This window comes from Brassica napus, chromosome C3, assembly GCF_020379485.1.
Source record: "Brassica napus cultivar Da-Ae chromosome C3, Da-Ae, whole genome shotgun sequence".
Lineage (NCBI taxonomy): Eukaryota > Viridiplantae > Streptophyta > Magnoliopsida > Brassicales > Brassicaceae > Brassica > Brassica napus.
In genome coordinates, this window is record NC_063446.1 from 25,105,839 (window position 1) to 25,230,948 (window position 125,110).

General features: G+C 35.2%; 26 protein-coding genes and 1 non-coding gene across 33 annotated transcripts in view; 19 read left to right on the forward strand and 8 right to left on the reverse strand.

Moving 5' to 3' along the window:
• LOC106384220 (amino acid transporter AVT1F) overlaps positions 1-613 on the forward strand; it is a 987-nt gene extending 374 nt beyond the window's left edge. Inside the window, exons 2-4 of the mRNA XM_013824219.3 lie at positions 1-93; positions 165-384; positions 463-613. The exon at positions 1-93 is cut by the window's left edge and continues 112 nt beyond it. Coding sequence (XP_013679673.2) covers positions 1-93; positions 165-384; positions 463-613 — 464 coding nt within the window. The remainder of the gene's footprint in view (positions 94-164; positions 385-462) is intronic.
• A 5,436-nt stretch (positions 614-6,049) lies between these two features.
• LOC111204516 (amino acid transporter AVT1F-like) lies at positions 6,050-7,886 on the forward strand. The gene is made up of 4 exons (XM_048750186.1): positions 6,050-7,125; positions 7,242-7,285; positions 7,399-7,461; positions 7,545-7,886. Exons 1-4 carry the CDS (start codon positions 6,933-6,935, stop codon positions 7,638-7,640), a joined length of 396 nt encoding a protein of 131 aa, XP_048606143.1. The 5' UTR covers positions 6,050-6,932; the 3' UTR covers positions 7,641-7,886.
• Positions 7,887-8,150: 264 nt separating this feature from the next.
• LOC106409612 (photosystem I assembly factor PSA3, chloroplastic-like) lies at positions 8,151-9,578 on the forward strand. Its single transcript, XM_048750187.1, has 3 exons — positions 8,151-8,704; positions 9,060-9,244; positions 9,324-9,578. The coding sequence occupies exons 1-3, from the start codon at positions 8,339-8,341 to the stop codon at positions 9,328-9,330; spliced, it is 558 nt and encodes a 185-aa protein (XP_048606144.1). The 5' UTR covers positions 8,151-8,338; the 3' UTR covers positions 9,331-9,578.
• Positions 9,579-9,856: 278 nt separating this feature from the next.
• Positions 9,857-11,823, forward strand: LOC106388951 (probable protein S-acyltransferase 16). 2 transcript variants are annotated; one of them, XM_013829123.3, is made up of 7 exons: positions 9,857-10,289; positions 10,355-10,492; positions 10,564-10,665; positions 10,756-10,833; positions 10,918-11,016; positions 11,112-11,207; positions 11,291-11,823. In XM_013829123.3, exons 1-7 carry the CDS (start codon positions 10,014-10,016, stop codon positions 11,405-11,407), a joined length of 906 nt encoding a protein of 301 aa, XP_013684577.1. In that variant the 5' UTR covers positions 9,857-10,013; the 3' UTR covers positions 11,408-11,823. The 2 variants fall into 2 exon arrangements, with proteins under 2 accessions (XP_013684577.1, XP_013684578.1); XM_013829124.3 differs by having other exon boundaries at positions 9,858-10,289; positions 10,400-10,492.
• Positions 11,824-12,045: 222 nt separating this feature from the next.
• On the reverse strand, positions 12,046-14,532 carry LOC106388949 (oxysterol-binding protein-related protein 3B). The gene is made up of 9 exons (XM_013829120.2): positions 14,274-14,532; positions 14,055-14,148; positions 13,849-13,965; positions 13,691-13,763; positions 13,483-13,601; positions 13,263-13,384; positions 13,009-13,185; positions 12,603-12,926; positions 12,046-12,524 (listed from the first exon to the last, which is right to left on the reverse strand). Exons 1-9 carry the CDS (start codon positions 14,342-14,344, stop codon positions 12,287-12,289), a joined length of 1,335 nt encoding a protein of 444 aa, XP_013684574.2. The 5' UTR covers positions 14,345-14,532; the 3' UTR covers positions 12,046-12,286.
• A 785-nt stretch (positions 14,533-15,317) lies between these two features.
• On the reverse strand, positions 15,318-17,292 carry LOC125583364 (transcriptional regulator TAC1-like). The gene has a single exon (XM_048750188.1). It carries the CDS (start codon positions 16,283-16,285, stop codon positions 15,683-15,685), a length of 603 nt encoding a protein of 200 aa, XP_048606145.1. The 5' UTR covers positions 16,286-17,292; the 3' UTR covers positions 15,318-15,682.
• An 8,646-nt stretch (positions 17,293-25,938) lies between these two features.
• On the forward strand, positions 25,939-27,500 carry LOC106387158. The gene has a single exon (XM_048750189.1). It carries the CDS (start codon positions 27,078-27,080, stop codon positions 27,411-27,413), a length of 336 nt encoding a protein of 111 aa, XP_048606146.1. The 5' UTR covers positions 25,939-27,077; the 3' UTR covers positions 27,414-27,500.
• Positions 27,501-37,894: 10,394 nt separating this feature from the next.
• Positions 37,895-40,861, forward strand: LOC106356759 (beta-glucosidase 23). Its single transcript, XM_048750190.1, has 13 exons — positions 37,895-38,105; positions 38,211-38,280; positions 38,383-38,438; positions 38,565-38,640; positions 38,764-38,841; positions 38,944-39,031; positions 39,173-39,428; positions 39,514-39,629; positions 39,730-39,947; positions 40,058-40,092; positions 40,180-40,282; positions 40,375-40,483; positions 40,559-40,861. The coding sequence occupies exons 1-13, from the start codon at positions 37,944-37,946 to the stop codon at positions 40,764-40,766; spliced, it is 1,575 nt and encodes a 524-aa protein (XP_048606147.1). The 5' UTR covers positions 37,895-37,943; the 3' UTR covers positions 40,767-40,861.
• Positions 40,862-41,296: 435 nt separating this feature from the next.
• LOC106355573 (F-box protein SKIP8-like) lies at positions 41,297-42,304 on the reverse strand. The gene has a single exon (XM_048750191.1). It carries the CDS (start codon positions 41,717-41,719, stop codon positions 41,411-41,413), a length of 309 nt encoding a protein of 102 aa, XP_048606148.1. The 5' UTR covers positions 41,720-42,304; the 3' UTR covers positions 41,297-41,410.
• A 132-nt stretch (positions 42,305-42,436) lies between these two features.
• On the forward strand, positions 42,437-45,935 carry LOC106356760 (serine/threonine-protein kinase BSK6-like). 3 transcript variants are annotated; one of them, XM_048750192.1, is made up of 10 exons: positions 42,437-43,349; positions 43,454-43,674; positions 44,097-44,232; positions 44,329-44,462; positions 44,557-44,662; positions 44,734-44,819; positions 44,924-45,155; positions 45,245-45,393; positions 45,463-45,576; positions 45,649-45,935. In XM_048750192.1, exons 1-10 carry the CDS (start codon positions 43,274-43,276, stop codon positions 45,877-45,879), a joined length of 1,485 nt encoding a protein of 494 aa, XP_048606149.1. In that variant the 5' UTR covers positions 42,437-43,273; the 3' UTR covers positions 45,880-45,935. The 3 variants fall into 3 exon arrangements, with proteins under 3 accessions (XP_048606149.1, XP_013651937.2, XP_022565517.2); XM_013796483.2 differs by having other exon boundaries at positions 44,924-45,152; positions 45,251-45,393; XM_022709796.2 differs by having other exon boundaries at positions 44,924-45,145; positions 45,238-45,393.
• Positions 45,936-46,088: 153 nt separating this feature from the next.
• LOC106352981 (transcription factor MYB1) lies at positions 46,089-47,999 on the reverse strand. Its single transcript, XM_013792639.3, has 2 exons — positions 47,678-47,999; positions 46,089-47,000 (listed from the first exon to the last, which is right to left on the reverse strand). Exons 1-2 carry the CDS (start codon positions 47,886-47,888, stop codon positions 46,213-46,215), a joined length of 999 nt encoding a protein of 332 aa, XP_013648093.2. The 5' UTR covers positions 47,889-47,999; the 3' UTR covers positions 46,089-46,212.
• A 359-nt stretch (positions 48,000-48,358) lies between these two features.
• Positions 48,359-50,389, forward strand: LOC106352982 (60S acidic ribosomal protein P0-2). Its single transcript, XM_048750193.1, has 5 exons — positions 48,359-48,687; positions 48,763-48,831; positions 49,412-49,510; positions 49,594-49,986; positions 50,077-50,389. Exons 1-5 carry the CDS (start codon positions 48,433-48,435, stop codon positions 50,230-50,232), a joined length of 972 nt encoding a protein of 323 aa, XP_048606150.1. The 5' UTR covers positions 48,359-48,432; the 3' UTR covers positions 50,233-50,389.
• A 217-nt stretch (positions 50,390-50,606) lies between these two features.
• Positions 50,607-52,828, forward strand: LOC106352983 (phytochromobilin:ferredoxin oxidoreductase, chloroplastic-like). Of its 2 annotated transcripts, none has more exons than XM_022709971.2 (8): positions 50,607-50,946; positions 51,317-51,433; positions 51,570-51,682; positions 51,778-51,871; positions 51,943-52,074; positions 52,153-52,257; positions 52,335-52,385; positions 52,464-52,828. In XM_022709971.2, exons 1-8 carry the CDS (start codon positions 50,743-50,745, stop codon positions 52,635-52,637), a joined length of 990 nt encoding a protein of 329 aa, XP_022565692.1. In that variant the 5' UTR covers positions 50,607-50,742; the 3' UTR covers positions 52,638-52,828. The 2 variants fall into 2 exon arrangements, with proteins under 2 accessions (XP_022565692.1, XP_013648094.1); XM_013792640.3 differs by having other exon boundaries at positions 50,608-50,946; positions 51,588-51,682.
• Positions 52,829-53,256: 428 nt separating this feature from the next.
• On the forward strand, positions 53,257-53,329 carry TRNAE-CUC. Its single transcript has one exon. It is a non-coding gene; the product is annotated as a tRNA-Glu (tRNA).
• Positions 53,330-57,592: 4,263 nt separating this feature from the next.
• LOC106355575 lies at positions 57,593-58,111 on the forward strand. Its single transcript, XM_013795495.1, has one exon. The coding sequence runs from the start codon at positions 57,593-57,595 to the stop codon at positions 58,109-58,111; it is 519 nt and encodes a 172-aa protein (XP_013650949.1).
• A 2,477-nt stretch (positions 58,112-60,588) lies between these two features.
• LOC106352984 (protein OCTOPUS-like) lies at positions 60,589-62,967 on the forward strand. The gene has a single exon (XM_013792641.3). It carries the CDS (start codon positions 60,760-60,762, stop codon positions 62,773-62,775), a length of 2,016 nt encoding a protein of 671 aa, XP_013648095.2. The 5' UTR covers positions 60,589-60,759; the 3' UTR covers positions 62,776-62,967.
• A 442-nt stretch (positions 62,968-63,409) lies between these two features.
• LOC106352985 (pentatricopeptide repeat-containing protein At3g09060) lies at positions 63,410-66,125 on the forward strand. Its single transcript, XM_013792642.3, has one exon. The coding sequence runs from the start codon at positions 63,635-63,637 to the stop codon at positions 65,696-65,698; it is 2,064 nt and encodes a 687-aa protein (XP_013648096.1). The 5' UTR covers positions 63,410-63,634; the 3' UTR covers positions 65,699-66,125.
• A 2,237-nt stretch (positions 66,126-68,362) lies between these two features.
• Positions 68,363-69,837, forward strand: LOC106355577 (F-box protein At2g38590-like). The gene has a single exon (XM_013795496.3). The coding sequence runs from the start codon at positions 68,529-68,531 to the stop codon at positions 69,780-69,782; it is 1,254 nt and encodes a 417-aa protein (XP_013650950.1). The 5' UTR covers positions 68,363-68,528; the 3' UTR covers positions 69,783-69,837.
• A 2,098-nt stretch (positions 69,838-71,935) lies between these two features.
• LOC106352986 (pentatricopeptide repeat-containing protein At3g09040, mitochondrial) lies at positions 71,936-75,654 on the forward strand. Its single transcript, XM_013792643.3, has 2 exons — positions 71,936-75,193; positions 75,270-75,654. The coding sequence occupies exon 1, from the start codon at positions 71,952-71,954 to the stop codon at positions 75,021-75,023; it is 3,072 nt and encodes a 1,023-aa protein (XP_013648097.1). The 5' UTR covers positions 71,936-71,951; the 3' UTR covers positions 75,024-75,193; positions 75,270-75,654.
• Positions 75,655-76,214: 560 nt separating this feature from the next.
• On the forward strand, positions 76,215-78,207 carry LOC106355578 (glutathione S-transferase T3-like). The gene is made up of 5 exons (XM_013795497.1): positions 76,215-76,320; positions 76,429-76,519; positions 76,756-76,816; positions 76,905-76,908; positions 77,393-78,207. The coding sequence occupies exons 1-5, from the start codon at positions 76,215-76,217 to the stop codon at positions 78,205-78,207; spliced, it is 1,077 nt and encodes a 358-aa protein (XP_013650951.1).
• A 5,946-nt stretch (positions 78,208-84,153) lies between these two features.
• Positions 84,154-86,794, forward strand: LOC106352990 (mediator of RNA polymerase II transcription subunit 27). 2 transcript variants are annotated; one of them, XM_013792648.3, is made up of 8 exons: positions 84,154-84,543; positions 84,620-84,785; positions 85,453-85,906; positions 85,977-86,036; positions 86,110-86,178; positions 86,273-86,316; positions 86,403-86,561; positions 86,737-86,794. In XM_013792648.3, exons 1-7 carry the CDS (start codon positions 84,264-84,266, stop codon positions 86,545-86,547), a joined length of 1,218 nt encoding a protein of 405 aa, XP_013648102.2. In that variant the 5' UTR covers positions 84,154-84,263; the 3' UTR covers positions 86,548-86,561; positions 86,737-86,794. The 2 variants fall into 2 exon arrangements, with proteins under 2 accessions (XP_013648102.2, XP_048606151.1); XM_048750194.1 differs by having other exon boundaries at positions 86,403-86,794.
• A 115-nt stretch (positions 86,795-86,909) lies between these two features.
• Positions 86,910-88,488, reverse strand: LOC106352994. The gene has a single exon (XM_013792654.3). The coding sequence runs from the start codon at positions 88,183-88,185 to the stop codon at positions 87,145-87,147; it is 1,041 nt and encodes a 346-aa protein (XP_013648108.1). The 5' UTR covers positions 88,186-88,488; the 3' UTR covers positions 86,910-87,144.
• Positions 88,489-91,140: 2,652 nt separating this feature from the next.
• Positions 91,141-93,707, reverse strand: LOC106352992 (putative serine/threonine-protein kinase). Its single transcript, XM_013792652.3, has 6 exons — positions 93,241-93,707; positions 92,903-93,015; positions 92,615-92,825; positions 92,305-92,542; positions 92,085-92,235; positions 91,141-91,744 (listed from the first exon to the last, which is right to left on the reverse strand). The coding sequence occupies exons 1-6, from the start codon at positions 93,311-93,313 to the stop codon at positions 91,358-91,360; spliced, it is 1,173 nt and encodes a 390-aa protein (XP_013648106.1). The 5' UTR covers positions 93,314-93,707; the 3' UTR covers positions 91,141-91,357.
• A 4,238-nt stretch (positions 93,708-97,945) lies between these two features.
• LOC106439223 (importin-11-like) lies at positions 97,946-105,057 on the forward strand. Of its 2 annotated transcripts, none has more exons than XM_048750196.1 (24): positions 97,946-98,284; positions 98,372-98,484; positions 98,688-98,760; positions 98,850-98,911; positions 99,034-99,175; positions 99,300-99,518; positions 99,678-99,744; positions 99,898-100,297; positions 100,743-100,890; positions 101,028-101,188; positions 101,357-101,456; positions 101,785-101,859; positions 101,986-102,120; positions 102,238-102,327; positions 102,416-102,598; positions 102,681-102,785; positions 102,946-103,104; positions 103,301-103,345; positions 103,420-103,641; positions 103,845-103,951; positions 104,023-104,079; positions 104,202-104,271; positions 104,352-104,634; positions 104,737-105,057. In XM_048750196.1, the coding sequence occupies exons 1-23, from the start codon at positions 98,144-98,146 to the stop codon at positions 104,367-104,369; spliced, it is 2,892 nt and encodes a 963-aa protein (XP_048606153.1). In that variant the 5' UTR covers positions 97,946-98,143; the 3' UTR covers positions 104,370-104,634; positions 104,737-105,057. The 2 variants fall into 2 exon arrangements, with proteins under 2 accessions (XP_048606153.1, XP_048606152.1); XM_048750195.1 differs by having other exon boundaries at positions 97,947-98,284; positions 104,409-104,634.
• Positions 105,058-105,733: 676 nt separating this feature from the next.
• On the reverse strand, positions 105,734-107,588 carry LOC106352997 (protein SCO1 homolog 1, mitochondrial-like). The gene is made up of 6 exons (XM_048749490.1): positions 107,154-107,588; positions 107,034-107,121; positions 106,489-106,701; positions 106,319-106,408; positions 106,112-106,244; positions 105,734-106,008 (listed from the first exon to the last, which is right to left on the reverse strand). The coding sequence occupies exons 1-6, from the start codon at positions 107,304-107,306 to the stop codon at positions 105,900-105,902; spliced, it is 786 nt and encodes a 261-aa protein (XP_048605447.1). The 5' UTR covers positions 107,307-107,588; the 3' UTR covers positions 105,734-105,899.
• Positions 107,589-107,767: 179 nt separating this feature from the next.
• Positions 107,768-111,367, reverse strand: LOC106352996 (LIMR family protein At3g08930-like). Its single transcript, XM_013792659.3, has 14 exons — positions 110,758-111,367; positions 110,561-110,646; positions 110,152-110,267; positions 109,949-110,059; positions 109,677-109,775; positions 109,474-109,596; positions 109,295-109,357; positions 109,151-109,215; positions 108,924-109,033; positions 108,722-108,836; positions 108,568-108,633; positions 108,344-108,454; positions 108,168-108,234; positions 107,768-108,075 (listed from the first exon to the last, which is right to left on the reverse strand). Exons 1-14 carry the CDS (start codon positions 111,264-111,266, stop codon positions 108,028-108,030), a joined length of 1,689 nt encoding a protein of 562 aa, XP_013648113.2. The 5' UTR covers positions 111,267-111,367; the 3' UTR covers positions 107,768-108,027.
• Positions 111,368-111,697: 330 nt separating this feature from the next.
• Positions 111,698-114,044, forward strand: LOC106352998 (dnaJ homolog subfamily B member 1). The gene is made up of 3 exons (XM_013792663.3): positions 111,698-111,945; positions 112,120-112,520; positions 113,397-114,044. Exons 1-3 carry the CDS (start codon positions 111,781-111,783, stop codon positions 113,836-113,838), a joined length of 1,008 nt encoding a protein of 335 aa, XP_013648117.1. The 5' UTR covers positions 111,698-111,780; the 3' UTR covers positions 113,839-114,044.
• The last annotated feature ends 11,066 nt before the right edge of the window (positions 114,045-125,110 follow it).

The following is a 125,110-nucleotide window of genomic DNA, read 5'->3' on the forward strand; positions in this document are numbered from 1 at the left end:
TTGACTCTTCGCAGATCTTTGCCATAGCAACTGCTCTTATTGTTCTTCCTACAGTTTGGCTTAGAGACCTAAGCTTACTCTCCTATCTCTCAGGTTCCATTTTCTTATACACATTCCTTACAAATACTTTGGTCATTCTCTAAGTCATGTTGTTCATTCTGTAGCTGGAGGTGTCTTCTCATCCATCTTGCTAGCTCTTTGTCTCTTTTGGGTCGGGTCTGTTGATGGAGTCGGGTTTCACTCAGGTGGACAAGCTCTAGATCTTAGTAACTTACCTGTAGCCATTGGTATATTTGGGTTTGGTTTCAGTGGACACGCGGTTTTCCCAAACATATACTCTTCTATGAAAGATCCATCCAAGTTTCCTTTGGTGCTCATCATTAGGTAAACCTTTTTTCTCTATGTTACTTGGGACGCAAGTAAATGGTAGTAACTTTTCATTTCTTCTTATTTATTTTGCAGTTTCGGTTTCTGCGTAGTCTTCTACATAGCTGTGGCGGTTTGCGGCTACATCATGTTTGGTGAGGCGATTCAGTCGCAGTTTACGCTAAGCATGCCACAACAATTCACGTCATCTAAAATCGCAGTTTGGACCGCGGTTAGTATTACCTAACCAAATCAAACTTGATAAACATAGTCTTGTAATTCTATATATAATAATAATAGCGCCGTCTTAATATTATTTGATTACGCGTTTAAGCACACACCAATTAACCTAATGTGCCAACAATACCAGAATCGAATGGTATGTCATTGTAGCATTTTAGGATCGAATCCACAGAGAACTAGAGACTTATAACACCAAGAATACACAAACCTTCCTAATCTAAGCAAACAAGAAGATAGATGATTTGTAACAAACTAATATCCTAGAAATATAAACAAGTGAATCCATGGGCTAAGGGAATTGACTTCAAGTAACTAAGATCCAATCTAGGTGACAAGCTTTCAATCAAAGTAATCTCTTAAGTCTAAACACAATTTTAGACAAGTCCTATGTCTAGGTAAATGTCCATTTGCTTAGAAATCATTAAACATCAAATGTCTTTGGCTTAATTCAATCAAGCAATCTTTAAGTTCAAGTTTAATAACTATCTAGCAATTTTAACATCAAGTGTCCTTGGCTAATCTCACTAGAGCTTAGTTGAGTTGATTCAAACACTTCATCTAATCATGTCTGATGAGAAGTGTTTAGAAATCAGGTTTAGAGTGATCAAGACTAAACAAGCATTAAAAATACTCAACAAGCAAGTTCATACAAGGATCTAATACAATAACACCATAGATCTTCACTAAGTTACTCTAATCTCCCTAACCCATGAATTCTTAAGGAAACTACTCACTAATCTTCATGAAAACACTTAATCTCATAATAGATTGAAGCATATTCAAGTAGATACAACAGAGAATAAAGATAAACAAGGATTAAATAAGCAAAACGAAATTAAAACTCAAGAACAGATGATGAACAATTGAAGAACAGCTCAAGAACACTAAGAACAATGATATTTGAAGAGAGAGAGTTTTGACAAGTTAAATTATTACAAAGTTCCATAATGATGTTTCTTGCCCACTCTTATGATAAAAAGAAAGCAGATATTATACATAAAAGTAGGAAAAATCGTGCAAAGGAAAGGTGGGTGGAAGAAAGTGGGAAGTTGGTTAATCCCATCAACTTTCCAGTGGTCCCCGGCAAGGGTTGATACACCTGTAGTAAATCGATTATAACTTATCCAATACAGCTCCAAATGACTTGAAACCACTTCCATTGGAAAGCTAACTCAATTTACAGTGTCTCCACAAATTTTCAGCTTCAGAAAAGATTTTTAAGGCTTTCATCCGTGTTCATCTTTCACTCTCCGGATTCGGGAGCGACCTCGCTGTGTCGCTGCGAGAGGTCGCTCCGGATTCGTTGTCTCCGGGTGATCAATACGCGAGCGACTCTTCCCTGTCGCTCTAGTAAGGTCGCTCTGATAGGGAGATCAGAGCGACTTGACGGTGTCGCTCCCAGCTGGTCGCTCTGGTAAGGTGCTCGCCCAATGATCACTTTTAACATTTCTTTTGGACTCCAATTGCACTCAAAATCCCACCAATGGTCCTCTAATTCATCCATGGTGCTCTCCAACACCTGATATGTACAAATGCAATGATATGCAACCTAAATGTGCCTAAATGATGCTCTAAATGACCAAACAATGCAAGAATAAGAAGTTAAAAACATGTAAATTCACAAGATATCAACTCCCCCACACTAGTCCTTTACTTGTCCTCAAGTAAACTTTCAAGTCCTAAGAAGGAAGAAGTTTGAAAAAGGGAGCTCATAGCCAAAAGACACACATCTCAGCTCTTCTACAACATTCAAATGATCATAGCAAACAATCATTGGTCATTCTTTTATCAGTCTAGCTTCTCAATGCCTATCAACCTCTTTTTATTTCTTTATTCAAAGTGCAATGCTCATCAATCAACAAGTAACTTCAACCAATTCTCACATTCATTCACACACACACACAAGGTGGATTCTCACAAATGGGCACATGATCTCAATCACTTGGCTTGGTAGATTAATGGTCTTTTATGAATAAAAAGAAAGGTTCAAATACAATCTTTTTAATGGTGGCAATCACTCAAGAACAAAGAGCATGATCATTATGCAAAATTTATCTAAGACTAGGAGCAATTCATGCATACATAGCTCATTCTCATCATTCTACTCTTCTTCCTAAGTGATTACAAATTCTACCCATCTTTTATATTTCAAAACCCAAGTATATACACTTCACTCACATTTCTCACCAAGTGAACTCTCTTTTTTTTTTTTTTTTACATGATCAACCAACTAAGAACTTGACACTCTTTTTCTTTCCCCATTATGATCTTTCATTCATTTTTTTTTTTTTTTTTTTTTTTTTTTTACTTTGGGGAATTCTAATTGACACACTTAAGAGTTTTTCTTCTTTTATTTTCTTGGTTCCTATTGGTTTTCTTTTCTTATTGACACTCTTTGATCTTTTTCTCTTCTCTCAAACCCAAGATATAACAACTTAAAAACACACAAACTCACTCATTATCCTAGATGCTAGTTCAAATGAGGATCTTATGCTAGCAATAGATGAGAACAAACATATGTCGCTCCCAATACTCTCAAGATTTTGCACATGACAAGCTATCAATAAGAGACCTCACTCAACAAATCGATATTGGTTTCAAAGAATGGCAAGGGTTCAAGGGTAGGGGAGTGCTATTTGGGTTAATCAAAGGATAAGACATGGAATAAGATAACCCAAATGTGTATGAAATCCATGATCAAGTATGCAAGTGCCCATATGCAAGAGAGATTAAATTCATTATGCTCAAGTTCAGTTTGTAATTGGTTTCAAGAACAATGTCAATATCATATGAGCAACATGTTTCAAAAAGAGTTTTCAAGGCTCAAGAGATGCTTGTAGATATGTTCTTTTCATGGCAATTTCAATCATGGCTCCCTATGCATAATTCAAAACTCACAACTCTTTTTTAATTTTTTTTTTTTTTTTTTTTTTTTTTTTTTTTTTTTTTTAGAAATCACAAGAAAATCCAAAATGCAAATCATTAAAATCCACACAGATGCAAAGTGCTAGATATGTCAAATGCAAATCATCCAAATAAAACCAAGCAAAATGATCAGTTTTTATAGTACCCCCACCACACTCGAATCACACAGTCTCTTGTGTGACTTTGAATTTGGAGTGGTTTACATGATAAGTAAAATAAAAATTACTAGAGATGTGGAGAGATTTTAAACCGGATTAGAGTACTTACCTTGTGACTGTAGCGACTTGAGCATGTCACTATGGATATGTCGCTATGAGCATGTCTCCACAACACTTGTGTTTCTTTCCTAGCCTCTTTTGAATCCTTTCCTTTTCCTGAGCACCTTCCAAACTGAAATGACACACAATTCACACAAACAAACACACAAACAAGGATAGTTCACACAATTTATTAAAAACATTCACACATATATACAAAGGATACTCTTGAGATTTCCTCCCAAGTGAGCTTGTTTTAAGTCTCTAGCTTGACTTTGTGTGCTTGCTAATCATAAGTATCAAAAGGTTGAGCCAATGCACCTTTGGTCCCTCTCCTCCAAGAACAAGGAACCAAGTATGCAAAGGAGCACACTACTGTCCATAGAAAATAGACAGATTTTTCCTCAAAGAGCTTCACTAAAGATATGACATGAGTTATGAAATGCTCCTTGAGGTTCAGATGATCATGAGAATCAAAAGCATTAGGTGGAAACACAAAATCAACTACATGTTCAAATGAGGTTTTAACAAAGTAGTCAACTCTATCTCCATCAATCAAATAATACACAATGTTCACATTCTCATGATAGTTTTCAGCATGGGGGTTTTCTATCTCAAGCAAGAGCTTATCCACATCAAGTTCATCCCCTAAATCAGGAAGTTCAAGAAGAGGTCTAGGTTCATCAAGAATGAAAAACTCAGATTCAAGATCAAATGAAGCACATAGATAGCTCTTGTCAAAACAAACTTCAATATGATCTCTAACAAGTTTTTCTATTCTCAACTCATCTAGTTTCTTAGTTTCACATATCAGATCAAGACATTCATTCATGAGCACAAGAGAATTAAGACCAGAGATATTATTCTCACCACAAGGCAAGCATATTTCCTCGAGTTGAAGTTTTAAAGTGGAAATTTCTATACCTTCCAGTTGGAGTGGTGGAGCCCAATACATTACCTCATTAAGGGCACAAGCAGCATCTAACTCATACTGGGTAACCTCCCTTTCTTCAAACTCTGCTCGGTCCCTAATGAGGTGTATCCGGATAAGTTGTGCTAGGTTTCTCTTTGTCTTGTCCCGATTCTCTTTCATTCTCTGAAGCCGATGCAACTCATCCCTTTGGTCTGGTGTGAGTATGCGTATATCAAAGGGTGGTGGCTTCACATATGGCTGATCTTCAATGCGATCTTCAAATGTCTCTTCCTCTTCTTGTGGCTTCTCAGAGTAGCTTGAAGCCATCTCTACAAATAACAAAAGCTAGAAGAAGAGGTTAGTAGCTATACAAAAGCAAAACAAAGCATAAGAAAATAAAGCTTAATCTCAAGAAAGTTTGAAATCTTAATGACAAATCTACTTAGTTCCCCGGCAACGGCGCCAAATTGATTACGCGTTTAAGCACACACCAATTAACCTAATGTGCCAACAATACCACAATCGAATGGTATGTCATTGTAGCATTTTAGGATCGAATCCACAGAGAACTAGAGACTTATAACACCAAGAATACACAAACCTTCCTAATCTAAGCAAACAAGAAGATAGATGATTTGTAACAAACTAATATCCTAGAAATATAAACAAGTGAATCCATGGGCTAAGGGAATTGACTTCAAGTAACTAAGATCCAATCTAGGTGACAAGCTTTCAATCAAAGTAATCTCTTAAGTCTAAACACAATTTTAGACAAGTCCTATGTCTAGGTAAATGTCCATTTGCTTAGAAATCATTAAACATCAAATGTCTTTGGCTTAATTCAATCAAGCAATCTTTAAGTTCAAGTTTAATAACTATCTAGCAATTTTAACATCAAGTGTCCTTGGCTAATCTCACTAGAGCTTAGTTGAGTTGATTCAAACACTTCATCTAATCATGTCTGATGAGAAGTGTTTAGAAATCAGGTTTAGAGTGATCAAGACTAAACAAGCATTAAAAATACTCAACAAGCAAGTTCATACAAGGATCTAATACAATAACACCATAGATCTTCACTAAGTTACTCTAATCTCCCTAACCCATGAATTCTTAAGGAAACTACTCACTAATCTTCATGAAAACACTTAATCTCATAATAGATTGAAGCATATTCAAGTAGATACAACAGAGAATAAAGATAAACAAGGATTAAATAAGCAAAACGAAATTAAAACTCAAGAACAGATGATGAACAATTGAAGAACAGCTCAAGAACACTAAGAACAATGATATTTTGAAGAGAGAGAGTTTTGACAAGTTAAATTATTACCCCCTTCCATAATGATGTTTCTTGCCCACTCTTATGATAAAAAGAAAGCAGATATTATACATAAAAGTAGGAAAAATCGTGCAAAGGAAAGGTGGGTGGAAGAAAGTGGGAAGTTGGTTAATCCCATCAACTTTCCAGTGGTCCCCGGCAAGGGTTGATACACCTGTAGTAAATCGATTATAAATTATCCAATACAGCTCCAAATGACTTGAAACCACTTCCATTGGAAAGCTAACTCAATTTACAGTGTCTCCACAAATTTTCAGCTTCAGAAAAGATTTTTAAGGCTTTCATCCGTGTTCATCTTTCACTCTCCGGATTCGGGAGCGACCTCGCTGTGTCGCTGCGAGAGGTCGCTCCGGATTCGTTGTCTCCGGGTGATCAATACGCGAGCGACTCTTCCCTGTCGCTCTAGTAAGGTCGCTCTGATAGGGAGATCAGAGCGACTTGACGGTGTCGCTCCCAGCTGGTCGCTCTGGTAAGGTGCTCGCCCAATGATCACTTTTAACATTTCTTTTGGACTCCAATTGCACTCAAAATCCCACCAATGGTCCTCTAATTCATCCATGGTGCTCTCCAACACCTGATATGTACAAATGCAATGATATGCAACCTAAATGTGCCTAAATGATGCTCTAAATGACCAAACAATGCAGGAATAAGAAGTTAAAAACATGTAAATTCACAAGATATCATTATTCAAAATAAATATTCAAGATATATAAAAAGTAACGATATAATTTTTAAAAACTAATAGTTCATTATATATATGTTTGACCTTTTCAAAATGATAGTTTCTATTTTCTAAATTTAGAGGTAGAATTAAAAATTTAAAAATTTAAACCATAATTTACACATATATTTTAGAAAATGTAGAAATTTTTATTTTATTTAAATCATGACCGGTTCGATCGCACTTCAGGTCATTACACCGATGACTAAATACGCCTTAACTCTTACACCGATCGTGCTTAGCTTAGAAGAACTAATGCCTTCTTCAGAAAAGATGAGATCCAATGGAGTATCAATGTTTCTTAGAACGATCTTAGTTCTCTCTACCTTGGTTGTCGCACTTGCATTCCCATTCTTCGGTAAATTATTTTCAAGAACTTTATATTTTTAGCTTACAAAAAAAAAAAAAAGAACTTTATATTTTTTCTTCAGTAACCTACCTTTATTTCCTTTGTTCTAATAATTAACTTCACAGCCATCATGGGAGCTTTGATGGGATCTTTCCTCTCAATGCTTCTTGTAAGTCTCCATAATATTTGAGCATAGTTTCAACTATTACGTAGACATATCAAAAATGTTATTACGGATTCATATAATTTCATATATATAACTCGGTTTTACTTACTGTGCAGGCTTTTATACTTCCATGTCTTTGTTATCTGAGTATCTTGAGGGGTAGATTGAGTAAGATACAAGTAAGTATATGTTTTTATTTTGACTACATATTTGGATTTTGCACATGATAATTTCATTCGACTCCTTTCGTTAATTTTTATAGATGGGAGTATGCGTTTTGATCATCATCGCTGGCATTGTAAGTGGTTGCTGTGGGACTTACTCTGCGATTGGAAAGTTAGTAGGAGAAAGGAGTTGAACGTGTACACTGGTGACCAATGCAACAGTTGTGGGATATATACAGTAAAAACTGTAAAGAATGATTTGTATTATTAATTTTAGAAAAAAATGATTTTCATTATTAGAGTAATACAGTTACAATTGTGAAACTTTGAAAGACTAATTCCAATATTATAACAAGGATTTTTGATTCAACTAGTGATCTTCGGTTCCATGAATGATTTAATATTTTTTTTTTAAATGTAGAGAGAGTCATTCTTGATCATAATTTTGAGAAGAAAAATTAAGAGTTAGTTATGAAATGAAATTTTTTAAAGATTATACCATAAAGTCTGTCATCAAAGCCGATATTGGACTTTTGTGGCCAGATGAAATGTTTAAAGATGTTATAATTGGCTTCAAAGAAGTAACATAATTATTTAAAATTTATGCGGTCAATTTCATATCTGAAACATGAAAAATCCCATAAGCTTTAAAGAAAAATCAAAAATACATATAAATTGAAGATATGTTTCTTAATTAGGGGAAGGAAGAGTCGTTTATTATGTAACTCTCTCTTCACTTCTTCTTCCTCGTCGAGGCAAACGCGTCTGTGTGCTGTCTCAATCTCCATTCTCACTCGCCCCAATCTCTGAAATCTCAGAGGTTCTCATCTCTCTTGTTTGTCTAGCGTCCGATCAATCTCTCCCTTCTCTAGAGCTTCTTTTTTCCACAGTCATGGTAATTGTCACCCACATCTCCACTTCTTCCCACCAAATCTTGCCTTCATTCTTCCATCTCCGCCTCCGCATTCCCGCCACGTCCCTTGCTTCCTCTCGCCTCATCAAGCACGGAGACGGAGGAGGAGGAATCGCCTTGTCGACGATCCGAGCTTACATAGAGAAACCAAACTCCATCTCCAGCTTCGCCAACACAGTCGTCGGTTCTCTCCCCGTCATCAGACTCCTCGCCAGGATACTCAGCGATGAGGGCGGCGTCGGAAGAGATCTCGTCGACTTCGTCGAGTTTAGGAAACGAGTTGAGAATAATTGCGCACCTAGTGATTCTAGAGCTTTCTACGAGTTTCAACAGCGAAGAGGCAAGGTAACTAGAGTTTGATCATATAGTTGGTTACAGTTATTACATATGGATATGTCGGAATATTGTATTCCCTGTGATTTTACAAATGTTTTTAGCATTTTTGTTGATTTTTTATTTCAGATATTGTATGGTTTGAATTGTTGTGTTACATGAAGTTATTACCTTTTTTGTTGGGTGTTAATGTGTGTGATCAGCTTTTTAAGTGGCTTGTTGCTTTGTATGATTGATTATGTCGGAATATTGTACTCCCTGTGATTTTTCCAGCTATGGTTGAGTTGTGTTACATAAAGTTGTAGTTTTTTTGTTGGGTGTTAATGTGTGATTAGCTTTTTAAGTGGCTTGTTGGTTTGTTTGGTAGGCAGGAGAACCTTTGTATGTGCTTCTTTGCTGTTGGGTTGCTGCAGTAGGTGCAGGGCTTCTCAAATCTGAAGAGATTCTTGAAGGTGTTACTAGGGTTAGCATTTCAAATGATCTCGAGTTCGAAGAACATAACTTTATTGTTTTGATGATTGAAGCTAGACAGGTAGCACACGTATTGAAGAGGTAGAAACACAGAGAAATCAAGTGTTGTTGTTAAGTATGTGGATTGAGAAACTGATGGGTTCCGTCTTGATGAGTACAGGAAGTGAGAAGAATCAAGAAGGAGCATCCTGAAGATCATGGTGCAATAGAAAATGATAGAGTTAAAGGTTATCTTAAGCATGAAACATCAGTTTCTTGTTGCAACTCATAGAATCTTTTGCTCTGTTTTTTGATAAGTTTTTTAATACTTTGTTGGATCTAGAACTAGACCATCATTTGGTTGTTTTTTCTTCTTCTTTAGAATAGTTTTGATCGTGGTGGGGAAAGATGATTCAAAAGATTTCAACATTTTTTTTAAGAACTCTAAAATAAGAAACTTGCAATGGCCCACACAAATATACTCATCTATTAAACTCACTTTTCCAACTAAAAATTATTAAAAAAATATTAGGAGCCTCTAAATGAGTATTTATAATGATGTTCTTAATAGCTGGTAAGGGATGTTATTAGTTGGACCTTTGAGTTCGAAATACAAAATAAGAGGGGGGAAAACAAGATAAAACAAGAATTAAAGGAGTCGTTTATAATTAATTAGGTGGAAGAGCTTCGAGTTTAAAGACATTTCGAGATTCGTCGACAAACTTCAAACGCACTCCAACAACAAACAAAACAATCAACGAAGAACAAAAAATAAATCAGAACCCAATCGCCGGAGACGCCGTCGTTTCGACGCCGGTGCTCCGTCTTAACTTTTTTTCACCGGAGATATTTAAAAAAAAAAAAATCAAAAATGAAACGGAAAGGATTCGGCTTTTCTCTCCCCGTCACGGCGGTGATCTTAGTGATCGGTTTCATCTACTTCTCAACGGTCTTCACCTTCATCGATCGCTGGCTCAGCCTCGCCTCCTCTCCCGGAATCGCCAACGCAGCGGCGTTCACCGCCTTGGCTCTGATGTGTGTCTACAACTACTCCATCGCGGTTTTCAGAGATCCGGGTCGGGTCCCGCCCAATTACATGCCCGACGTCGAAGATCCGCAGAGTCCTGTCCACGAGATTAAACGAAAGGTCGCATCTTTATTGACTTTTTTTCTATCCTTCAAAGCTTATTTGTAATTAAAACATTTAAAAAGGATGAAGCTTTCGATGGGATTCGAATGAAACTGTGTGTCCCTCAGGGAGGAGATTTGAGGTATTGCCAAAAGTGTTCGCATTTCAAACCTCCACGCGCTCACCATTGCCGAGTTTGCAAACGATGTGTGCTTAGAATGGTATTTTCTCTACTCAACATCAAAATCCCTATGTGATCTTTGTGTTGAATCAGTCTTGTTTTGATTTGAAGGACCACCATTGTATTTGGATCAACAACTGTGTGGGACACACTAACTACAAGGTCTTCTTCGTGTTTGTTGTCTATGCGATGACTGCGTGTGTGTACTCTCTGGTTTGTTTCCTAACTTCTCTATATCTCTCTCTCTCTGTGACCTTAAAGTATATATGAGCTTTATTTCTATATGATGCTTTGGGTTCTTAGGTTTTGCTTGTGGGAAGCCTTACTGTTGAACCTCAAGATGAAGACCAAGAGATGGGAAGCTATCTAAGAACTATATATGTAATGATGACTTTGTTTCGGAAACTAACCAACGAAATCTCATTTTCCCTTCTAATGTTTATGGCTTTTTTTCTTTTCTCTCAGGTGATTTCAGGTTTGGTTCTTGTCCCTTTGAGCATTGCGTTAGGTGTTCTTCTCGGTTGGCACGTTTACCTCAGTTTACAAAACAAGACAACCATCGAGGTTGTTCTTTTTCTTTCTCTTCTTCAATTGCTAATGTGGATCTCTAGTTAGATCTTTTCCATCTGCTAATTAATGTTGTGGGAGTTGTGGAGCAGTACCACGAAGGGGTGAGAGCTATGTGGTTAGCGGAGAAAGGTGGGCAAGTCTATAAGCATCCATATGACATAGGCGCTTATGAAAACCTTACCTTGGTAAAATAATTTATTAATCTTCTTTAGATGGTCAGTATCAGTCAAAAGTTTTTATTGTTTGTTAAGTCTGTTTCCTTTTACAGATTTTGGGTCCGAACATACTTTCTTGGCTCTGTCCTACATCAAAGCATATCGGTTCTGGTCTGCGTTTCCGTACAGCTTTTGATTCAGCACCTGTTTCTTCTGGAACGAAACCTTGAGCCCATGACACGAATCATATTTTACCAATTTTTTTTTTGTTGAAAAGGCAGCAAGATGTTCAACTTCACGTCACTCTGACTGATCATGTTCAGGCGGTTTAGCTGCCTCAGCTCAAAAAACCAAGACCAATAGTAGAGACTGTTTGCCAAGGATCTCTCATCATTATTTCATCTGTTTTTCTTCAGATTCCTCAAAAGGAGAAGGAAGTTAGGGTTGTGGATACATAACTCAAACTGTGATTAGACTTATTATACGTACCAATTAACAAGGTGAAAAGACATCTTTGTAATATTCATAAATTCTAATCAGAATCAGACAGTTCCGAGTATGTGTGTGTGTTTTAGATGGAGAGTTTTTGTAAGCAAGCTCTTTGATTCTGGATTTCATAAGAGAAAAGAAGTTTTGTTTGAGAATAGACCAAAAAGAAGAATAACAAAAATCAGAGAGGAAGATTGCCCTTTTCTAACATCAAGACCGAAAGGTTTAAGTTAATCTCTTTTTGTCTATATGCATATCAGTTATCACTATTATAACAACTTGAACTCACCAGCTCAACAATGAAGGTTCTGTTTAGACCAATCATACAAGCTCTAGAGTTCCATATCTCAGGTGTATGGAAACGCTGGTTCAAACTTGGTTCCACGTTTAAAAAATTGTTATATACGCCCAAAAGAAGCCTTCAGAGTTTAACTTAACAGATCTCTGAAGAAGATAATTATGGATCAAAGAGTGATTTAAAAAAAAAAAAAAAACAACAAAGGTTGTCAACTATTACTAGAGAAAGCTAGCAGAGTTGGTTGAAAACTAAGAGAGAATAAAAATTACAACAATTGTTACCAAAAGATCTGATCACTTTTTGTCTTCTGGAGCAATTCATTTCAAGTAGACACGTCTTGGAACTGCCATGGGTTGAATGGGATTGACTTAGGGTCAGTGTAATCTTCAGATTTATCAGCAGCTTCCCGGTGTTCTAAGTACTTTCCATTGAACTGGTAAACTTCAAGATCGCCCCATGGTGTAGGAGTGACTTCCTCTGTTATATCAAACCACTTGGGAGTAAAGCTTTGCTCCTTCTCTTCACGTGTTCTCTTCTCTGCTCTCTGTCTCTCTTCCAAGCTGTAACACGACATGTAATGAGAATCAGCTCTACTTCAGTTTCAGATCCTAACAGGACAAGTTTCTTTGTTACCATACCTGCTCTTCTCATTGCCGGACTTGGACATGTCGCCCATCTCTAGTGCGTATCTATCAGGGCGTAACCGTGAATCAGACAGCAACAGCTTTTTAGGGGCAGTGTCGAAGCTATTGATCTTGTGAGCAAAGTGTGTGTATTGGTATTTGTCATCCTTTGGAACATCAGCGAGTTTCCAGACCTCCTTTAGTTCGGTGCCAGGGAGAGGCTCACCTTCACCGTCACACTGCTGATAGCTCATGGACTCGTTCCATTTGCCGGTCATGAGTATCTTGGGCTCCTCAGAGGCGTTATAGACATATCCGTCCACTTCATATCGACCAGATCTGTTGAGACGGTGAATGCACATGTCTTAAAGCTTTTAAAACGAAAAAAAGGAAGATGAGGTTGCGTTAAATGGTAACTTACCCGAACCAACCACACGGTTGAAAGTAGAGCACCACTTTGTCACCAGTGGTGAGGTTAGTCATGATCATTTCCCCAGGAGAATCGACCCAAGTTCGTCCAAAGATTAGGTTGTGAACTTTGGTTAGAGGAGGTACCAAGTCAAGAACTACTCCATCTCTTTTAAGTGTCACCCGTGTCCTGCATCACAGACTAATCACATTTAGGACAATGAACAAACGAAGAATGTTAACTTAGTAGATACACTTGTTTTGTACCTTCCTACTGGGTAAACGTCAATAGAATTGCCGAGAAACTTTGTTTTCAGCTTTGAAGTACAATCATAAGTGAAATGCTCATTTTCAGCATGACCAGCACTCATTGGAGGGTGATGGCTGACCTGAGAATAAGACTATTGGTGTCAACAACCTGGAAGAAGTTGGCAGCTAAAAGAACTAGAGCTACAATTATTTGAATTCTAAAAGAAATGACGCTGACCTGTTCGGATATGAAGTTAACACCGTTGTAATTAGCCATCTCATAAGTCTCTCCGAGGATTGGGTTAAACGGTTTCCAGGTACGTTGGAAAGCATAGTACACAGATATAGCCCATGATGCTGTTAAAAAATCAATTCTCACAATTCAGCCACTACATGAACACACACTGATCATAGCAGAAAAGAAGAAATGGAAGAGATGTGCTTACACGCATACACCATGCGCATATAAGGGTCATCCGTTTTGTCAGCCATGTCCAATAGATGCGAGTATTCCATCAACTGTCAGAAACAGAGCCCATGAGATGTTGTCATGAGCATCAGACAGCAAACAAAACATCAAGATGTTGTTGTAACGAGCACAAACCTCAGCCATTTTCTGGAGCATAGTCATTGGCTCGAAAATAATAACAGGGAGGGTCACCATTGATGTAACATCAGATCCTATGTACTTCTGCATCATCTTCCAATAACCATCTCGATCCTGAAACAATGTTTCTCAAATGATCAGATTAACAGGTGATAACAACAGAAGTGTATATATATATATATATATATATATAATAAATAAACCTCTTGATTCCATCTCCCTTTGTTAGCTTCCTCAGCTGCATCTTCATTACTTCCTTCAGGGTTAATAACTTCAACTCCCTCATACCCAACCAAACTGAGAAATCGAATCAAAACACATGGATTATTCCAAAAAGAGCTGAACTTTAACCAAACCCTAATTATAAAAGCCGCAGATTCGAATCAAATGGATAAGTGGCGGATCTCAAGAAGCTTGCTTACCCGTTAACTGATTTGGTCACAGCTGATACCCAATTTGAGATCGAGGGAGCAATAGCACCGAAGATAGACATCTCTCCGCCGTGTACCACCAACACTACGAGCTCCGGCGAAGGGAGAAAGATAGATAGAGAGAGATTCTTCGATGAAGGAAGGTCAGCACTCAGCAGCGATGGAAGAGGCTTTTAGGATCGTGAGCTGGTCTTCGTTGGCACTCGTTCTATTTTAATATGATCAAATTAACCGGTTCTGTTTTGAATGTTAAATCGGAATCGGATTGATTTAAAAACTAAACTAAACCGAACCGGGTTCGCTTAAGTCGTCTTGTTGGTTATCGACCTTTATTGTTATTTTCGGTTTAGTAAAAACGAAGCAGCTCTTGTAGAAATGATCAATTCGTTGTCATTGATGGCGTCACCAAAATGCATGCTCCTTCAGTTTTGAACTCGCTCAATGTTCTCTTGCTCTTTTACGATCATGTTTATGTATTTCAATTATGTTTTCACAGTCATCACCAGTCGCAAATGGATGGTTGAGTCAAAATTCGTATAAAATCTAAGTTGATGTATAAATCTTGGTTTATAATGTTTTCTGGCAAACATAATACAACTTAACTATTTGATAACATATTTTACATCCTGAGGATCAATGACCTCGAATGTAACAACGAAATGAGTTTTCCATTCAAAAGTATGAGGATAAATATTAAATGTTGAATTATATATAGAGAAAAATCAAGTGTAGCATACTCCGGGCATGATTATCGGGGGAAGGGGAAGTGTTTAGTGGGGTTTTTAAGGGAGAGGGTCCACAAAAAAGCAAAAACCCGTTGCAGAATAGTCAGAATAAGGACCGCTATTCGATGGTTTCTTGCACTGTTTGCGGGCTCCGCTGACACGTGGTGGCCCGCGATTGGTTGGTTTTTATTTTTTTTTTATTCAGATGAAAAAATAAAAAATAAGAAACCCATTTATCGTTAATCATGGTGTAACATCTATAACGTCAAGTGTAACAACGGTTCAGAAAAAATCACAAAAAAAAAAAACGTTTCTCACCGCACTACTCAGAATGATCTCTATCACTGATGAATAATGTCAATACTTTTGAACTAAGTTAACGTTATTTTATTTCCCATTAACAATCATTAGGCAAATGCTAGATCTGCATTTATTTGTTTATATGTTTGTTTGGACGTGTATGTCTTACAAAGTTGCTGAAACTAACAGAAGCAAGGAAACAAATATAAACAAAAAGATGATAATGGCAGCAATAATAGATACACATGCATACCTTCAAATTCAATACATACAGATCGATGATCCACGAATCCATATAGATGGATTCTTTAGTTTGATGTTTCAAGGTTTTTGTTCCTTTCGATATATATTCAACGTATGATGACCGTTGAGAGATTATGTTGTCTTCGTCTCCACGGCCCTTTGACCTAACCGGAGCTCAAGATCCAAATTTTCATTCTCAAGATGATGACTCGAACTCGAACCATCTATGCTGCTAACCTCCGTGACTTTTCCATCAGCATTAATATCAACCTTGTTTTCTTGAACCCAAAAGCCTAGTTTCTGACCAGGGATTATATTTTTGTCAACACCTTGATCTTGATCTTGATCATCATCATCACGTGCCAAATCGTCTTCTTGTTGTTTTTCATTAAGGTCTAGAGAGACAACTTCTGATGAATCACTCTCGGCGACAACATCATCCTTATTATCTTCCATAAGCTTTTGTCTGAGATTAGCTCTGTCTCTTCTGTGGATGTTCATATGCCCTCCTAGTGCTTGAGCATTCGAGAAGCCCCTTACGCAGAAACTGCATGTGTAAGATCTTGGCAGGGAATTATCAACGCTTTGATGACTGTCTCTCGACATGCCATCAGGATCATCCGTGTTTTTAGGGTTTTTGATGTTTTCCATATTTTGTATTTTTTTTAGAACATATATTATGGATTTCTTACGTAGCATAAAGAGAGCTATGAAAAAATTGTGAAAATTTAGCATTAAGAGAAAGAAAGAACAAACGAGAAGGAGAAGAATTGAGTTTGATTTCGGAAATGAAAAGGCCAACTAGTCAAGCTTCTTCTTTGTGATTAATTGATGGAATAGTTAATTAATTAATGCTCCAATCAAAATCTACCAACAACTGGTTCTATGTCATTACATGAGTAACTTATTCTTTGACAAGTATAATATTATTTCACAGATAAATTCATGGGGTAAAATAAAATAAAAACACTTATGGGATTAAAACATAACCGCAACTAATACTCCAAAAATAAAATGTTCAAATCTAACAGTCGAAACGGCCGTAAATCATTTCTCAATATGATTTCAGATGTGATCGACGTTGTATCTGGTCGCAAAAGTATATACCACTCAACGTTATTAACCACTTATATAACAATTACAAAGATGAGCAGCCTTCAAATATTCCAAACGACACAAATTAATGCTTACATGTCATGGAGGATCATTTCAATTTATTTAATGTAACGAAAGGTAGCTTGATTTATTGTTAATATACTCTGTTAGTTTTATAAACAAAGCAAATGGTCCAAGCAAGCATTTTGGCATTTTCTTTTTGTCCTTGCACAATTAGTAGTTTAATACTTTTGACAAAAATAATTTAGTAGTTTAATACAAACCACTAGCTAGCTTTGATTTTATTATATATTTAGCATTATTTTAACTTGTGCTTTCCTGAAATAAACAACAAATATTCCAGTATTGGACATCATCAGTGAATTAATATACAAACTACATCTCACTGATTCAAAGAAACAGAAGAGTCGTGCTATGACTAACTAGGGGTATAGCGAGCGCGGAGCCGGATAAGTTATTGATCGTTGTGTAGTTTTGTGTATGGGATTTTGTGGTTTATTTTTTTCCACTTTTGTTTTTCCGTGTTGTATATAATGGTGATGAACATAACATTTGGAAGTCAAACTCTACCTATTTATTTTTAAAGTTTTACTCGACTTTGTTAAAAATAGTTTATGGTGGATAAAAAAAATGTCAGAAATAGGTAACCCAAAAAAATATACCACTGACAAATCTTGTATGAGTTAGAACCCGTCGACGTTTCATTAATAATCCAAAATATAAATAAAATCTCCGAACAGAGAAAACATGCAAGGGAAAAAATATCTAAAGTTTATGATGGAAAACAAAGATAATAGCAGTTTTTAAAAACGCATAGAAAAGACGTTGACGGGCTGATAGGAATATAATAGATATTTCCAATCACTCACGCCAGCGCTTGCGGTTGTTCTGAGCGTCTGAAATCTCTGGAGGATCTGCTGCAGCACATTCCTCATCGACCTTGTCTCCCAAAACAGACGGGCCCGATGATGCTGTCAATCCTACGTCACCTTCACTGCTTGGAAGAATGTTCTCACAGTGCTCCTGAAATACATGAACGTGATGACAAGTAAAATTAGACAACCTTGCCATGGTTCTATATGATGGTATCTTCAGTGATGGTGGAGATAGTGATGGTACGGTGATTGCTATTAATGGCTTCCATCAATTTGAGAGCTCTCCATGTTTTGGGCTGGATCTTGGCAAGTAGCTATGAATACATCAAACACTATGTTGCTGGCATGAGATTTGAATCGAACTAGAGAGCCTGCAACAACATAGACGGTGAGGTTCTTGAGTATATTGAGCTCCACCAAGCCAGACACACTTGTTTTCAACACCTTGTTCCCTATCTCTCTTCTAATTACTGTCATGTCCCTCGATGCAGTTCACCGCAACAGGTTTGTTAATGTCGAAGAAGAATTTATCTGACCAATAAATTTCAAGTTTTTAAGTTTCAAGATGACACTAAGGTAAAGGCATTGTTTTAAAATCAAACCAATAACATATAAAAGGAACTCACCAGAGATTCCGATCACATCCATGTCAGAGGAATCATCGCTAAGGAACTCAATAACATTATGCACACCTTTGGTTACCATGTCCATCCCCATTGCACCACACCAGTGTTACAACTGAACCATACATAGCCATTTTTCCCTGCCAATGTACAGTGAACAGTTTGTAGCCTCGTAAATCTAATTGAAATGCATCCACAAAATCATTATTTCATCAGCAAAAGTTTCAATCTTAAGTCGAACCACACCACAAACATAAAGTTTTTTACATCTTGGTGGTACCTGTTGAAAATGACAGCCGACGTTTCGAAGTGATCTGGATTCTCCTAGGAAGGCTCAAGTTCCATAGCACGTTGGCACGACAAAAACCGGACAATAGGCGCTTTAGTTGTACCGTCCTTCAGCTTCGCCTGAGACGTACCCAGCCATGCAGCCTCTGTTAGCCCTAGCAACCAAATAACTTTCCGTTATATCCCATCAGAACAGAGTTTACATCATATTAGTTAATCGGACAACTTCAAAGCGATCAATCAACTTTCACGATCGACCCCCTATCGTAGCGATGGATGGTAGTGATTCACACGAACTGGGATGGAACTGTGGATCTCGGAATTCTGCCCAGAGAAACATACGCTTAAAGTATTAAAACTGATAGCTTGAATATTGATTAAACAAATATGGTATATAGTATTCCATAGAAAGTCAAATTGTCAATACCTTTTCCTGGGTACTATGTTCTAGGGGGAGAAAGGTGGCGGGGACAACGACCGATTAAGCAACAACAACACTGGAGGCTGACATCTTTGAAGGTTGGCTAAAAGCTGCGATAGTTCAATTTAGGAGTAATTTAATAAGAGATATGGGTCTCAAGGTTTGTTTGAGGAATTATATATACTGAGACGGATCGTTTCAGAGGTGAAACGGTACCATAACTGATCGTTGGAGATATAGAGAGGTGAAGATGAAAAGTTTCAGAATTTTTTTTGATAAGCTAAAAGGGTAACGCTTCGGTTTATCGGTGGAGACAGAGTACTATAAAAATCCTAGATACATACAAAAGAGATTTAGTCCACTTATAAGTTTTATTGGGCCAGAATGCGGATTTTACTAAATAGGTTTCGATGATCAAAGTTACACGTGAGTATTGAAACATTACAGTTATGTGTGAGATCCACTATAAGAAATCCTTCATAAATATATATTAGTTTTGGTAATCAATGTACAAAGTATCCTTTAGTTTAGTGGTATAAATGTTGGTGTTTATATCACAGTAACCCGGGTTCGAGCCACAGACTTGACATTTTTCACACTTTTTAAAAGTGGGGTCCACTTACCTGCTGACGTGTCGCTTCAGGAGTGATGAAACTGGCTCATTATAATGTAGATTAATCAGACAAATATAGTTAACTAGGAGGGTGTCCGCGCTTCGCGCGGAATATTGTTTTATTATTGCTAAGAACATGATTTTTTTTTGGATAATGTAATTATGTTGTCGTTTTTATTTGTTAAGATCATTATTTGATGTTTCTAGTGTGTTATGTAGTAGGTGATAAGTTAATATATTTTGCGTTTTTTTTAATAATGTGTTGTTGTGTGTATAGTACTTGTTAGTAGTCAAATGAGCATCTAACGTAAACTAATATTGAATTTCAATAACTTTGCCTCTACACATTTGTTGATTCTAAAATTAACGGTTTCATCGTCAAAATTGTATTATATTTTTTTCATAGTTTAGAAAATTATAATTTTTAAGATGTTTTTTGCCCTCTCCCCATATTTTAAAATTGAGCCCTCACCGTCTATGTATTTCGTTACATTTCTGGTGTGCGGTGCTTCTTACCATCACCGGAAAAAGACTCACATTTTTCTCTTGCTCTTCTTGTCTTCTTCACCTATGAGATTATATGGTATTTGTTGCAGATTGGGTTTATGAGTTTTCAGTTGTTCGGTTGCTTCCCACGGCATTGTAGGCTGTTCCAGTCAATATTGATTGCTCCTCTTCTTCCTTAGATTTCAGCTGATGTTAGGAACTGCATCTCCTTGGTTGGGTCAGAGTTTTTTCGTCTTTGATTTTGTATTCCTCGTCGTTGGCTTACCGTCAATAGTCTCTTCTCGTTTTGGTTTTCAATATTTAGTTTTTGGTGTTCTGACTTCTATGCTCTCTTTCATAGCTCGAGGACGGCTCCATAGTTTTCTGATTTTGCTCCGTCTCCCTTTCTCTCTCTATTCTTGCATCTCTTTGCAGCTTTCATTGCATCTCTGGTGGCTCTCCCTTTCACCATGTTTGCCACTCGAGATTTGGATAATGTTTTCGTTCGTGTATGCTATGTGGGCTTGGAAGGTTATTTCTGGTCTCAAGTTTAGTCTCTGATTTTTTGGTGGTTGTATCCCATTCTCCCTCTCTCAAGTTGTTTCTTTTATTTCCATGTTTTTCTTGGTATAGGTGTGCGGAGTTAGTCTCTTGGAGTTTTGGTCCCTTCTATCCAGAGCTTTGTGGTTTTTCAGTTGCATGTCGGCTTGTATGTTCTTGTTTAGTTTGTGAGGTGTTTCTTACTTTTTAGCTACTGGTAGTGATTCCGGTGTTTTAGGCATATATTTTTCTGCTTTTTGGTGGCTTTGGCCTTTCGATTATTATTCTCCCTTTGGCCCGCTTTCTTAGTTTATGCGTTCGTTGTCTAGTTTCTTATTCTTAATTTGATTATCTTATGATACTAATAGTGAAATAAATATAATTTGTAAATGAAATAATAAAAATTAGTAAAAATAATAAAATGATGAAAAGTCTTGTTATTTTTAGGTGTGAATAAATTAAATATTTAAAATATATTTATATTATTTTATTTATTTCTTGAATTTTAGAGACCAATAAATGTGAGAAGGATTAGATAATACAAAACTAAAAATTGATAGAGAAAATTGCAATAATTTAAAAGAAGAAGAATTTAAATACAAAAAAAAAACATGAGGACACATGTCAACAAACTCCTCTTCCACATGTCATAAGAAGGGAAAAAACCAACTTTATATGTATAGATAGATTGTACAATTAACCGTTGTTATCGAGCATATAAGTTGCACAAAAAAAAAAAAAAATCGAGCATATACAATAAAAACTCTATAAATTAAATAACGTTGAGGCAAGGAAAATTTATTAATTTCTAGAGATATTAATTAAAAAGATTTCTCTTTTAGATTTTTTTTTATTTTAAAAAAAAATCTAGTGTAAAAAATGAAAAGAATATTTTGTTTTATGATATTATATATTGTTAGAGTTTATAGATTTGAATTTTAACTATTTTTATTAGAATATTGATATAATTTATGTATGATGAATACATGTTATATAATACAAATTCAATTTTATATGTAATTCAATAAAACTAAAATTAAAATTAGAGATGAAATTCATTTTAAAAAAAGACAACAAAAGAAACTTTATATGTTTATATAAAATTATATGTATGGTAATTATTAATTTATGATTTTAATCGGACCATATATTTACCTAAGAGTTTTCTAAATATTATTATCTTATTATTTCATCAACTAGTGTTATATTTTACACCGAACCTCGAACCGGAAAAATTTATTAATTTATAGTGTTTATTAATTAATCGAATATTAATTTATAGAGCTTCTATATATGTGCAATGAGCCAATGAGTCATTAATATAACTTTTCTTAACTAAAAAAGCTTTTATTATTATAAAATAATTCATCCTTTTATTATGTCCTTGTTATAAAATGTTTTTAAGCTAAACTTAGTATAACGTTCTGAGATTTTTTTTCCTGAGTAAAATTATAATATATGCAAGTTTTATTCGTGTTAATTTCAAATTGAGATATATATATATATCGCGTCTGCCCATTAAACGCGCCGATGTGTTACCACTACCAATTGAAAGTTGATCAGTTCGACTTGGTTCTAAGTTCAATATGTACTTTAATTTGTAAGGTACTCCATTTTTTTAACAACAAACTCATTCAATATTGAAAGGGTTTTACTACATAGCAGGAGAGTCATTAAGAAGAGCAGGTTTCGACAGAGAATCAGGTGGACGATTATGCTCTCGAGAAACATGAGAAAATCAAATAAATTTGAAATAAGAGGATAGGAACTCCATGTCCATGAGAACTCCATAAAGCTCTATTGATATGTCTTCGAGTTGATGGTTCTAACGAGCTCTTGAGAGTACGTTGTGAAGCTGATGATGCTTTGCCGAAAGAGTCGGATCATAAGGTACTCCATTTATGATTTAAAAATAACTGTATCCAAATTCATTTAAAAAGTCATTTACCGAAAAGAAAAAGAAAGTATCTGAATGGGTATATCCAATATCCTGATCATGTCAAGAATAAAGATAGGGTTTGGCTCTCTTCAAATTTCATAGTAGTAGCTGCTGACATCTTTTGTACCAAATTAAATGTAATAGTAGTAGGTATATTATACTACAAAACTTTGGAGTATTAAAATATATGAACGTATCATACATCTATAAAGATATATTTTGAAGGAAAAAAAAGAAAAAATATTTTATACGTGAAGCTCCCAGATATTCACATTCGTAAACATTAAAATATTAGGGCAATGACTCAGCTTCCAATATTTTTCATTGTACTTTCCTTTTTCCGGATTTATAGTATATGGGTGATGGATCCTCTTGTTCGTCAGATTGTTTAAGTTATATTCGTAAATTGTTATTAGACAAAACACAAAACATCGGTAGTAATAATACATTCATTTGCACGTAGGTACACATTAGATTAGACATACTTAAGAATGCATTGTCTGGAGAAAAAAACTAACCTCTCAGTAATCGTGTACATGTAACCGTGTACGTATTGTAAGGAAGAGGTAATCCGCATCCCGAGGACTAAAGCTATTCTAAAACACATAGTTATATGCGTAGGCATGTTATGCGTGTAATTAAGCTTTAAACCTCAGGATGCAGATTACCCGGTCCTCACCAATACTTATCATCTGGAGATGCATACCCTTAGCATAATATTCTCCATTGTTTTTGCTTCTATCTTGTAAGATCTCCTTTATGAGTTCTTATGGTTTGCTCTTGTGGTTTTTGGTTTAGTTGTTGATAATTTAATAGGGAAATGTGAGAATTTATAAGCCTCCTGAGGCTAAATAGTAACGAGAAGATGCTGATTCGAAAGGTTTAATGCTTTGAGAACATATGCTCTAATAGAAAATAAAAATCTTTTGTTCATGTTTTATCGTGTATGTCATACTCTTAGCTTTGTTTCAACAGATGTTAGAGCTATAATATATGTCTAGGATCAATGTAGAATTTGTATATACTCTAAGCTTTAATTATTAGCTAGCGCTCTGTAAGAAACAAGTTACATTTGATTGATACGTGAGCTTCATAGATCGAAACTCACATTTATTTTAATTTGAGGCATTCATTTAACGTGAATTATGCGGTGTCTAAGTTTATATATGAAACATAATCTTCAACAAACCAATACAAAACTACTGGAATTAATCATTTGACTGCATGTGGATATTATATTACTTAAAAAATGTTGTTCTATTTTTGCTTATTGAAAACTGAATCTCTGAACGTGGATATTTTAATACAAAAGTTGGTAAATAGGTAGTTAGGAGGTTAGTGAATGGAACTTATTAAAAATCATGAGTTTTGAATTCAAACAATTTGACAACAAATACTAGTAATAGATTAGCCAATATATATTTAATATCAATTATTTTAATCCCCTCTGATTTTAAGTGTGTGGTTCCTGAAATGCCTCTTCAAAAAGGTTTAAGCAATTGAATGCGGAAACATGTTAAAGGACCTGGACTCATACTGGTTTCTAGACTGTCAGCTATATTGTATACCTATCTAACGAAACCACACATTAGTAAACTACAACCTCTTCATTCGCATAGAGTGTTTTCTGCGTAAGCACTAGGCATACAATAAATCGTGGAAAGTAAAAGGGAGGGGGTGTGAGACATCAAGTCATTAAAGAAAGATTATTTGTTCTGTATGAGCCAATGATGGGAACTTATTAGGATTATGCTATTTTTTATAGACAAATGATATTCGACTTCTTTTGACCTTTATTTCTAGCTTATTCTTTTGTGTGTTGTATACTAAAGAGATCTTCCTTTGGATCATTATTTGAACCGATTCTCTTCACAATTATTGATTTTTTTAGTTTGTACAGGGAAACACATTTTTGGATTATGGGTAATAACTTAATATTAGTTTTAAAATATAGGATAGTATATGTTTTTTGTCAAAGTATGGGATGCATCATATATTCATATTATCAACAACAACAAAATAGATTTTTTTTGTTCACCCAACAAAATAGATTTAAGGGGGAAATTTCCGTCGAATATTTCTAAGCAAATAAAATTTCCAACAGCTACATTCAGCTTTTCCTAGCGTTGATGTATTTGATTAAGATATGGTATAATTAAGGTTAAACTTTAATATCGTATTAGCAGCGGGGAAAGACTAAAAACTAAGTGTTAGAAATAATTGTCTCAGGTCCAGAACTCATCGCCTCATCGGGTTCCACTGTTCCAGAAAAGTATTAATAATCAGTCTTTTAGATACTAGGGTTCATAAGTTGTCCTCAACTCATTTTATAAACCCTGAATTCTTTTCAAAGTAATTGGATAGCGGGAAATAGAAGCTGTGTCTCGAGATTGTTAATGAATTATGAAGGACAATATCTTCAGGTAAATTAAAGAAAATATATATTGAATATATAAGTAAAAATATGTGGTTTTTAATATCTTCAGGTAAATATAAGTAAAACATATTGAAGATATAAATAAAAAATACATGGTTATAAATATCTATTTTCGTAATTTTGTTTGCTAAAGAGTTTTGGATTTTATCTTATTATAACTTTGTCTGTTCGTGCTTTATTTCTTATCTTATATAACTTTGTCTATTCGTGTTTTATTTTCGTGAACAAAAAAAAGTTGCCTGTCAGTATCCAAATAAAATAGTAGGCTAATGATGAGAAAGGATTATGAGAACAAATTCTATAAATTAGTGACCTTTCTTCTTTAATTTCTCTAACGACAGGAGGAGAAAGGTTTGTCTTTGTAGAAATAACGGAAAAGGCAAGCACCATTTGCTTGTTTCGCTCTCATGGGGTCTTCAAAAGGCGTTTTCTTTACACTTGTAAGAAAATAATAAAATAATAAAATCATAAAGCATTTGCATCGAGGGTTTATGGGAGGAGTTTACACAGAAATCAAAAAAAAAAAATAATAAAATAATAAAATCACATGAACCCTTCTCTCCTAAAGTTCTTTTGGCTGAACCGCTCTCTCCTAAAGTTCATCACTGTAGAGCGGACTCCACGTGTCGTGGCGGCCCGCGATTGGTCTAGATTTTTTTTTTTTCAAAAAAATAAAAAAAAAAGAAAAAAAAATTAATAATAAAAAATTGAAAAGATGAACCAAAGAGGGAGTTCATTGACGTGGGTGCTCTCATACTCCGTACTTAAATCAAACCTAACTAAATCAGGTGTTGGGACTTGGGAGTCTTTCTACTTAGCTCAAGTTTGTGTTTGTCCCTCTTATATGGTTGGTTATTCATTGGGCTTATTTTAATTTCAATTCTCTGTGGAGTAGGCCTTATAACAAAACGGATAGTTGGGCTATTCTTCATTTAGTCGAAATCTTATAAGCATAATGTAAAAAAAAACAAACGAATCTATAATAGAATACAAAAAAGAGGAAGCTAGTTCCCGACCACCTTCGTCTTTGTCTGGAGACAAAGAAGCTTCTCTTTCTCTTTCAATCAAAACACTTCATAGACAGCCCTTACATATAATCACACCATAGATATCGCTGTCTTTAATTTACTTATATAAGAAGATTTACTGTGTTTAATCTAAATAGTAGCTAGGGATATATTTAAATATATTTTGGTACAAGTTTGAAATAAATTTATACTTGTCTCCACTCAAACTATTAGTTTGTTTCTTTCAAATCTGACATATAGATGTTCAAATTAACCAAAACAAGTTGGTGAAAAGTAATTGTACGTAACCGTCCTCAAGTTCTGAAAAATCAAGATATTACGTACACTTATTGGTTCAGTCAGATGTTCGTTCATGTTTGCAAAATCATGTCATGTTGAATTTATCATTAAAACTAATTTTAGAGTTGAGTATAATCCACTTACAAACTAAATTGATTCTATATAACAGCTAGATAATAACTTTTAATGGGGGATGTATATTTTTCTCACTTCCCTTTAAAATGTTTAACGCAGTGTCTTTTTAGCTTATATATTTAATTTATTATTTTCAAAGAGCTTGTACAATTACTTCTAAATTTTAACCTAATTTCAAGACTTATTTATGAATTATTTTTATATGTGTATATATATTCATAAATACTAAGTTAACTAAATATCAATAAGTTGAGATTTTAAAATTGTATAGCAAATTTCTAATTTTTTTTTGATGATCGAGTATGTTTGCATTAACTTATTAAGTACATACGTACCAATACAATGTAAACTCTCTTATGTTTTCCTAATGAATCGTTACTTTTCATAATATTTTTAATATCAATTCACGTGTACACCCGTATGATTCCTCTTGCCAACCCGACAGCTCCATTGAAGAACACAAATATAACTAATTTATTTATTAAAAAACTTGTTGACCAAAAGAAGTTGTATTAAAAATTTACACTAAAATCATTTTCCTGGCTAAATTCTTAGTGGAATCTACCGACTTTCTCGGACACCAAACGCTCGGAAATTTCCATATGACACACCACACGATCTCTCCAACGATTAAAATAAAAAGGAGAATATAATTATTTACCTATAAATAACCCCATTAGCATAATCATCTCCAAGTAAACCAAGGAAGAAAACAAAAGCAGATATACTAATCAACCAAAACCTAAAATGGCTACAAAACTTATAGTCCTATGCTGCTTTCTAACGTACGCATTGGCTATGGCCGCAGCATTATCGGAAGGTGATTCCCCGGTAGCAAGGAAGTTCGGTGGAGAAGACGGGCCAAGAGAGGAGGCAGAAGCACCTGAGATTTTAAATTCAGAAGAGACTGTACGGCGAGGCCACCACCATTCTACAGTGGACAGATCGGTGGCCGGCGGTGGGGTTATTCTTGGCGGTTTAGCAACTACGTTTCTCGTGGTGGTGTTTTGTTATCTAAGGGCCACCAGGAAACACAAACCCAATTTTGCTGACGAGACAGGGACTCCTAAGGTTTTAGTTTGATTTTTTGTGTCAGTAGTGTTTCTATTGTAAATGTTTAATGTTCGTTAATTTCATTTATAAAACTTTGTGATATAAAGTTTATTTCGATTTGGTATCTTCTCAATTAGAGCATCTTTATCACTAAACCCCATCTTATTATTATTTTTTTTTTTTCTGATTAAAAAAAAAAAATTAAAAAATGCACCAAACAGTTAAAAAAACACACAACACACGTCTTTTATTTTGCACACATAACACACCGTTTTTTTTGAACCGTGAATCCTCCTCCCTAAGAGACGCTTAAAAGAGAGCGATAAAGATACTCTTAGTAATATAGGTTGCTCTGAGTCTCCTGATAATTATTTATCTTTTTCTGCTTTTGGTTTCAGTTTAATTCAAGTTTTATTATTGCTCACTTCAGTTTCTTAGCCAAAAGGTTTTATTCTTGCTAATTTAATTATATCTTACACTACTAAAAGCTCTTAATATTCAAAAGCTAAAGTATCCACGTCGGATTAATAAATCAACAAATAAGAGTGCTTCATATCGCCATGTCAACACCGCTTTTGAGGATAAATGGTGAAAGTAGGCCTTTTCTGTGAGCTTTAAAATTTGGCTATAGCCCAGAATCCAACACCACGACTAAATCTATGTTCAGTCAGGAGGCCGTTGCCGCCACACTTACTTCATCAATCAATGATGTCTTTACTCTTTCATTTGTTTTTACGTTTCATCTCCTGTATAAATCTAACGAAAAACCAAGTAAGCACATCAAGCAATGGCAACCAAAGCGGCTTAATCCACCATAAAGGCTCCAATGGCTCAGTTGTTCAATGATGTCTCCCCTGGTTTGGCGGATCAACATTCACATGCTGTTACTTTCTCTTGCTTAGTCTTTTCATAGAAGTTTTGCAACAGTCGGAGAGATTCGAGGCAATGTTTTTGTGGAAATATTACAATTTCTGTAGTGATCTATTATTGTCAGCTTAAAGTATGTACTCTTTAAACTCTGCTTTGATTCCATTTCACTTTCCATATTTTGTTTGAGGAGGGAAAAACATTGATGGTCAGTCTCGCCAGAGTTTGATTTTATGAGACCGAGATCATTTAGATTATCAATGTGTTGAATATCTTTTACTTTTTGATTGTTATTGTGTGTAGAACCCGTCAAAACTGGTTTAGATTGAAATATTCTGATGTGTGCTGCTCACTTTGCTATGTTCTTTCAGGTTCTTTTTACCAAATTCAGAAGTTTTCCTCCATTGTTTGAGAATACACTCGGGAGCTGACCCTTGCAAGTAAGTTTCTCTTATTGGCTCTATTTTATATATCGTCTGTTGTCAAGTTAATATTTTTTTTTTTGCTTTGCCTATCAATCATATGTAATTTTTCTCTTCTCATGAAGACATGGGATTACATACTTAATTTTGGTCTACTTCTCTGAAGCTCACAAGACCAGAATTGTATCAGGTTTTCCTCTCCTTTGGTATCTATGACTACCTGGATAGGTCTGTAGACGACTTGAACTGGTAGTTTGCTTACTACTACTGTTTACTAGGTCTACTAGAATTATTAAATTGCTGCTTTGTTTGTTATGATGCATATATGATTTGGATCGATGGATTTTGTAGATTTCTTTTTATAAGGATTGTTGCTCTCTATAAAATTGAGGATTTGTAAACTTACCAAGGGGCATCTATGAGCAAGCTGATATTCGGAACCTAAAAACTGAGGATCAAGATGCCTTCCTTTTGACATTGGCAAAGGTGTATCTCCGAAAGGGGTATTATTTTGTTAAACATAAACAATGTGGAGAGAAGCCTCAAGGAAGTTTATTGCATGCAAGTGGATCGATTATACGAGGGTTTCAGATAGAAAATTGGGGGCAGCGTAAAAAGCTTCTTTGAAGATTGAAGTACTCTGTTTTGCATGCTAACAGAGTGTTTTTCTTAAGGTTGTGAGATGTCGCTTAGAGCATGCGTCAGCCATAGCTAAAGCATCCTTGATGTCCAAGTGTGTTGTTGTCGAAATCAAGGAGCCTAAAACAGCAGCTCCTTCTGGTAACCTTTCTTACTTTTCTATTTGAATCTTCAAAATTACCTTTTTCTTATATCTCTGTTGAGTTGCATGTTATGCCCTATAAGTTAGTAATGAGGACCGCGTAACGTTTGAGGAAGCAAAAGCCAAGGCCAAGTTATTTATTTCCTGATCTGGAACATCTTTTTTCCTAATGCAAATATGTTTCTCTGATTACCTGATCATATAAATTTGTTTCTGTGTTGTGTGAAACAAGAGCAGACAAATCTTTAAACATGAACATGTTTTTTTTAAGAATTTGATATGAACATGTTACCAACGCCTTATTCCTTTTTTTAGTTCTTACAGTACGTGATGGTGGACAAAAATATTTACATTTGCAATGTGGAACGATCAACAGATTTTAGTGATACAGCAATTTGATGCGCCTCAGTCCATGGATCAGTACATGGAACCGGACCAGATTGGAGATCAGGCCGATCAGAACAACTCAGCCGAGGTTCGTATACCTAGCCGTGCCAACCAGGACGATCGAGCTGTGTACCGCCTCGACCCGCTTACATCCGGGATGGAGCTTAGACCAGACCCTCGTCCAGACATCCGAACTGACCGAGCCAATACGCGTCCTTCCCAGCCATCTCGACATAGTTTTTGAATGAGGTGAGTCTTAAATGGAGTGGGTTTTCCCATTTTAACATTCCTATACTCAGATGTAAAGACATTACCATTAGATTATTTTGGTTTGACATTAGAAGTTCGGTGGCCTATATCTAACACCATGTTATGTTAGTAAAGGTGTCGGACATTAGTAAATTAATAAAATGTAGCAATCAATAATGTGAGTTTATTATAGTATATATCGTAATCAGTCAAGTATAAAAATGTATTTATATTCAGATACAAATTATAAAGTAATCTAAATTTAATTAAAATATATAGAAAATAACCCGGGCGTAGCCGGGAAAATCTCTATTATCAACTAAAAACTAAAGAATCATGTGATATATGTAAAAATACTGAATTTGTAAGTACTTGTTTACGTTACAACGACAGCTAAACAGTTAACTATTTTCACCTCTGTTTGTTTCGCGCATATGAATTAGTTTTAAACTGCTATGATTCCAAATTCGTATAAGTAAGATTATGTAGAAACACAGTAGGATAGTTTTAAGAAATACGTTGAAAGCATTTACACATATGCATTTTGTCAAAAATAGAGACAGTACAATATCGATCGTTTAAGAAGAAAACAAAATAAAAAAAAAAAAAAAAAAAAAAAAAAAAAAAAAAAGAAGAAAACAAAATACATGGTTTTGTTTTTTCATAAGACCGAAAACAAATTAATTTACTTATGCATTTATTTTACATGGTTTTGTTAAATTTAAAATTTTCTATAAAATTTATAGCCGAAAAGTGAAGCATAAACATATCTTAGACCAAAATTTCCCTCTTCTAAAATAATTGAAACGCAAATTCAAGCATCAATTCAAAAAATAAAGTATATAAAAAATGATGTGAGCATTTAACATCTTCTAGAAATTTGAAACTTTCTTGAGTTATGCGAAATTAAAATTTTAAATCAAAACAATGAATCAGGGCTTATCAAACCAAAAGAGTGCCCCACTTCAGTAGCAGGTAGTTCGTTTCGGTTTCGTTATCAGCTTAATCAAATTGCGTATCCTAGTTTAGTTTGAAGTTTTGGGCCTTTCTCAGGGATATTTAAGTTGAAGACATTACCTTTAATGTAACCATTTAAAGATACTGGGCCTAAAGACTATGGCCTTTTTTTTAAATGCAGTTAGAAAATACCCGTTTCTTCTTCTAACGTAATTGATAAATCAAGAACTAATCAAAATGTTAAAGATAACTTAAAATGAAAACATAAAAGTCCTTTTAGCAAGAGTAGAAATGGTCCTCAACTTAAGGGCAAACCAATACAACTTAAGGTTCACTAATCAATCACATATCATTCCTTCTTATTGAATTTTTGAAAGCCTGATACTCACCAAGTCAATGCACATACACAAGTCTACGATAAAGTATTTTGACATGATTTTTTTGTTTTGATCTTAAAAACCCTATTAGAAAAGGGGGCTGCTGGTTTGGTATGGTTCGATCTACTATCCAGTGTCGGTTCAGAACATGGGCTCAGAACCCATTTGCACTAAATCCTTTTTTGGCAATTTTCTTTAAGAAATTAAGGTTTTAATTTGTTAAAAAGCATATAGTCTCTTTTTTGGACAACAATAAAAGCATATAGTCTAAGATCTCAAATTCAAATTTACAATAGTGTATATAACTACAATTTGTTTCTGAAAAATGCTCAGCACAAGTCCCATACATTTTTTGAGCCGGACATGGATTGAAAGAAACAATAGGTTTCAGCATGTTCGTATGCTAATCTCTTGGGTAGTGACCAGCAACAACGAATAACATACCATACGTTTTATGATTAGGTTATTTTTGTGAATTGAACAAAATAAGTGTAACTTTAGCATTTGGCATTTTTATAGCCCATTGTCGTAACTCATGCAGTGAATCTATTAAACAATAGGTTTCATCATGTTCGTATAACAATAGATGGTGTGAATCTAGAGAGAAACCTTATACAAAGATATAAACTTTGGTTTTATTCAGCTTAAAGATCTCATACAACGTCACTCTTTATTTATACAAACTTTAACCAAGTAAATCAGTGTCAACACATGATTGGAGAGTGAATAAGACAATCAAATCTATTAGACGTTAGAGGGTAGTGAACTGGCCTTGTCGTACTCATTGCACTCGCTTTGCATGACCTTTGAACGTTCTGCTCTGTAACAGAGAAGGAAGGAGAGCTGGAGTTGGGCTTCGCATCATCCTTCACATTGGGCTTTATCATCTTCTTAGTGTCTGGCCCAATACTCTCTATACACCCCTCAAACCTGGAGTAGGAGGAATTGAGACACCAAGTTTGTCTCTTAGTTTAAAGAAGGGAGCCTGAGACAGGGACTTAGTGAATATATCCACAAGTTGGAGAGTAGCTGGAATATGCTTAACTTCAAGAGCTTTCAGAGCAACTCTTTCTCGAACGTAGTGATAGTCCACATCAAAGTGTTTCGTTCGCTTATGAAACATTGGATTCACAGTAAGGCAAACAGCTGAGAGATTATCACACAACAACAATAGTGCTCTATGTTGTTTAAGACCCATTAGTTGGAGAAGATTCTGTAACCAGACAATCTCAGAAGCTGCTTCCGACATAGTCATATATTCTGCTTCGGTGGAAGACTTGGATACTGTTTCATGTCTTTTAGCTGACCATGAGATGACATTGGAACCAAGAAGTATACACAAACCGCCAGTTGAACGTCTTGTTGCTTTACATCCGGCCCAGTCGCTGTCACTATAGCAGAGCAAGGTTGAATCTGTCCATGCATTAATGCTTATTCTCATGTTGTATGTGCCTTTGACATACCGCAAGATGCGCTTCAACAAAGAGAAATCTGCTTGACTTGGCATATGCATTATCTGACAAATATAGTTAATAGAGAACTGGAGGTCTGGCCTTGTGACAGTCAGATACTGCAGTTTACTTGCTAGACTGCGAAAATAAGATGGATCAGAGAAGAGTTCATCTTGACCACTGACGTTATCAAGCTTCAAGGGTAAAGGAGTAGGCATTGGTGCACAGTCTACCATGCATGCAGTAATCAGAAGATCTTGAGCATATTTCTCTTGGTTCATAAACAGACCATCTTGTACATGGTGAATCTGTATGCCGAGAAAGTAATGAACTTCACCCATGTCCTTCATACGAAACTGAGTATTCAAACTCTTGAGAAGACTCTCGATCAAGACTTCATTGTTTCCAGTAACAATCATGTCATCAATGTAGAGAAGAAGGTAGATTACATCTGATCCTCGGTGATAAACAAACAAAGATGGATCAGGGAAGCTACAGACGAACCCAAAGTCAATGAGGAACATACTGAACTTATCAAACCTAGCTCTATGAGCCTGTTTTAAACCATATATAGCCTTCTTGAGCTTGCACACATAATCAGGCTTGTCTGGATCTTCAAAGCCCGGTGGCTGCTTTATGTATATTGTTTCATTTAAATCACCATGTAGAAAAGCATTTTGAACATCTAGTTGCTTGATGTTCCATCGTTTAGTGACTGCAACATGAAGAACTGTTTGTATTGTAGCAGTTCTGACAACATGACTGAAAGTTTCTATATAATATGTCCCTTCTTCATGCTCATTTCTTCTTGCAACAAGCCTTGATTTCAGTTTGTTGACACTCCCATCAGCATTTAGCTTGACCTTGTGAACCCAACCGCAGTTTACAGGATTCTGATCTTCTTGTGGAGGAACCAAATCCCACGTTTCTGTCTCATGCATAGTACCTATCTCAGTTCCCATTGATCCATTCCAACGTGGGTCTCTCAGTTCTGCTTTAAGAGATTTAGGCTCGGGTAACTACACAGTGAATAAGACATAGCGAGGGTTTGGTTTCACAATGCCTGCATGTGCCCTTGTGATCATAGAGTGAGCTGGCTGTTGCTGAGGCATCATTTCTTGATTGGCTTCCTGATTTGAGTCAGTAGACGAACTATCAGATTCTGTTTTCTGCGAAGAGGAGCCATGAGCGTCTTGATGTTGAGCATTGATATCAGTTTTAGGTGAAGGAATGACCAATGGTATAATACCAATGTGAATAACATTAGAACGTTGTGGAGGAATAACTTTTTCAATATGATCAGAAGAGACAGGAGAGTCTTGTTTGCGCAGATTTGAAGACCGCCAAGCATTCAAAAGTGCAGATTCTGAAGGCTTGTGATACTGATTATACATATCTTCAAAGGAATAGACAGACTCATCAAACAAAACGTGACGACTGATGAAGACTCTTCCTGTGGGAGTATAATAACAGCAATAACCCTTATATTTCTTATTATAGCCAATAAACACACACGCCAGTGACTTTGGATCCATATTGTTATTCATATATGGTCGCAGATAGGGAAAGCATTTGCAGCCAAACGTTCTTAATGATGAATAGATCGGTTTCTTCCCATACAGAACTTCATAAGGACTCTTATTCTCTGATAATACTGAGGAAGGCAGTAAATTACCAAGAAAATTCACAGTGAAGAATGCTTTTACCCAAAACTGTTGTGGGACTTTACTGTGAAACATCATTGTGAGTCCTAACTCCGTTATATGTTTGTGTTTGCGTTCTGCAAGACCATTCTGCTGAGGCGTGTGAGGACAAGACACCAACTGCCTGATGCCGTGAGATGCAAGATGTTGCAGGAAGACAGTGTTTATGAATTCTCCTCCACCATCACAATGAAACTGCATTATCTTTGTTTGAAACTAGTTCTCCACAAGAGTTTGAAAACGCACAAAGACAGTGTAGAAATTTGATTTGGACTTGAGGGGATAAAACCAAGTAAACCTTGTGTGATTGTCTATAAAGATAACATAGTATTAAAATCCTTGTGAAGAGACAACTGGGCTAGGCGCCTATAAGTCACAGTGTATCCTCTCAAGAAGTTTAGAAGCCAAAAATTCAGAAGAAAGAAAAGGGAGCTTGCAACTCTTTCCCAACTGGCATGCATCACACAGCTTCTGGAGACCAGAGTTGTGCATTATTATCGCCTTATTTCTTGAAAGCTGTTGAAGAATATCATTGTTGGAGTGACCAGCCGATGATGCCAGATTGATGCGCTTGCTGCCTGCTGTCTTGAGGAATAAAAGGCTTGATGTCTGACATCCTTCAACATGTAGAGATTCTTATATATTTTTCCTTGAGTTATCACCTGCTTTGTTCCCTTATCCTTAACAAGCACAAATTCAGAGTCAAATGTAATCTCATAAGGAAAGTTTGAAGTTAACTTCGAAACAGATATAAGTGATTTAGTGATTTCAGGACAAACTAAGACTTCCTTGAGAGGTAGTGTACCTTGAGGTGTTTGCAGAGCAATAGACCCAATATGAGTAATAGGGAGATAGTCTCCATTACCCACTATGACTTGACCATTACCAATATACGGCTCAGATGACTAAAGACGAGCAACATCATTTGTAATGTGAGCGGAAGCGCCTGAGCCATGATACCATTCCTGACCAGAGTATTGATCTTGATCAGATATCCTCATTGACGTCGAGGCATTGTGAAGACTCTCTGGAACATGATAGTTTTGATCAAATCTACTGTAACAACGAGCCGCAGAATGACCATACTTGCCACATATCTGACATGTAGGCCTTGTGTTGGACCGTGAGCTTGAATTACCAGAGAACTGTTGTTGGAACCCACGACCACGAGTTGAGTAAGAACCAGATCCTCTGCCTTTGTAGCCTCCTCGACCACTGTTATAACCGCGTCCTCTGTTTGAGTAGCCTCGACCAGCTTGGAACGCTAGATGGGGCGTAACCACATCAGCTGAAGCTTGATTCTGGCTTTGTAGCTTGTCATCAAAGTTGATGAGCTTAAAGACAACATCTTCAAAGGTCATATCTGGAAGTGAATCCATAGAATGCTCAATCACAGTACATATAGACTCATATTCCTTTCCTAAACCATTCAATGCTCCATAAATCTTCTCTGGTTCAGTAACTGGGAACCCTATGGAATCTAGCTGATCGCATACGCTCTTGACATCTCTTAGATAGTCAGCCATAGTCTTCTGGTTTTTAGACATACCTTGAAGCTTGCATTGAAGATCGAGCTTGCGTGTGGCAGAGATTCGGTTGTATTTCTTTCCCAAGCTGAACCAAACCTCCTGAGCTGAGTGTAAGCCATAAACAGAACTGAGAGCCTCTTCCGTTAGTGAGCCAAACAACCAAGCCATAACCAGTTGATCCTTGCGTATCCATTTAAGAAACTTCGGATTAGCTTCTTCTGTGATAACATCGCCGTTTCTGATAGACACCGTATGAGATGGACGAGGAGTACCTCCATTGATGAAGCCTGAGAGTGACTGGCTCGCTAAGAATGACTCAAACTGAGTCTTCCAAAGTAGATAGTTTGAAGAAGAAAGTTTTAGAGTAACACATTGTGAAATGGTTAGAGAAGGAGCTGACAAATGATCCGAGGTATCGGCCATAGAGCTCTGATACCATGTGAATCTAGAAAGAAACCTTATACAAAGATATAAACTTTGGTTTTATTCAGCTTAAAGATCTCATACAACGTAGTAAGGCAGTGTCAACACATGATTGGAGAGTGAACAAGATATTTGAATCTATTAGACGTTTCAGGGTAGTGAGCTGACCTTGTCGTACTCATTGCACTCGCTTTGCATGACCTTTGAACGTTCTGCTCCGTAACAAGGAAGGAAGGAGAGCTGGAGCTGAGCTTCGCATCATCCTTTACATTGGGCTTTATCATCTTCTCAGTGTCTGGTACAATACTCTCTATAAATGGAAGCTTGATTTTCTTAGAGTTCCAAAACGATTCATTCAGTATTACATATTTTAATATTGTTGATCTCGTTAAACACGAGAAATATTATATGATTTCAAGTTTGAAAATGAAATCAAATGGACCCATATCGTCTGTATTGTTGATTTTAGCGTATAAAATAATCGGTCTTACTGAAAGCAGGTACAGCCGTTTAATATGTGATCTATTATTAAATAGTCTTAGGGAAGCTTTACTCTTTTTAGAGTTGCAACTTATAATATGTTGCTCGTGTGGCACGGGGAATATTATATGTTCTAAAATTTAGTAACAGTGCAACGATACATATGATTCCAAAGTTAAGCTAAATAAGTAATTTACTAAACTTTTGCTAAATATTTTTTGACAAGTACGAATTAAAAACATCTTAAATTTGTAAACATTTAGAGCCTTTATACATCTTCTATATATTAGTTTATATTTATCAATTTAATTATTAACCGACCACTAATTTTGTATATAGAAAGTACATGTAATAAAACTGGTTGTGTAAGTATCATTACACGTATTACCATAATCAAAAATCATAAATTCCAATATGATTATTTTATAAAATAAACTAAGCAGTACAATTAAATGTGTTAAACACTATTTTCTCTTAAGTAGTATATAACTAATTATTTTAGATTAGTATATAACTACAATTATTTTAGATTAGTTGTATCAATTGTTTTGCGCACTAAAAATTAAGTGTGATCTGTACAACTATCGCAGTTTGAACTGATTAAAAGTTGTCCAAATTGTTTTGTAAAAAAAAAAGTTGTCCAAATTGACTTGCATAATAGTATTGTGAAGGGACAAAAAGAGCGAGGCATTATATATTATATAGGCTAATGTCAATATCCATGCATGTGGTAATTAAGATATGACGAAAGAACGATCCGGATCTGTACAGATTCAAATCGGCTAACGAGGCCTAGTTGAGATATTAAAATGAATAAAAAAGAGGTCAGCGAGTGAATCAAAATCTCTATATAAGAGCTCTACTTAGATGTACAAAAAGACCATCCAAAACTTTCTCTTGAAGAAAACAGTAGAAAAAAAGCTAAAACTAAAAAATGGCTTTGCATAAGTTTCCTCTCATGGGGCTACTTATGCTCCTAACCATCGTCGTCTCTCCAGCAACAGCCGATGGACCTGTTTGCCCGGCATCCACAAAACTAAGCCGGGCAAGTTTCCCTGAAGGCTTTTTATTTGGCACGGCTACTGCAGCGTATCAGGTATATTAATACAAGATTTATAAAAAGTTATTGACATACTTTATATTGTCCATAACATTCATACATAAGATCCATATACACTAAATAGTTGACCTGTGCCATTAGGTTGAAGGTGCAGTGAATGAAACTTGTCGTGGACCGGCCTTATGGGATATCTACTGTAAGAGATATCCAGGTTAGTGCCTCTACGTTCACTTCTTATCTCCTTTTAACTGTGCTTAGATTTTGGTTTCCTTCCACTAATTAATATCGAAAATCATTTTTTTTTTAATTACAGCCAGATGCAACAACGATAACGGCGATGTGGCCGTTGATTTCTTCCATCGTTATAAGGTAAAATATTACTATGAAGAAATTAATTATCACGTTCACGTAGTAAATATTTTTTATTGTTTTATTTAATAGACCGTTGACCTCTATTACGTGTTGATAATCGTCTCGTCTGAAAAATGTTTATAGGACGATATTCAACTAATGAAGAATCTAAACACCGATGCCTTCAGAATGTCTATCGCGTGGCCAAGAATATTTCCACGTGAGTATATGTGTTTTCGATTACTAAATTGATCTTGTGATAATCAAATATGGTCTGTGTATAATATATGGTATATATATGATTGTTAGAAACATATTAATGAAATAAAAAATGTTTTATCAGATGGGAGGAAGGAGAAAGGAGTGAGTCAAGCTGGTGTGCAATTTTACCACGACGTCATCGACGAGCTCATCAAAAATGGTATAAAGCATATAAATTAAGTAAACAGAGACTACATACATGACACATATTATGGTTCTTACTCGTCATTATATTCTATAATTTAAAAAATATTGTGACTAGGTATAACTCCGTTCGTGACTGTTTATCACTGGGACACTCCACAAGATTTAGAGGACGAATATGGTGGCTTTTTAAGTGAAAGAATTGTGTAAGTTTTTTTTAATAAAACAATGCCAATTTGTATATGTATATATCATATAGTAGCAACCACTAATGTTTATGTTCAAAAAAAAAAAAAAAAAAGCAACCACTAATGTGATAAACTAATTTATTAAATATAAAAATGCAGGAAAGATTTCCGGGAATATGCAGATTTTGTTTTCCAAGAATATGGTGGAAAAGTGAAACATTGGATCACTTTCAACGAGCCATGGGTTTTCTCCCACGCCGGTTATGACGTTGGCAAGAAAGCACCAGGACGTTGCTCTAAGTACGTCAAAGAAGAATGTCAAGAAGGAAGATCAGGATTCGAGGCTTACCTTGTCACTCACAATCTCCTTAACTCTCATGCAGAAGCAGTTGAAGCTTTCAGACAATGCGAAAAGGTATGATATAATCTATATCATAATTAATTTATCTCCTAATGGATCTAAAAATAATAGTTTGTTTTGTGTATTTTAATGGGCACAGTGTAAAGGTGGTAAGATCGGTATTGCACATAGTCCGGCTTGGTTCGAGCCACATGACCTTGCTGATTCACAGGACGGTGCATCCATAGACCGTGCACTTCAATTTATTTTGGGATGGTAAGTAGTTAACATCTGCCGTGATATTAAATACTTTTTTAATATTGAATACTTAACTATATCGTTATTTGTGTATGATATATATTTGGTTATTTTCTAGGCATTTAGACACAACTATATATGGAGATTATCCACAGATCATGAAAGACATTGTTGGACACAGACTGCCTAAATTTACTGATGCACAGAAAGCAAAACTGAAAAACTCCGCAGATTTCGTCGGCCTCAACTACTACACTTCAGTGTTTTCAAACCATTTGGAGAAGCCAGATCCTTCTAAACCAAGATGGATGCAAGATTCTCTTATTAACTGGGAAAGTAAGTTTAAGAATGGCTATTTCCGACGAAAATCCGATAACATTTTGTCAATATTTGACTATTTTCTTGTAGTGTTGGTACTAATCAAAATGTATCTTAATTATTTTCAGGTAAGAATGCTCAAAACTTCAGCATTGGTAGCAAGGTATGCATTTTAGTAGTAAAGTTTTCAGCTAAATGTTCTACCCATTTTTTCCTATAAAGTAACATTTTCACCTCTAATGTTTTCCAGCCTTTCACCGCTGCACTTCCCGTTTATGCGAGAGGCTTTAGAAGTCTTTTGAAGTACATCAAGGATAAGTACGCAAACCCTGAGATTATGATCATGGAAAACGGTAAGTAGAGATTATAGTATTACATGTTAGCTAGTTTTTTTTTTCCTTTGATTAAGTCTTACATTGAATTTAAAATATATTTTATTTTCTAGGATATGGAGAAGAGCTTGGGGCTACAGATTCAGTTGAAGTTGGTACAGCTGACCATAACAGGAAATATTATATTCAGAGGCATCTTTTGAGCCTGAATGAAGCTATTTGGTAAGTCTTATTCATATGATAAAATTACAATTGTTCTTGGAGAATCTTATAAAACCATTTGTATAATATATGCAGCATCGACAAGGTGAATGTTACTGGATACTTTGTATGGTCATTGATGGATAACTTTGAGTGGCAAGATGGTTACAAGAACAGATTTGGACTTTATTACGTTGACTTCAAGAATAACCTCGCACGACATGTTAAAGAATCTGGCAAGTATTACAAAGAGTTCCTAAGCCAAGGTGTTCGTCCATCCATGATCAAGAAAGATGAGCTTTGAGATGTATTCTGAGGATTTGGTTGTCTGTTTCAAGGTTTCTTTCTTATGTTTTCATTTGTGATTTGACCAAGATCAATGAAGTCTTGGTTATAATATGAATCTTTTTCAATTTCACAATGCCTTCATAAACTGCAACATCTAGAAGTCTATGATTGTTTTTTTTTCCACAAACAATTTAGAACTTTATTAATATCAATCACAATATAACATATTACTTGCTCAAAATATATATATAACATATTACATGCAATATAACTTACAAAATTATATTTAAGAAACAATAATAATAAAAAATAACATGATGCTAATTAACTCATCCGTAAAATAAAAATAGATTGATTCGCTAACTTTATCCATCTTAGTTCGGTTTTATATGATTTGTTTTTGTTTGTCATCTATTGTGATCAAAAATATTTTTCCAATTGTTACATCCTAATCCGTCTCACACACTCTCGCGCCATGAGATAACATGAGTTGTTATAGTCATTAGCCATGGCATTACTATTCTTCCGTGGTAAGCACATATTACATTGTTATAAAAACATTGTTGCGCCTACAAAACACTATAGAATTCATACATATATATTACAAACACAAGAACATCAAACGTCAGAACTTGCGTACCATTTCGTCGGGTTCTTAGATCAAATATCAACAGGAGAAGCATGGTGAATGCATATAAACCACTGCCCATCTATCCGTTCAAACACATTCGACACAAACTGAGCTCCCCAGCTACTACTCCCTTTAGTCTTCACAAACTCCATACTCGTTACATAACCTACTTCCCCTCGTACATCAGCCTCAACATCTTTCAGCTCAATCCGTAACGGGAACTCGTAGTTCATCCACACAACTTCCCAGCTTTCCATCACGTCATCATACCCGGTTATGCCTTTAGCTCCTGGATGGACACAACAGGGCTTTCCAGATTTGGACCATAAAGATTCCATCTCAGCTAAATCCCCGTTTCTGAAAGGTGAAAGCTTGGTAGAACCGAGTGTTGGCAGACAAAACAGAGGCTTTATTGTCTTCTTGAAGCTCTTTTAGTATGTCCCGGATCTTAGCTGCCTCCACGTAGTTTTCTTCATGTATCGCAGCCTCGAGATCTTGCTTCAACGTGTTCTCATCCAATTATACGCTATCAACATCTACAGTTTAGTTACAGTCTTCGCGTTTGACTCAACAAGACCCTGCTTCCAAAATCCAAATAGTACCACTAACATCAAACAGAACCAAGACTTAAGAAATGGGTCTTACTCTTACCTAAAACTACAAGTTGACCACAGCTTGTAAGAGTAAAACTCAGAACAAACCTTTGTTGTGCAGATTGAGTGGACCTAACCCGAATGTATTGCTGTTCCAGTGTATGGGATAAGACTTGAGGCAAGTGAAGTAGCTTCGAGGAACGAACCAAACAGAGAAGTGATCTCTACTCGGCTTTGAGTTAGAGCCCACACATAAACTTGTAACTAGACCTACATTTATAACCTTGGGCCCAATAACAGCCATTGGTTTAAGAATTACAGAGCCAGTCCCAATTTTCTTGGTATGCATGTTTCAAGTCCATCGTAATTCTTAATCCAGTTTAGCCCCGCGATGGTAGAGATAGCAAATGAGTGATTTATCTATGTTTTAATTTTGTACACATGATCATTGTTTGTGTTTCATGCTAGTATTAGTGTGGTGCATATAACATGTTATATGTACGACTTTTGGGTCCAGCACTTTGGGATTACGTCCTAAGTAATAAACAAAAGAATAATTACGAACCGCCTTATGTAATTTCAAGTTTGTGTCAATGATCATAAAGTTTGTGCCACTTTTTAAAAAAAAAAAAAACTAGCGGCTAGCTCCATGTAGTTTGAAAAAAAAATATGTATGAAAGTTTGTGTGATATTAATTCATCTTTAGTATATATATAGTTTACCTAAACGAGCGTCCCATTATGAATACGACATGTTTTAGTTTCTGCCAGTCATGAGCAAAATATACCAAAACGATTTGATATCGTATGTTTTCAAAAGTACAGTATGGATGATGATTATGATTTATGAATTGATATATGGATATTACACTCCCAATCTCGAAAATCTGTGGTAGAACCTAAGAAAACAAATTGTTTTTATGAGAATTTCTTCTTTTTATAACTAAATTCTAAAATTAAGTGATGATCCATTTGAAAATGAAGACCGAACTCAACAAATATCTTATTTATTTATTTTGCCAGTCATGAGAAAACTAAATTCTTTATAATATAGCAAGATCCTGTTGACATTTTTCGTATCTTAAATAATATAAATCCACATTGATCTTTTCAGAAGTAGTATTATATACAAGTGTAGGTGTTCATCAACTATTTAATTACGATAAATAGTAATTATTTATTTTAAATATATATATCTATATATAAACTTTGCGCGCGGGAGTTTCACCAAGCGCATTCAAAGTTTTAGTCCACCGGAAAAAAAAAACACAATCTCGTCGTCTTTCTCCCTTTGCCGACGATGGGTTGCATTTGCTTTAAACCTTGGCGTCGCTCTCCATCTCGGACGATTAAACCAACCATCATCGACGAACTAGGTATAATCATAGCTAGGCTCTCCACTTATGCGTTTGTTATTTATTCCTGAAGAAGACGATGATTGATAAACTAACTAATTAACCTAGCCGTTTTTTTTCGGCAGATAATAACGATCCTGATGACGTAAGCTCATGTCCGAATTTCAGAGAGTTCAGTTTGGAACAGCTGAGAGTCGCTACAGACGGATTCTCAGCCGGCAACATCGTGTCGGAGCACAACGAGAAGGTTCCTAACATCGTCTACAAAGGGAGGCTCAAAAACGGCAGAAAGATAGCCGTTAAACGGTTTCAGAGGCTTTCTTGGCCTGATTCTTCCAAGTTTATCGTTCGTATTTAACCTATCCGTAATGTTGGATTTATTCTTTATGATTCTGAATAAGTTTTCTCATGTGCTTTTATTTAAGGCTTATAGGGCCTGAAACAATTATAGATGATATATATATATATATATACATGTTTTGAATGGTTTAAGACCAGATGATCCATATATTTTAAATACCTAAAATTTGGGGACCAAGGCGGATGTATGTTTTGTTTGGCTGTCTCCAGGACCGACCCTGGAGCGAGTTTAGTCTTGGCTTCATTTCTTTACTTTTTATTTGGCTTTCCGGGAAACCTATCTTGAATGTGGCAATGTTATAGGTTCTGATCTTTGTTGCATGTGGACTTGGTAGAGGACTAAGATTAGGTGCTAGCTTGATCTGTAGCAGAGCTGAATTTATTGAATATGTTTTTTTTTTTTTTCAGGAAGCAGCACAAGCAGTGGGGAGGTGTAGGAGTGAGTATATGGCCAATTTGATCGGTTATTGCTCAAAGGGTCACGAGAGGCTTCTCGTTGCTGAGTACATGCCCAATGGAACACTTGCAAAACACCTCTTCCACTGTGAGAGAGCCAACCTTTTTTTTACAGTTCAACATTTTTTTTTGTGATTTCACTTGTGTCTAATAAAATTGTTTCTGTAAAAATGGTTTTTGTCAGGGGAGAAACGACCAATGAAATGGGAAATGAGGTTGGAGGTTGCCTTACATATTGCGAGAGCCTTGGAGTACTGCAGTTCTAGGGGAATAGACTTGTACCATGATCTTAACACCTACAGAATATTATTTGATAAGGTATAAAGACTTTTCACTTCAAAGAAAAACTTCATTTCTCTGGTTTGCATAACTTTTATCATTACAATAACTTATGCAAGTGTTTGATGAACAGGTTGGGAATCCAAGGCTGTCTTGCTTCGGTCTCATTAAGAGTAGCAAAGAGGGGAGGAGCTACAGCACAAACTTGGCATTTGCTCCTCCTGAATATATGCGTCTAGGTATGTTCTTTTTATTGAATATTTCTGTCACACTCACACAACCACTCTTCTCAAACTGTGAACTTTGCTAGGTACTTTGCTACCAGAGAGTGTCATATTCAGTTTTGGGACTTTGTTATTGGATCTTATGAGTGGCAGACATATTCCACCAAATCATGTAACCTTCTTCTTACTGAGTGTAAATTTTTTGAAGTGAATTGGTTCTTTGTTAAGTAGACTGATTAGTAACTCATGATTTTTAGCTAATATTTGTAATTACAGGCACTTGATATGTTCCGTGGCAAAAACTATTTGGTGCTAATGGATTCAGCTCTGGATGGCCAGTACTCTGATGAGGACAGGACAGAACTAATCCACCTAGCTACCCGCTGTTTGCGTTTTGAGCCAGACGAGAGGCCAAGCATAAAGTTTCTTACGTTGGCTCTTTCAAGACTTGAGAAACGAGTTGTGTTATGTCCAAACGTCAAAGTGGAAAAAATCCCTGTAAGTCATTATAACCACATTTATTCTTCAAATGTTTTCAGATTTTTTTTAGTCTTTCCTATTTATCCACGAGACTTAATTAATAATGACAGGCTCTACCATTACCGTACACTAAACCTGCAAGAAGGAAGAAGCTATTGCGCTTGACACCTTTTGGAGAAGCATGCTGGAGAGTGAATCTAAGTGTCATACACGAACTGCTAGAGAAGCTTGGATATGGAGAGGATGTTGTTGTGGTCACAAATGAGGTATATATATCTTTGTGAGAAACATAATCTCTTGATACTTCTCAAGATCTTATTCTGAGGATATTGCAGTTCTCATTCGAAATGTGGACGGGTCGAATGCAAGAGAATACAGATTACAAGAAGCATGGAGATGCAGCATTTCGTGCTAAGGATTTTGAAACCGCAATAGAATTCTATACAGAGGTATCATTGTAAATCATCAAGAAAACTTACTATACATTATTTTATTAAGATATGAAGTTCTTGTATGAATAGTTCATGAGTGGAGCAACAGTGGTATCACCAACAGTTTTGACCAGACGGTGTCTATGTTACCTAATGAGCGAGATGTTCAGTGAGGCTCTAACCGATGCGATGCAAGCTGAGCTTGCATCGCCAGAGTATTCAACTGCTCTCTACTTACAAGCGGCTTGTCTCTTAAAGCTTGGGATGGTGGCTGAAGCTAAAGAAGCACTTAGACATGGCTCTTCTCTCGAATCTTTTTAGATTTACAACAAAACCAAGATTTGTACAGCTTAAACCAAAGATTAGTACCATCAAAATTTTGTGTGCTAAAACAAGATTTGTGTGATTTCACTATTGAGTAGTGTTTTGATATTAAGAATCATTTTAAGCTTGTTGTGAAGCCATGTTACAAAGGTGAAGCAACCATCATGATACGGTAAATGCAGACACCATGCCATACAAGTTGCATCTAAGTTGAAAAGACTCAAAACTCATAACTATAGAAACTATTTCTACTAAATTACATCACAACAACAAAAAAAGTATAAAATTCTGAAGAAAAATATAAGTCACTATGTATCTGTTCTACCATTTTTATGTAGACAGGACATTGGTTATGCTCTTTCCTTGTTTAGATGCAAGATAATGATCTCGATGTCCTCTTGAGCCTTGAGGCCTTAACCGACCAGCTGCTTCTTCCATAGCCCTCACGCTGCTACTCTCTAAACCGCTTCTCAACCAAGCGAGGCTGCTTATCTCCGTTGCTATAGCAGCTAGTTCATAACTAGGGAACGTTGGTGGGTCTAAGTGGTCCACAAACTCTGGACCCAACAATGAGTTTTGCTTAGAAATGTCAACGGGACTGTCGCTGCAACACCCACTTCCGCATTTCTGAGGCACAAACCGTTCGTTGCAAGCTCCTTCAAGCAATCTTAGCATTGCTGCGTCTTGTTTACATGACTGGAACTTACTAAATGAAGATCCTTCCATGTGATTGTAAGCATTAAAAGAACTGAGCCTAGCTACAGGGCGGAAAAGCGTTGGAGGATCATTGCCTCTGCATTGTTCTTCAGATATGTCCATGGAGGTTGCTTCTTTGCCGTCTGAAGATACAAGTGGAGTAGTTACATGGCCACCACCGCCTGAAGAGAAAGTTTCTTCTGATGATGCTGCGATGGTGTTCATCGTTCTATCGAATCCAGAATCTTCCGGGACTAAGTTATTCGTCGTCAGCATTTCAACGTCCATGCATCGACGCCTTAGGGTGGCGTTCCAGTGGTTCTTGATAGCGTTATCAGTTCTTCCTGGGAGGAGCTTAGCGATTACAGACCATTTGTTTCCGTGGATGCCATGTGCTGTGATGATAGCCTGATCCTCTACCTCTTTATAAACATTTAAAAAGATAAAGAAGTGTTACTGATGAAATGCTATTGCAACAGAGAAAAATGTTGACACTATTAATATAACGAAAAACTTGCAAAAAATCAACTAATACACACACACACCCTTGGAAGCCATTACCATGCAAATCCAAAAGAACACCAAAGTTACTACTTACTACCTACCCTCAAGCAAAACCTAACTTTGTTGTTCGTTTGGGATTCAAAGAGAACCTGAGGTTTCAAACTCAGAAACAAAGATCCAAAGGTTACTCTTTTCCAGGTTTCTTCAGTTCAAGCTAAAACGGACTAGTGGTTCCGCAGATCACAATGCATTTGCATTTCACAAGTCAAAGATTACTCCTTTCAAACTCAAAAACAGAGATCCAAAGGTCACTCTTTTCCACATTGAAACGGACTTGTATTAGTATATATATTATCTATACTAATACAAAGCAACCAGAAGAATCAAAGATTACTCTTCTTCAAACTCAGAAACACACAGATCCAAAGGTTACTCTACGAACCAGGCAAGTCTCATCACAATTCAATTCCATATGATCGATCAATAGCCACAATCCAATTCCGTTTCACAACAAACTATGATCAATTCACCATGTATGATCAAAAATGATCATTAATTCAATTGAAAATTAAATCCCTAATTTAGGCATTTATACCAGTGAAAGGGTTGCGTTTAAGAGACGGATCGAGCTGATTACACCACCGAAGACGGCAAGACTTGCCTGTCCGACCAGGAACACTCCGCGCGAGCAAGCTCCAGTTCCTCGCTCCGAACTTCTCTACGAGATTACTCAGCACCACGTCCTCCTCCGCAGACCACGCCACTTTCACTCGCTCTTTGCCTCTCCTCTCGCTCCTCCCCGCCATCGCCGTCGTCTCCGATCGTCCCCAAGTATCTACCACTTAAATCGTTGGTGTCGCGTGAAAGACACGCTCGCTCCTCTAGATTCGCAAGCCAAGTGCTTCGAGTGCCTTTTTTTTTTGCCTTATTAACGTTAATTACTCTTTCACCCTCTATATTAAATTTACCGTTTTACCCTTACCGTTAATCCTCTGTCTTATCTAAGTAGGGGAGATTTAAGTAATTGCCGTATAACGGAAGCGATCAGTTTCAGCTTTAGCGGGAAATTCCACTTGATTAACTAGGCCTACAAAGGCCTTTTATCAACTTAAACTTGACTACCAAATGAATAAAAATTTGGGCCTACTACAAAAAGCCCAATAGCATTAAAATAAACAAGAGCCGTTAGATCAGTAACTAAGTAAACAAACACGAACCGTTAGATTCAGGTCGTTAATACGAAACCCTTTGATTAGTATAAAAACGAAACCAAAACCCTAGTTTCTTCCTCACACCGCCGAACTTTTTTTTCCTATAGACAAAGAGTCGAGCCTTATCCTGTGAGCAACAATGGTGAAGGCAACGAAGGCGGAGAAGAAGATCGCGTACGACGCGAAGCTATGTCAGCTCATCGACGAGTTCACTCAGATCCTGGTCGTTGCAGCGGATAACGTCGGATCGACTCAGCTCCAGAACATCAGGAAGGGTCTTCGTGGAGACTCGGTGGTGCTCATGGGGAAGAACACTATGATGAAGCGTTCGGTTAAGATCCACGCTGAGAATACCGGGAACACTGCGATCCTTAATTTGATGCCTCTCCTTCAGGTTTGATTTTACATTTTTTTTTGAGATTTTAATCGAAAGTTTTGATTTTTATTGGGATGTGTTTTTGTGTTTTAGGGAAATGTTGGTTTGATCTTCACCAAGGGTGATCTTAAGGAAGTGAGCGAGGAAGTTGCCAAGTATAAGGTTTGATTGCGTGGATGAGTTATTACTTAAATGTCTGTTTATGTTAGTTTAGTTTCAGTTGTAGCTGTTCATAGGTCTGTCTTCGTAGTATGTGTAGCTAAAGTGATTAATGCCTTTAGTATATCAACTACTTGCATTGCTGCTTATCGGTTTAGTTTATCATTTATCTGTTCCCTAGCTATGGTTTAATGTCATTTGTAACTAGAATGATTACTGTCTTCTGCATCAACTTGATCAAACATGAATATGTACTTAATTACATTTTTGGTTATACTAGTTTAGTTTCACATATTGCTGTTTAAAGCTCTGTCTTAGTAGTATGCGTAGCTAAAATGATTATTGTCTTTTGCATGAACCTGATCATACATGTATGAGTTCTTAATTACATGTTTTGCTTATAATAGTTTAATTTCACATATTTGTGATTTCATGAAAAAAATCTATTGTTCTGTTCTTGCTATTATGTGTAGCTAGAATGAATACTCTCTACTGCTTCAGCTTGAGTAGATATTTGGGTGCTTCTCGGTGTGATTGGATTGATAGAACTTTGCCATTCATGTATGTCTTGTAATATGAACAGGTTGGGGCTCCTGCTCGTGTGGGTTTGGTTGCGCCAATTGATGTGGTTGTCCAGCCTGGAAACACTGGTCTCGACCCATCCCAGACATCTTTCTTCCAGGTTTGGTTATTAATCATGCTTTGTAATACTCTTAACTTGCTGAAGTTATTGTTAACCCATAAATGTGTGTTTGTGATTTGTAGGTTCTTAACATCCCAACTAAGATTAATAAGGGTACAGTCGAAATCATCACCCCCGTCGAGCTCATCAAGCAAGGCGACAAGGTCGGTTCTTCCGAGGCCGCCCTTCTAGCCAAGCTCGGCATCAGGCCGTTTTCATACGGTCTTGTTGTCCAGTCGGTTTACGACAACGGCTCAGTCTTCAGCCCAGAGGTTCTTGATCTTACAGAAGACGACCTCGTCCAGAAGTTCGCCGCTGGTATCTCAATGGTCACTTCCTTGGCTCTAGCCATCTCTTTCCCTACCCTCGCTGCTGCTCCACACATGTTCATCAATGCCTACAAGAACGCTTTGGCTATCTGTGTTGCCACTGAGTACACTTTCCCACAAGCAGAGAAGGTCAAGGAGTACTTGAAGGTAGGTTCATCAAATTGTTTCAACTTTTTAATTTGATATTGAAGTGTTTGTGTGTTGATGTTAACATTGCGGTATGATTTTGGAATGCAGGATCCTAGCAAGTTTGCTGTTGCTGTAGCGGCGGTTTCTGCTGACGCAGGCGGTGGTGCTTCGGCTGGAGCTGCCAAGGTAGAGGAGAAGAAGGAAGTGGTTGAGGAATCAGATGAAGAAGACTATGGTGGTTTCGATATGTTCGGTGATGAATAGATTAATATATCTATCGAGTTCACGTTTTTGTCGTTGCTATCATTTATAAGTGTTGCTTCGTTTGTAGTATGATGTTTTCAATGTTCTCGACTTTGGTGGCCACTTCAGATTTATACATTTATCTTTCTAGTTTGAAGAAGTTTTGCTTCTTGAAATATTTTGTCAAGTGCCATTGTTTCAGAGAGATTCAGTCTCGTTTACTTCATACGAGTCGTTTAAAAGGAATTATCCATTCACTGAATCCTCCGATGTTTGTGCGTTCTTCTATGTGTATGCATGCACTCAGTGCCACCAAATACACTGAGGCCCATATCGTGGCCCGGCCCGGCTCGGTACGGCCCTGAAAACGTATTTAAAATTAATGTAAACAGAAAAAAAATGATTTTGCTTCTTCATACTGGAATCATATCTATTTCTTCAACAGTTCAGAGCTCAAGAAAGAGACAGAGGAAGAAGTCATTAGTTTCACTTTTGTGTTTGTGTTTCAGTGTTGTAAATTAGCTTTTATTAATGGAGTTAGGATCTTCTTCAATTGGGCCGTCCTTCAAGGCAGCAAACCCTCCTGTACGAATCTCTAAGAACACCAATCTCACGTTGAGAAGGGGAAGCCAAAGATTCTCATTCAGAGTCTCTGCTGTTTCGTATAAAGAATTCGCTGACTCTGCTCTTGAAGAAACCAGGAAGAGGGTCGTTCTTGAGCCTTCACCTCTCCAGGTAGAATGCAATTACTTTGAGCTTTAGTTGTCATTAGTACACAGACCATAACTAGCATTTGTTATGGTTACGTTGAGCTTGAGTTGTCGTTAGGACAAACACACGGCAAGTATAAACTACTAAAGAACATCCTGAGCTGTCTTGTTTATCTATGTGACTATATCAAAGATTCTGGGGAAGTTTGTCTTGATTCAATTAGTTATAGCCGTGACATTTTTATAACACAAACTATTATGTATAAGGTCCAAGTACACAGGGAGGGAACTGATTTGTCTTTAAACACTGATCCATTTCAATTTTAGGCAAGCTTGACTGGTAAAGCCTGTTTCTTTACTTCTTTTTTTTTTTCCTGATCATCAAATTGTTTCAGGAAAGGTATAGTAGCATGACAGGACTTGATGGCAAAACACAACTTCAAATGCTTGCTTTCAAATCTCCAAAGATTAGACTATTGCGGAGCATGGCCATCGAGAACGAGACAATGCAGGTATTATTATTTTTAATATATGTGTACAAATTTGATTGGCATGATCTCTGTGTATATGACCTTCCAAGGAGGGTGAAAGAACATGTTGCTTTAGTCCTCATTTTCTAACCATTCAATGGTTTATGATTGTTTCTAGTGTCTGTATGATCTTCAGGTGTTTGACTTTGCTGGTTTCATGGAGCCTGAGTATGATACACCTATATTCTGTGCTAACTTCTTCACATCTGCCAACACCAACATAGTGGTGCTGTAAGTTATCTTCTTCTTTGATCTTTTAGTAATGCTCGGAGTCAGTAATGTCTATGTTGTCCAAAGATAGAGACTAAAGCTTTAATGTATCCTAGGGACCTGAATCCGTTGCAGCAGTTGACTGACCAGACGGATTACCAAGACAAGTATTACAAAAACATAATGTCCATATACCACAAATATGATGAGGTTAGCTACAATAAACACTAAGTGACTCAACTGCTTGTGTGTATGAACTGATCTGAGTTTTTTTCTTGCAGATGTTCCCATGGGGAGGAAAGCTAACTGCTGAATCCATAAAGTTCTTTTCGCCTCTGGTGATGTGGACTAGATTCTCGTCCAGCCAAGATAAGCACAATGCTTTGTTCTCTGCGTTCCTCGAATACTATCAGGTATAATCAGAACTTGTGTGCTGCTGCTGGCTAAAAGCTAAGGTTTTAACAGCCAAACATGTTTCTCTTACCATAAAGGCATGGCTTGAGATGACAATACAAGTGAAGGAGGAGATTGAGCCGTCTCAGGTGAGAGCTAACCGTGAAGCACAGCACAAGTACCTGACATGGCGAGCACAAAAGGTGATTTACTTTCTGTTTAAACAGACATTTGTGTTCTGTATTGTTGTTAGAGTGGATCTTTGTCTGGTGGTTGGCAGGATCCTGGACATGGTCTTCTTAGAAAATTATTTGGTGAAGAAAAGGCAAAGGTATAACATTGAGTGGTTTGGTTTCACTTGTTGTCCTTGTGAAGATGTTTTTAATAATTGATTTTTGAACAAAACCAGGAGTTGTTGAGAGATTTTCTGTTCAATGGGGTGAATGAGTTGGGCACAAAAACATTCATTGATTACTTTCCAGAGTACCAAACAGAAGATGGAACTGTGAGTGACAAAAGAAGTATCATTGGGAAGTCTTTTGAAACTCGGCCATGGGATTCAAATGGACTATTCATCGGCTAACAGCAGGAGAACATGAAGTGAACTTGAGAGAGCATGAAGAGTCTCTTAGTTTCTGGGTGTTAATACTTTAGCAAGCATCTTCATATGATTGTTTTGAGTTTACCAACACTGGTTAATGTGTTGTTACCATTGTTTATCCTCTGCTGGTTGAATTACATGTTATCAAATAAGAGTAAAACAGCCTTTTGACACTCCCAATGAGTACATATTTGCTTCTTTGATCACAACCTCTGCCTTATCAAATGGTCTCTCCAACATCCTCTCAAAGGGTGAAGCCAAAGAAGCATCTCCATCAGCATTTTAAAGATAATAAAATCTGAAAATATCCATTGAAGAAAAGAAACTTTGTTACTCTGAAATGTTATTTTTTTGGCTTAGATTGTCATCACTCATCAACATGTTTTTTTTTTCCTTTCCATTAGATATATCAACAATCAAACTGTTTCAATGTATGTAGTTAATTGTGTTTTTGTTTGTTTTAATGTGTAGCTGAAGAATCTTTGTGAGCATTGCCTTTTGCCTCAAATCAAATGTGCTTGTAGGTATATCAAGTGTGTTACTAAATATTTTGGATCTCTATCTTTAAAACTATAAATGTTTCAACGGTTGAACAACAAAATCCGTTGTAGTCTAGCTGGTCAGGATACTCGGCTCTCACCCGAGAGACCCGGGTTCGAGTCCCGGCAACGGAGATTTTTGACTCTTCTAAGTGATATTATGAACAAGTAGTATTATGAAACGGAGGCGGTATGTTTTAAGTTTTATGATATCGCTGATTCTGTTCAGGCTCAGGACAAGACTTCCTCGGAAAGAATAGCTTCTTGCCGTCAAGCATTGCACGGTTTGAATGGTGCTGCTTCGGTTTTCATATAATCAATGTCGGTAATTATCTCCCCGATATTGAATATCAGATGAACTCTGAGCATAGTTGTTTTGAAGCAATTTTGACGTTGACGATCCCGGAAATGTAGAAAGTTAGTGAAGTAATTGCCAAGATGATGTTTGAGCACGTAAAATAGAACACAAGCGATGGATAATATGTCTAACGATTAGTTTCAAATCAATAGAACACTTTAAAGTTTGAATACATTGACTTGCTAACATATTAAAACTATTTCAGATACTAAAGCTTTAAAATGTTTGCTATGTGAACATACAATTAAAACATTGTATAATAGTTTCATTTATCTCATTTCTTATTAACTTCTTAATGTTTGTAGTTCTGAAGATCAGACTCGAACCTGTGACCTACAAAACCGGTTCCACCAAACTAATGTTGAGACATGTTAGTGCTTTTAGTTTTTCAACTTTGCCTTTCTATCTCTCTTCGTTTGAGGACTCCTACTACAGATAGCTGCTGATTTTCATGGTAATGGTAGACTCATTTTGTAGGATAAAACCATATCCAGATAGATATATTCGGTACTTTTGATATATGCGTTTATTGGATCCACAGTGCCATCCTTTTGATAAAAAGAGAATTTCTAGATACATTAATAATCACAAAATATAGTATTATAGAATAATTGTATAAATGTTTTCCCACCATCAAAATGAGTTCCAATAGTTGATGGGGAACACATAGTCATAATGTAAAATATGAACGGATTCAAATTCATGTGTATAAAAAATGTTAGTAAAATTATTAAATAATGAATTAGTTATAAATCGATATTAAAGTTAGGAACAATTAATCATCTAAGACACGAAACATTATAATAAAGCAAAACCTAGAATTTTGTCTTGTTTTAGGTGCGTTTCTTGTCTTGCTTTAGTAACATGCTAAAACAACAAAGAGTCTACTTTATTGGGATTCCTCACTCTAATAAACAAAATAAAAAAAATAAAAATAATAATCCTCCGAACAAGTTTTGAAAATAGATGTTCACAAAAATTAAGTTAACTATAGACTATAGCTATGATTCTTACATTTTGTTTTCCTAAACGGATTTTTACTCGTTTATACTTAGCGAGTTTAGATGTATTCCATCTACGTTTCTTTTACCTAAATCTGTCTTGTTCTATTTATGTCAACAAATACTATACAAGTTTAAATATTTTCCCACCATGTGAAAAGTCGTTCTCAAACAACGGTGTTTATATTTTGACGTCTAATATATACATGACACACTCACTCTTCACATACTAATAATACATTTATATAGATCTGTACATTACAAGTTAGTATAATATACATGGACACTTGTTAGTTATAGAGTATCTGAGTAAGAAAGGTAGGTAAAGAGACTTTCATAAATGTGAATAGAATGACATACAGAAGCATGTTGGGTCCAAAATAGAGGCTTTTTATGTAAAATAATAAATCTTTTGCGATTTAAAAATTTATATAAAAGTGAAAATTAAGCTAGGCTGTTTTTTCTTCTTGATTAAAATTGGGAAAATCAAAAAGCCTTTGATTTCTGTGAGTTGTCGAATGTTGTGGGCCAAAAGGTTCATACTTTGATTGTCATTTTCCAACTCATAATTTCTCATGTAATCATTACATTCCTCTTTTTGTTTTCCTTTACCTTTGATCCGATATGTTCCATATTTTTCTTACAAAAAATTGCAATCTTATCAAAGAGACTACTCTCTCCCTCTTTTCCGGAAAGTAAAATTTTATAAATTATTCACGTTTATTAAAAATTTAATAATATTTATAATTTAGTTTATTTTTTATTTTATTATATATTTTTCAATAACGTTCCATCAATAAAATTTAATCAATTCAAATATTCTCAATTAATGTTGCTGAAAAAAAAATATAAAAAAAAGTATCTTAACAATATAGAAAATTTATCTTTGTGGAACAAGAAAAAAATCTAAAAGATTTTACTTTCGGAAACGGAGAGAGTAATAATTATTGTTGGTTAAAACAAAGACTAATAATTATTGGACATGTTTGATTTTTATTAAAATGTGAGAAACCGGTTAAGTTTGGAACTAGTGAAGCCTAGAAAAGTTATGATTTAAGGCATTTCCAATTTATAGTAGTAATAGTTTAGTATCAAAATCACACTATTTTGGTATAGTTCCAAAACTAAAACAGTTATTTTAACTACAACACTACACTTCACATTATAAATTATTTTTATATTATTAAAACAATTTTTTATTTAATATTTAAAATATAAATAATTATTATTAGGTAACGAGATTACATACAAACAAATGACACGAAAAATGTTTTTTTTCTAAAAATATTATATAATATTTAACTAACAGGTTTATATAATTTTTCAATACACATAATATTTACTATAAATATTTAATTGATTATTTTATAGGTATTTAATCTCTAATTTATTATTTATTTAATTGTACATTTTATTAATAAAAATAAGTAATAATATTTTGTGTCTTGAATACTATCACACCAAATTTAATGTGATATTATAGTGTTATACTAAAACAATATGGTTTATAATAGGGTATTTATATTATAATATTCGGTTTGATGTGTTTCTGTGTAAAAATACCACAAATAGAGTTTATTGTTGGGTTAAAGATGATCTTAGATTTGTTCAAATTACTATATTATTTTGTTGAGTATATTTCTTTCATAAACGAGTTACATCAATTTACATATCAAATGGTTACTGCGGATAACGAATTAAGCTTCAAATTATTATTGCATTTTTTTGTTAACAACATTTTTTTTGTTATTACAAGTAGTTTAGGTTGATCAACAGAGTTAAAGTATTTGTGTCTCTCAAATGTTTAGGGTTTGTGTTCGCGTGGTTAATTATCTGTAAGCATGACTTATTGTTGACTGTGAAAAGTGAGTAAAAGAGAAGAAGACAGATTCATCTTTGGTCGATGAATCTCTTGTATGGTAGATCTTACAAATGTGTATAAGAACTGAGTGAGTGTTGCTCACAAAAAAAAAAAAACTGAGTGAGCATATATAAACTAAGTAACTAACCCCATAATTTTATCTAGTCAAGGCAATTTTTGGTAAGGAAGATGTATCGTACAAAGATGCAAGGACCAATTCATAAGAAACATCATCAAGCATATCAGCTATACCGTTTTTACTGTCACAATCTCTTACAGTATTTTTACCGCTTCGCAACATTTTACCATGCTATTAAACATAATGTTTCTTGTTTTTTTGACTAAAATAATGTTTCGTGTTTTCCTTCTTTGTTTAGATACCCGTAGAGAAGGAAAATCTTAATCATGATATTTAACTCATGATTATATATGTGACACAGGCCAAACATGATATATTATATATCGTTGAATAATTATTATGTTATATAGAGTAATTTATATTGCATTACTACCATTAGCTGTTTTGTCATAAATTAGTTATGCATTGTTATAATTAAAGGGGGTTTGTAAGATATTTTACCCCGACTAAACAAAATAATTACAAGGATTTCTATCTTTAGATCTCCATTCATTAAAATAAAGAGAACTATTTTTGTCAACATTTAATCATTTACCAAGTGCTAAAGTGAAAGGTGAAGTAATAATACAATAAAACACCCACATTAATGGCATTGATTGCGTGAGGTTTAGTGGGATAGGAGGCAACAATGGGCGGCCGTGCCTCACACTCACACACACATACACACGCACACGATGCTCAAATAATTATTAGAAAAAAAAAATACTTACGACTTAAGAAAAAAACTTATACGATAATGAAAGTGTATATCTTTGATGCTAGAAAGACATTGATTAATATACGAAAGTAGATAAGGTAACAAATGATGAATTATGAACGTGGGATATGATTTAATTGGAACATTCTTGCCCACACTTCTGATAATATATCTACATGCATATCGCTCTATATATGTTTCAAGATTAAAAGATTAATTAAAAAGATTGAAGATCGTGATCAATTATTCACATATATATTACTTTTAAAAACGTATATATAATTTCTACTCTAAGAACAAACTTATTCCACGAAAGGGAGGTTATCCTAAAGGCGATTAAGGATGGTCGTGAATGGCAAGTGGCTCAGCCTCTCAAGCCCCCGACAACTTCTCCACAACCCCCCCAAAACAACTCAGAACTGTCGTCTAATGCACAACCCAACTACAACGGTACAATGTTTCTCGGACGGCGCCTGGGATAATGTGACTGGTAGGGGGGGAATGAGATGGATCATTAAAAACAAAGACGGGACTACACTGCTCCAAGGCTCTTCTCACCGACGCTATGTCGCCTCAGCTATGGTAGCTGAAGCACTGGCATTGAAAGAAGCCATCTCCGTTGCTACTAATGCAGGTTTTACAGACTTACTATGTCTTTCAGATTGTAAAAGTCTCACGGATCTCATCACGGGAAACTCTTCTGTGACTGCTATTCAAGGCATCCTCCACGACATTGGCGTGATGAGTCGATCCTTGAACTCTATCTCCTTTTCCTTTATCCCTCGTATTAAGAACGAAGCTGCTAATAGATTAGCTAAAGCAGCCCTTGTTGTTGCTTCGCCTATCTCAGTTATGTTGTAAACTCTTCTCTTTAATGCAAGTAATGAAAGGTTCAACCCAAAAAAAAGAACAAACTTATTCCACAAACAATAAAAGCGTTTACAAGAAGGACAAGATTTGCTTCCCATGGTAGAGACACTCAGAGACCGTACTAGTACTACCACGATAAAAATATACTTCCAAAAATCAAATTAATATGCATCCACAAAACCTCACACAGAATAACTATACTTCAAATAAATATTTTATTTTTTTTGCGGGAAGAACAAAAAAAACACAAAAGAAAAGAAACAAAAAGAAAAGCCAAGACAAATTTGATCAGATAAAGGAAAAAATAAAGTTAAAGGTAATAGCATGCATCGCAAAAAGCATATAAATAATTTAGTCTTTGAATATTTGATAACGATAACATATAAAAATATTTGAACCATATTTTCCATAGCTCCATTTCGAGAAAAGCTATTCAACCCCATTCAAAAATAAATCGTAGTTTTTTTTGTAAAAGGAAAATAAATCGTAATTACTACTATATATTCATTACTTTCGAAAAACAACATATCTAGAAAAAAAAGTTGTTAAAATTGTGATATCTATGTTTTCTACTGGTTACTAATCATAAATTAAAATTTTCAAATAGTAATTATTTTTATAACTTTTTATAGATTTAAAATAATGGAAAATACATAATCAGATAAAATGATGTATTATAGATTTTAAAACATACATAAAAATTAATTTTAAATTATGAAAATAAATAATCACAGAAAATGGTGTATTATAGGTTTTAAAACATATATAAAATGTAACATACAATCTAATTTTTGAATTGAAGGTACAATTAAAATACATAAAATTAACGTTATCCTATGTATTAGTTTAATAAAATGCATATTTTTCATCAAGATAAATGGTACAACCAAGAGCTCTTGGTTTAGTGGTAATTGAACTTTGGCTGGAGTGTCCGTCCTGGGTTCGAGTCGCCTTGGTCACCTTTCCGTTTATAACTGTGCAAGTCCGGATGGAAAGTCTCCTGGAGATTAGTCTGGGCTTACCGCCTGGGATATATGCAGTTATCAAATAAAAAAGATAAATGGTACAATCAAAGTTGTTTCCAATTAATTTACCTCGTTACTTAGAATTCAATCTGATAAGTGTTCGAATATCGAGAAGCTTTAATTACAAAAATGTATGAAAAAGAGAAAATAAATGGAGAGAAAAAGAAAAAGAAAAAGAAAAAGGAAGAAGCGAGAAAGCGAAAGGAGAGAGTGTCATAGAGACAAGAATTTAGTCCCGAATCTTTATAATTCCAAAGAATCCCTTTTTTTGGTTTTTCTATATATTTTTAAAAACTAATTTTTACTGTGGTTAAAGCAGTAATTTTCCTAGTTGACGTAGAAGTCGCTATGATTGATGCGATAATTGACATGGTTATTACTACGGTAGAACTGTAGAGAAGCAGCACTGACAAATATTTTAATACTCAATTGGTATCGTAAAATAGTTCAAAACGAATTTGGTTTACGTAATTAGATCAGAGAATTAGTTGCATTACATGTCTTAAAATATACCAAACAATTTTTATCGGATGCTCGATATTTTTGCTTTTTTTTTTGTTTGTTAACTGGATGATCGATGTTGTTTTACATTATGTTCTTTAAATGTTTTGTTTCGTTGAATCACCACTATATTTTAATACTAAAATGTAAGTCAAAAAGAGTTTAAACTAAACTGAAACATGTGTGCATTGGAAATTTGTCAAAAGCAGTGTGAAAATTTTTATTTTTAGTTAAAATCGCTTTTGACAAAGCATGCAAATGATCCACTTTGTCACTAACCCAACATGTAACGGGTTTAATATTACACGAGACAAAACCGGAAGAACATAGCTTCAGATTGTTATCTTTCTAATTAGTATTCACTAAACAACAATCACTTGAGTTTAATGTTTTTTTTTGGTAAAACTTTACTCTATCCATAGGCATGTTAACAAAAAGTTTAACTGAAGACAAGAACCAAAGTTTAACGTGTAACAGCATGTTTATCCGGAATTTTTAATGAGGTTCTTAGTGTGTGGATCCCCACAAAAATCTTAAAGATCGGTTACAAAAACTACTAATTAAGTACCGATTTTAGTGAGTTTCTTACGTTGTTCACGGACCCCACTGACTCGTGGCGGTCCGCGATTGGTTTGATTTTTAATTTTTATTTTTTTTTAGAAAAAAAAAATTTTAAAAACCCAAATGGATTTAAACATGATCTAAGAATTTTAACCTTTAATATATGTTTCCATAACGAAGATACAAAACAAGTTTTGGCTTATATGAAATGATCAATAAAGCTGGTTAAAATATCTACTAATCAAACATAATCCAATTTCCATCTTTTGATTAAATATTAAAATCCTAGATTACCACACGAAAACAAAAGATACAAAATTAATTTTAAATATATTTTTGATAATTTGTTTTATTTTATTATATTTCGTTTCTATTCATCTCCTTTCTTTTTCAATACCTTGGAGGCAGACCAAGTTTCAGAAACAACACAACCAATCTCTCTCTCTCTCTCTAACGTACGTGTTGTCTCTCTCTCTCTCTCTCTCTATAACCAGAGAGACAGTGATGTCACTACTCTAAGCAGAGGAAAGTATCAACCACCATTTCCCAGTCATGAATCCATCAACGGACCCCGCAGCAGCTCTAGCTCCGCCTCCACAACCTCCACAGCCCCACCGTCTCTCAACGTCCTGCGACCGTCACCCGGAGGAGCGTTTCACCGGTTTCTGCCCTTCCTGCCTCTGCGAACGCCTCTCAGTCTTAGACCAAACCAACAACACCGCCTCCTCCTCCCGCAAACCTCCGGCCATCTCCGCCGCGGCTTTCAAAGCCCTCTTTAAACCCTCCTCCAACGGAAACGCCAACGGTAACGGCCGGGTTAAACCCGGATTCTTCCCGGAGCTCCGTCGCACGAAATCCTTCTCGGCGTCGAAGAACAGCGACGGCAACGGACTCTCCGGCGCGTTTGAGCCGCAGCGGAGGTCCTGCGACGTCAGACAGAGCTCTCTCTCGAACCTGTTTAGCCAAGACGAGCAGCGAAACGTTCCGACGACTATCTCCGGCGGCGAGGTTGACGTCGAGCCTCGGAGGTCCAGCGTCCAGGAGCCTGTCCTAGAGGTTAACGACGAAGAAGAAGCTGAAAGCGATGACCTCGACGAGGACTACGTCGAAGCCTGCGACTTTGAGATTATTAACGACTTCGACGGCGAGGCTAACGGCGTTAAAAGCGAGGCTAACGGCGTTACAAGCGACGTTAACGGCGTTAGAAGCGGCGAGATCGTTGAAGAGAGGGAGGATGAGATAGAGGAAGTCGAAGTCCCTGAGGAGCTGAAGCCAATGAAGGACTACATAGATCTTGATTCGCATTCACAAACCAAGAAGCCATCGGTACGACGTAGTTTCTGGTCAGCCGCCTCCGTTTTCAGCAAGAAGCTTTCAAAATGGAGGCAGAACCAGAAGCTAAAGAAGCGAAACTCCGGCGACCACCGTCCTGGATCCGCGAGGTTACCGGTGGAGAAACCGATAGGGAGGCAGCTCCGGGACACGCAGTCGGAGATCGCCGACTACGGTTACGGCCGGAGGTCGTGCGACACCGATCCTAGGTTCTCGCTCGACGCCGGAAGATTCTCTCTCGACGCCGGAAGATTCTCCGTCGACATTGGAAGGATCTCGGTCGACGATCCTCGGTACTCGTTCGACGAGCCGAGAGCTTCTTGGGACGGGTCTTTGATCGGACGGACAGTTTTTCCGGCGGCGGCGAGACCTCCTCCGCCGCCGTCTATGCTTTCGGTGGTGGAGGATGCGCCGGTGCACCGTCACGTGACCCGAACGGATATGCAGATTCCGGTAGAGGAACCACCTCCACCACCACCACATGTTGTGGTTAATAATACATCCAACAATGTGTCCGACCCGGTTATAATACCGGGCGGGTCAATCCAAACCCGAGACTACTACACTGACTCATCCTCCCGAAGGCGGAAGAGTCTCGACAGGTCCAGCTCCATAAGGAAAACCGCCGCGGCGGTTGTGGCGGATGTGGACGAGCCAAAGCCGCCAGTATCATCAATAGACACTTACTCTGGATCACTGAGGGACAACAACTACGGTGTGGAGACGACTGATAACGGTTTTCTCCGGGAACCGGCGATCACCGGCGAGAGGAAGGTGAGTAGTAATGATAACAACAAGAAGTCGAGACGGTGGGGGAAATGGAGCATCTTGGGGCTTATTTACAGGAAGAGCGTTAACAAGTACGAGGAAGAGGAGGAGGAGGAGAGGTATAGGAGGTTAAACGGAGGAATGGTGGAGAGATCGTTGTCGGAATCATGGCCTGAGCTGAGGAACGGAGGAGGAGGAGCGGGGCCGAGGATGGTGAGGAGTAACAGCAATGTGAGCTGGCGGAGCTCCGGGGGTGGAATGGGCAGGAAAGTCACCGGGTTGGAGAGGAATAAGAGTTCAAGGTATTCGCCTAAGAATGGGGACAACGGAATGTGGAAATTTTATTTGGCGCCGATGAAAGGTAGCCGGAGAATGAGCGTTGGAGGAGGAGCTGGTGGTGGTGGCGGTGGTGGGTGGGGGAATAGTCACGGCCATTCTATAACGAGGAATGCTATGAGGATGTATTGATCAGCATGTTCATTGGGTGGTTCGGTTAAGGGGTTTATCTCTTTGAACCGTTTGTTTTTTTGTTGTCATTTTGCTGGTTTGGTTTAATTTCGGTGCAATTGGTTTACTTTAAAATGTTAAGGGGAGGGGCATTTCAAACGAATGACTTGTTGACGTTGTCTATTATAACCGGAATAAACCGCCTTTTAACTATCAGGTATTCGTTCAAGACTTTCAGTTAAAGACAGATTGGTTTGGTTCACAAACCTAATGACTAGAGGTGGACAAGAAACGAACCAACCAACTCAAACCAAAATATGGCTCAACCATTTGATTAAATCTTTTTATCAACCAAAACAATTCAATCCAGTTCGATTTTAAACGAACCAAAAAATTAATATGTTTATTTAATTAAACTAGCTAAATATATTATAATTTAAAATAGTTATCCTTCAAACCAAACAACCCCATATAATGTTATGCATTGAGCTTCTAAATAAATAAAATATTATTGTTTTACACTATTATCAAAACTGAAATTTATAATAATTTTATTTGATTTAAAGATTATTATTTTTATTGTGATATTTGATTTTGAATCTAAACATAATGCTCTATTTTATGTTTTATAAATTAGTTTTTAGCTGAGTTAGAATCAAACTGAAAATATACTTGATTAAACCAAACCCAGGACAAACCACATTAACTTTGATTGATTTGTTTTTACACCCGAATTAACCAAATGGAACTAAAACCAAACCAGAACTAAACCGAAATGCCCAATTAATATGGAGTTTATTTAGTTAGAAGTCCGACAAGAGCTGCTGCCAGAACCCAAAACATGCCGGAGAGATAAACCATCACCGCAAAACTCTCCTCCATGGTCGTCTTCCCCAAATCCCTGTCCCCCAAACACCTCCTCAAGCTCCTAAAATCAGAGAAGAACCCTCGCGCCGCCTTCGCTCTCTTCGACACAGCGACTCGCCACCCAAACTACGCACACTCCGCCCCCGTCTTCCACCACATCCTCCGCCGGCTCGCGGAGGCTCGTATGGTCGCCCAAGTCTCCCGCGTCGTCGACCTCATTAAATCGCAAGAATGCAAGTGCGACGAGGACGTCGCGTTGTCAGTCATCAAAGCCTACGGAAAGAACTCGATGCCCGACAGAGCCCTCGACGTGTTCCAGCGAATGTCGGAGATCTTCGGGTGCGAGCCGGGGATTCGATCTTACAACTCTCTGCTCAGCGCCTTCGTGGAGGCGAGACAGTGGCCTAAAGTCGAGTCATTGTTCGCTTACATCGAAACAGCGGGTTTAAGGCCTAATCTGCAGACGTATAATGTTTTGATTAAGATGTCGTGTAAGAAGAAGCAGTTCGAGAAAGCGAAGGAGCTTTTGAATTGGTTGTGGGAAGAGGGTTTGAAGCCTGACGTGTTAAGCTACAGCACTGTGATTAATGAGATTGTTAAAGCCGGAGACTTGGATGATGCATTGAAGCTGTTCGACGAAATGTATGAGAGAGGAGTGGAAGCTGATGTAACTTGTTATAATATTTTAATCGATGGGTTTCTCAAGGGGAGAGATCACAGCAAGGCGATGGAGCTCTGGGAGAGATTGTCAGAGGATGCTTCTGTTTATCCCAATGTCAAGACTCACAATATAATGATTAGTGGGTTGAGCAAGTGCGGGAGGGTAGATGATTGTTTGAAGATATGGGAGAGGATGAAAGAGAACGAGAGAGAGAAAGATTTGTTTACTTATAGTAGTATGATACATGGACTGTGTGGGGTGGGGAGTGTTGATAAAGCTGAGAGTGTGTTTAACGAATTGGTTGAAAGTAAGGTCTTTATCGATTTGGTTACATACAATACAATGCTCGATGGGTTTATCCGCTGCGGGGAGATCAAGAAGAGTTTGGAGTTGTGGAGAGTCATGGAGCAGAAGAGTTCAGTTAACACAGTGAGTTACAACATTTTGATTAAAGGGTTGTTGGAGTATGGTAAGATAGACGAAGCAACGATGATTTGGAAGCTTATGCCTGCGAAAGGATACACGGCGGATAATATAACGTATGGTGTTTATATACACGGGTTATGCGTGAATGGTTATGTAAATAAAGCCTTGGAGGTGATGAAAGAAGTCGAGAGCAGAGGTGGGAGTCTTGATGTTTACGCGTATTCGTCGATTATAAACTTTTTATGCAAAGAGAGGAGACTAGAAGAAGCGTCAGAGTTGGTGAAAGAGATAAGCAAGCACGATGTGGAGATTAACTCTCATGTTATTAATGGTTTAATGAGTGGGTTAATCCGAGAGTCAAGACTTAGTGATGCTTCTTTTTTACTCAAAGAGATGGCGAAGAACGGTTGTCGCCCCACTGTTGTATCCTACAACATTCTCATCGACGGCTTGCGTAAAGCAGGAAAGTTTAGTGAAACATCAGCTGTAGTAAGGGACATGCTTGAGAACGGATGGAAACCAGATCTTAGAACATATAGTTCACTTCTGTCCGGTCTTTGCCACGATGGAAAGATTGATTTAGCACTAGACTTGTGGCGCCAGTTTCTCAAAACGGGTCAAAACCCTGATGTGACCATGCATAACATTCTAATCCATGGTCTGTGCTCTGTTGGGAAGCTTGATGGTGCGATGAAACTCGCGGCGGAGATGGAGCGTTGGAGCTGCGTTGCGAATCTTGTGACTTACAACACGTTGATGGAAGGATGCTTTAAAGTTAGAGACAGTAATAGCGCGAAAGTGATTTGGGGTTACATGTATAAAAAGGGGTGGGGAGCTGATGTTATATCTTACAACATTATGCTGTCAGGGTTGTGTATGTGCGGCAGAGTTAGGCACGCTATTGAGTTCTTTGATGATGCTCGAAGCCATGGCATTGCCCCAACTGTTGTCACCTGGGACATACTCGTTAGAGCTGTAGTGAATTACTAACGTAATGAATGTTGAAGGGGTTGTTGCATAGTCTGGCTCCGGATTTGATCTCTAGACCAGCTCAGCTAGCTTTCGGTTTTGGAGGTTGAGTTGTGATGTATGTGTGCTTGGAAGTGACATGAGGTTAAATCACAGGAAGTCGATAGTGTACTATACTTATGGATTATACATACATCACAAGCATTTGGGTGAAGACTCACATGGGTTTGAATGATATGAGTAAACTTCATGGAGATCTGATACTTTGGATAATACATATACATTCACAAGCATTTGGGTGACTCGCATTTGTTTTGAATGATTTTGAGTTAACATCATCGAGATCTGATGCAAAAGAGAAACTGTAGCTTTATGTATCAAACCAAAAGTGATAAAATTTCCCACTTTGGGTCTATACTATCTTTTCATATTGATTTGTTTCGACGGATAGAGAGTCCAATTCATAGGTAATACGCAAGATAGCACATGCGCCAAAACCCAACAATTAGGTAACCAGGTTTACCAGGTACCTCCCTATATAAGAAAATATGCACAGCAAGCACCGTCAAATGCAAGAGGCTATGTAAATATCAATTCATCAGCATTAGTTCCTGGAAACCATACTTGGGAACTTATTAGCAACAGCTCCATGTACAAGTTACAAAAAAAAACAAAATGATGATGCAAGGCCTCTTTTTATAGAGTTGGCAGCTAAAATTTGTAAGGTAAAATGAAATACCATGATGACGCTAAGGCTGCTCTTATTAAAAGATTTCACTCAAAGAATCACTCTGTCAGCGAGTAAAGAACCAAGAAATGTAACAAGAACTCCCTCCAAACACCATTTCTGCATAAACTACTAGGAGCTTTTTCTTTCACAACCATTCTAAAAACTTATATAAAAGGCTAAGAATCCTTTTTATGAATTCAGGTTTTTGGTTCCAACCAAAAATTTGGCTTTGGAAGGGTCTGGTTGTCAAAACTTGATTCCCCAATGATAAAGATTGTCTATAATAAACATCAACAGAACCCAAGTTTCACACCAGCTTTTCCATTCACATCAAACAATACTGATTTGAAGTACTGACCAAAGAGTTGAAGGTGAGGAACAAGATTTGATCCAAAACACTCGGTGCTCAAGTTCAGTTGAATAATTGAACACCTCTTGTCAGGCAACATAGCTGCATAGAAGAGAATGACTCCAATGGAAACATATTTTGAAGCAAACCCACTTGGAAAAATCTCATGGGGATGTTGCAGATGATTGGTCTCCATGAACATTCTCTTCTTTCATTCTCAAGAATGAAGATACAGCGAAGAAGAAGATTTATTCTACATGGAAGGGACTTATTAAAAAGTGCACTATTAATGATTGTTCATCTGTTCTATTCATCTTGTAGACTTGTATAGCACATAAAGTTTTTATTAATCATTGTTGTAATTTATACGCGCTATACAATATATTCATTACTCATCATGGTAATAAACCTTAGAAACTACACTATTAATGATAGTTCATCTGTTCTATTCATCTTGAATCTACGTGTATAGTAAAGGAATGTTTAATTGTAGTTTATACATTTTCTGTTTTTTTTTTCCCTAGACAATGAAACTAGACCTGCTTTAATTTTTTTGATGTTGCGTAATCAAATCAGATACATATGATTGTATTTAGTTTCAAAGTATATGCTTTGATTTTTTTTTTTTTTTTTAACCGGAGGTTCAAAGGCGACCCGTAATCCGCACGTGGTTTCCGTTTGCCCATAGGCCCGTAATCCGCACGTGGTTTCCGATTGCCAACCATCTAATCCCCCTGGTCCGGAACCAGCCGGCACTAATACCCATTACCCAAGGACCCGGCACCAACGCCGCGTTAACTTTAAACTTGGGATAGACGTAAAGCATTCCGTGACCACAGGGGGTATTCGAACTCGGGTCCGTATCGGTTGTGGTAACTACCTCAAGACCACTAGCCCACCACCTCGTGGTTTATATGCTTTGATTAGGGATGACATTACATAAAAAAAAAAAAAGGGATTGAAAGTCGAGACAAAAAGAAATTCAATATCGTTTCGTCCACTAGTGATAGTGCATGTAAATATAGTTCTCTATATTCAGTGGCGGATCTAGAGATGAATGTTATGGAGGCATTATCAAAATTGTTTAAGGAATGGCTCCGCCGCTGTCTATATCCTAACGTGACGTTACATTGCATGGCTCTTAAGAGATAATTGTGCATTTTATGATAATTACTATTAAAGTTATGTTTTTTAACAACCAAAAGTTATGTAATGTTATGCTTTGGGAACTCCGAGTATTGTAGCAAAATACAGTCATGCTTTGGGAACTACGAGTATTGTAGCAAAATACAGTCATGGTAATTAGCAATATTTAACTTTTGGTTTATTATTTTTAAAATAGAAAATTACTATTAAACTAAATATACTCTAATTATTTTGGTTAAAAAATACTACTAAATGACTATATATTTATAAGGAAATAATTATTTATTTTGGATTCAGATTTTTCTTAAAAAAAAAAAGAAATTGTTATTAAATATGAAAATTGTTATTAAGTATAAATGTTTAATAAGAATTTTTTCAACACATGTCACAATCTTAAAAAAAAATTATTAACATGTGTCTTCATCATCTTAATTGTTAACTTTTAAAAACTAAGGTTTATATAATAACAAAATTTCTTATTCATGTAAAAAAAAAAATTAAAAAAAAATTTCTTATTCATGTAGGGTTTCCTAGTCTTCAACTGTTATATACAATATATGTATAGATTCTGAGGCGCAAGGCATAAAAGAGAGAAAAAAAACCTAATAGTTAAAGATTGAAACAATATGATGACGACGATCTCCGATCTTCCGGTAAATTTGGTAGAGGAGATTCTCTCAAAGGTTCACTTGAAATATATGAGAGCAGTGAGATCAACTTGCAAAGATTGGGACACTTTATCCAAGAGTGGAAGCTTTTCAAAGATGCACATTGATAAAATAAGCGCAGGTGAGGAGTCTATGATGGTCGCTGTCTTGATGGGTTACAATCTATATCTCATGAATGTCGTTAATGACGAAGATCCATTAATAGAGTGTAAAGGTAAACTTACTTGCCTAGACAACAAACAAAATAAGATATCTCAAGTTTTCCACTGCGATGGTTTATTGTTATGCGTCTTGGAAGATGATGCTACCAAAGTTATCGTTTGGAATCCGTATTGGGGTGAAACAAGGTCGATAGAATTTAGATATTCTGTCCGACCAAACGGATGTGACTGGTTCACTTACGCTCTAGGGTACGAGGACAAAGGCGGCTCCACATCTTGTCGTGACTACAAGTTCTTGAGGTTTATAGATCACAGCGTTGGCAATGTGGTCAAAGACCAGTTTTTATGGTACGAGATTTACGATTTCCAGTCTAGTTCATGGAAGACTCTAGGTGTTACTCCACACTGGGATATAAATTTTCATCAGCGTGGCGTGTCTCTCAAGGGAAACACTTACTGGCCTGCTTCACCAAGGAAGACATACGAAAGGATTGACAATCACATAATCTGTTTCGATTTTACAAGTGAGAGTTTTGGTCCTCTTCTGCGTCTGCCGTTTGACGCTGGTGATGATGACACTGTGACTTTATCAAGTGTTAGAGAAGAGAAGCTTGCGGTTTTATTCACTCACTACGAATTAGGAGGTCCACTGGAGTTAGAGATATGGATTAGTACTAAGATTGAGGCCGAAAAGGTGTCGTGGAGCAAGTTCTTGAGAGTGGCGGACGCGGAATTTTACCCTCTGATTTCATATGATTGTTTCTTCATTGACGAGGAGAAGAAATTCGCCATGAGTTTTGAAGATGACTACCCCAAAACATTTAACATTGTTGGAGAGGCTGGATACTTTAAGAAGTTGGAACTCGGAGAACGTTTAGGCAGAGACATAAAGTGGATGCAACATGTGTGCTCTTATGTTCGAAGCCTAGCTGATATCAAGCAACCTGCTGCTGCTGGAGGTAAAAGGAAACAACAAAGCGAGTTAGAAAAGCAACGATATGATCAAAACATGGCGAGACTTGTTGCAATTAAAACTGCTACAGAGGTTTGACTCCACTTTTTATCTTCATTTCTTTTGTAAAGTGTTGTTTTTATATTGTCTTTTGTTGTGTGTTTGTTTGTTATTGTCTCATGATGATATGAAGTCTATGGCTGTTGAAGCTATTCTTCTTCTGCAAGAGAGGATAAATGATGATGATGAGGAGACTGTTAAGATGCAACTTCTTGTTCCTTCCAGGGTTATTGGATGTGTTATAGGTAGAAGCGGCTCTGTCATAACCCAAATCAGGAAAAGAACCAATGCCAGTATCCGTATCTCGAAAGGGGATAACGATGATCTTGTTGAGGTTATTATGATCCTTACCAAAGTTCAATCTTTTCTCCTTCTTTTGCTTTATATTCAATTTCTTTTGCTTCCTCCTTTTGTATCTTCTGTTCCAGAATATGCTTCTGTAGATTTTGATCAGAGGCGAGAGACAGGGGAAAGCAGCTTGGGAATGGTTTCTTCAGACAGATTCTATGGTTATGAAAGTAGTTTCCCGGTAAGCTCACATTTTGAGTTCTTCTGATTCTTTTGGTGGCCGATGTCATACTCATGTCTTAGTTTAATTCATAAACAGGCAAGAGATCATGGTTTGGTATCAGTCAGTCCATACTCATATGGAGGGTAAGTTTTGCAAACTACAACAAAGAACTTGGCGTCTTCTTTATCACTTTGTTTCAAATGGTTTAAAACTTTTTTTCTCGTGTATTAGTTTTTGTTTGTCTTCTCAAATACTTGTTAAAATCTAAAACACTTTCATCTTACCAATTGGTTCAATTTCTAAAAAAAAATAAAAAAAATTAAGAACCTCATAGGGGACATTCTCAAAACTAATTACAATATTAAGAGTTCTAAACTATTTAAAGTACACAATTAATAATTAAATTAATTTTAAGAACTCATTAAAGACTCTAACCAATGGAGTTGCTCTTACTATTTGACATTTTTCAATGTTTGTTTCACTTTAATTGTGATATTAAGTAGAATGAAGTAACACAAATTATGATTTAATTATTTTTTGGTCTTATATGTTTGTTTCTAGAAGTATTTGGTATTTTTCAAAGCAAGTCAATAGTGTACTATACATATTGATTATACATACATCACAAGCATTTGGGTGACTCACATTTGTTTGAACGATATGAGTAAACACCATCAAGATCTGCTACATTGGATCAAACATACTTCACAAGCGTTTGGGTGGCCCGCATTGGTCTGAATGATTTTGAGTATACATCATCGAGATATTATATTCGATGATGCAAAAGAGAAACTATAGCTTTATGTATCAAACTACGAGAACTACGTACAATCTTTTAAACTGATACAAACCCTTGAGCTTGCTTTGTCTTGGTCTTTCATAAATCAATATGCTAAAAATCGGTTTAGATGGCACATAGAGTATGTCTAATTTGGCTCTATAATTTACTCTAAAATGGATTTTGAAATAAAAAAAATGCTCACTTTCTATTCTGTTTTTCACTCCATAGTGGAATACAAAGTGAATCAATCCCGAATGATTTTATTTTATTTTGTTCATTATTCCATTTTCACTCCAAGATGCAATAGAGTTAAAGCAAAACCCAATTTCATTATAAAATTACTCCCTTAAACAAAAAAAATGAAAGCAAATAGATCATAAACAAACAATTGTTCATCTTAATTACCACCTAATTTATACTCTTTCCGCTTTTAAATGATGTATGTTTTAAAATTTTAAAACATGTTATTAAATGTATTATTTTTGCGATTAGTTATTTAATTTTCATGTTTTCTAGCCAATTAAAATTTAGTAAACACAATTAATATATTCAAGTTTACAATTTTCTATTATTATATGCATTGAAAATGTGAAATATATATCTTTTAAAAACAATTTTTTTTATGAAACATGGATTACACTGTAACAGAGGGATTAATTGTTTAAAAATATACACATACTGTATTTGAAATTATATTCAACCCGCGGGTTTTGGGGTCGACCCGAAAAGGTTAGTTATTTTTCCCGCTAAAAGGTTTGAACTTTTTTTTTTAGTCTACACGGTTCTTCGACCTTGTTTACTTACGACGACTCTTTTCGTTTAGGATGCAATTTTTTTTTTTGTTTCGCATGATATATAGCAGTTGAGATCTCAGTTCAATCTCCGGTTCGTATATTGTCGGATTCCCATCTGAATCATGAGCTTTCGAGTTCTCCTGTCGCCGTCCTCCCCCAAGTACGAGACTTTCTCCTTGTTACGTCGTTTGAGTTCCTCCACGGACTTACAACGAGTTTCGCCCAACCATGATGAGACGTACAACAGTCTCCTCGGAATATGTCTGGAGCAATGCAAACTATTAAAAACCCGCAAGGTGTTCGACGAAATGCCTCAGAGAACTGTACACGCCTCGAGAATCGGCAAAGCCGTACATTCCCGGAGCTTGACGCTCGGAATCGATTCCAGAGGGAGATTAAGCAACGCCGTCGTTGATTTATACGCCAAGTGTAAAGAAATAGCTTACGCTGAGAAGGTTTTCGACTCGCTTGAGAAGGATGTAACGGCGTGGAACTCGATGCTATCGATGTATTCAAGCATTGGGCTACCTGGAAAAGTCTTGAGGAGTTTTGTATCGTTGTTTAAGGGTTTGTTTTTTCCAAATAAGTTCACTTTTTCGATTGTTTTATCGACCTGTGCTAGGGAGAGTAATGTAGAGTTTGGTAGACAGATACATTGCTGTATGGTGAAGACGGGTTTTGAAAGGAACTCTTATTGTGGAGGGGCTTTGGTTGATATGTATGCCAAGTGTGACTGTATAGGTGCTGCTCGGCAAGTTTTCGATGAAATATTGGATCCCAATACAGTTTGCTGGACATGTTTGTTTTCTGGCTATGTCAAAGCTGGTTTGCCAGAGGAAGCTGTTATAGTTTTTGAGAAGATGCGGGGTGAAGGACATCGTCCTGACCATCTAGCTTTCGTGACAGTTATAAATACTTACATCAGTTTAGGGAAACTGAAGGATGCACGTGTGTTGTTTGGGGAGATGGCGAGCCCTGATGTGGTAGCGTGGAATGTAATGATATCAGGGCATGGTAAACGAGGGTGTGAGTCAGTGGCTGTTGAGTATTTTCTCAATATGCGGAAGTTTGGTGTTAGATCCACTCGTTCTACACTAGGAAGCGTTTTAAGCGCCATTGGGATTGTAGCGAATCTTGAGTTAGGTTTGGTAGTTCATGCAGAGGCTATTAAACAAGGGCTTGCCTGTAATATATATGTTGGGAGTTCTTTGGTCAGCATGTACTCGAAGTGTGAGAGAATGGAGGATGCTGCGAAAGTATTTGAGGCTTTGGAGGAGAGAAACGACGTCTTGTGGAACGCGATGATCAGAGGTTATGCACATAACGGAGAAGCCCGCAAGGTTATGGAACTGTTTATGGATATGAGATGCTCTGGTCATAACGTTGATGATTTCACCTTTACAAGCTTGTTAAGCACTTGTGCTGCATCACATGATCTTGACATGGGGAGCCAGTTTCACTCGGTTATCATCAAGAAGAAATTAGCGGATAACTTATTCGTTGGAAATGCATTGGTAGACATGTATGCAAAATGCGGAGGTGTCGAAGATGCAAGGAAGATTTTTGAGCGCATGTGGGAACGTGATAATGTATCGTGGAACACGATGATTGGTGGTTATGTCCAAGACGAGAACGAGAGTGAGGCTTTCAACTTGTTCAAGAGGATGAATTCTTGCGGTATGGTGTCTGATGGATCATGTTTAGCTAGCACGCTCAAGGCGTGTGCAAACGTTCGTGGTCTTTATCAAGGCAAACAAGCTCACTGCCTCTCTGTCAAGTGTGGCTTAGAGACGGATCTTCACGCTGGGAGCTCGCTCATTGACATGTATGCCAAGTGTGGGGTCATCGAAGACTCGCGTAAAGTTTTCTCCTCTATGCCTGAGTGGAGCGTTGTGTCGATGAATGCTTTAATTGCAGGCTATTCTCAGAACAACTTGGATGAATCTGTGGTTCTCTTTCGAGAGATGCTGAACAGAGGTGTTAACCCATCTGAAATCACTTTTGCCACCATTGTTGAAGCTTGTGATAAACCAGAAACGTTGATCTTAGGAACACAGTTCCATGGTCAAATAGCAAAGAGAGGGGTCTCATATGAAGGTGAATATCTAGGGATTTCTCTTTTGGGTTTATACATGAACTCATGTAGAATTGTGGAGGCGTGTGTTCTTTTCTCAGAGTTGCCAAGCCCTAAGAGTATCGTTCTCTGGACGGGGATGATGTCAGGGCACAGTCAGAACGGTTTCTATGAGGAAGCTTTGAAGTTCTACAAAGAAATGCGTCAGGATGGTGCTTTACCTGATCAGGCAACATTTGTCACTGTTCTTCGAGTGTGCTCTGTCTTATCCTCTTTAAGAGAAGGTAGAGCTATTCATTCTCTTACCTTCCACTTGGCTCATGACCTGGACGAGTTAACCTCTAACACCCTAATAGACATGTATGCTAAATGTGGGGACATGAAAAGTTCATCGCAAGTTTTTGATGAAATGAAGCGTAGAAGCAACGTTGTCTCATGGAACTCCATCATCAATGGATATGCTAAAAATGGTTACGCTGAAGATGCCCTTAAGATATTTGATTCCATGAGACAATCTCATATCACGCCAGATGAAATCACGTTCCTAGGTGTTCTCACAGCTTGTAGCCATGCAGGGAAAGTGTCAGAAGGGAGGAAGATTTTTGTGATGATGATTAGTCAATATGGTATTGAAGCGCGTGTAGATCATGTAGCTTGTATGGTTGATCTTCTAGGAAGATGGGGTTATCTTGAAGAAGCCGTTGACTTTCTAGAAGCACAAAACCTGAAACCAGATGCAAGAGTATGGTCATCGCTCCTTGGTGCATGTAGTATCCATGGAGATGACATTAGAGGAGAAATGGCTGCTGAGAAGCTCATTGAACTTGAACCACAAAACTCGTCAGCTTTTGTTCTTCTTTCGAACATATATGCCTCACAGGGACGTTGGGAGAAGGTCAATGCTTTGAGGAAAGACATGAAAGACAGAGGAGTCAGTAAGGTACCTGGATGTAGTTGGATTGATGTGGGAGAGAGAAAACACGTTTTTGGTGCAGGAGACAAATCTCATTCTGATATTTGCAAAATAGAGACGTTTCTTGAAGATATATATGATGTGGTGAAAGATGATGCAATCGTCAATCATGATATCATGGAACATGCTTCTCATGTTTGTATCTAATAACAGGGAAACTACAAAGTTAAAGATCAGCAGATCAGCTCATAGACAAATTGTATACAAAGGTGACCATGTTTTATGGCCTTTGATGATGACATGATGTGGACCAAGTTTTCATCTATAGCCAAGAGAAACATAAGGCTTCATTCTCTGTGTTCCTCGACTACTATCAGGTAACTCAGGTTAGTGTGCTACCAAGGCTAAAGGTTTTACAGGAAACATGACCAAATCTATCATTTTTCTTACTAGGCATTGCTGGAGATCACACAATCCAAGTGAAGTAGCAGATGGAGTTTTACGGTTTGATGTTTCAGCCAAAAACTGAAACACCAACCCGACCCGAAATAAAGGTATCAGATCGGGTTCGAATCCAGCTAATAATCCGATCGTGTTTCATATTGAGATACTTTGGATATAGCTTCGGTTCGGGTTTATCCGATAACCGAAACATAACCCGAACATATAATTGTAGTTATGTATATGGTATACATACATACTACTCATGCAGTCATGCTAAGTGTTACGATTTTTTGAGTTTTGGATTATAAATATTATAATGTTATAAACTTTCGAGTGTTGCTATTTTTGAATTTGATATATATTCTTTTATTCAGTTTAAGTACTAAATTTTCTATATTTAGACTTTTAATTATGCATTTTATTTTAGTATAACCGAATCAATCCAAAAAAATCCAAACGATATATTGTTATTTTATGAGTTCTAGAATGTGTTTCAGAATGTGTTATATTCAAATCCGACCCGTATTCGCAAATTCGCAAATTCATAAGAACTGTAATCCGAAAAACCCGATCGAAACCTGAACATCTTAGGGCATCATTATCGCTAGTATTTAGGGGATTTCTTAAGTTAATTATGCATTAAAAATAAATCAAAAACACTAATAAACACAAGAGGCGTCGCTTAATTTGGCTAAGCAAGAGACGGTATTTGAGGACACGTGTAGGCAAAATGAGAGGAAAGAGGAGGAGCGTGTCTTCGGTTTGCTTTGGTTCTGCTCTCTCTTTCTCTCGAAACCTCTCCATCTTCATCTCCGAGAAGGCGATTCTCTCTCTCTCTGTGGTTCTTCGACGAATGGCGATAATTCCTCTCTTCGTGGCTGGTAGACGAACCGACGATTCCCTCTCTCTCTCTCTCTCTTCGTGGCTCCTCGAGGAAACGAATCGTCTTCCTCGATGGCTGTTGTCGAGGGAGGGAAATCGCTGATTATCTCCCTCTTTGTGGGTCTCCTCGATGGCGAAGGACCGCTCTCTCTCTGTGTGGATCTATTGGAATCGAAAGGTAAATCGTTTGTTGTGTTCTTCAAGCATGCATGTCTTAGATTAGACTTATTCTTATTCTGATTGCAAGCTTTTGTTTGTTTGTAGGTTTGATTCTTTCTCGCGGTAGCTCTCATCGACGGCGATATATGGATCTCTGTCGGTGGCTCTCCTCAACGGCGACGGAGCTCTCTGTCGATGGCTCTCCGTGATTCGCTCAGGTAAAGCTTATGTTTCATGTTCTTCAATAACGCATGTCTCAGATTGTGCTTTGATCAGTTGTGATTTGTTTGTTGCAAGTTAATCAATTTTGATAATGTTTATGTCCTTTGATTATGTTGGGTTTAGCTGTAAAATATTTTTTTTCAATCTCGTTTTGTTTGTTGCAAGTTTATCAATTTTGATTTGGCTTCTTTTTGTTGATTTTTTTTTTCTCTCTTTGTGTGGTGAGATGAAGGGATCAACTCGCGTTTGATATGTTCTGTGGAAAGAGAGGTCAGGAAGGTTCATCAATACAGGTTAGTTTTACTCTTCCACCTGGTCGGAAATGAAATGAAGTGAATTGAATTAGAACTGATGTGGTTAGCTTTTGTGATGAATTGAAAGGAGGGTAATTAAAGATGTAGTTAAGTGTAAGATGATGGTTGTGTATGGTAATAAATAGAACTGATGGTTAGATAGAAAAGCGGACGTGAAGGGTGTTGAATGAATTAGATAAATGTCAAGTCTTTCTGGTTCTGCTTATTTGAAATTGAAAAAAACATTGTTTGTTGTTTGTTGTTAGATATATGTCAAGTCTTAACGCATTCAAGTCTGGTTCTAGTTAAAACAAAAATTGAAAAAAGCTTTCGTGATGAATTGTTTGGTTGGATGTGTTGAATGCTACTTCTCTTTCTTGAATTATTTATAACCACTGTCTTTCTCTTGAATCTCTAACATCTGAATGCCCTTGCTCGTTCTTTCTCCTCTGTCTCCTATTTCTCCTCTTTCTCCTCTATCTTTGACTTCGGAAATGGATTTCAATCCATTTCAGGACTCTGCCAATTTTGTTGAACTACTTAATAGTTAACAAAATGTTATCTTTGGCTGTCAAGGAAGTGTTTCACTCTCTTCATCGCAAGCTCCTTTCGTAGCCAGTCAAGAAGATCCTATCATTGGTGACGACGAGCTTCCAGCAGAGCGTAAGGAACGAAGGACGTGGATGCCAACAGATGATATAGTGTTGATTAGCTCGTGGTTGAACACGAGCAAAGATCCCGTTGTTGGGAATGAGCAAAAGTCAGTGGATTTTTGGAAGAGAATTGCAGCATACTTCTCGGCGTCTCCTAAGCTTGCTGGTTGTGAAAAAAGAGAAGCATCTCAGTGCAAGCAACATTGGCGCAAGCTGAATGATTTGGTTTGCAAGTTTTGTGGGGCGTATGAAGCAGCAACCAGAGAGAAAACCAGTGGTATGAACGAGAATGATATGCTCAAATTAGCCCACAAAATCTTCTTCAACAACCATCAAAAGAAGTTCATCCTTGAGCATGCGTGGAAGGAGCTTCGCGCTGACCAGAAGTGGTGTGAACTCTCTATAGAAAAAAATGGAAGCAGCTCCAAAAGGAAGAAGTTCGAGGATGGTTCACATTCAGCAAGCTCTCAAGTTAATGAAAACAATGCTGCTGTAGATGATAACGGAACATGTCGTCCTCCGAGTGTTAAGGCAGCAAAAGCCCGTGGGAAGAAGCCGTTGGTTGAGAGGAAAGAGCTCTCTGACTTCCAGACTATGTGGAGCATCAAGAAGGAGGATTTGACAATGAAGGAAAAGCTCTCTAAGATGAACCTACTTGAGAGTCTTGTTGCAAAACAAGTACCACTAGCTGATTACGAAGAAGCTCTCAAGAAAAAACTCATAAATGAGTTGATGTAACTCTCGGTCATGTTCTTGTTCTAGTTGTTTCATAGGACTTCTTGGTTGCTCTGTTTAAGTTTCATGTTATGTCTAATTAGTTTAAGTATGTCATGTTTTGTTTCTTGTTAAATTTGTAATGATTTCCACTCTTTGGTCTTTGTTGAGTTATCTGTTGAGCTATATTGTCAAGTTAATGTTTTGGTCTTTGTTGAGTTAAATGTTGATGTGGACTATTCTTTTATTTGTTTCAGGTAACGAGTGAAGAGTGAAGCAAGTGGTTCCATCTCTTTGTTTTCTTGTGTCACGGGAAAGAAGAGGCTGCATACTGGTTCTGTCACGGGAAAGAACTTCACATGCCTTGTAATAATAAGGTAATGGGACTACTCATTACCATCAAAGCCACGTACCATGTTCCGTTTGAAATGAATACAATACGTGGCATTGGTAGTAATGAGTGTTCCCGCTACCATATTGAGATTGAAGATTCACGGAGTAGCATTTTCAGGTCAATCACGGGCCATTCTTGTAGTCATTTCCTGTGTTGTGTCGTCTTTTGTATCAGTGTGTCACGGGCCATTCTTGTAATCATGTCTTGTTTTGAGTCGTCTCTTGTTTTGTCATATAGTCATTTATTCTCATGTATCACAGACTCTCTTGTACACTCAAGTCTTGTAGTCTTCTATTTTCATGTATATCACGGACTTTGTATGTTTAGTAAGGACAGTGTAATTCGAAACCTGTATAAATGAAAGTGTATTTTACAAGATCAGACTTCCATCTCAAGTTCTTCTATCTCTCTCAAGTTCTTTTTTTCTCTCTCAAGTTCTTTCTTATTTCACAGGTTAAACTTCTTACGTGGTTTTCTCTCACTAATAACAAGTTTATAAACAAGTCATCTTCTCTTTTAAATCACCTTAATGGCTTCTTTTTTTCAAAACACTTTAGATGATTCTTTTGATGATACATTTGATGAGCTCTTTGATCAACATTTTGATCAAGCCTTTGAGAATTTTACCATTCATGGTGATCAAGAAGAACGAAGAAAAAAAAGAAAAAAACGAGCTTATATCGAAAGAAATCGTGAAGAAGGGCATATTCGTTTATGGAATGATAATTTCAGTGAAACTCCAACGTATCCTGATAATTTCTTCCGACGACGTTTTATAATGAACAAGCCATTGTTCATGCACATTGTTGATCGACTCTCCAACGAAGTTCAATATTTTCGGGAAAAGAAAGATGGTCTCGGAAGGATTAGTCTATCTCCCCTTCAAAAGTGTACCGCAGCCATTCGTGTCTTGGTGTATGGTTCTGTAGCTGATACGGTCGACGAATACCTCCGGCTCGGTGAAATAACAACTCGGTTATGTGTGAAAAATTTTGTGGAAAGAATAATATATTTGTTTGGCGATGAGTACTTAAGAAGACCAACACCGGCTGATCTTCAACGTCTACTTGATGTTGGAGAGCATCGTGAATTTCCCGAGATGATAGGAAGCATCGATTGTATGCACTGGGAGTGGAAGAATTGTCCCACTGCTTGGAAAGGGCAATATTTTCGTGGTTCGGGTAAACCAACAATCGTTTTAGAGGCGGTTGCTTCTTACGATAATATGACATGTGTTTTTTGGACCTCCAGGTACATTAAATGATATCAATGTTCTTGATTGTTTACATGTTTTTAATAACACAATGAAAGGTCAAGCTTTGAATGTCACTTTCTCAGTCAATGGAATAGAGTATCATATGGCTTACTACTTCACCGATGGTATTTATCCGAAATTGACAACTTTTATCCAATATATTCCTATACCACAAGGTCCGCAAGCAGTTTATTTGCTCAATGTCAAGAAGTTGTCCGAAAAGATGTCGAACATGCTTTCGGAGTCTTGCAAGCGCGCTTTGCCATTGTTAAAATCCAGCGCTGCTTTAGGATAAAGTCAAAATTGGGAAGATTATCAGAGCATGTATCATACTCCATAATATGATAGTACAAGACGAACGAGGTGGATACACTCAGTTTGATGTTTCAGAGTTCCAACAAGGAGAAGACCACAGAAGTTCACATGCCGATCTCACGTATTCTACAGATATCCCTTCAAATATCGCAAATATGATAGGTGTTCGAATAAGAATTCGTGATAGACAAATGCATCAACAACTGAAAGATGATTTGGTTGAACATATTTGGCGTAGATTTGGACGTGGTGAAGATAACAACTGATCTCGGATGCTTCTTTCAAATAATTCTCGTTTATTTTAACAATCTTTGTTTTCGTATTTTTATTTAAAAATCTATTTTAAAAATGTTATCTTTTACTATTGTTTTATTTAATAATTTTTTTTTAATTTTAATAAAAAATGTTTAATATTATTTTATTTTTAAAAACCCTAAAATAAGAGATTTGCAATGGAGACATAAAAATCTCAAGTTTGTTAACTAAGTTTTTTAATCAATTTTATTCCCTAAATCTAACAATATTAAAAGGAGAATATACTCCACTCTAAAGCTATCCACGTCACTATAAAAAATCAACCAATAGTGAAGCTTCGTTTTGACACGTCAGAGAAGTTATAATTGGTCCATTTTTTTTTCTCCGTAGGGCTAAAAAAGACACGTGACAATCTTAATGTTTGGGTTTCGTTAGCAACATATGGATCATATACCAAGCCTGTTCAGGGTTTTGTCACTTAGTGATTGGCCCATTTAGCTATGGTCCACTTGGTATCGTCTTTCGCGAATCCCTGGCTTCACCCTTCACCGGAGTAGAGAAGATGCCACTGAAACGCTTCCCTATCTCTCAGATGACGTTACACTCTTCAATTTTTGTGTAATTCCACCTACATCATCTTCGTTGCATATAAATACAAACTGCATGAGAGACGAAGCCAAATCCTTTTGTTTTTCCTAATTCTGAACTTCTGTTCATTCTCATTAAAACGTTCTACCATGGCGACTTTTCAAGTTTATTTCTCGGAGTTCACACCAGACTACTTTAATTTTGGGAGTCCCGTCATGTGAAGAAACGCAGGGAGCTGATGGGCGTTCATATACTGCTTATTGATACAAAAGTTTGTCGGATCCTTATTTCAATTATTAGAATAAGATTTTAACTGTTTCAGTTTTTGTTAAATGGTTCATTCTTCCCCAGGGGACCCTCTTTGAAGCCTCTATCAGTGTTTACCGCCTTAACAACTCTTAAAAGAAGGCTCCTTTTATGAGCTGAGTGATTTTCATGTTGCAAGAAGCAACCCCAAATTCAGGTTTGGTAACGCTCTCCTGTTGCGATTAGATTTTTGGAACAACCCGTTTAGGTTGAGCTCGCAGAACCGAGTCAACAGATCCTGGCTGACCGGTTTAGGTTCTGCAAGCATGACCAACTCATGTTACTCTTCAACACCAACACTGATTTGCGGTTTGCTTTACCAACCCTTACATTCACTCCTTACTCTGATTTGATGTTACTACTACATGAGGCTTGATAGTAGTGTTGATATGTAGAGTCGGGGAAATTAGGAGTATCAAAACGTTTTCAACAAGGAGACCCAACAACGATGAGTATGCCGCCGTCAGTATCTGAAAAAGTAAATCTACTTACTAATACTTAGCTTTATAACATTGCTGCCTTAAATGTAACCTAGGATCTGGTTTGGTTGATTTGAAAACAGGAACATGTTCATACTTTCTCTGAAGCGAAAGTGATGTTTTCGTCTCTACAATTTCATCAATCGGTAAAGCTCTCTTAGTTTCAAACTCTGAGATGCATTATTTTCTAGCGACTCAATAGTGTTTCTCAAAACAGCTGCGTTGTATGAAAGATATAAGAAAAAATCGTTATACCAAATCACTAACAAAGTATATATATTGTCTATAACGTGTAGGAATGAATAAAATAAAGACAAACAAGAGCTTTTAGCTGAAGAGAGAGATTACAAGCGTCGAAGAATGTGAAACCGTGGCAAGAAGTGGAAACGAACGCCTCGACAGGTACGATATTTCTTCCATTTTTGTGCCTATGTTGTGAATGTTTCTCATCTATTTTTTAAAGAGTTGTAGAATGTTTTGGCTCCACCATGTCGTGTTTGAGGAATTTTGCAGATTTTGTGAGAGAATTGAACGTCGGTAAATCATACTTTCATATATAATGACATCATATAGCAATAAACTTAAGTGAGTTGTCTCTTATCTTTTGTCATATAGGTGTTGTGGGATATGATTGAAGGATTTACAGAAGAAATTAAGCTAGCAGGAGGTATTGGATGTTTTGAGAAGAGAATGTCATTATTCTCCTCCTCTTTTATAGGTAAGGATCAGAAAGAAATTGACTGTAGATTCAATTCTGTATCAACAACATTAACATACGTATAAGCAACCTCAGGTCGTCCATTCTTCAACGCAACCTCCGGAAGACACTTCTACTTTCACCAGGAAACTCTTGCCAGCAACAGGTTTCATAAAGTGTAAGATGAACCTACTTCACCCTATTGTTTCCACTTCCTTACAGCATGTTTTCTAATACTTCTTAATCACTGCTGTATGCAGACTGTGTGGTTTTGAAACTGCCTCATCCTCGACTTCTTTCAGTGATTTAGATGTTCAGAAAATTGAATCTGTCACGCTATCGGAGCTGAATGCCTATGTCGTTAATCCTATCCCACAGGTACGTCTATTTACTTATTGACACTGGAAACACGAGTTATTTTTCACTCTTATTAACAGTAGAAGACTAGAAGTGTACTCATCCTCAACATGTCTATCTCTGTAGGAAACTGAATTCCTCTGCAAAACCAAAGTCAGTGACATCTCCGGTTCTAAGTTCTATCGAAAGCTACAGCATGGCTTCACTTCTTATACATGTGCCTGGTGTAATGACGAGAAGGCTGTTAGGGACTTAGGGTAGTAAGGTGATGTATTCTCACATCAATAGCACTGATCGTTTATGATTCATATGCTCCTCTCCTGAAATTTACGCCTAACTAACACCTGTTAACCTAACACTTGCAACAAGTTTTTCAGCTTTAAATATAGGCATCACCAAGGTGTTCCAGTGAACAACAACCAATGCGAGTCTGGTCCAAATGTTGAATACGCGGTCACTGCACCACCGCTACAAGCTCCAACTGTGGAAAACGCAAGCTCCATGGAGGATCGTGCTCGAACCGAGGAGAATGAAATGCAAAGTAGGCGCGCAAGGAGTGATCACTCAATTTTTTGGAGATGATGAACCTGCTACACATTATGAAGTCACACCAGCAGTTTTAACGTTTTAAAATTGATTGCAATAATTATGTCATCCATTTATCTGAAAGCACAAATTATTTGGATTTAATCTCTTCACAACAAAATAGTGACAAGCAAAAATACAATCTATATACTACTTACTCGCAGGAGTTCCACAACCATCGTATTTCATTTGGGCGTGAGGTCCATAGGAATACCTACCAAAAAATGAAACACAATAAATATAACAAAACCTAAAGTTTACTTTCTCAAACAAAAAATATGTTTAATTTTATTGAAACAAGTAGTTCTAAACAATATAAAATATTACAAGATAAAATGAAATTAAATGAAAAGTACATCTAAAGCATTAATAAAATTTATAAGAAAAATAATTCAATGTTTAACTTTTTAAAATATAAATCAAGAATATATAATTTTTAAGTCATATAATATCTATTATCAATATTACTAGCGTTTGCATTCTAATAATTTAAATAGATAGACATGATTATACATATTTTAAAGTAATAAAATAAATTAAATTAAGGTAAAATTTAGCTAAAAAACTCGGACGTAGCTCGGAAAAACCACTAGTACTATTAAAAACTAATTAAGAGATACTTAATCTGAATGTAAGTATAAAATTGCTCTTAGGCCTATTCCACAGTAATAATTATTGAACCGGTTAATGTCAGATCCATTTTATAGAGTCCAGACCGGTTAAGGTCTTTCCATATTTGCTACAAACCGGTTAAGGTCCTTCGCCGTCGTAGCCGTGAAGATTACAGTTCACTGGATCGACCTGTAATCGAGAGAGAGAGAGAGAGAGATTGATTCTTCATCACAGCTTATGCAGTCGTTACAGCAGCTCCAACTTCTCCAGAACCCTACCGAGGCGGCGAACAGTCAGTCTGAACTGGAGGCGCCGCCGAAGCAGGTGGCTCAGGCCATGGAGCGACTCAACCAAGCGGCTCGAGTAATCGCCGATATTCGCCTCGGCGCAGACCGTGTCTTCGAAGCCTTTTTCCTAACCTCTCATCCTCGCACCAGCACCACCGATACGTCTCTTCAGCTCTTACTCAAAGAAGACGCATCCATGCGCCAACACCTTCACGATCTCCGTTCAATTGGTACTTTACAATTTGATTCTTTCGTTAGTATCCGATTAGGGATTATAAGGATGGGATGGTGTTGATTGGATCTCAGGGAAGAAGTTGGAAGAGTCTGGGGTTCTCACTGAGTCTCTCAGGTCGAGGAGTAACTCGTGGGGTCTTCACATGCCGCTGGTTTGTCCAGATGGTGCGGTCGTTGCATATGCTTGGAAGAGGCAGCTTGCTGGCCAAGCTGGTGCTTCTGCTGTTGATAGAACTAGGTATGATTATGACATTGTTTCCAAAGATTTTTGTGCATACTTAACTGATTAGGTTCGAGTCCCGGCGAATTAACATTTCGGCATCGTCATGGACAGGCGTGGTAATACGTGACTAGTCTGGATACCTTGTATAATTAAAAAAAAAAAGAGTATGTTGATTCTTATTCTGGAAGTGGCTCCGAATGGTAACATACAACAACTGTGGTACGGTTTTAATAGTAACGATAATAGTAACGAAAACGTATATATACATATAAAGATTTTTGTTATTATTAACTGCGGTACCGTGAAGTTTCTTTGATCTGCAGCTTTTGCTAAAACTGTTTAATAAAATGATTGGTAGAGCAATATGAATATGCTATTTAAAATTATTATAAAAATTAGTATATAGTATACTACTTAGAATTGAAGATACATTTGGCTGTTAGTTACTCTTCCTCCTGGAGAGTAGATTGTGGTTTATAGTTCCATCGTCTGTCCAGAATTTCCATTTTGGTTCATGCCGTGTGGTGTTTGTTGAAATGATTATTAACCTTACTGGATCATGCAATTTAGAGTGTCATCCGCTATTAAATGCCGTGCATTCTCCATATGCTCTTCTCTCGTGAATGATTTGGTTTGTTAAAACTTTGAGTATGTCATCAGATGTGACTCTTGATGACTGTAGGTTAGCTCTCAAGGCTTTTACGGATCAAAAGAGGCGTTTCTTTCCTCACATTGACGATGGAGTAAAGATGGAATCAAGATCAAAGAAACATCGTGCATCCCATTCACTATTAGAACATGGAGGAGAGGAGCCGTTTGATTGCAAAACATTGCCTGATATACAATCGCGTTTAGAGAAGCTGGTTCCGAATGTGAAGGTGTCTACTTATGGACGGTTGAGCTGGCTCAAAAGAGCTAATTCTTTACCTGGATCAGGCAGTGATGATGATCCTCCAGAAGCATCGAAACTTGTTTTTCAGAGTTCTAGTAAGCTGAGATCAGGGTTAGAGGCTGAAGTCGCTGATAAAGTTGCTGTAATTGAGTTGTATGTTCCATCCGTGTTCAGAGCTGTGGTCTCGTTGAATCCAGCTGGTTCTGTTGATCCAGATTCTGTTGCATTCTTCTCTCCTGATGAGGTAACTTCCATTAGTTAAAACTGATCTTCATAGGATTTTGTTTTTTCTTCATCTCTTCGCTTCTTTATAGGGAGGAAGCTACTTATATTCGAGAGGCTTCTCGGCTCATCATGTGTACAAACACATCACGGTAACAGAGACTGCTACTGGTGTTACGAATTTGATTGATTAGGAACTTGCATTAATAAAATATTTTCTTGCAGGAACATGCTTCTACGGTCTTGCAATATTTCCTCGGTTTTGGTACCGGAACCGCTCTGTACTCTCTTCTGGTAAAAGATTTAACAAGGACTCTTTCTGTCTCTGGATTACGTTCTTTTGGATCCGTGGAAGTTAATTTACACCTTTTATTTTCCTCTAATGCAGCTATGGATATGCAGTTTTGAATCCTTATTTAGTAAACCATGCAGGTGATAAGCCAGTCTATAATATTCTTCTGCAGTGTAGCTTTCGTGTTTTCTGTGTAGTAAACTTTTTCACATCTCTTATGATGTAGTAAATGTGGAAGGCTATTAGCGATGGATAAAAAGTCTGCTTTAATCCTACCTCCTCTACACCGAGCTTACCAAGAATTGCCTCTTGCAGCCAACCTCGATGTTTGTGAAGCTTACCACGGCGGTTGCTCTCCAGATGATTCCTAATGATCAGTTAGAAGGTTAGAGAGCTTGCTACTTAGAACATTTTATATGGATCTATAATCTCTGGTTTGTGTCCCATGTTGAGGTTAAATTTTACATTACAGCAGTTTCTTTCTTTGTTTCTCTTCTCGGTTAAGAGACATAGAGGCAAGTGACAAGTGATGGTACATGTGACTGTTGTCTATTTTGTAGATATTTGATCTGTCACGAGATGACTGACCAAAGACTTATTTTACTCGGTTCACATTCATATGTTAGTATGTTGCAATAAACATCAAAGTGAGAAGAAGACAAAGTGGGTCCTGAATCTTGTGCCAGGAGAAGAACGTGTTGGATTCAGAACCAGAAACAGAAAAGATGTTACATTTACCAAGAAATATAAGTTCATGTCTTCTTTGATCAATAAGCTTGTGTCTACTTTTCATAGTGATTTTACATTTGAAATTTGATTTTTAAGTCCAAACGTGAAACTAAAGAAACACACAGAAGAGTCACTAAAGCAAAACAAAAGGGCTAGGAAGAAGAAGAAGAAAAAGAAGAATAAGATCATACATTTACACAACATAAGACAACCTTCCAAAACCAAAACCAAACTCCTCACTACTTGCCTTCTTCAATAACAATAACACTCACAGTTTTCACAGGACATTCCTCTGGAACCACCACCATAGACCGCCTCACACCACATAATGTCCATAGACACAAAGCCAACACTGCTCCCAAGGCTCCACACACTGCACCCAACACCAAAACACCAAGCATCCCCCATAAACACCCGTTTCTCTCAACACCCACTTCCTCCTCCGTGGATTTCTCAGCCTCCAATGCTTCATACGGCTGAAGCGGCTCTGAATGCATCCACACCGGAGGAGGATGCCATATCTCAACCCCCCACGAATATAGAAAATGCGCATTTGAAGAGTTCCCGTTTGCAGAGCTCAACCCCACCATGAACTCACCACCACTCCAAAGCTCCTCCAAGTCCACCGAGAAAGAGAAGAACGGATCATACATCTTAACCGAACCGGCTTTTCTAAACCGAACCATCATTCTCTTAGAACTCGCCTCATACTCAACCATACAGCTCAGCCTCCCTCCTTTCTCCATCATCAAGTCACCCCTAAACGAAAGGTTTCTAATTTGAGAACCTATCAAGATTCTCGCACGGTTGCCTCCACTGGATACATCAAACTCAAAGCCAACAACCGTCTCGTTCTTTGCGTATCGAAACAGAAACCCTAAAGCAGAGGAGGAGGTGGTGTCTTTCTTACCGAGCAGACCAAGATCAAAACTTGTCGGAACCATTACAAAACCCATGACGTCACTAATCTCGTTAGGCATCGAGAAGGAGAAGTGAGTGGAGAAAGACAACGAGTTCCTCCTCTCTTTACCTTGGAGAAGCTTGATGGGTTTCTTGTAAAGGACTCCTCCCACGCTTCCACTCACTGAGTCAGTCAGCTGAATCGAAGAAGTGGAACTGACTAGCTTCGAATCTCCGAACAGAGACACATCCTTGTCAAAAGTTGGAGACTTTGCGAACCCATCAAATGAAAAGGAGGAGTTCTCGTGTGTAGTAGCCATGGTTCCATGAATCTTGAAGCACAGAACAAACAGAAAGGATAGGGCTTTGAACATCGCCATAGCTTTGAACAGGGACAAGCTCTTCTTCTTCTTCTTCTTCTTCTTCTAGATGGAATCTTTTAGGAATCGAGAAAGAGTTTTACTTTTTCAAGAAGACAAGTAAAGTTGTTTTCTTTGTTTTTGTGTGGATTTACGTGAAGAAGAAGATTAAAATATAATCTTCTGAAGAAACCAGAGACCACGATTCGCTCTCATTCTCTTTCTTGTAGTGCTTGCTGACTAAAGGTTGTGAATGCATTTAATGCTGTTTCTTTTTTTTTTTATTCAATGTTATTATTACATTCTCTCTTGTTTAATATTTGAGATTATGAAACCTATGCGCATTTTCTTCAAAACGTTTATAAAAGACATTAAAATGGTTAAGAGTTGTCGAAGAGGCTTTGCTTCACACATTTTGTTTTACTTACGATCAGATGGTTACATATATGTAAAGACAGCTTGAGTGAATAATACTGTAATAGTGTACTTATAAAGTGAACTCGATCGTCCTACAAAGATAATTAACATTAAATAAATAAAAAAACTCGTTTCAGTGACAAGAAAGAGGGGTCGACATCAATGGACCAATGACAAGAAAGCTCATGGGCAGTCCCCACTTGGCTTTCTTCTTCTTTTCTGATCTCATTTAAAATAATTCTTGTCAAACAAAAAAACAAGAGGTAAGTTCCCATAAATTTCTTAAAGGAAGGATGATGATTCAACAAAAAGACAAAACTTTAAGCGTTTCACAAATTGTAGGTCCAAAAAAATATCTGACCAAACAAGAACAAAACGTATCAACAGTATCTAAAGAATCCAAAGAAAAGCTTACATTCAACACTTTTATGAAATAATGTGTGTTCCTCTCCTCTCAAAGCTGAATGCACTAGCAGAAGTTGCAACAAGAGGTTTTATTTAGGGGTGGGCGTTCGGATTCGGTTCGGATCTATTCGAATTTCGGATTTTCGGGTTTAAAGATTTTAGTCCCATTCGGATATTTCTAAATTTTGGTTCGGGTTCGGTTCAGATCTTTACGGGTTCGGTTCGGGTTAGAATAACCTATTTAAATTGTTTTTAAATTTCAATATTTATTATATGCTTAAAATTTCACAAAATCTATAAAACAAAATAATATATTACATATAAATTTGTATAATATATGTCAAAATACCTAAAATTAACATATAAATTGGTTTGATTTGAATATTTGGATAGAAAATCAGTAGATATTTTAAGTATTTTGGTGTTTTGAATATATTTTAGCTATTTTAGACATTTATTTTTGACTATTTATTTATATTTTCAAGTATTTTAGACAACTTAAAAGTATCTTATATATTTTAGATGTTTTTAATATATATTAAATCTAAAAATAAGCAATATATATTTAGGTATATAAATCTATTTCGGTTATATTCGGGTACCCGAAATACTTCGGTTCGAATTGGATTCGGTTTCGGTTCTTTAGATACCAAAATTCTGAACCCGTTCGGATATTTAATTAATTTCGGTTCGGATTCGGTGTTATTTTTTCGGATCGGGTTCGGTTCGGTTCTTCGGATCCGGGTTTTTGGCCCAACCCTAGTTTTATTAAAGCTAAAAAAAAGTTTTATTACATTGGCAAGAAAGCAAATACATAAAGAAAGATTATTTGTCTTGTTTTAAAACGGTAAAACATTTCATGAGTAAAGAGAGCGTTATGTTGTGAAAGACAAAAAATAGTAGTTGAATTTTAGCTATGTATACAATAGAAACTTACATGTTTTGAAGTCTAAAGATATTTATATAACCATAGTGCTGAGATAATATTGCTTTCCTTATATTTAAAACCACCAGATTTTTATGGGTCCACGGTAGATATACTAAAAGCCTTCTGTTGGGAAGTGCGGTGCCCGCCGAAGATAAAACATTTTTTATGGCAATTTTTTTCAGGTTGTATAGAGGTAATGAAAAATCTTAGAGCGAGAAGAATACAAAAGGATATATGTTGTCCTCGATGCGGAGATCCGGAAGAATCAATAAATCATGTGTTTTTTGAATGTTCTCCAGTACGTCAAGTGTGGGCATTATCTAAAATACCATCGAATCCCAATATTTTTCCTACTTGTTCTTTTTTTGGTAACATGGATCATCTTTTTTGGAGAGTCAATCCAAAGATGGATGACCCACCAATTTGCATGGATATTATGATATATATGGAAAGGTCGGAATAATAAAGTGTTTAGTAATCTGGATATTGATCCAAGTGAAACACTTAAATTAGCGGAATTGGAATCAACACTTTGGGCTGAGGCACATGTACTCACTGATCAGAAGAGGGAGCGTCAGGTATAGACCAGACCCACATTAGCAACTCCAGGACGATGTTGTTTTATAGATGGTTCGTGGAAAGATAAAGAAATATTTTCGGGACAAGGATGGTATAGTACCTTACCGGGCTTCGATGGTTTATTAGGAGCAAGGAATGTAAGAGCATGTCTTTCACATCTTTATTCGGAGGTGGAGGCTTTGATTTGAGCAATGGAATGTATGAAGAATTTACGACAGTCTCAGGTTATGTTTGTAACGGATTGTTCTCAAATGGTAAAAATGGTTTCAGAACCAGAAGAATGACCAACATTTGAAAGTTATCTGGAAGATATCAAGCTTTTACGAAGAAGTTTTCTCAACTCAGACATCGTTCATGTACCTCAAACGGAGAACATACGGGCGGATAGCTTAGCACGCAGTGTTAGGAAACAACCGTCTTTCGTCGTTCACATGGATACAGAGTTACCGATTTGGTTTACAGAGTCAGTCTGTGAATGTCTTGTTGTCAAAAAAAAAAAAATTGATTCTATGGGTAGACATGTAACCTTATCAAAAGCCTGCATTTCACTTTATTGTTCTTGAACTTGATTTTTCCCACTCAATTAAAACGTAACATAGTTTCCTATCAGCTTTCAACAATCAATGTCCCTTTTATTGTCTATAGAATTGATTAATTGGCTATAGTATCCATTAGAAACAGAACTTTACAACGACAAAAATGCTATGAATCCCACTCACAACAGAAGACTTCTTATTGAATTAATAATATTTCTCTCTTGGTATTTGATCTACTATATCTATATTTAGATATACTAATCCATCAGAAACTAATTAATACACTCAAGAATATATGCATCTGCTCTATCAAAAGAAATAATCATAATCATCTAGGAGCCACCTCTGAAATGCTCTGAAACGAAATAACAGAAGCCGACGACGATCCTTGATTAACAGCTGGGCTTTTCCCTTTGTAACCTTGTGTTGATGAGCTCTCCTGTGAGCTGCTACCTCTAAGACCGAGGCCACGGTGGTTGCCTCCCTTGTTGACACCTCTGTAGACACCAGGCTCCGTTAAGGCAGACTCGTTGAGCTTAATCTCTTTCCTGCTAAGCATCTCCACCACTTGCTTCATGTTTGGTCTCTTTTGTGCCGCGGCTTGAGTGCAGAATAGAGCTACTTTGATGAATCGTATCACTTCTGCTTCAGGAAACTTGGTAAGATATGGATCCACACACTCTAGTAGCCTCCCTTCTTCTCTCAGCTTCCATACCTACCAAACCACTGATTAACTATAAACCATTGATCACAGATAGTTTTGGACAATTCGTCTCTTTTTCTCAAATAGTTTAAGTACATTTTTAAATTATATTTCTGGTTATTTTATATGTAAATATAATTAATATTTATATATATTCGAATATACATTCCGTTCTCGTTTTTAGGTTCGGTTTGGATATATAAATATAGGAATTGTTCGGATATTTAGGTATTCAACAGTTTTGATCCGGTTTTGGTTATTTTAGTTCGATTCTTTGAACCACAAAGTTTAGGATGTTTTCATTGACATAGTATATATTGTGTGTTAAGGTATTAGAGTTTATAAGCTTTACCCATTCGACCAGAACCAATAACTCGTCTGTAAAGGCCGCTCTGCTGCTACTACCACCACTTATGACTTCAAGCACAAGTATCCCAAAGCTGTAAACGTCTGCCTTTTTTGTTAACTGACCTAGAAGTGCGTATTCTGGGGCCAAGTATCCCCTGTAGTGTCAGACTTCATTAGCTGAAAACATCTGTAGAGGAAAGATGGAAACATGAAAGGATTCTTACACTGTTCCAGCGACTCGGGTACTAATGTGAGTGACATTGTCTGGAAAAAGCTTTGCCAACCCGAAATCTCCAATCTTGGGACAAAAGTTTCGGTCTAGTAAGATATTACTCGCCTTGATGTCGCGGTGAACCATCTGAGGCTCGACTTCCTCGTGAAGGAAAGCTAAGCCGGAAGCTGTCCCAACGCAAATGGCAGCTCTTGTGGACCAATCAAGTGGAACATACTTACTCATTGAACCTAAAAGATCACTCAAACAACATCAGGAGAAAGACAGGACACACAGTGTTGGACTTGGTAGATGAACGTTACCGAGCAAAACACTAGCAAGACTGTTGTTCTCAAGGTACTCATAGACGAGAATCCGATTGTTCCCTTCTATGCAGCAGCCAATGAGGTTAACAAGGTTAGGATGATGAATGTTGGATATCAAGTTGATCTCAGTCAAGAACTCGCGTGTGCCTTGTTTAGATTCTGCTGAAAGTGATTTCACTGCTACTTGTGTACCATCTCTCAATACTCCCTGCAAGATTCAAGAACCATGTTGGTGCATGATTCACTAGAAACATCAAACGTAACATCTTTTCAAACGTTTCTTACCTTGTAGACAACGCCAAAGCCACCACCTCCGATTCTGGTAGATGGATGGAAATCATCTGTGGCTGATCTTAATGAGTTATATGAAAAGACTCTCACATTGTCGGTGCAAATCTCTGAATCATTCAAAGAACCAGAGATCATTAAATTCAAGAACCAATTTCTTTAGCAAAAAAAAAAAAGAGATCAAGAAAGTGACTAAATCAAATTGGTCAACCATTGTAGCAGATTCTTTAACCTAAAAATTCATTATTACAGTAATGATCACAGGCAAAAACCCCTAAAATAATCAAGAACTTGAACATAAAGTACAAACGTATTGATAATGGTTTTGTATATACCTTCAGCTTCTTTCTGACCAAGACGATCATTTCTTTTGCACTTATCAAGAACTCTGAAGCAATTAAAGAACATCACAAGATCCAGAGAGTATATACAAGAATCACTCCTGGATGCAGACTAAATCTGGATTTGATAGAGATGTAAGAACTAAAAGTTTCCTACAAGAACCTCAAATTTGACCCGTCTCCTGGATACAAACTGAATCTGGAGGAAGAAGAAGCAGAAGAAGAAGAAGAAGAAGCAGCAGAAGATAATGGGTTTGTTTGAAAAGAAGTTGCTTAGTGGGGAAAATTCATTTGGCACAAGAAGACCAAAGAGTTTAATCAACTAGAAATCATCATGAGTTGCTTTTTTTCTTCAACCCTTTTTCGTGTGGATGTCAATAAATTATTGAAGTAGCCAAACCAACTCCAGTCAGAACATATGAACAGTGAAAACGCTAAAAAGTATCTCTGCAATTACTGTCCTTGTATTTTTAATTTGTCATCTGCTGATTGCTATCACAAGAACAAACAAACAAAAATCTTGAAAGCGACAGCTACAAGTCGACGTGACTGATTTATTGATTTTACTCTCGTAAATTAAATGTTTGCATGATGCGAGATTTTATTATATAAACATCCGATTAATCAGATAAACTTTCATTTTCATAATTGTGCTATTTATTATTTTGGAGCACTAGATCATTATTTAACGTGTTAGTGTTGGGTATTGATATACCTCTTTATAAAATTAATTAAGTTACATAATTTTTTTTCAAGCACAATCAGTAAATAGCTCAAAAAGTTTCATTTTGTCATTTGCGAAGTTGCATTTTTGGTCAAACGTCATTTTACAAAGTTTAATGAATTGTTATCTAATTAACATTAGAAGTTAGAACATCTTCGATCTTGATACATTTTCCACTCTATATTTTATTTTTCAGTAAAAAATTCTAATCTTACTTTATTTTCAATTCCAAAATAGGATAAATATATATGTTTCAAAAATAGAGTAATCTAATTATTATTTTTCTTATAATTTTATTTTTATTCTGAAATAAAATATGACTAGAATAAAGGTATAAACTTAAATTTTTTGAAATTATTTCATTTTGAAAAAAAGGTAGAATAATGCATTGAAAAATGCCATTTGACAATTTTCATCTCCTAAGAAAATAAATTGCAGAAAAGTCTAAACGTATTAGTGGCCAGTCGTTGCATCTCTACCATTGAGTCATTGACACCTTATCTACTATAGTAAATTAGAAATTTAGTAACATATAAGAACTACTCCCTCCATTTCGTATTAAATGTCGTTGTAGAGAATTTTTTTCGTTACAAAATAAGTGTCATTTTCGATTTTCAATGCAAAATTTATTAGTTTTATTCAATAATTTATTTTCTATTGATTGAAATATGGTTAGGTGTATTGGTAATTGTGTGTTTATATAGGAAATGTACAAAATTAATTGTTTTCTTAATCCGTGTGCACAAACCCAAAACGACACTTAATATGAAACAGATGGAGTAATATCTAATATCTATCGTTAAAAAAAGGAAAATTATTATTTTTAGACCCAAAAAATGATAACTATGTCTTTTTAAACTAATCTCATATATTTTATGTCTCATTAGGCTAATTATTTTCAAAATGACAATAATGCTCTTAAAATTTAATTTTAATTTTGTAATTATAATTAACAAAACAATTGTTAAATATCCCATTAAAATATAATAAAAATGTGTTCGATCAAGCGGGACCGATCGATTCATTATCACAAGGTCGATCTGACCGGTCGATCCAGATCATTATGCAGAACAAAAAAAACTCAGAACATATACTGATCGACCTGGTCCATTTCACTCGATCGGCAAAGGTCGATTTCATTTGGATCGATTGATCTCTAATTGTACACCGATCAATCCTGTGCCCATGTAAGTATTCTAAATCGATTTCCTGGTTTTTTCGGTTATATCCGGTTTGATTCACACTTGATTTGAACCGACCAAACACTATTTCAACTCTTTAAATTCAATTTTTTTGGGATGAAACCCATCATTTCTCATCTCCTCCACGAACAAAAGGGAGAAAATCAAAGTCCCACGTTTATAAACCCTAACTCACTCAATTTCACTCTGATTTGGACGATTCTTCAGCCTAATCCATACGATTTCGTGAGCTTTTTACGAATCTATCACTCTTTCGTTCGATATGCAAAGGTATGAAACTCTGTCTCCATTTCTAGAGTTTGAAAATACAAAGGTAAAAGGTGAATTTTTTGAGTTTGTTAGGATGTTTAGGCTTCAATCGTGTGTTAAGGTGAATTTTTTGAGTTTGTTAGGATATTGTTTTTCAAAAATCGATTTTTCAAAATATGAAACTGGATATTTTTCCAAATAATTTTATTTCCATATTTTTCGGAACTGATTATTCTTATCCGTAGAATACAGTAAATCTGTAGAAATCGATTTCTACAGGTTTTTAGAATTATAGTAATGTGTAGATTTTGATTTCTACAGGTTTTAGATTTACAGTAAATCTGTAGAAGTCGATTTCTATAGATTTATAGTAATGTGTAGATTTCGATTTCCGCAGATTTTAGACTTATAACAATCTGTAGATTCCTATTTTTACATATTTTAGAGCCGTAGGTTAAGTGCGAAATCTATATTCTAAATATTTTTAGAGTACCCTTATTTACGTGTTCTAAACATGGTATATTCAATGAAAAATGTGGATTTCCTTTTCTACTTTGTAAAATGTCAATTCTACTTTATTTAGAACATAATCTGAAATTATGATTTAAACATTTTTAGAACTGAAGAAATACCACTAAGTTCATATATGTATTTTATTAGTAGTTAATATTTTTTCAATTTTTTTGTTTGTAAAACTATTTATTTAATTTATTTTCAAAAATATTAAAAAATATTATAGATGAAATGATACAAAATAAATATTAGTATAAAAAGACATAGTTATCATTTTTTTTGGTCTAAAAACAATTTTCCAAAAAATAATAATCTATCGTTAAGTTTTGATTACCAAACTACACGGCACATGAAGTTTGACGCTGTTGTTATTGTCGCCGTTCACATTACCACGTGTTTCTCTTTTTCTTTCTTTTTTTTTAATCTCAGAAAAGTGTTTACAGTCTGCATTTTATGTTTTGGAAGAAACAAAAACAAATCGTCATCAAACCACCCTTAACTTGACATCATCTTTATGCTAAATAGTAATCATTTAAAGAGAAAATTCAGTTTCCTAAAGATCCCAAAATAAACAAAAATTGCTTTCCGTCTTTCTTTTATTAATGCATCTGTTTAACTGTTCGTTTAAATTCATCGGCTGTGGTGGAGTTGTGGCACGTCACTACTTGCTGGTCAAGTAAGGTCTGATTTTGTTGTTCTCAAAACGTGATGACCCTTATCCTCCCAAAATCCCAATGACGTTTTTCCCTTCCCAATGACTTGTTCTTCTAGTAAGCTGACTTCTCATAGAAAGCAAATGAGACAAGTTGTGTAGATGTTCCCTTACTTACCACTAGCTAGAAAACCCGAAACCGTTGACTTGTCTCTGCTTCATATATCCAACATTATGTTTAGAAGGTGACTGGTATTATGTTGAATTCATGGAATCCCTACGAATTGCAAAGTAATCTGGAGCAAGCTGTTCTTTATTCAGAATCATCTTATGTAGTTTTTAAAAGAGCCTTCTTCATAGTGGGTGTTACGATCGATGTAAAGGCGCCTTTTGTCTAAAGCCATAGAAATCTATCAATGTTAAAATATATAAGATTCAAATATTCTTTGCAAAATTGCGTTTAGTTTTTAGTGGGTTTAAATTATGATACAAAAATGAGTTTGGCTGTTATCGGACATATAAAAATTCGATGAAAATATAGTGGTTATGATACCTTTCATATCTCTTGTACTGTTTAGGTATATATATACGTGAATTCATGTAGAACTTATACACCATTAGCAGTTGCTTTGTGAGGTAACATCTATGAAGGGAAAAATACATTTGATGATAATAATAATAGTTTCATCTTACTTCACACAATACTTTCTCATGTTAATAGTTTGACTTTATTTGTAGATTAGAACACATTAACGTCTTACATCATGTATCTTTTTCTGGATCAATTAGAACATATTAACATTAACATTTTTAATCATGTATATTTATTTTAAAATATGCTCCAGAGTTTCTAATAACTTATAATAATTACAAATTAATAGTTCTATGTTCATGTAGATATATTACTAAATCTATGTCACTCACGAAGTAGCTTGCAGCACAATAAACTTGAAAAGAGAAACCTTTTCTTAGCGGTAAAATCATGTACAGACATCTCTGAAATTAACCCTGGCGAAACAAAATATTCATCTGATCTGAACTTGGTGGGGGAAAATGAGTTACTTACAAAACTATTGGGGTTATTCTGTATTTCTCAAAATTAAATTCCGTTAGCTTCAAGTTTCAAATTAAGGCGGGTATTTACACGTGGCTAATATAAAATTCCCACGAATCTTCACAAATAAGAATCTAGCTGCGATCACGCGCTATAATAATTGGGCCTTTGAATCTTGGACCAACGGCCCAAGTTAAAGTCTCCGGCTCGGTGACCGGAATCCGATCAGTGCGACGGTAAGTTTTTTTTTTACGACTGTGAAAAAATGTTATCACATACGCCACCGTCCTTGGTGCATTGTTGTTACATGATTCAAGAGCTTTAGAGAAGTTGAAAAAGAAGACGACGTGGCAAGGAGACGATCTTCTTTTTCTTCTCTCTACGTCTCTTACTAGCTTCGCGTTTCTATCTCCGCCGCCAGATTCTATTCTCGCCGCCGAAGCCTCGATTATTAGGTCAAGGATTTCGTCGGATCTCGCGGAGGAGGACGGAGATTGCCTCTGATGGCGTTGACAGCTTCCGATTTACCGGCGATGTACTCGTTGCTAGCGAATTCCATGAGCGGCGACGAGTCCGTTCGTCGGCCGGCGGAGGCGGCTCTTTCTCAGTCGGAGAGCAGACCTGGTTTCTGCTCCTGCCTCATGGTTCGTTTTCTAATCATATGCTCTTGCGCCTTGGATTCTGCTAATGCTAGGCTTGATTGATTCACTTCCTCTCGTTTTTGGTTGCAGGAAGTGATTGCGTCTAAGGATTTGGTGTCTCATGTGGACGTTAGGTTGATGGCGTCTGTTTACTTCAAGAACAGTATCAACCGTCATTGGAAGAGCAGACGAAATGCTTCATCGTAAGTTCGATCTTCTCCCGAATTAATCGGTGATAAGTGGATTGGTCCGGTTATATTATATATTATTAAGGATCCCTTCCGATACCGATGTGTGATTACACTTGCTGGCTGGGTTAGACTTTTGGATGTGTAGTGGCGTGAGCTCTGTGAAGTTACTACTCTATTACTTAGGCTTTGACACTCTTTGCTTGGAATTTTCACAGGGGTATAAGCAATGAGGAGAAGATTCACTTGAGGCAGAAGTTGTTGTCTCACTTGAGAGAAGAGAACTACAAGGTGTTGTAACTTGTAACGTTAGCATTCCGTCGCTGCATCAACGGTGACATATAGTGGAAATGTATCTCATTTTATTTGCTTTGTTGCAGATAGCGGAGATGTTGGCTGTTCTCATATCGAAGATAGCCCGCTTTGATTATCCTAGGGAATGGTCAGCATTTTCACTTTATTACTCTAATTAACTTGTGACACCATCTTCTTTGGTTTTAGAGTTTTTTTTTGGATTGATTCTCTTAGCGAAATAAATGGTTTTTTTGTGCTTCGTGATGTCAGGCCTGACCTGTTTTCGGTACTTGCGCAACAGCTTCAGTCAGCTGACGTTCTTGCTTCTCACAGAATCTTGATGATTCTTTTTCGAACGCTAAAAGAGTTGTCCACTAAACGTCTCACGGCAGATCAGAGAACTTTCGCTGAGGTGTGTCTGCTACTATGTCTTCATCCCTTAGATCAATTTATTTTCTCCTATTGCGTATATTGTAGGATCAAAGCTTGGATCTTTGCTTTAGTTAAGGATAAGGTCCAGTTTATTTTGTTGGCAGATCTCGTCGCAACTCTTCGACTTTAGTTGGCACCTTTGGCAAACTGATGTACAAACAATTCTACGTGGCTTTTCAACAATGGCTCAGAGCTATGGTTCTAATAGTGCCGAGCAGCATCACGATGAGCTTTTTCTGACTTGTGAGAGGTGGTTTCTATGTTTGAAAATAGTCCGCCAACTCACAATTTCAGGGTTTCAAAGCGATGCCAAATGCATACAGGTAGATACACTATACTTCTCCTTGATACTTTTCAGTTCTTTATTACATCCATGTTCCTTCTATGAACTAGTGGAATATTTTCATGCATAATTCGCTCTTTCTCTCAGACATTTACTCTACATGCAGATATATGATATACAACTAACTCTTTTCTTTCAGGAGATTAAACCAGTGAAAGAAGTATCTCCTCTGCTCTTGAATGCGGTTCAGTCGTTTCTTCCATACTGTGAGTTGGTTTTTAGCTTATGGACCTTTTTTCTTGCATATAACAAAAGCACCCAGAACTCTGTATTAAAGAAGATTTTTCCTCTATTTCTTCGCTTCAATCTACACCCCATATATGTACACTTTTGCTAACTTGTTCAAAATCTTCATATAGATTCATCTTTTCAGAATCGAGATCCTAAATTCTGGGAGTTTGTAAAGAAGGCATGTGTCAAGCTGATGAAAGTCTTAGCCGCAATCCAAAGCAGACATCCTTATTCCTTTGGAGATAAATGTGTTCTTCCAGTCGTAGTGGATTTCTGCTTAAACAAGATAACAGATCCTGAACAGGCATCGTTGCCGTTTGAAGAATTTTTTATTCAGTGTATGGTGATGGTGAAATCTGTGCTTGAGTGTAAAGAGTATAAGCCTAGTCTAACTGGTCGAGTGATGGATGAAAATGGAGTTACATTTGAGCAGAGGAAGAAGAATGCTTCAAACGCAGTTAGTGGCATTGTGTCTTCACTTTTACCCAACGAAAGGATAGTTCTTTTGTGCAACATACTAGTGAGAAGGTATCCTTCTAACCAACAATAAGATGTGTGAATCCAATTATGCCTTAGTTCCTTATTAAGGTAATTTGAAAGTAGATAGTTTTCATTTACCAGTGCAAAGTCCAAAACAAAATATGATATGATAATCTTATTGAGACATAACGATCTTATTGCTGTACATCTATGTTTCTCTGTTCTCAGTATCTTCACCCTTAAGTTATAAGTATCGTTATTGTATGGACATACTCAGCCATGTAACATTAAGGAGAGTCACTGACGTGCATGTAATAGTTGAGAAGGGATTGTTACTCTTGGGACCTTCTGGATTTAGTTTGAAAAATATTGCATGGATCGTCTTAATGCTTTCATGCATTCCTACCTCCATACAGTCACCGCTCTATGGTGGTCGTATTAATGATGCCGGGGAAAATACTTTACTAAAATTTAATCATCAACATTTCAACAGGTATTTTGTTCTAACAGCAAGTGACCTAGAGGAGTGGTACCAAAACCCTGAGTCCTTTCATCACGAGCAGGACATGATTCAGTGGTCTGAGAAATTGAGGCCTTGTGCAGAAGCTCTATATATGGTTTTGTTTGAGAACTACAACCAAGTAAGTAGCAGATAGTCTTAAGCATTTCAGCCTGTTCTGAAAAGTATGCTAAATCTAACCCAAAAAATAAGAGTAAAGAAGTCTGCTAATTTATATAAATTGATACTTACTCTTTCTGTCTCCATTGTTGTGAACAGCTCCTAGGACCTATTGTTGTGTCCATCCTTCAAGAAGCAATGAATAATTGCCCCCCTTCTGTCACTGAAATAACACCAGCGCTGCTTCTCAAAGATGCAGCATATGCTGCTACTGCATATGTCTACTATGAGCTCTCGAATTATCTTAATTTCAGAGATTGGTATGCTCTTTGATCTTTTAATGCCTACGCTATCTTCATCTCGTTTAAACATGGCTGTGTAATTCGTAAAGAAACCTTCGTTTTGCCAGTCAGCAGAATGTGACAAGAGTTTTTGATTAGTTAAGTAAATAACGTGCCCTTCTTAATGATCGGGCGATTTGGCTGCAGGTTTAATGGTGCACTATCCCTTGAGCTGTCAAATGACCATCCAAATAGGCGTATCATCCACCGAAAAGTAGCAATGATATTGGGACATTGGGTTTCAGAGGTAATGTTGTTTTACTTTGGCTTTACCTTTTTTATGCTGCAAATATTGACTACACTTGGAGGAAATTGCATCATATGTTCTGTAGAAAATGCATCTTATCACTGCATGAAAGATGATTATGGCATAAATATGCAAAATGAAGTAATGTCTTGTCCGAATAAGTTGAGTTAGAGGAATAATCATCCAAAAGCAAAACAATTTGGCTATTTTGTAACAAGACGTTAATAGGATTAGTTGCCCTGTTGATTTTTGTTATCTACTCTACCATAGGTTTTCTTAATTATTTATTTGTTTGAAAATTTGTTGACTGATGGTAATAACCTTTCAGATTAAAGATGACACAAAAAGAGCAGTCTATTGTTCTTTGATAACATTGTTACAGGACAATGACCTCGCTGTCAAGGTAGTCTCATCCTATCACATATTTGTCGCTTTTCTCTTACTGTCTTGCATTAAGGTCGGATTTTATTTACTCCCGTTTTTTTGTATTTTGTTAGCTGCCTCTGAGATTTTCTGTTTTCTTATGTAGCTGGCAGCTAGTAGGTCATTGTGCTTACATGTTGAGGATGCGAATTTCTCGGAGCAATATTTTATTGATCTTCTTCCAATCTGTTGGGAGTCATGTTTCAAAATGGTTGAGGAAGTTGAAGAGTTTGATTCGAAGGTACATGATTTAGCTGCCTCAAATTCATTACAGCCTTCCATTCTTGTCATTCTTCTTCCTCAAATGACGCAGACGGTTCTCTATCTCTTCATCTAATTATCCTTTCTTTTTTCTCAGGTTCAAGTTCTGAACTTGATTTCTGTTCTTCTTGGGCATGTTAGTGAAGTCACTCCGTACGCACAAAAGTTGGTGCAATTTTTCCAGAAGGTATAATCGCATTTTTAGCTGTATATGTTTATTCTTATCTTGGTGCGCAATTGATATCTTATTATCTACGTGCTTGACTTAAGAACAGGTGTGGGAGGAATCTTCTGGTGAAAGCCTTCTACAGATTCAGCTTCTTGTTGCACTGCGGAGTTTTGTAATTGCGCTTGCTTATCAGTCTCCCATCTGCTATAGCATACTGCTTCCAATACTCCAAAAGGGAATTGACATTAATAGCCCTGATGCACTCAACCTTCTGGAAGATAGCATGGCAGTAAGTTTCCACTTCGTAACATATATACCTTTCTTTTCTGCTGATACAAATGTGATACAAAAATGACGCTGAACATATGCAGTTATGGGAAACCACACTTTCCTATGCTCCTATGATGGTGCCCCAGCTACTAGCATGCTTTCCCTATATGGTGGACATCATTGAAAGAAGTTTCGATTACTTACAGGTTAGCTTTTTAAGTTTTCAAGGAGTTAACGTCTTGATTCGTTAATAACCTAAAGTCGCAGTTCAGATCTATTGAAACATGCTGTGTCAATCATACCTTAAAGACATTCAAAATGACCATATGCCCCTTAATTTTTGCACTAACATCTTAACCAAAGTAGGTTGCTGTCAGTATCATGGAATCATACATCATTTTGGATGGAGGGGAATTTCTTAATATGCATGCTTCAAGTGTAGCAAAGATTCTTGATCTTATTATTGGAAATGTAAATGATAAGGGGTTACTCTCGATTCTTCCGGTGATTGACATCTTAGTTCAGGTGCGTTTAATTTCTCACTTTCTTAATTACATACCCTTATCTTTTGGATTACATATAAATTGACCAGTGATGGAACTTTTATTGCATCATTACGATGTATAGTGTTTGTCATGACTGTTTTCACATGTTTGTATGTTTGAAAGTGTGGACAAATAACAACTTCTTGATTTAAAATATTTGCTCTTGTATTGAACAGTGTTTTCCTGCGGAAGTGCCCCCTCTCATCAACAGCTGTTTACAGGTAAATTTCGAGTTCTCTTTTTGATTGATGAAAGATTCATATTCTTCCTTGAAACACTTGTTGACATCTCTCAGAAACTGGTTATTATTTGCTTGAGTGGTGGGGATGACCGAGATCCATCCAAGACGGCAGTTAAAACGTCCTCAGCTGCTATCCTGGCGAGGATTCTGGTGGTGAACACCACTTACTTGGCCCAGTTAACATCTGATTCATCTCTGTCAGTGTTACTCCAACAAGCAGGGGTCACAATCGAAGACAGCGTACTCTTTTGCCTCACCGACATTTGGCTCGACAAGGTCAGTGGTGAACGTATTTTGAACAATTGGTTGTTTGACCAGCTTTCTGGAACTTTTAACTGGTTTTAGAATGTGCTTTGCGGAATCTTTCATGTTGTTAAATGGTCTTTCTTTTTGATCCTAAGCAATAGCTCTTTTCTAAACCACTCTGCATGTTGCATATTATCCTCCGACTCACTTTATTATTACATCTACTCGTGCAGGTGGATAATGCGTCTCCCATGCAAAAAAAGACATTTGGATTGGCTCTTTCCATAATACTTACACTTAGAATGCCTCAAGTTCTTGACAAGCTTGATCAAATACTAAGGTACATGCTTGCACAATCGAATATTAACAGCTGGATTTATGTATCTATATTGATCGTGTTCCTGGAAACAGTACATGCACCAGTGTAATCCTTGGTGGAGACAAAGATCTAACAGAAGAAGAATCAAGGTAATATTACGTTTAATTCTTGTAGAAGTACACAGTTTGCAAGCCAGTTTTGTGATTTGTTATTGAACTGTTAACAATACTTGGTATTTATTATCTGAAAAACATACAATATGTAATTCCAGCGGCGACATGAGTTCAAGCAGGTCTCAAGGGGAAGGAACCCCACCTAGCAAAGAGTTACGTAAAAGTCAGGTAAAAGCTAGTTTGTAAAATATTTGTGATTTGTTATTGAACTGTTAACAATACAAAATCTTTTTTTTTTAACGAAGCAGCTTCCACAAAACCACTGACTCTAACGCAGCTTGTAAAATTTTCTATCTTGTTATAAGATCAAAGTTTCCGATCCAATCTACCAGATGTCATTGGAGAATTCAGTGCGTGAGAACCTTCAGACATGTTCTACACTGCATGGAGATGCCTTCAATTCTGCCATCAGTAGGATACACCCATCAGAGCTTGCACAAGTGAAGCAAGCTTTAAAACTGCCGTGATTAAATATTCTTTTGCCTCTTCATTGGTTGATTCCATATCACTTAAAAGAGCGGCAGTATTCAAGTGAGTTTCTGATCCCTCATTATTGAGTCTTGTATTTGTATATGGTATGGTGATGTATCTCCACCATTTGAGCTGACTCGCAACTTCATCATATCTGTTCAGGTGAATGAGTGAGCTTTTCTTCTCTTTACCATATGCGTTGTCTCCTCTGCGTCCTTGGCGGTTTGAGGAACTCTGGTACGTGCGTGAGGTGCGTCTCCTTGAGCTCCCCGTGGGAATTTTTGCCCTGCAAGGACAAAAGGAGAGGGTCGTTAGAACTTCTTTTTTACTTTCTTTCATATGCTTGAGTTTAATATGTCAGTTCATTCTTTCAATACATGCTTCAAAACCAACACAGAACATCAGTTATATCCGGGTATATTGTGTCCCAATAGTTCTCATAACAATATATGAAGAGAAGGGTGGGAGTGTTGTTGAGTTTCATTCTTCACGTTCCTATTCTGTTGATTTATATTTTTCCAGAATTTGGTTCCATTTGCTATTTTCTTGATTCGAGATTTTATGCAAACTAACAGAGTTTTAGGCAATTAAAAGCCCATATGCTGGTGGAAGGCCTAGGATTTATCCGAGATCCAGATTTGATCCGATTCGAAAATCCGGATATCCGGAGGGACCGAATCCAGATCTTGATAGTAAAATGTTGGATCCGTCAAAGTCGGGTCCGGATCTGGATATCTTGATTTTTTAGTCCGGATATCTAGATCCGTAAGTTTTATTAATAATTATTTCAAAAATAGTAATATATATATATATATATATATAAACTAATTTTATTAATATATTTTCATTTTTATAATAGTATATATATATTTTATGTCAATTTTGTAATATTATACATAGAAATAATTAAAAACATTATATATATTTTTATTTATTAATTATTGTTAATATTTTATATATATTAATATTATTTATTTATTTATTTTAAGGATCTATATCTGAATCCGGATATCCGCTGGATATTACAATTTTTAGAAAGATGTCCGACGCCCAGATATTTGAGAAACTCGGATCCGGATAAAGATAGTAAAATTATGGATCATCCGAATAAAGATCCGGATACCTTAAAATTGTCCGGATACCCAATCCGTGTCAGGAATAGTTGGTGGATATATCAATTTTTATTAGATCGCTTAATTATATTGTCGTGGGATTTGAAACACATTTTCGTGTAATGAGAAATTCTTGTATTAATGATCACCAACAAATCCAATATGGCAACTAATCACTTTGTTTTCCCCTTGAGTGTGTGCTTCGAAGACTCTTCACTTGCGGTACTGTCGAATCTCTTTTACAACGCCGTCGGTCAACGAGTCAACATCATGATTCTTCCCGTAAAATTTCACAAAACTCATCTCCGGACTCATCAAGTACCTATATTCCACACAAACACAATATTAAAACACTACAACGCAAGAAGAAACAATCAAGCTTCCTAACAAATACTCTGTAAAAGGGATAATAAGTAGACACGTACATGACTATAGAGTGATCAACGAGATAGTCTGAATCTTCCTCTTCTGTCTTCATGTAGTACACCCTGTAAGAACGGGCCACCGATTTGATTTCTTCAGGGCTCCCGGTTAATCCAACCAGCTTCGGATGAAATTCTACAATAAAGCATATGAATTTTCATTTCAAGAAACAAAATCATCTTTACCGAGTTAAGAAGATAATCTACTACCTTTGACATATTCATGTACTTGCTCAACTGTGTCTCTTTCAGGATCCACAGAGATAAACACTGGAACCACATCTACTCCAGACTTTTCCTCTGTGTAAAAAATGGGATACAGCCTTAGCGAAAACTATACCCACACAAAATGAAAAAAAAAAAAAGTGAAGACAACTCACTGATTTTGTCAATGGAAGCAGATAACTTAATAAGCTCGTCAGGACATATATCAGGACAATGAGTGAACCCAAAGTACAAGATGGTCCATTTTCCCAACAGGTCTTTCTCCGTAACACGTTTCCCATCGTCTCTTATAAGACTGAATGGTCCTCCAATGGCTGCTTTCCCAGCAGATGGTCCTTCCTTCACGGCTATAGAATTTGTATTTATATCTAAAAGACGCCATCAAGAACACCAGGTCAATATACATACAAGAATAGAGAAAAGCAATAATATTGGAAGTCAATGTGGGATGATAAACTAAGCATTTACTGAGTGCTTAAAGCGATCAAAATCCATCACTAACAAGATCAGTAGTTTTATTAAAGCTACAAACCATGCATTCAATTAGCAGAGTTTCTTATAATACATTTCAGATATTGAGAGAGCTCGCTCAAAATCCTAGCATCCTAGTATATACAGTGTTTATCACGTAACGGTAGTCTACATGATAAAGTTGTGACATTGCTAACAAAAAAAAACAAACTCACCATGAGATGAGTACCTTGGATATGACGTTTCTTTTCCCTATCATAATAGTAGACCAGTCCAGCACCAGTAGCAAACAGCAAGAAGAAGCTCATCCACGAAACCGGCTGTATTTACCAAAATGCCACCATCAAATCAAGACATCATCATTAAGTCGAACCGGTCGAGGAAGAGAGGAATCTACTCCTTGACGAAGCGCGTCGGAGATGCACGGCGGAGATAGTAGATCGCTTGAGGAGCGAAGTCGGTGACGAAGACGGCTTGCGGTTCTACGTAGAGCAGACGCCATTGACGACGGAGCTTTCGCAGATTCGTTGGGGGTTTATTAAAGTCTTGAAGAGAACAGAAAGCTTTTTACGCTGTAATAAACTTCTAGTAAACGGCAAGGTTTGCGCACGCCCTTCACATAAACACCATACTGTTTGGTACGATAGGTCCCACTGTCTCGTTGCGAACGCCCTTCCATACTGCTTGGTACGTCAGGCCCACTGTTGTCTAACGTTACGGCCCATTAAGCTAGTTTAGACTTTATTAGGTATCCATTAATGTATTTCCGTTTTCCACCCTAAATTAACACATCTATCAATGTATTCCGCCTCTATCACAACCATAAAGATAAGTATATTTTGGTGAACTTTACGGTTAGGCAGTCAAGATTATAACATTTGTTTCCCAAACATATATCTATTCTGTTACAGTCCTCTTTAACCACAAGCAAAAATCTATGGCAGAGTCTAAGGCAACGTCTTGTGAGATGAAAGGCTTCTCATTACATAATCTCGCATTAGAACAGTACAAGACAAGACAAGACAGGACAGCTAACAGTTGCACAACCAAACAGTAAATACATAAGAAAAATAATGATAAACAATATTAAAATGAAAAAAAAAAAACTCATTAAGCACAAGCAGTCTCTCCAGGTACTTCCGGTATGATCCGAAAACAAATCAGACACTTTTGTGTGGACAGCACTCAATCAGATCCCCCAGTGAAAGGGAAATATTTTTACATTAAGAAGAGAGCTGGAAACGGGCGCTAGGTTTCTTTCTTCTCCATCCCTACCAGAAACACAAGAAACAACATATTATTCATAACATTTATACACAAGACAAAACTGGGGAGGTAACATGAATGATGAAATAGGGCTTACGAAGGCAATGTAATATAGGAAGGTCAATCCAGCCAGGATAACAAACCCGATTTGGAACACGTTGTACCTGAGATATATATATACCACATCGACCTCTCTCAATAAGACAAAAGACAGATAAAGTTTCAAAGACTGCTATCTGCTATCTGCTAAACGCCTAAACCGTTACTACTTACTTGTAGAGGTACTTGATTCCTCTAAGTGACTGCAATGTGTGGCCAAAGATCTCCTGAGCAGCAGTGGCTTGAGCGTAGTATCCAAATGCAGTGGCACAGAACTGAATCACACTGCAATTTTAAAAGAAGCATCAGTTACTTTGCTTGTCATGGACTCATGGTTAAAATATGCAATAGTGTACGTAGCAGCTGGATATTACACAAACAGACTTGGTGTAGCCTACCTGATGGAACAAAGAAGAATGAGCCCAACATTGAATAGGAAAGAGTTCATTAGAGTAGCTCCCCATCTGAAAACAAAGTTCATATGGCCCAATTAGAAATTAAAGATAATTGGAAAATAGCCAAACACTTTTAGAATCAATAGATGTGGTTTACTTCATCGGATGAATGGTGATGAAGACCAGCTTCAAACCCAGCATCATTGCCCCAGCGATGACAGCAAGTAGAAGGTAGAAACAGAAGAAAGCAAATGCAGCAGTGCCAAGAAGACCTATAGAATCCCGCACATACATACATAGAGTCAGGCAGAGACATTAGGAAACTTAATATATAGAAAGAACAGTAAGTAAGAGCTTACCCCAAACGTCATCAAGCTTAATAAAAACCTCGTTAAGAAAAGGGGAAAGAGGAGGGTCTACAAGTAGATATATGATGATGTGTGCAACCCAAGCAATAGAAACGATCAATCTACAAAGACATTAAAAAGACCTCTATGAATGCTTATATAAAATCAAGCCAGTAAACTAAGGCCATAACACCAGAAAAAAAACTGTGAAGAAGATTATTTTAAAATAAAATACTAACCCTATGATTCCAAGAATAAACTTGGCCAAGTATCCTAGTACAGTGAAAGCCCAAGCAGTTTCTGCCTGAAAAGAAAAAAAGGCCATAGAATAGTTGAATAACACAAAGAATGTAGATATAGTTACTAGGAGACACTCGTCTTACCTTCTCTCCTTGTGGATACGCTTCTTCTAAGAGGTTCACATCTTCCTCCAATTGGAGCAACTCCTGCAGGTTAACCACATTCAATTACAGGATCAAGGAGACATTAAGAACTCAAAATTCAGGTAGATTTTCCAATTTTAATTATGAAACAAAACTGAGAGAAGATACCAAGTATGTACCTTTTCAACTGCTTTAACATTTTTCCTCCATGCCCTGCCCTTAGCACCACCTTTTTCTTCCTGACGAAGTCCATCGGCTGCTTTCTTTAGTTCTCTAGCCTTTTTCCCTAGCTCAGTTGCTTCCTGTAAAACATTACGGAGTTTATTTAGAAATGACTCAAGAACTAGAAGACATGAAACCCTGAGAAGAACAATAACCAAACCTTTATATATTGTGATCGAGTGATAACAGCCTTTGGTCGCCGGATGAATGCAGTGATAAGTCCTAATGGTAGGCAGGCAATACCAACGCCACCAAATATCTAGAAACATTGGAGAGAACAATTAGTTATCAGATTTTTTATATGGGAATCTCAAATTAAAACATCAATTAGCTACAAAAGATACAAATCCATTATAAAAGACAGTTCCTATCCTATCCTATCCTTTCCAAGCATACATGGCACTTCTCAACAAGATAGAAAAATGCTCATACCGTGAAAAGAACTGAACCAACAATTGTAGCAAGAGCAACAACGTATTCTGGGAAAGTAGTACGCATGGTCCACGTTTTCTCAGATGCGACGCTAGCTGTAAATGCTGAGCACTGCATCGATTAAACCAGAGAGAGAGAGAGGAAATATGTTACAAGCTGAAAATCTTCAATGGCATAAACCAATCATGATAAGCAAATATTACCTGGCGGGCGGTGTTACCGATACATGGTTGATTATTTGAAAATTGCCAGGAAGTAGGGAAAGAGGTCGTGCCAGAAGCCAAGTGCCTGACAGAGAAATCCACCTTTCCAATAACACCTAACATGATGTCAAAGAGCATAAGCAGAGGAGAATCCAATGAATGCGAAATCAAACGCGACCATGAACGGCTAAGTAAGAGTTCAATAACTGAGGGTTTATAACTTCTGTAGGTAAGAAAAAGATGTTACCAACAACTATAAGCTATTCCTAGCAGAAACATGACAAAAGATCTCGACACAAGCACTAATGAGGAAACTTATTAGCTGAAATCAACATAGAAATGCAGTTCACAGATGCCATATCATAGTGAAGAGAAGACCAACATTGGTTTTAGCCAACAGAAGACTAACCGTATAAGATTCCGAGCACCAGAGCACAAACAACAGCCGTGCTTACCACCCAAAGCAAGGCACTTTTAATCCTTTTCCCCATGGTCCTGAAGAAAAAACAAAGCAAACACACAACACATTCATCAATCAACATTCAACCAAAACAAAATACAAAAAAAAAAAAAAAAAAGTGATTAATTTCATCAAAAGACACGAACTTCTCCTGGTCCCCTTCATAGAAAAACATAGCGAAGGGGATAACAAAGAACACGAGGATAGCGTCAACGATGTAAACCGCAAGCCAAAGATCCTTCATAGGCAACGTGAGATTACACGCGCCGTTGTAAATCGCGTGCCTACAAGCGTGCCGATTCGCCACGTCCGCCGGCAGCATGAGGATCGAGATCATGGCGATGGAGAGGCCGAAGACGACGACGAACTTGGGGAAATACGCCTGGTTCGCATCGTCGGGATGCTGGTAGTTTACGAGGAGGTAGACGCTGGAGATGAAGACGATGACGCAGACGACGATCGCGACGATCACGAGAGCGAGGTTGAAATCGCCCATCCGATTCGAGAGGTTCCGATCCCGATTTGAAGATGTAGGGACCCAATTGAAAAAAAAAAAGCTAGGGTTCGAAAATTTGAAATTCAATTTGGGGATTTTAGCAGATCTGATTTTGTTTCCCTCTGGAGAAACCAGACAGAGGAAGGAGGTGATGAACATTCTTAAATTACATACTTGCCCTCAGTTATGTGATGTAATTACGTGAATACGGCGCCAGTGCCAGATGGCTTTGGGTATAAATGTCATTCTCAATCGGGAGTCCAGCTGTCCGAACTCCGAAGCACCATGATTCAGACAACTAATGAAAGTGATCTTCGGGTAATAAAATACCTTAACCGGCGCCGTACGGGCACAACTGTTCTAATATAGATTCAATGTTGGGCTTCTAAAACCAATTATACTATTGGGCTTTAATGAAGCTTATGGCCCGATACTAATGGGCTAAATTGTAAACTAATAAAATATTTGCGGCCGCTAAGTGTAAATTAGTTGTATCCGGTTGACTTTGGTAAAAATTCTTCACACTCAAACCGAACCGAGAAAACCGCTCGGAGATTAATTATCACGTTTATTATAACTCTAAACCGGTACGGTTTGATTGAGTTGAGATGTAAACTGAAGAAGATCAAGTTGAGAACAACGAAGAGCGAATCAAAGAGGAGGAAGAAGAGCAATGGGGGTCGATTATTACAAGGTTCTTCAAGTGGATCGGAGCGCTAAAGATGACGATTTGAAGAAAGCTTATCGCAAACTCGCCATGAAATGGCATCCCGACAAGAACCCTAACACCAAAAAAGAAGCCGAAGCCAAATTCAAACAGATCTCCGAAGCTTACGATGTAAATTTCTCTTGCACAACTCGAGTTCATTACATACCCGACAAAACCCATTTCGTTTTCCATCGAAAGTTTCAATCTTTATCCGAATTTGAATATTGAACAGTTATGACATTCCGACATAACTGTTAATCTTCTGTTCTTATGATGTTTCCATTGATTGCATTGCCCCCCAAGGTATTGAGCGATCCTCAGAAGAGAGCAATCTACGATCAATACGGAGAAGAAGGTCTAAACAGCCAAGCTCCGCCTCCTGCCTCCGGCGGTTTTCCCGGTGGTTCGGACGGAGGAGCTTCGTTCCGGTTCAACGGTAGAAGCGCTGACGACATCTTCTCGGAGTTCTTTGGCTTCGCGAGACCGTTTGGTGACACACGTGGTTCGGGACCCTCTGGTGGTGGGTTCAGGTTCGCCGAGGATGTTTTCTCTTCTTATAGGTCAGCTACAGGAGGAGAAGCTTCTAATGCACCGCCGAGGAAAGCTGCTCCTATAGAGAGACAGCTTCCTTGTAATTTGGAGGATTTGTACAAAGGAATCACTAGGAAGATGAAGATCTCGAGGGATGTCCTTGATTCCAGCTGGTACTTTCTTCAACTCGTTAGCCCTCTATTCATTGTGTGAAGAATAAATATTGATTTGCATGTGACGTTGCTTTTAGAGTCTTTACTTAGAATAAATAGTTGTGTTCTCTAGGCCTAGACGTTTTTACCATAAACCTAAATCTGAACCTTAACTCGAACCAAAAAGGCCGAGAAAACCAAAATTCTATCTGAATCGTTATAAAAAAAATATCCAAATGGGATTTAAAGAGTTACCTACTACAAAATCCGAACTAGGATTAGGATTTGAAAATATCGGAAATTAGTTAAATATGTTAATGTTATTATATATGTTAAGGTACTTTATATATTTTAGAGTATTTTAAAGACTTGTGGTTTGTTTTATTTGTTATTTTGAATAGTTTTAGTTAGTTCAAGTAGCTTAACTAGTTTTTAATTAGATTTTTGAATTATTTATATGTTTTGAGTGTTTTTGGTCAATTTTTTAGTTTTTTTAAAAAAAGATATTAGGCGATTTCAAACATTGGTTATAATCCGATTCGAACCGAAGCCAACCCAAAAATTAGTAAAACCGGAATGGAACTCTTGTGAATGTAGCACTGAAAATCCAAATCAACTGAACCGAATCTGAATGGTACATCGAACGCCCAAGCCTAGTGTTCTCTGTTACCATGTCTCAGTTTTTTTAAATCTAGAGATTGAGAAGTGGATTAGTTAATAAAGATGTAACGCTAGATATTAGTCGTTAGCCCATTGGATAGATTTTGTTGGACGTTTGGGATCATGAACAGTGAGCTATATAAGTTCTGTTTTACTAGAGTTGTTCGGCACTTGGCTTAGTGCACATTCTCATTTGCACTTTTGAGACATTAGTGCTACTTCTTTGTTACAACGCAGGAGACCCACAACAGTCGAAGAGATCTTAACGATAGAGATCAAACCAGGATGGAAGAAAGGAACCAAAATAACCTTCCCTGAGAAAGGAAACGAGCAGCGAGGAATCATACCCTCAGACCTTGTGTTCATAGTCGATGAGAAGCCGCACGCTGTGTTCAAGAGAGACGGGAACGACCTTGTGATCACGCAAAAGATCCCTCTCGTGGAAGCCCTCACGGGGTACACTGCTCAGGTCACGACTTTGGATGGGAGAACGCTAACGGTTCCGGTCAACAACGTGATCAGCCCTACCTATGAAGAGGTTGTGAAGGGCGAAGGCATGCCGATTCCTAAAGACCCGTCGAGAAAAGGGAACTTGAGAATCAAGTTTAACGTTAAGTTCCCGTCGAGGCTAACGACTGAGCAGAAAACTGGAATCAAACGCATGTTTTCGTCTGCTTAGATGTGATTTAACTTAAAACCATCTCTGTCTTTCTGCTACGTTTGGTTTTACTTATTTTGGTTGGGTCTTTGGGCAGTTGTTGTGAACTGCGTAGGCCGTGTAAGTGTTTTGTCTTGGGAGGTTGTGAGATCATTAACTATGTAGTTCTTACTTCACATAAACTATGTATTTTTTTGCTCTTTACTTATAAGTTGTTAATTATTATATACTAGGGATTAGCCCGAGATTTTTATTTTTTTTCTAATTTAAGATGTTAAACTATTTATATTTAGGTTATGATATATATTTATATAAATGTTAAGATGCATGTCATAATTAAAATTTATTTTTAAATTTTAACACGTTAAATTAACATATTTTTTACTATTTAAATATTGTTTTGTAATTTTGTTGGCTATCTAGTTATCATATTTAGCAAAACTATCTGTTGAGTGTTGAAATAAATGTTTTAGATATTTAATTAAACTGCAGAGTATTTTCGGATCGACCACTTGCTCAACAATCGATCGATCCATAAAAAGATGGTCGATCTCCTTGGCCAGGTAAGTACAATTTTAGCAAAAATATCTTTGATTTTCAAATATTAAGTATATAACTATTCTTTTGAATATTGTTTTTTTAAATTGTATTTTTTGATTAAATTATTGTATTATAATGTTTATGTAAATATTTTTTGTGATGTTTGAATTTGTGTTGTTAGTATACTTAACCTAGATGATATTGATGTTTAACAATTTATTGTTTTCTCGAAATAGAAAATAATGATATATCAAAACGTATCTACTACTTGTTAAATGATAGTATAATGTAAATTACATCCATTATTTGAAAATAACCATTTGTTGTTTTTATTTTTTTTTAATCAAAAATTATTTTTATTTAAAAACATTATTCATATATAATATAATAGTTTAAGTTTGGAATATTAATCTATATATATAAATTATGTATATTTTTTAAAAAATAATTTAAGATATTATATATTGAGTAACTGAATAAAAGCTGAATTTCTTATCTTGAAAATGAAATGTTTATATTTTTGTCTTCATGTTATACTCACCAATCCAGCATTGATATTTATAACTCAGTATGATTTTTAAAAAACTTAGTTTTAAGTAATAAACGAATTTAATAAATTAAATTCATCACTTATAATGTTCTGTAAACTATATTTGAAAACTCTCTAAAATTATATTTTAAGCATAATATTACTATTATTTAATTTAAGTTATTTTAAGCGTAATATATGCTCAACCAACTTAAATTATATTTACAATAGGACCATCCTAAACCGGTTAATAAACCAAAAACAATACTAAACCAACATGAACCAATACCTGATTCGGCGAGGAAAGAAGTGTTTCGGGATAAACGCTTGAATGGTTATTAACTGTAATGGTTTGATCATGAAAGAGTTAGTATGAATATTAACAATAAAATTATGGATTAGATTAATTTAAATTTGTAAGAATACCTTTGAGTCTATGAAAAACAATTCAATTCCCATGAATAAGTTTGGCTTTTGGAAGTTACGGGTTTCCCAACAATGAATCCACCTAACAAAAAGTTCGTTGTTATAAAAAATCTCATTCAAGGTTATTAAATTTTTTTGGGACAGCAAGAGTTGATGGTGGAATCATTTTTTTGCTCGAGTGCTTTGAAGTTTTCCTTGATAGTGTGAGGTTGATGTTGATGGAATAATGAATTTTATAGGAACTTTCTTGATGAAAAACTATACATTTTTTTTTTGTGTTTAATGTGGTATTTCCATTTTTTATATAATTTACTACCATTTTAAGATAGATGTACATTTTAAGATAGATGTTTAAATCTTAATGTACTTTTTCCATTTTTTAAAATGTTTATTTCCATTTCTTATATTTTTTATTTACGTAATATCTATATTTTATATTTTAAAATAGATATTTAAATCTTAATGTACTTTTTCCATTTTTTTAAATTGTGTATTTAATTATATTATATATTTTACATTTTAAGATAGATGTTTAATGGTTAATGAATTTTTCCATTTTTAAAAAGAAATTGTGTATTTACATATTATTATATATATAATTCATATATTATATATTTACATTATTTACTTATTATTTATTTTCATGTATATGTATTTCCATTTCTTGTACTTTTTATTTACTTAATATCTCTATTTTACATTTTAAGATATATGTTTAAATCTTAATGTACATTTTCCATTTTCTTTAAATTGTATATTTCCATTTGTTATATTTTCTATTTACGTAATATCTATATTTTAAATTTTAAGATATATTTTTAAATCTTAATGTAATTTTCCATTTTTAAAGTGCGTATTTACTTATATTATATATTTACTTATTATTTATTTTTCTTTATATTGTGTATTTCAATTTCTTATACTTTCTATTTACTAATAATTTTATATTTTAGGATAGATTTACATTTTAAGATAGATGTTTAAATACTGACGTACTTTTTCCATTTTTTAAAATTGTGTATTTCTTTTTCTTATACTTTCTATTTGCGTAATATCTATATTTTACATTTTAAGATAGATGTTTAAATATTAATATACTTTTTCCGTTGTTTTTAAGTTGTGTATTTCTTTTTCTTATAATTCTATTTACTTAATATCTATATTTTACATTTTAAGATAGATGTTTAATATTTAATGTACTCTTTCCATATTTTAAAAATTGTGCATTTACTTATTAATGTATATATAATTGATATATTTATTTATTTATAATATTTACTTATTATTTATTTTTCTATATATTGAGTATTTCTCTTTCTTATACTTTATATTTAGTTAATATTTGAATTTTATATTTTAAGATAGATGTTTAAATATTAATGTTTTTTTTCATTTTTAATGTAAAACGGCAATGTTTAATAGAAGAACTTGGACAAATAGTCAAATAGTTATATTTATGTTTTTTTTTTATAAAATGGTAATGTTACATTATGGAGATAAACCGTTTTTTTTAGTGAAAAACGGTAATCTTACATATGTTTAATGTAGTTTCTCCATTTTTTTTATGTTGTATGTTTACATATTATTGTTATTTTTAAATGTAAAACGGTAATCTTACATATGTTTAATGTAGTATTTCCATTTTTTTATGTTGTATGTTTACATATTATTTATTATTTTTGAAATTATATATAATGTTTTTTTTTACAAAATAGTAATGTTACATTATGGAGATAACCCGTTTTTTTTTAGTGAAAAATGGTAATCTTACATATGTTTAATGTAGTTTTTCCAATTTTTATGTTGTATATTTACATATTATTTAAAAAAAATAAAAATATAAAATGGTAATCTTATAGATGTTTAATGTAGTATTTCCATTTTTTATGTTGTATGTTTACATATATTTATTATTTTCGAAATTATATATAATGTTTTTTTTTATATAAAACGGTAATGTTACATTATGAAGATAAACCGTCTTTTTTTTTAAGTGAAAAAAAGTAACTTTACGTATGTTTAATGTAGTTTTTTCATTTTTTTATACTGTACGTTTACATATTATTTATAATTTTTGAAAATTAGTAAGATTAAAATATAAAACTATATTTTATGCCACGTGTCATCTTTCGGGAGAAGTTTTTTTTGCTGATGAGGACACTCTATGGAGCCTCAAAAGGTCCCTTTTATTAGTATATAATTTATTTTTCTATATATTGAGTATTTCTCTTTCTTAAACTTTATATTTAGTTTATATCTGAATTTTATATTTTAAGATAGATGTTTAATCTTAATGTTTTTTTTCCATTTTTAATGTAAAACGGCAATGTTTAATAGAAGAACTTGGACAAATAGTCAAATAGTTATATTTATGTTTTTTTTTTATATAAAATGGCAATGTTACATTATGGAGATAAACCGTTTTTTTTTAGTGAAAAACGATAATCTTACATATGTTTAATGTAGTTTTTCCATTTTTTTTATGTTTTATGTTTACATATTATTGTTATTTTTAAATGTAAAATGGTAATCTTACATATGTTTAATGTAGTATTTCTATTTTTTATGTTGTATGTTTACATATTATTTATTATTTTCAAAATTATATATAATGTTTTTTCTTTTACAAAATAGTAATGTTACATTATGGAGATAAGCCGTCTTTTTTTTAGTGAAAAATGGTAATCTTACGTATGTTTAATGTAGTTTTTCTATTTTTTATGTTGTATGTATACATATTATTTTAAAAAAATAAAAATTTAAAATGGTAATCTTACATATGTTTAATGTAGTATTTCCATTTTTTATGTTGTATGTTTACATATATTTATTAGTTTCAAAATTATATATAATGTTTTTTTTTATAAAACGGTAATGTTACATTATGGAGATAAACCGTCTTTTTTTTAAGTGAAAAAAGTAACTTTACATATGTTTAATGTAGTTTTTCTATTTTTTATGCTGTATGTTTACATATTATTTATAATTTTCGAAAATTAGTAATATTAAAATGTAAAACTATATTTTATGCCACATATCATCTTTCGGAAAAAGTTTTTTTTGCTGATGTGTACGCTTTATGGAGCCTCAAAAGGTCTCTTTTATTAGTATAGAGTGGGAGTTAATCCGCGCTACGCGCGAGGCTAGTTTGATTTTCAAATGTTAACTATATAGTTTTTTTTACATTGTATTACGAAGAAAAACAAAATTCTGAATTGTATGTTTGTGTGAATATATATTTTCTTAGGAAAAAACTGAAAACTATACATTTTTCAGATAGATGTTTAATATAGTTTTTCATTTCTTATATTGTATATTTACTTATTATTTAGTTTTTCTTATATTGTAGGACATCTATCTCAAATTGTTTTTTAAATTTTTGTCACAAGAATAACATTGAATAAGTAAAATGACCAAAATAGCCACTTTTTATTTTGAAAATTTTAATTTTAATTTTTTTTTAATTTAAAATCCTATCCTCAAAACCCCACCCTTAACTCTAAACCCTAAATCTATATTAGTTAACCCTACGGTATAAATGTATTTTTACTCTTTAATAAAACTTCTTTTGGTCATTTTTCTTATTAAGACTATTTTGTGACAAAAACTTAAACTGCCCATCTTAAGGAATTTCTCTATATTGTATATTTATTTATTATAATTTTCTTGCTTTTATATCAAATGGTAAAATTACAATAGATATTTAATGTAATATTTCTATGTCTTATATTGTATATTTTCTTATTATTTATTTAACTATACATTTTCTATTTAACTATAAATTTTTGAGATTGATGTATAATTTTTTTTTATATTGTATATTTACTTACTATTTATCTTTTATTATTTTGTATATTTACTTTTTCTAAATTTCTTGCTTTTATATCAATGATAATATTATGATATATATTTAATGTAATATTTTTATTTTTTATATACTATATTTACTAATTATTTATTTTTTCTTATTATAATATGTAACATTTCTATCTCATTTATTGCATATTTACTTACTATTTATTTCTTCATATATTGTATATATATGTACTTATAAAAGTATTTGTAAATAATAAGAATGTAAAAAATACATTTTCAGATAGATGTTTGATGTTAGTTTTTATTTCTTATATTGTATATTTACTTATTATTTATTTTTTCTTATATTGTATATTTACTTTTTTTTATTCTAATGTTATGATAGATGCTTAATGTAATATTTTTATTTCTTATACTTAATTATTATTGTCAAAATAAATATACTTAATTATTATTTATTTTACTATACATTTTTCAGATTGATTTTTTAATTTAGTTTTTTCAGTTATAATATTGTATATTTACTTATTGTATATTTCTCCTTATATTGTATATTTATTAATTCTAATATTACGATAGATGTTTAATATAATATTTCTATTTGTTAAATTGTATATTTACTTATTATTCATTTTACTAAACATTTTTTCAGAGAGATGTTTAATTTAGTTTTTTTAATGTAATATATTTTATATTATATATTTACTTATTATTTATTTAACTATACATTTTTAAGATATATGTTTAATTTAGTTTTTCCATTTTTATATTGCATATTTACTTACTGTTTATCTTTTCTTATTTTGTATATTTGTTTATTCTAAATTTCTTGTTTTTATATCATTGATAATATTACGATATATATCTAATGTAATATTTTTATTTCTTATATACTATATTTACTTATTATTTATTTTTTCTTATATTTTATATTTATTATTCTAATATTACGATAAATATTTAATATAATATTTTTATTTCTTATATTGTGTATTTAGTTATTTTTTATTTTACTATATATTTTTTCATATATATGTTTAATTTAGTTTTTTTTATTTATTAATTGTATATTTACTTATAATTTATTTTCCTTATATTTCTATTACTTATATTGTATATTTACTTATCTAACTTTTTATTGTAATATACTTTTCAGATAGATGTTTAATGTATTTTTTGTATTTTTTTTATATTGTATATTTACTTATTCTTTATTTTTCTTATGTTTTGTATTTACTTATTGTAATATTATAATTAATTTTTAATGTAATATTTTTTATATTGTATATTTACTTATTATTTATTTAACTATACATTTTTCAGATATATGTTTAATTTAGTTTTTCCATTTTTTATATTGTATATTTACTTACTGTTTATCTTTTCTTATTTTGTATATTTGTTTATTCTAAATTTCTTGTTTTTATATCATTGATAATATTACGATATATATCTAATGTAATATTTTTATTTCTTATATACTATATTTACTTATTATTTATTTTTTCTTATATTTTATATTTATTTATTCTAATATTACGATAAATATTTAATATAATATTTTTATTTCTTATATTGTGTATTTAGTTATTATTTATTATACTATACATTTTTCATATATATGTTTAATTTAGTTTTTTTATTTCTTAATTGTATATTTACTTATAATTTATTTTCCTTATATTTTATATTTACTTATTAGTTTAATGCAATGTTTCTGTTTATTTATTTACATATTATTTATTTTTCCTTATATTGCAAATTTACTTATTATTTATTTTCTATTTTTTTAATAATAATGCCATGTGTCATTTTTCGGGAGATTTTTTTTCGCTGATGTGGACGCTCTATGAAGCCTCAAAAGGTCCCTTTTATTAGTATAGATACATTTTTCAGATATATGTTTAATTTAGTTTTTCCATTTTTTATATTGTATATTTACTTATTGTTTATCTTTTCTTATTTTGTACATTTGTTTATTCTAAATTTCTTTTTTTTAGATCATTGATAATATTACGATATATATCTAATGTAATATTTTTATTTCTTATATACTATATTTACTTATTATTTATTTTTTCTTATATTTTATATTTATTTATTCTAATATTACGATAAATATTTAATATAATATTTTTATTTCTTATATTGTGTATTTAGTTATTATTTATTCTACTATACATTTTTCATATATATCTTTAATTTAGTTTTTTTATTTCTTAATTGTATATTTACTTATAATTTATTTTCCTTAAATTTTATATTTACTTATTAGTTTGATGCAATGTTTCTGTTTATTTATTTACATATTATTTATTTTTCCTTATATTGCAAATTTACTTATTATTTATTTTTTATTTTTTTAATAATAATGTCATCTGTCATTTTTCGGGAGATTTTTTTCCGCTGATGTGGATGCTCTATGAAGCCTCAAAAGGTCCATTTTATTAGTATAGACTAGATTTTTTATTCGCGCTACGCGCGAGTCTGCTTTAATAATTTAATTTAATTTTGCAATATTTTTTAAGAAAAAGATCAATTTCGTAAAAAATATTTTTATTAATATTATTAAAATATTATTTGATTTTCTATTTACATTTTTTTAAAAAATTGTTATTTTTGAACTTAGCTATTTATTTTTTTGTATTATAAAAGTAAAATTACTGTTAATAAAGTATTTATAGTTTCTTATAAGTACATAATTTTAATATCACATAGATTATACTATGCTATACACTGCTATGAATATTTTATTAATTAGTTTTATTTTTTAATAATATTAAGATAATATAATAGAAAATTGTTTTATATACATTTTTCTATGAAATTTATTTAAAGTGTGCTTTATTATTTTTCATATTTAAGTTTTTATACAATTTTACCATTTAAATAACTAATATTTAGATATCAGTTTGTTTGTATACGTAAATGTATAAATGTATTTATAAACATGTGTATATTGCTTCTTAATAAAAAAATTAAAAGCGTCATATAAATTGTTCCATGCTTATTAACTAATACAACACTGTTATAAATATTTTATTATAGTTTTATATTTATTTCTAATTGAATGACATAAAAGATTAATCCTTATGCAATATATCTAACTTTTTTGTATTTACCAAATTTTTAGAATGAATGTATTATTATATACTTATTTTATGCATATTTGTGTTTAAAATACTCTTATTTAATTCTTTTAAATGCATATCTAATAGTTTTATATGTATATTTAGGTCTAAATCATAATAAATATTTTGATAAAATTTAAATAATAGTAACTATCTGTTTGTTAGATATAAGAAAAGGATAAAATATATATATATATATATATATATATATATATATATATAATTTATGCTAATATTAAGTAATATTTTATTTATTAAAAGAAAAAATCTAAATCTAAAAAATTAAATATATCTCCTACTTGATATAGTTACAATATAAATTAGTGGTGGGATTATGATGTTTTAGCGGTTCACAAAATGTTTTCCCCGATTGAGAAGTTACTTTTCTCGGAAAAGGGTTACCATGTACTTTGATTTATTATTATTAGTGACCTAATTTAAAAAAATATATTTTAGATAATAAAAAAATTTAGGTATGTTTCATAAAAACATGTTTGGTTAGTTAAATGAATATTTGGATTATGACTTTTTAAAAACAATTGTCTCAAAATTTATTAAAATCTAATTGTTGATGAGTAAATAACTATGTTAATTTATTTAATTGATAAAAGGCAATTCAAAAGCATATAAACAAACTGTTTAATCAACAATATGTGTATTAATTGTGGATTATTCTTACCACATTTTATTTTTAATAAAACTTTGTAAGCTTATTATAAGCCAAAACTGAATTGGCCCGGTAAGAAAGAAACGAAAATTGACCAATGTTTTTAAGAACTTCTTATAATCTATTATAAAATTAGATGATTTTGTAGCCAACACCAATATAAAAATACTAAAATTTTATTTTTTACCTATTTGATTAGGTTAATTATTTTAATATTAATTATATATTTTATTTTTATGTATATGCTATTTTATGTTTTGACATACTTTATGAATTTTTTAAATAAATTTTAGTGTTATGTTTTAAGATAGTTAGCATATATATCAAGTTAGTTAATTTTAATTCATATTTTGAAATTAATTTATAGATTTACTTTAGAAATATTAAGATTTATAAAAATATTAAACAATGATACTGATTTGGAATATTTTTCGTATTTTTATTTATATATGAATATTTTTAATAGTATATAGTCATTATCGTAATATTGGCTGTGGACATAATTTGTTTTTTTTCTTGTTAAACTCTTTTTATGTTAAGTTTTCAAGAATTTAGTATAAATACCAATCTAATTTTTAAGATAATTAATACATTAGTTAATTTATCATTTTTGTAATTTTGTATTTATTTTTATTTTACTTTCACATACATGATTATTAGAACATTTTTTTATGTTGATTTCTTTTTTAAAATGTTATTTTTGTTCGATAAAATTTTATTTTTAATTTTCAAATATTTAGTTTAAAAATAAAGTTAATTATTTCTGGCAAAAACATTTAAACTTATTTAATTTTATTTTGAGAGAAATAAAATATCTGAAATTTTATATTTAAAAATATCAAATTAACATTTTGAGAATACATATTATTAATAATAATTTTAGCTTCTATGTGACCACTTTAAATAACATATAGCCTCAATTTTAAAATCATATGTGCTTTAGATTCATATTTTCTTTATTATTTCAAATTCTTTTATTTTTTAATATTATATTTTGTACGTAAAATTTATGTATTCTTCCAAATATTTAGTTTATATATCAATATGATTCCTTTAATGATTTTGGCTTTTTCTAAATTTTACATTGATTATAAAAGAAATAATTTTTGAAAGTTCTATAAGTAATATATAAAATGGTGATTAACATATTTTTCTTGGTGCTTCAAGATAATATATGGATATTCTCAATAATTTACGGCATCAAATTATATATAGTATATGTTATTTGTGAATATTTTCAGTTATTTCTGTTTTTTAAAGCATATAGTCCATATCATATTAAAGGTTACATACATAATTATATTTTTAGTAATAATATGCGATCAATACCAATTCATATAAGGTACGTGAACAATCTCTTATTATATTAAGTTTTCAATAATTAGTTACAAATATCAATCTAACTTTAAAGATAAATTTTACAAATTTTAATTTATCTTTTTATAGTTTTGTGCTGATTTTTATTTATTTTTACATACGTGATTATTTATAAATATGTTTTTTAAAACTTTGTGTCTTTTTGAATATTTTTATTTTTGTTAATTTTTTGTTTAATTTCAAATATATAATTATTTTATATATCAAGTTAATTATCTCTAATAATATTTTTATTTACTTTATCAAATTAAGATGATGACTTTTATATTATTATAATGATATTTTTAAATTCTATGTGAACACTTAAATAATATATATCCTCAATTTTGAAATCATATGTTATTTCGATTCATATGTAATGAAAAAGTGATTTAGATTTACATTGTCTTTATTATTTGAAATCCTTATATTTTTAAGATTATTTTTGTTACTTAATTTTATGTTGATCTTCCAAACATTTATTTCTTATAATAAATTGATTCTTTTAGTTATTTGGCAATTTTGCTTATAAAATTTATTATTGATATTTTTTTGAAAGAAATAGCTTCCATTTTGAAATCATATTTTGTTAGATTCATATGTAATGAAAAGTGCTTTAGATTCATATTGTTTTTATTATTTTAAAATCTTGTATTCTTTAAGATTTTTTTTGTTAGTTGATTTTATGTTGGTCTTTCAAAGGTTTACTTTATATATCAAATTAATTCCTTTAATAATTTTGCATTTTCACTAAATTGAATAGTAGTTTCCTTTTTATTTTGAAATAAACATTTTTTGAAAATCTTGAAATTTTTAAAATAATAATTA

Coding starts and splice junctions, on each gene's coding strand:
- LOC111204516 (XM_048750186.1), top strand. CDS start 6,933: ATGACCGGTTCGATCGCACTTCAGGTCATTACACCGATGACTAAATAC. Junction 7,126..7,241: donor ACTTGCATTCCCATTCTTCG/GTAAATTATTTT, acceptor TTAACTTCACAG/CCATCATGGGAGCTTTGATG. Junction 7,286..7,398: donor CTTTCCTCTCAATGCTTCTT/GTAAGTCTCCAT, acceptor CTTACTGTGCAG/GCTTTTATACTTCCATGTCT.
- LOC106409612 (XM_048750187.1), top strand. CDS start 8,339: ATGGTAATTGTCACCCACATCTCCACTTCTTCCCACCAAATCTTGCCT. Junction 8,705..9,059: donor TTCAACAGCGAAGAGGCAAG/GTAACTAGAGTT, acceptor TTTGTTTGGTAG/GCAGGAGAACCTTTGTATGT.
- LOC106388951 (XM_013829123.3), top strand. CDS start 10,014: ATGAAACGGAAAGGATTCGGCTTTTCTCTCCCCGTCACGGCGGTGATC. Junction 10,834..10,917: donor GCTATCTAAGAACTATATAT/GTAATGATGACT, acceptor CTTTTCTCTCAG/GTGATTTCAGGTTTGGTTCT. Junction 11,208..11,290: donor CTTATGAAAACCTTACCTTG/GTAAAATAATTT, acceptor TTCCTTTTACAG/ATTTTGGGTCCGAACATACT.
- LOC106388949 (XM_013829120.2), bottom strand. CDS start 14,344: ATGTCTATCTTCGGTGCTATTGCTCCCTCGATCTCAAATTGGGTATCA. Junction 13,602..13,690: donor TATGCGCATGGTGTATGCGT/GTAAGCACATCT, acceptor ATTTTTTAACAG/CATCATGGGCTATATCTGTG. Junction 13,385..13,482: donor TTAACTTCATATCCGAACAG/GTCAGCGTCATT, acceptor TCTTATTCTCAG/GTCAGCCATCACCCTCCAAT.
- LOC125583364 (XM_048750188.1), bottom strand. CDS start 16,285: ATGCTAAATTTTCACAATTTTTTCATAGCTCTCTTTATGCTACGTAAG.
- LOC106387158 (XM_048750189.1), top strand. CDS start 27,078: ATGGCTACAAAACTTATAGTCCTATGCTGCTTTCTAACGTACGCATTG.
- LOC106356759 (XM_048750190.1), top strand. CDS start 37,944: ATGGCTTTGCATAAGTTTCCTCTCATGGGGCTACTTATGCTCCTAACC. Junction 38,842..38,943: donor CGACGAGCTCATCAAAAATG/GTATAAAGCATA, acceptor TATTGTGACTAG/GTATAACTCCGTTCGTGACT. Junction 39,032..39,172: donor TTTTTAAGTGAAAGAATTGT/GTAAGTTTTTTT, acceptor ATAAAAATGCAG/GAAAGATTTCCGGGAATATG.
- LOC106355573 (XM_048750191.1), bottom strand. CDS start 41,719: ATGGAATCTTTATGGTCCAAATCTGGAAAGCCCTGTTGTGTCCATCCA.
- LOC106356760 (XM_048750192.1), top strand. CDS start 43,274: ATGGGTTGCATTTGCTTTAAACCTTGGCGTCGCTCTCCATCTCGGACG. Junction 43,350..43,453: donor AACCATCATCGACGAACTAG/GTATAATCATAG, acceptor TTTTTTCGGCAG/ATAATAACGATCCTGATGAC. Junction 44,820..44,923: donor GACATATTCCACCAAATCAT/GTAACCTTCTTC, acceptor TTGTAATTACAG/GCACTTGATATGTTCCGTGG.
- LOC106352981 (XM_013792639.3), bottom strand. CDS start 47,888: ATGGCGGGGAGGAGCGAGAGGAGAGGCAAAGAGCGAGTGAAAGTGGCG. Junction 47,001..47,677: donor TAAACGCAACCCTTTCACTG/GTATAAATGCCT, acceptor ATGTTTATAAAG/AGGTAGAGGATCAGGCTATC.
- LOC106352982 (XM_048750193.1), top strand. CDS start 48,433: ATGGTGAAGGCAACGAAGGCGGAGAAGAAGATCGCGTACGACGCGAAG. Junction 48,688..48,762: donor ATTTGATGCCTCTCCTTCAG/GTTTGATTTTAC, acceptor TTTGTGTTTTAG/GGAAATGTTGGTTTGATCTT. Junction 49,987..50,076: donor AGGTCAAGGAGTACTTGAAG/GTAGGTTCATCA, acceptor TTTGGAATGCAG/GATCCTAGCAAGTTTGCTGT.
- LOC106352983 (XM_022709971.2), top strand. CDS start 50,743: ATGGAGTTAGGATCTTCTTCAATTGGGCCGTCCTTCAAGGCAGCAAAC. Junction 51,683..51,777: donor AACACCAACATAGTGGTGCT/GTAAGTTATCTT, acceptor AATGTATCCTAG/GGACCTGAATCCGTTGCAGC. Junction 52,075..52,152: donor CGTTCCTCGAATACTATCAG/GTATAATCAGAA, acceptor CTTACCATAAAG/GCATGGCTTGAGATGACAAT.
- LOC106355575 (XM_013795495.1), top strand. CDS start 57,593: ATGGTCGTGAATGGCAAGTGGCTCAGCCTCTCAAGCCCCCGACAACTT.
- LOC106352984 (XM_013792641.3), top strand. CDS start 60,760: ATGAATCCATCAACGGACCCCGCAGCAGCTCTAGCTCCGCCTCCACAA.
- LOC106352985 (XM_013792642.3), top strand. CDS start 63,635: ATGGTCGTCTTCCCCAAATCCCTGTCCCCCAAACACCTCCTCAAGCTC.
- LOC106355577 (XM_013795496.3), top strand. CDS start 68,529: ATGATGACGACGATCTCCGATCTTCCGGTAAATTTGGTAGAGGAGATT.
- LOC106352986 (XM_013792643.3), top strand. CDS start 71,952: ATGAGCTTTCGAGTTCTCCTGTCGCCGTCCTCCCCCAAGTACGAGACT.
- LOC106355578 (XM_013795497.1), top strand. CDS start 76,215: ATGGCTGTTGTCGAGGGAGGGAAATCGCTGATTATCTCCCTCTTTGTG. Junction 76,321..76,428: donor GGATCTATTGGAATCGAAAG/GTAAATCGTTTG, acceptor TTCTCGCGGTAG/CTCTCATCGACGGCGATATA. Junction 76,520..76,755: donor GCTCTCCGTGATTCGCTCAG/GTAAAGCTTATG, acceptor GGTGAGATGAAG/GGATCAACTCGCGTTTGATA.
- LOC106352990 (XM_048750194.1), top strand. CDS start 84,264: ATGCAGTCGTTACAGCAGCTCCAACTTCTCCAGAACCCTACCGAGGCG. Junction 84,544..84,619: donor TCACGATCTCCGTTCAATTG/GTACTTTACAAT, acceptor ATTGGATCTCAG/GGAAGAAGTTGGAAGAGTCT. Junction 85,907..85,976: donor CATTCTTCTCTCCTGATGAG/GTAACTTCCATT, acceptor GCTTCTTTATAG/GGAGGAAGCTACTTATATTC.
- LOC106352994 (XM_013792654.3), bottom strand. CDS start 88,185: ATGGCGATGTTCAAAGCCCTATCCTTTCTGTTTGTTCTGTGCTTCAAG.
- LOC106352992 (XM_013792652.3), bottom strand. CDS start 93,313: ATGTTCTTTAATTGCTTCAGAGTTCTTGATAAGTGCAAAAGAAATGAT. Junction 93,016..93,240: donor TGGTCAGAAAGAAGCTGAAG/GTATATACAAAA, acceptor TGAATGATTCAG/AGATTTGCACCGACAATGTG. Junction 92,543..92,614: donor TCTTGCTAGTGTTTTGCTCG/GTAACGTTCATC, acceptor GTGATCTTTTAG/GTTCAATGAGTAAGTATGTT.
- LOC106439223 (XM_048750195.1), top strand. CDS start 98,144: ATGGCGTTGACAGCTTCCGATTTACCGGCGATGTACTCGTTGCTAGCG. Junction 101,860..101,985: donor ACAATGACCTCGCTGTCAAG/GTAGTCTCATCC, acceptor TTTCTTATGTAG/CTGGCAGCTAGTAGGTCATT. Junction 102,786..102,945: donor GAAGTTTCGATTACTTACAG/GTTAGCTTTTTA, acceptor TAACCAAAGTAG/GTTGCTGTCAGTATCATGGA.
- LOC106352997 (XM_048749490.1), bottom strand. CDS start 107,306: ATGGCGTCTGCTCTACGTAGAACCGCAAGCCGTCTTCGTCACCGACTT. Junction 107,122..107,153: donor GACTTAATGATGATGTCTTG/ATTTGATGGTGG, acceptor TAAATACAGCCG/GTTTCGTGGATGAGCTTCTT. Junction 106,009..106,111: donor GTTGATCACTCTATAGTCAT/GTACGTGTCTAC, acceptor TGTGGAATATAG/GTACTTGATGAGTCCGGAGA.
- LOC106352996 (XM_013792659.3), bottom strand. CDS start 111,266: ATGTTCATCACCTCCTTCCTCTGTCTGGTTTCTCCAGAGGGAAACAAA. Junction 110,060..110,151: donor TCGGTAACACCGCCCGCCAG/GTAATATTTGCT, acceptor TAATCGATGCAG/TGCTCAGCATTTACAGCTAG. Junction 108,455..108,567: donor ATTCTTCTTTGTTCCATCAG/GTAGGCTACACC, acceptor TTAAAATTGCAG/TGTGATTCAGTTCTGTGCCA.
- LOC106352998 (XM_013792663.3), top strand. CDS start 111,781: ATGGGGGTCGATTATTACAAGGTTCTTCAAGTGGATCGGAGCGCTAAA. Junction 111,946..112,119: donor AGATCTCCGAAGCTTACGAT/GTAAATTTCTCT, acceptor TTGCCCCCCAAG/GTATTGAGCGATCCTCAGAA. Junction 112,521..113,396: donor GATGTCCTTGATTCCAGCTG/GTACTTTCTTCA, acceptor GTTACAACGCAG/GAGACCCACAACAGTCGAAG.